The following is a 133,318-nucleotide window of genomic DNA, read 5'->3' as shown; positions in this document are numbered from 1 at the left end:
TCAGCCCAGAAACCCGCTAGCAACCCCCACTTCCCTTTGGTGCTTTTCACCTCTCTTCCTGAGATGTCAGGGAGGGCGTGATCATCTCCTTTTTAGTGCTTTCACCTCCCTTCCTGAGAAGACAGGGGGGTCGTGATCACCTCCTTTTCGGTGCTTTCACCTCCTTTCCTGAGAAGTCAGGGAGGATGTGACCACCTCCCCTTGGGGGCTCTGACCTCCCTGAGAAGTTAGGGGTGGCATGATCATCTGTGTTCTAAAACAAAAGAAAGTGGGAGATGTAATGGGCTGAGGCTCAAGTTGATGCACTGAAGTCCCAAGCACATGAGGCTAAATAGTAATAGGAACATACTCTATTAATATATATGCTTGGAGAAAGAATGGCCCCCGCCCACTCTTTGTGCAAATTCCTGAAGTGTTGTATAGGAAATGACACAGGGACAATTTTGGTGGGTGGAGGCAGAGGGGCAGGAAGAGAGGGAAGAGAGACACTGCTGGCCAGGTTCGTGTCACAGCCACTCACAGTCCTATCACCATCTCCCTTCACCTCCACAAAGAATAAAGATCGAAATTTTCCCTTAACCTGAATTCCTGACTCTGGCTGATTTTAAAATACGTGGTCATCACAATTGACCAAACAAATGATTCTTAATCTTATGGGATATTCATTTTTTATTTCCCTTAGATCTTATTGTATCTTTTCTGAATTGACATTTCTAAGAGTGAAGCACAGACTTACCTCCCTGCAAAAAAAAATACTATAAGGTAAACTTTTGATAAACAATTACACAAAAATGAGATAGAGGGGGAAGGGGTTCAAATTTGGTGTTTCGGTAATGCTAATCTTATGGCTAGGGCGCAGAAAAAAAAATTTAATAGTATTTTATTTTTCTAAATACATTCAAAGATTGTTTTCAATATTCACCTCTGCAAAACCTCATGCTCCAAATTTTTCTCCCTCCCTTTCTTCTACCCATCTTCCTAAGACAGCAAACAATCCGATAAAGGTTATCCAATAATTCTTCTAAACATATTTCCATATTCATCATGAACAAAAACCAGATCAAAAGGAAAAAAACATAAGAAAGGGAAACAACAACAACAAAAAGTGAAAAATATTACGCTTTGATCCATCTTTGGTCTGCATAGTACTGGATGTGGATGACTCTTTCTATCACAGGTCTATTGGAATTGCCTTGAAGCATTTCATTGTTGAAAAGAGCCAAGTCCATCACATAATCTTGTTTTTGTGTGTACAATGTTCTCTTGGTTCTGCTTACTTTGTTCAGCATCAGTTCACATAAGACTTTTCAAGATTTTCTGAATTCTTCCTCCTGATTATTTCTTATAGAACAATAATATTCCACAACATTCATGTACCATAGCTTATTCAGCTATTCCCCACCTGATAGGCATCCACTCAATTTCCAGTTTCTTGCCACTGTAAAAAGGACTGTTAGAAACATGTTTGTACATGTGGGTCCTTCTCCCTCTTTCATGATCTCTTTGAGATATAGACCCAATAGAGACACTGCTAGATCAAAGAATATGCACAGTCTTGTAGCTCTTTGGGCATACTTCCAAATGGACACAGAAAAAAATTAAAAAGTAATTAATGGTATGGTCCACAAATTGGAGAATAGAATTCAGAAAAGATTAGAAAAGACATAAGAAGAATGGCAATGGAAAAGAGAACTTTTTTGGGAAAGTGCACATGCAAAGAATAATACTTAAATAAGAAGCTGGAGAAAGAAGGTAAAGTTTCAGGTTATATACTTATTTGGACAAAGAAAGAGAAAGATCATAAAAGGATGAGAATTAAATAGAAATAAGAGAAATAAGCAATTAAGAAACATGGAAGAATTTAGGATACAGGGAAGGGGAAAGTGTGAAGGAGTAGATGAATATCAAAGTAGTGTGAATGAAATTTAAGGGATTAGATTTCTAACTTTTTGAGGGCAGAGACTGTTTTTGCCTACAGTGCTTAGCACTTAATAGGCACCTAATGCTTGTGGACTTGCCTTGAAAGAAATAAAAATCAATACAAAAAAATAAAGAAATGAAAATGTAAGGCTTACAATAAAACACCTAACTGTGAATGCTTAAAATCATTCAATAAAATGAAAGTGTACAGCAAAATGGATAATGACATAAATCTCCGACATTTGCTGAATATTAAAAATACACTTAAAATATACATATATAATGTTTGGCTATGCAATGTCTAGAAATTTAGTGCAAACCTAAGTCAATTACTGAACTGTAAACACATAGGCAAGAGATTTAATTTCAAAAAATAATAAATCAAAATGTCAAGACTCAATTGAGCCAACAGATAGATAACTTCCAAATAAGAAACTGGCTTGGAGTTGATATACATTGGTCAAAAGACATAAATGACTAGCTAAAGAATGTGGTGGTTATTGAGTGTGTGTCAGTTTGCCATTTCCTTCTCGGGCTCATTTTACAGATGAGGCACTTTGTCACCTAGCTGCCCCCTCCACCTCTTAAAAGAATATGAAGTGCCAAAAGGAAGATTTGCCAATATTCCAAACCACCAGTTCCATAGAGCATCATGGTTGCCAATGCAAGGTTGTCCTAAATAGCTAAAGTCATTGAATGCATAAGCCCAGAACACAACCTGTTTCCAAATCTTTTTACTAAGCAAAATGTAACCAACTGTGCAAGGGCCTTCAAAATTACAATCCATATCAAGTTATCCTCTGATTTCATCAAAGATTTTAATTCTGAATACTTGGCCAGGATCTCCCGGCAATGGTCTGCTTGTGGCTGGACTGTGTGGACCCACTCAGACTCTTGCCACACACAGTTCCCATCACAGCTGGGATACTCAGCACAGCCTGCAGTCCCAGGCTTACCTCCCGGCACTGATGCCTGTCTATGGGAGGAGTATGCACAGCCCCACTCAATGAATTTCTGATAATTTTTCTGATTGGTGTGAGTTTAAGGTTTTTTGCCAAGCAGGTGTAGGGAATCTGGGTGGTCTGCCTCTTGTTCAGGAAGCCTTTATGTATTTGTGTGTGTGTGTGTGTGTGTGTATATATATATATATATAGAGAGAGAGAGAGAGAGAGAGAGAGAGAGAGAGAGAGGCATTTATATATATATATATATATATATATATATATATATATATATATATATATATATATATATATATTCTCTTAGGAAGAATCTTTAGATCATTAAAGGTCCTGCACAATTTCCCAAAGACAACACAAATTTCATTTTTCTCTTTTTCACCTTTTACAAAATGGATTCAAATTCAAATGGACTTACAAAATTGTGGATTCAGCCTCTTTGCTGGACATTCCTAAGATCTGTGCACTGATAAACTAATTCTATGAGTTCTTCATCCAACTGGGGTGGAGAATCAGAATCAGAATCAGTATCTAGGCAAAAATCTTTTTTTTTTTCATCTACTTTGATTTTTCCTCTGTGGATAGTTAAGCAAATTCTTTGGAGTGATTAGATAATCTCATTTGGGAGCACTGAGCAGTGGTCTGAGACTTGATGCTCCAAGAAGAGATAGGAATAGTACTAACATAGCACTGAAAATTTCACAATGGGGGTCATAGATTCAAACAGGAGAGAAATCATAAAGCAGGAGTGACTCCAAGAAGCAGCCCTGACAGGTGGCAGTGAGAAAGACTAGCAAAGCAGAAGTCCTGTTATTGAGGTTGGGAAGGGGGATGTCGCAAAAGAATTTGCAGGTTTGAACCCGTCTCCTAGACAAGGGGCAACCTGAACACTGTTATAGGGCCAAAAAGGAGATAACTGTTTTGGAACAGTGACAATACCACAGAAGGATGGTGTTTACAGAAATACAACATGTGCCAATGGGAATAGCATAAGTACACTTAGCCATTCAGGGATTAAAATTATATAGAGTTTTTATTAACATTTTAACATTGCATTTACATTTATATTTTATTTTTATTTTTAAAATGTTTATTTTTATTTTTCCCCAGTTACATGTAAGGAAATTTTTTTCTTTTTTTTTTTAAATTTTAAGTTCCAGATTATCTTCCCACTTCCACCCTCCATTAAGAAAGCATATGTGAAATTATGCAAAACATTTTCATAAAAGTCATGTTGTGAAAGAAAACAGAACTTCTCCCTCCAAAAAACCCTCAAGAAAAATAAAATAAAAAAGTATGCTTCAATCTGTATTCAGATACAATCAGTTCTTTTTCTAGTATCATTAGCATGTTCCATCAAAAGTCCTTCAGCGTAGTCTTGGATCACTGTATTGCTGAGAATAGCAAAGTCATTCACAGTTCATCATGCCCCAATATTGCTATTACTTTGTACACAGTACATTTCACTTTGAGTTCATGGAGAGCTTTCCAGGTTTTTCTGAGAATATCCTACTCATCATTTCTCATAGAACAATAATATTCCATTATAATCACATGGCACAATTTATTCAGCCATTCCCCAAGAGATGGGCATCCTCTCGATTTCCAATTTTTTAACCCTAAGAAGAGAGCTGCTATAAATATTTTTGTACATATAGGGCCTTTTCCTTTAAAAAAAATCTCTTTTGGGGTCACTAAGGAGTGACTAGCAAGGCAGTGGGATGATCTAAATTATGGAAATGGGTATGTTTTCTGAATGGCCTACTAAGGAATAGAGAATGAGGAGCCAGGAAATTTAACTCTGCTGTGCTGCATTGTAAAAGGGACTGAGATCTATGGATCCTGGGTCTTGGGTCAATTAAACTTCAGCATAGATGCATTCTAAGGGCTAGATGCAAACAAATCTCTCATGGCTCTTGGACCATGAGACTTTTTGAGTTACTTATGAGCTTATCCATTTTGTGCCACAATTCCCTTTTATTGTTCTCCCTCAGTTTCCCTAATTGTCCTGCCTCAGTTTTCCTGAACTATTCTGTCTCAGTTTCTCTGAATTGTTCTCCTCAATCCCACTGGTTGCAACCCCCCTTTTCTGCTCCTTAGGACTAAGGTAATTAGAGCTGTGGAGATTTGACATTTCAAAAGATAAGACTCTAGATGTCCTATCTCAGATATTTACCTAATTGATATTCGATATCTCTAAGTTTCAAACTACCTGGCTCTAGTTAGAAACCTCCTAAATCCTTCCAATTTGTAGGAATTTACAACCTGTCAGAACCAGATTGATTGACCCTGCCTGGAGATTCCCACTCCTCAAAGTTTAGACTCCAACCCCCTGCCTTGGACTCTACCCTGATAGCTTAAGAGCCACGTGTATAAATATTTCACGGGACCCTCACATTGGCTGCTGGATTCTTTGAGACGAAAGTCTCATTCGGCCCTGGGATAAAAAATGGATTCTCTCTCTCCCTCTCAGAAATCCAAATAAAATATTAAAAACTCTCTAATCTCTATCTTGTTTCAGTTTTTCTGGCGTTACAATCCAGAGGGATAGATCTAAGTAAGATTAGTGACTCCTTACTTTTTTCCCTGATGAGAAGTATGATTTTTCCATAATCTGTTTTAGGATAGTTTTCACTAATATAAATGTGGCTAACTATAGTACTTTTTATCTGTGTTTCGTTGCTCAAATGCAGCAAAGAAAAGGACATGAGGAGGAATATACCTGGAAGAGGGAGATTTCAGAACTATTATCTATGTGTGTATATATGTATACACATATATAATTATATATAATATATGTATATAGTATAGTTCTTACTGCATAATAGTCTATTTCAAAATAGTTTATAATTTTTAATTATTTTATAGTAAATTATTATACACAATTAAGTCATAATTATGTAGCACATAAATATAATATATTATGTACATTATTTATTAGGGCAGCTAGAAGGCACAGTGGATAAACAGTGGATCCTCAGCCATTTACTAGCTGTGTGACTCTGGGCAAGTCATTTGAGCCTTCTTTGCCTCAGTTTTTTCTTTTGTTAAGTACAGCTGTTTATTTTGAAAACATATGCATAGATAATTTTCAATATTTAGCCTTTCAAAACTTTGTGTTTCAAATGTTTTTTCCTTCCCTTCCTTCCACTCCCTCTCCTAGATGGCAAATAATCTAATATGTTAAACATGCAACTCTTCTTTCCATATTTCCACAATTATCTTGCTGCATAAGAAAAATAAGATCAAATAAGAAAAAAAGAAAAAATTTGCAAGCAAACAACAACAAAAAAGGTGAAAATGCTATGTTGCGATTCCCCCTCAGTCCCCACAGTCCTCTCTCTGGATGCAGATGGCTCTCTCCTTCACAAGACCACTGAAACTAGTCTGAATCATCTCACTGTTAAAAAAAAAAGCCACATCTGTCAGAATTGATCATCTCATAATCTTGTTGTTGCCATGCACAATGATCTCCTGATTCTGCTCATTTCACTCAGCATTAATTCATGTAAGTCTCTCTAAGCTTCTCTGAAATCATCCTGCTGATTGTTTTTTACAGAACAATAATTCTCCATAACATTCATAAACCGTAACTTGTTCAGCCATTCTCCAATTGATGGGCATCCACTCCGTTTCCAATTTCTGGCCACTACAAAGAGACCTGCCACAAACATTTTTCCACACACAGGTTCCTTTCCTTCCTTTAGGATCTTTTTGGGATATAGGCCCAATAGAAACACTGCTGGATCAAAGGGTATGCACAGTGTGATAGTGCTTTGGACATAATTCCAAATTTTTCTCCAGAATGACTGGATATATTCACAATTCCACCAACAATGTATCAGTGTCCCAGTTTTCCCACATTCCCTCCAACATTAGTCATTATCTTTTCCTGTTATCTTAGCCAATCTGAGAGGTGTATAGTGCCTCAATTTTCTCAAGTATAAAATGGGGATCCTAGAGAAGGGTCCCCACTCCAGGATCTTTGCCAAGAAAACCCCATAAATAGGATTACAAAGAATCAGACACAACTAAGTTAACATTATATATTAAGATATAATTATATATGATATCTATCATCATGTATGTATGTGCATGTGTATGTGAAAGACACAGAGAGAGATGGAAAGACAGACAGAGACAGAGAGGGAAAAAGAGAAAAGGAGAGACAGAGACACAGAGAAAGATAGAAACAGAGAGAGACAGAGGGAAAGAGTGAGAAAAAGAGAGAAGGAGGGGGAGAGAGAGGGAGAAAAACAGAAAGAGAGACAGAGACAGAGAAGCAGAGATAGAAACAGAAACAAGAGAGATCACAATTTTCCTGGCTGGGGGCTTCAGCTGAACCAAAGAGAATTATTGATTCATTTTCTATAGTTTCCTAGAACAGGGATAGGAAAAATATATAGACCTGAATTATTTTTTGCAATGAATCAGTAATTTTAGTTGGCAAAGAAAGACTATATCTAATATGAAAAGTCGGGCTTTTACTATTTATTTTTTCCATGGTTTCCCCATAGAGTTTGAAAGGAAAACCATTATGTGCCCAGAAATTATAGTTCTTGATAGAGACCAGATGTTTAATAAATACTTGTTGAGGGGCAGCTAGGTGGCGCAGTGGATAGAGCACCAGCCCTGAAGTCAGGAGGACCTGAAGATTTTACAAATCTGGCCTCAGACACTTAACACTTCCTAGCTGAGTGATCCTGGGCAAGTCACTTAACCCCAATTGCCTCAGCAAAAAAATAAAATAAAATAAATACTTGTTGATTGATTGATTAGTTGATTGATTTAATGATTCATTGAAAGGCAGGGCTGGATGACTAACTAGAATTAACATCCCAATTGAGAGAAATTGAGGTGGGGATAGGAGAGGGCTACTTCCCCTGTAATGGGGCAGACTTGTGGGAATTGAACTTCCTTTCTACCATTTGTTTTTCTGGAGGTAAATGTCCAGTAGCAGAATTTTTTAGTCAAAACCATGTGTGAAAAATGCTGAAAAGTTGGGTTTTCACAGTATTGCAAGCTTTGAGGTAGTGTGGGATAATGGGTACCACTGACCAAGAGGTTTTCAGAATGTGAGAGGTTAAGGAACATTAGGGTTCACAGAACAATTACACAATCAATAGAAGCCTTGAACAAACAAGAAATTGGGGAGCTAGGAAGGCACAGGTGGATTCAGCCAATCAGAAAGAGTCTTGTGGTTTTGAGAAAACCACAAACTTAAGATAATAGCCCATCCAGCCCAAAATAGTTGGGGTTAAAGACTGACTTGACCAAATCACTACTGGGCTTGCTTAATAGGCTAATTGAATATTAAACAACACACCCCAGAGGAGGAGTTTTCTGCCATTTTTGAACATGGGATGTATGTGGGAACATGTTTTATACATATTAAGGGGAAACATGTACTGGGCGTTATCAGAAAGACCGTAACCCAGATAAAATGAACCAATCCCTTCTCTGAAGGGAGGGGCTGTGTCACTGAGCAAGTATAAAGGTTCCCCCATTTCTGTACTCAGTGTCCCTCTTCCTGAAGAGGAGTGGAACCCACTTCTGGCCAGAAACATTGAGACGATTCCTTAAGATTCTTCTTTAATAAATTTTCCTTGATATCTGATTTCCATTGTCAACAGTGTTATTTCTAACAAATGAATATTGAAATGGGGTGGAGCCAAGATGGCGGAGAGTAGACAATTCTTTGTCTGAACTCTTCCTGGTTTCCCACAGATCAGCACCAAGTCAAGTCTCTGAACTGGTTTTGGAGTGACAGACCCCACAAATATTTGGAAGATAATGAATTTCCAGCAGAAAATATTTTGGAAGAATTTCCGAAAAGGTCTGTTTCTATCAGGAGGGTAGGGTGGGAGGGAGAGGAGAAGGGCAGCCACAGGCGCAGGGACTCAGGAAGATGGGTCACAGAGAAGAACAAGTCTCAAACCCTGAGGACATTAAAGGCAAATCATCTCCAGATGAAGCCCCAAAGAGTGATATAAATTGGTCCCCATCTCACAAAACTCTCTTGGGAAAATTCAAAAAGGATCTTAAAATAGAGAAGAAAATGGGGAAAGGAAATGAGAACTTTGTAGGAGAGTTTGGAAAAGGAAAGACAGAAAATATCTGAAGAAAACTCCTTTAAAAATAGATTTAAAGAAATGGAAAAAGCATATAATTCTTTACAAAATAGATCTGATGAAATGGGAAAAGCATATAACTCCTCACTAAATACATATGATGAAATGGAAAAGAAACCAACTTGTTGAAAAACAGAATTTATGAGATGAAAAAAACCCAATGAGCAAAACAACTCATTTAAAAGTTCAGTTGGCCAAAAACCAAATGTTCTAAAAATTTCAAAATGACTTCAAGAATAATTATACTAGTTCCTAGATTTACTAACAGAAAATTCTTCCTGTACCTGACTCTCTCCATCTCTACCAAAGTTAGTTTTTTCTATTTTTTTATCATATTTATTAATTTTATGGTTTTACCACAGTTTTACCAAACTTTTTTGACAGTTTTTCAAACACTTGAAGATAATGATTGTGTCTCTTCTCCAGGCTAAACATTCCCAGTTTCTTCAACTAGAGGCCCTCTACCTTGATATGTATTAACTTAAGGCCCTCCACTATCCTCATGGCCATCTCTGATACTCTTTGGGACTAAAATCTCAATTCATTTAAGATAATGATGGTTTGTTGCTGTCATGCTGTTTTGAGATCATTATAAGGTAATCCAGTGGAGATGTTCTAAGTCTACAGCCTGACAACTTTAGGGCTGGAATTGCTGGTGTCTCCTAACTAGTTAAATGATCAAAATTCTCAGTTCTGGAATAGTTTTCATAGAACTTTCCTCATGATGACCTTATGAATTCAATCATGGCCGATCTAAATCTATTTGTTAATTTAATGAACAGTAAGAGGCAATCATATATTTGTCTTTGCTTTTTCCCCTGGATTTTTCATTTCTAGTGCCTTGTCTACAGCAGATATTTAATAAATATTTATTGAATTGAATAAATTGGACCCTGCTCTCATTTATTGAGCTATTAAAAACCCTGATGCCTGTGGAGGATGGGGTAGGATGGGAAACCTCTTGAAACTGATTGACAGTTAACTGTCTCCACCCCAACTAGCTCTTGGCTATCACTTCAGTTTCCCTTGGTGCTTCCCTGACCCTCCCCAGTCCCAGGCAGGTTTCCCAATTCAGGTTTCACTTCTATTCTCTTTACATCTGTACATGTCAGCTCTGGTTTAAACCTAAACCCAAGATATGTCTCAGATCCACATCTGCCAGGATTGTTTCTGCTAATCTCCATGTGACATAAAAGTACCCGGAAGGTAGCAAGTACCTGGAGGAAAAAGACATTAGTCACTCCCCAATAAAGGAAATATAATCCCAGTCTCAATTTCAATGTCAACCAGGTGTTCATACATTATATAGAGATTTTCCAAGCAAACAAAGACTTCATTCTTTAACCTTGTTAAATTTACTAGGTTGTACTCGCTATAAAAGCAAAAATTATTGCTATAATGGAAGGAGATCAGAGCTTAGGGTCCACACATGATTCAAACTCTATCTATCTCTGCACCCTACTTACAGCTGTGTAAATGTAAGTATGTCATTTCTCCTTTAGGAACCTGTTTCCTCCCAAGATGGAGAACCATAGGACTTAGAAACACAAGGCATCTTAGAGATCAGTTAGTTTGACACTCCCATTTTGTGGATGAGGAAATGGGAAAATGATGTGACCAATGTTGGCCAACTGGTAGGCAGCTGTCTCTAAGTAATATTTGCATATCTTACTTCACAGGGTTGAGGGTAGGGAACAAATAGATGGAGGGACCTTAGAGTCCAACCCTGTCATTTTATAAATGGGGAAAATGAGGCTGAAAAAAAAATGAAATATACGTTCACGATCCTATAACTAGTGTCTGAAACAGAATATGAAATCGGGTCTTCCTAATGCTAAGCTCAATGTTTTATTCACTGTGGGACATAGCTACAACAAACCTTAAAGTTCTTGCTTATCCTCTTAAGCTAGTGTTGGTCCACTTTGCCCATTTCCTAGCCATTTCAGTCAAATTTTACTGGTCCAGCTTCTACCTGCAGTCTCTCAGATTTCCTTCAGCAGCTCAGCCCAGGGCTTTCCTGAAAGAGGATTCCAGGGATAAGGACTTTGATCTTGTTCTGAATGAGGAAGGCTAGTGTTATGGACTATAGCATCCTGGACTTGGATTCATAGGGTCAGATTTAAATTCCAGCTGTATAACTGTGTCATTTCTCCTTTCTTGCCTCATTTCCCTCATTTGCAAAGGAAGAAAATTAGGACTACTCTACCTCTAAGGGCCTTCCTTACATCTGTGATCTTCTGGTCTACTAATATAGCCATTTCCCTAAAAGGTTCTAGGAGGGGAAAGGGGGTCACAGGTCTCCTGCTAATTCACCTGAGGAAGCCTATTTTTCTAAGAGGGGGACCCTACCTGGAGCATATCTAAGGAGAGTTCAGTGACATCCCAGGGGTAATCAGAAAGGCCAATGAACACAATCCAGGAGGCTGGCACTAAGAAAGTGTTCCATTCATGCCTTGTAGGGCAAGTTACTTCTCGAACTGCTCCAGGGAAGATTTGGGTCTTAAAAGGGACAAGAGGCATGTTGTGGTGTCAACTGGCAATCTCTGGTATCCTTAAATGGACCTGGTCTTGATTCATGAATTCTCTCTTGCACAACATACACATATGAGGCCTGAAGGGACAAAAATATTTAATAATGATATTGTCTCATTGTCTATATTACCTTTAAGCAAAATGTACTTTCCCTGTTTCTCTCTCTTGACATGTCAAATTTTATTCTTGCAATGCCTGCCTAAGGCATAGGAAATTTTGTTCCAAGTCACTTTCATTCAAGATGGAAATTTATATTTTAATCATATTTCTTGTACTTATTACTTTGTGGGTTTTGATTTTTTCCCTCCTCCATTTTATCATTCTCTTCCTTTTGATTGGGGAATTTGATCCATTCACATTTGTTATAAATATCATGTCTGTGTTTTCCTTCATTTAATTATTTTGCGTTCAAAAGATCACACCATCCAGAATTCAGAATCGGACAGGACCCTATGGTTCATATTTATAATTTAACAGATGAAGAAACAAGTCTCAGAGAGCTACTTTTCTAAAAGCAGAGCCAGGATTTGAATCCAGATAATTTGACTGCAGAGCTCACATTCTTTCCACTATGCATTTGATATACATTTACACTATATATATTTGATTTTTTTCTTGTTTTTCCCCCCATCCTGGCTCCTGAATTTTATTTTGCTACTTTCATTTGATCCTCATCACTAAGCGTAGATTCTTTCCTGTCCTTCCCCTTCTCTTTGTCCTAGACCAAAGTATTTGAATTTACTTTTAATATTTCTCTTTTTTTTCCCTTCTCTTCCCAAGCTCAGATAAAGATTCAATTCATAACATATCTAGCCCTTCCATCTACTCATTTAATTTGAGTGACATTCATTTATGACACCTTTTCTAAGAAGTGCTAATTTACTTCATCACCTTATTTGCTCCTTTTCTTTATGGCTACAATGAAAATCTAATCTCTTATTAGGGGCTTTGTGATTACTTTCTTCTTTATTTTCTCTGACACCTGTAATACACACTAGGCTTCTGGGGTACAAAAACCGTGCTCTCTTCTCTATCCAGTCCATCCATTAGTTTCCTATTTCTTTTTTAAATTCTTTTAAAAAGACCTTCTTCTAAGCAACCCTACTCCCAAAAACATTGATTCATGAAGAATGGTATTATGTCTCAGTGGAAGTAGATTGCATTGCAGTTAAAGAGGTCCAGTCTTAACTAATGCCCTTACAATCTTACATTTCATCACCTGTCTATCCTCAGAATTCTTTTCAGTGTTGTCTCACATCCTAGCTCTGGTCTTATATTTCCTCCCCTTTCCTCCTCACAACACTGGATGGAAATAAAGGAAAAGAATCACCCTTCCATAAAAGTTTTCCTCTCATGGGACATTTCAGGAATGAGGTGTCCATTACCTAGTTGGCCACTGGGTGAGGAGATTTTCAGTGTTGGCAGTTCTTGAAGAATATCTGCAAAGTCACAGAGGGGTTGTGGCTTCTATGAATGGAAGGCAGACCCAACCACATCAATAAAATATTGAATTCTTGAAAGATTGACGTAATTATAAGGGACATTTTTATAGCATTTGCCATTTTGCAGACAACATATATGCATCATCACCTTTGATCCTCACAAAAATCCTGTGAGGGAGATGGAGCAATATTACTATCCTCATTTTGTAGAAGCAGAGAAGAAGGCTCAGAACTTGTTCAAGATCCTAGAACTAGTAATAGTAGCTTGCATTTCTATGGTACTTTTTAAGGATTCTAAACTATTTTCTCCATAATAATCCTGTGTGTGTGTGTGGGGGGGTAGTACAACTTTTTTTTTTTAATATTGTTTCACATTCTATAGATTCTATGTGTAAAATTATTTTGCATTTGTTGATATTTCAATGAACCTGTGTCAGAGTTTGGAAGAAATGTTAGAAAATAGAATATCAGATTTTATTATTATTTAGAGATTTCAGGAGAAATCTTAGAACATAGAACATTAGATCTGGAAGGAACATTAGAGCACAGAATGTTAGAACATAAAATTTAAGAGCTGAGGTGATTCCTTAGAGCTGAAAAGCACCTTAGAACATAGAAATTTTTATGGAAATATGTTTAAAAGGATAACCCTATATCAGATTGCTTGTTCTCTTGGGAAAGGGGGAGGTGAGGGAAGGAGGGAGAAAACTTTAGAACACAAAGTTTTGCAAAAATAAATATTTGGAAAAATAAAATGCTATTGCGAACATAGAACTTTATTATTATCATTACAATTGTTATTATTTTTGTTACTGTTGCCTTTTATTGTTACATCACCTTTATTTCCAAATATTTATCTGCCTCAGCAGTTTCTCTTATGACAAAAATGTAAAAGGAAAAAAAAGTGAGTGAAATAAACCAACTATCTATGATGGCTAATAGTAGTTCAATATTCTCAATTTTGTAGCATTGATTATGACCATCCTTTTCGTTCATTATGGATCACTATTCTCTCCTTTAATCCTGTTGCACTTGAAGAGATTCCCCTTCTCCTTTCCAAGGCAAACTCTCCTCAAGTACTCTTGATTCCATTCCATGCCATCTTCTCCAGAAGGATAGTATTCTCTATCATTTCTTTCTCATTATTCTTCAATCTTTCCTTGTGTACTGGCAGTTTCTTTATTGCTTACAAATATACCCATGTCTCTCCCATTCATTTTTTTTTTTTTTTTGAGGCAACTGGCCTTAAGTGACTTGCCCAGAATCACAGAGCTAGGAAGTGTTAAGTGTCTGAACTTAGATTTGAACTCGGGTCCTCCTGACTTCAGGACTGGTGCTCTATCCACTGAACCACCTAGCTGCCCTGGGTCTCCCATTCTTTAAAAAAAAATCCTACATCTCATTTGATCACTGTCCCCACTATCATCCTATACTTCTTTTTTATGGCTGTACTCATTGAGAAAGTTGTCTATAATGGGTTTCTCCGTCTTTTCCTTTCATTCTCTTCTTTTGGGGGTGGGGGCTGTGGACCATTTATTCCCATATTCAGAGTCAAGCCCTGATTCTCTCTCTCCTCTTCCCCTACTCCAGTTCCTGTAGAAGTAACAAAAGCAAAGTCCTGAGCTCAATGTTGGCTAAGGAATAGTGCATGATAAGTGGTAATAAGCAGGGGATGCTCTAATGCCCCATCCCCAGAAAAGTCTACTCTAAAAAAACCAGTATCAATTCACCTTTTCAAATAACTTGAACCAATCCCCCTACTCAAGACCCTGATTATTTCCGTATGAGAAATTTGGATATAATTTGAATTTCCATCTCTGTAGGCCTGAGTCTGATACCACCCAACCAAGGATTCCCTTTGACCAGCCACAGGGATTTCAACCTCAGGCTTCATCCCCAGGATGCTTGACAGGCTCTTTTCTGTCCTTCACTGTAGGGCAAGATGGAACTTAGTGGGGCTCCTTGTTCAAGAATCTTGTGAACATGGGTAGAGTTGGCAGGGCTTGTTAGTGGGCACCACGTGGCTAGCTTTCTTGTTGGTGAGGAAGGCAATGTTGGTAAACTCCACAAAGCCAGCAACTTGATCCTTGTTACCATCAGACACCAGTCATGGCTGACACTCTGCGTCCACCTTCTGGTTCAAGAAACCTCCCAATTACTTGTCTCCTGAACCATGTCTCCAACCCAGTTGTGGAACAGAATGTGGTATTTCTGGGCTCTGAGAAGTCTGAGAATTGCTGATTCATGGTCCGACAGAAACCCTGATAGTTCTTGTCTACCACGTAGTTGCGTCTGTCCCACTGTGGGACACATTCAGGAATGTGCAGGGTCTTTTGCACAGAGCGGTTGTTTAGATAGGTGGAGGTTGCCATGGTGTCGGTACCAGCGAGTCCAGGGATACCCTTGCTCCCATTCCAATGCAACATCCACTTGATTGTCAGTTAGATGAAGAGTTTTCCATATCCTGTATTACCACTATATCCTTCTTATTCTCTTCTTAGCACTCTGTAGTCTTCCTTCAGATTTCATCATTCAAATGTAATTGCTCTCTCCAACGTTACCATGATTTCTTAATTGCCAAAGCTAGTCACTAGTGGCCTTTTCCCAGTCCCCAACCTTCCTGGTCTCCCTGCACCTTTTGACACTCTCCATGGCCTTCTTCTAAATACTCTTTTTTGGTTCTCCTCCACTTACCTGAGCACTTCCTCTCAGGCTCCCTTGTTGGATCTTCCTTTAGATCATATCTGATAATTGTGAATATCCTTCAGTGGTCAGCCCTTGATCCTCTTCTCTCTCTATTCTATATTCTCATTAGTTTTCATGGGTTTAATTATCATCTGGAGCAGATAATGTTCAGATAATCTTATTAAACCCTAACCTTTTACCTGATATTTAAATGCAATAGGCACTTGATAAATGTTTATTGATTAAGTATGAGAGGAAACATCAGAATCTTTTAAATTTGCATTTATCTTGTTATTAGTGATCTTAAGCATTCTTTCATATAGTTATTACCAGATGACAATTTTTTAAAAAAAGAATTGTTTGTGTTTTTCTTGACTAAGCATATTTGTTCTAAAAGATTTGTTTTGTTTTTGTTTTCCTCAATAGGGGAGATTGGGAGAGAGAATAAATGTTTGTTAATAGGAAAAAAAGAAGTAATTGCTCATATCTTTTACCACTTATTCATTGGAAAATCAACGAAAAAGATCAATCAGTAAGCATTTATTAAACTTTCAATACATTCCAGGTACTAAGCTAAGCACTAGGGATTCAAGACAAGTCAACAACAAGCATTTATTAGACTCTTAAAATGTGTCAGGCACAATGTAGAAGCTCTAGTGATACAAAGACAAAGCTTCAATATTCTCTGCCTTTGAAGGAGAACCCAAATATAATAAACTGTATGAGGATGCAGTGATGTAGAAGGTCTTATCCATTATTATTAAAAAAAAATTGTCCTTAGATGGAAGGCACTTGTAGCTGTCTCTTAGTCATTACCTTATCTGTCTTAAATTGAATGGACTTTAAGAAACAATCATAAAAGTATTTGGTCACTCTCTTGACTCACTTCTCTTTTCTGCCAGAAAATAGAGACTGTTTTCTTGTTCTGGTAAGAAATTCATAGGTTACATTATAAATATCCCGCTCCAGACACTGATTGTCTCCCTTTTCTCCCTATTTCATTCTTCTTCTACCTCTCCTTCTCCCAGAGACTGCTACTATTTGGCTATATACTCTTAGTGAAAAATTACAAAAACCACATTGGACCCTAAGAAGTCAAAGCTGCTACCAAAAAAAAGGAGTTTTCCTAGCACTCTGATCCATCTTTTTCTTTTCAGTTTGACTATTCAGTTTATTTGACCTCCGGCCAGCAGATTCAGTTGCTGGATAACATCCTTCCTGGGCTATGCAGGAACCCAGATAAGAAATCCTCCAGAGCCCTCCAAAAACTCCTAGTCATAGTTATGAAAAATATCTCTGGAAAGTAAAAGTATCATTCTATCCACTTAACATTTAACTGATTTTCATGTTAAGTAATTTGCTTAAGGTCCTAGAGCTAGTAAATGAGGGAGCTGGAATTTTAACTTAGGTCTTCTGATTCCAAATGTAGTCTTTTTTTAAAAATATCTTTTTATTTACAAGTTACATGCATGGGTAATTTTTCAGCATTGACAATTGCAAAACCTTTTGTTCCAACTTTTCCCCTCCTTCCCCTCACTCTCTCCCCCAGATGTCAGGTGGATCAATACATGTGAAATATGTTAAAGTATATGTTAAATACAATATAAGTATACATGTCCAAACAGTTACTTTGCTGTACAAAAAGAATTGGACTTTGAAATAGTATACTATTAGCCTGTGAAGGAAATCAAAAATGCAGGTGGACAAAAATAGAGGGATTGGGGATTCATAGTCATCTCCCAGAGTTCTTTCCCTGGGCATAGCTGGTTCAGTTCATTACTGCTCCATTGGAACTGATTTGGTTCATCTCATTGCTGATGATGGCCATGTCCATCAGAATTGATCCTCATATGGTATTGTTGTTGAAGTATATAAGAATCTCCTGGTCCTGCTCATTTCCCTCAGCATCAGTTCATGTGAGTCTCTTCAGGCCTTTCTGAAATCATCCTGCTGGTCATTTCTCATAGAACAATAATATTCCATAACATTCATATAACACAATTTACCCAGCCATTCTCCAATTGATGGGCATCCACTCAGTTCCAGTTTCTGGCCACTACAAAAAGACCTGCTACAAACATTCGTGCACATACAGGGACTTTTCCTTTCTTTAGTATCTCTTTGGGATATAAGCCCACTAATAACACTACTGGATCAAAGGGTATGCACGGTTTGATAACTTTTTGAGCATAGTTCCAAATTGCTCTCTAGATCCATTCAATTTCTTAATCTATAAAATGAGGTAATTGAACTAGGTAAATTTGAAGGTCTCCAGTACTAACAATCTATATTCTTAGTTGTTTCCCTGCTCTAATATTCTATGCTCTAAGTCTACTTCCAGTACCAACCTTCTCTTGTCCAAGATACCTTATAATTCATATGTGCTACTAGAATTTCCAGCTTTATTCTATGTATCCATGCACATGCACTCATACTGTTCACATAAACTAGATTTTTCTGATGCCCTGGACCTGAAGTGGAAAAGTAGAAGAATGAGTTGGAGCCTTTCTATGGCCTTCCCAACTTCCCCTGGAGTTCAGAGTAGAGATAAAAGATTATGGACATTCCCTTTCTTCTGGTCAAATGTCAAATATTAAATCCAGGATTTTTTCTCAGGCCCAGTGTTTAACCACTAGCATCATGAAGCACTTGAACTGCTCACCACACTGCTTCCCATCTCCAGGTACAGTTCCAAAATTCTTTTAGCTCCTGAATCAGCTATCTTTTCCCACAAACCTGGTTTTCCTCAGCCGCCTCCACTAATGCTTTTTCTCTCTCCCCTGCTCCCTCACTTCTTTCCCTATGCTCTTAGGGACATATATTCATTTGGCTTTGCTGACAAGACTTCAATCCAGCATTATTATCTCTTAAAGAAGGTTCTCATTTTTTTTTTTATTTTTACATCATTTATTCATATGGAAAAATGTAATGGACAAAGGAAGAGGTAGGAGAGAGTATCTTTTCAAGTGTGACCCTTTATAATTTTTAAGTACTTTTTTTTAAATTTTTATTTTATTTAATAATAACTTTGTATTGACAGAATCCATGCCAGGGTAATTTTTTACAACATTATCCCTTGCACTCGCTTATGTTTCGTTTTTTTCCCCTCCCTCCCTCCACCTACCCCGCCCAAGATGGCAAGCAGTCCTATATATGTTAAATATGTTGCAGTATAGCCTAGATACAATACATATTTGCAGAACCGAACAGTTCTCCCGTTGTACAGGGAGAATTGGATTCAGAAGGTAAAAATAACTCGGGAAGAAAATCAAAAATGCAAATAGTTCACATTCGTTTCCCAGTGTTCCTTCTTTGGGTGTAGCTGTTTCTGTCCATCATTTATCCCTTGAAACTCAGTTAGGTCTCTTTGTCATAGAAATCCACTTCCATCAGAATACATCCACATACAATATCGTTGTCGAAGTGTATAATGATCTCCTGGTTCTGCTCATCTCACTTAGCATCAATCCATGTAGGTCTCTCCAAGCCTCTCTGTATTCATCCTGCTGGTCATTCCTTACAGAGCAATAATATTCCATAACATTCATATACCACAATTTACCCAGCCATTCTCCAATTGATGGGCATCCATTCATTTTCCAGTTTCTAGCCACTACAAAGAGGGCTGCTACAAACATTTTGGCACATACAGGTCCCTTTCCCTTTTTTAGTATCTCTTTGGGGTATAAGCCCAATAGAAACACTGCTGGATCAAAGGGTATGCACAGTTTGATAACTTTTTGGGCATAATTCCAGATTGCTCTCCAGAATGTCTGGATTCATTCACAACTCCACCAACAATGCATCAGTGTCCCCATTTTCACGCATCCCCTCCAACATTCATCATTATTTTTTCCTGTCATCTTAGCCAACCTGACAGGTGTGTAGTGATATCTCAGAGTTGTCTTAATTTGCATTTCTCTGATCAATAGTGATTTGGAACACTCTTTCATATGAGTGGTAATAGTTTCAATTTCATCATCTGAAAATTGTCTGTTCATATCCTTTGACCATTTATCAATTGGAGAATGGCTTGATTTTTTATAAATTTGAGTCAATTCTCTATATATTTTGGAAATGAGACCTTTATCAGAAGGAAGGTTCTCATTTTGTTTTATTTTTAACCTTATTGAAGTCATGGAAGCATTATATATTTTTAAAAAGCCAGGTTGGTTGTAAGGGGAAGGGAGAAAAAGAAGAAAAATTGTCGTCTTCTTCTCATGTAAGGAGATCATTCTCCTACTGTCAATCAGTTAACAAGAATTTATTAAGTATAAATATATACATATGCATATATATATATTTTAAATTTATTTTTAATGTGACAAACACTATGCTTACCACTACTGGAGCTACAAAGGAAGGCAAAAAGATACTTCCTGTCCCCTAGGAGCTCACACTCTATGGGATGACATGGAACTAGGTATATATATACAATAATATTCTCTAAATGGAAATTAATCTCAGAGGGAAAGGCACTCACAGCTAGAGAGGTGAAAAAAGGGCTCCCGTATAAAATGAGATTGCAGTTGAATCTCAAAGGTATAAAGGGGGGAGTCAAAACAACTTCACTCCACTTTAGACTAGATACCTTAATTTTTTGTAGTTGTTGTACAGTCATGACCCCATTTGGAGTTTTCTTAGCAAAGATGCTGCAATAGTTTGCTATTTCCTTTTCCAACTCATTTTACAGATGAGAAACTGAGGCAAACAGGGTGAAATGACTTGTCCAAAGTCACAAGCTAGTAAATGGTCTAGTTTGGATTTGAACTGGTTCTTCCTGACTCCCGTCCAGGTGGTCTACTTCACCACTTAGGCATCCTAGATACCTTAACTAGGTGAGCACAAATCTCCTTCAGTTAGTCACAGATAAGTCTTATGCTAGGGACTTAACTTTTTGTGAGTCTTAGGTCCCTCTGCCAGTCTGGTAAAGTCTATGAACTCCTTCTCCAAACAAAGTTTTTAAATTCATACAATAAAATTCATAGGATTATGAAGGTTGACATGGTTATTTAAGCATTAAAAAAAAAAAAACCTTAGGTTCAGAGACTCTATGTTAACAATTTAGAGTAAGTGCTAAAAGGCACTTTAGCTAGAATGCTAGAATGACTGCCTAAGAATGATATTCAGGACAAAAAGCATCAATAAGTTATCAGTTGAATCAAGAAGGAATTGATTTCTTTTTTTTTTCTTTGTAGTATTTTATTTTTCCAAATACACATAAAAATAGTTTCCAACATTCATTTTGGTAAGATTTTATGTTCTAAATTTCTTCCCTCCATCTCTTAACTCTTCCCTTCCCAAGACAGCAAGTAATTTTGATATAACTTAATATGTACAATGTAGGGACTGATTTCCAGAAATGGAGTAATCTTGGCTCTCCCAGAATACCCTGAAGAGGAACCACTTGGTAGGAAGAAAGGAAGACCTTCACTTTGGCTTTCCCTTCCCCCAAATTCCTTTAACTCTTGGCTAGAGGAAGATCTTACTATTTTGGAAAGTTTCAAAAATTTTCCCTTTCAATGTTTTGATATCATCAATCCCACCCCAAAACAACAGCTGCTGATATTGATATCTGTTTTGGAAGGTGGGAACAGATGAGACTTGGATTCCTACAATTTGTTCATCAAAAAACTACATAGTACTTCGGAGGCAAGTTCTGAGCAACCCAATAATGGGGGAAGAGAATTTCTAACAACCAAAAGCTGAGATACCCTTTACCATAAGTACTTTCTATTTATTTTTTATTTGGTATTTTATTTTTCCCTAATTACATGTAAAAACAATTTTCAATATTCTTCTTTAAAATTGAGTACTAAATTCTTTCCCTTATTAAGAAGGCAAATTATAATTTTATATGTTATACATATGTAGTCATGTAAAATATATTTTCATCTAAGTTGTGTTGCAAAAAAAATAGACTAAAATAAATGCCCAAGAAAAAAAGGAAAGTAAAATATATATATATATATTTTGATCTGTATTTAGACACCATCAGTTCTTTCTCTGAAAGATGGAGAGTATTTTTCAAAGCCCTTCAGAGTTGTTTGGTATCATTGTATTGCTGAGAACAGCTTAAATTCACAGTTGATCATTTTACGATATTGCTGTTACTGTGTACAATGTTCTCAGGAGTATCTTTAAACTCTGAAGGGAGAAATTTAGCCCATCTCAGCAATGGGAGTGAAAATTGGGATAAGGATAATTCAGAGTTTATATAGGTTACAAAGGAAGGCAGGAGAATTAAACTGCAGAAGTGAGAGGCAGAGCGGTCCAAGAATGAAGAGCAGCTTGGGATGGAGGGGAAGGGAGGTGTGTGATGCAGTGTTGAGGGCAAGAAGTAGCAAGTAAGGCTTTTTGCAGATGATTAAATTTTAGTTATGACTTGAAGCAAGCCAGGAGAGCCAGATGGTGGAAATAAGGAGAAAGAGAATTTGACCATAAGGAAATAAGGAGAAAGAGAACTCGACCATTTCCAGCATGGTGGAGAACTAGTGAAAAGGCCTGGGAGTCCAGAGAAGAGTTCAGGGGTAGGGAATGGGCTGCCCGTGGGCCCCATATGACCAGCAAAATAATTTGCTAAGGCAATCACAGGTGATGATGATGAATTGAAAGCTAGGTGCAACAACCTCCTACTGCATGCTGATAATTTTGTCTAGCCTATGAATGATGTTATAAATATCCAAAAGCTGTTGGCAGAAAAAAAAAATTCCCCACCCCTGCTTTAGATAAACATTAGAGGAAGGTTCCATATTGGTTGAGTAAGGCTCCCATTTCTTCCTGAAACACTCCTCTTCTACTGTAGACAAAGTTGATGATAATATCTTTTTTTCAATGGTGGGTAAACAAAAAAGAACACCTTCAAGGCTAAGGAAGGCAACACATAAGCAACTTGTTTCGTAAAAATTTGGGTACCATCCATTTCCAATAAAAAGCCTTTTTGTTCTCTGCTGATCACCTGCTTTCCAAGGATTTTGGAAAGGACTTTAGAGAAAAATGTTTTTTTTTCTTTTTTTTTAAAATTTTATTTTATAATAACTTTATATTGACAGAATCCATGCCAGGGTAATTTTTTTTTTTACAACATTATCCCTTGCACTCGCTTCTGTTCCGATTTTTCCCCTCCCTCTCTCCACCCCCTCCCCTAGATGGCAAGCAGTCCTATATATGTTAAATATGTTGCAGTATATCCTAGATATAATATATGTGTGCAGAACCGAGCAGTTCTCTTGTTGCACAGGGAGAATTGGATTCAGAAGGTAAAAATAACTCGGAAAGAAAAACAAAAATGCAAATAGTTCACATTCGTTTCCCAGTGTTCTTTCTTTGGGTGTAGCTGCTTCTGTCCATCATTTATCAATTGAAATTGAGTCTTTGTCAAAGAAATCCACTTCCATCAGAATACATTCTCATACAATATTGTTGTCGAAGTGTAAAGTGATCTCCTGGTTCTGCTCATTTCACTTAGCATCAGTTCATGTAAGTCTCTCCAAGCCTCTCTGTATTCATCCTGCTGGTCGTTCCTTACAGAACAATAATATTCCATAATATTCATATACCACAATTTATTCAGCCATTCTCCAATTGATGGGCATCCATTCAATTTCCAGTTTCTAGCCACTACAAACAGGGCTGCCACAAACAGAAAAATGTTTTTTCTTAATATTTTCATTCTTCTTAAAAGGAAGCTTTTAAAATATGATTCACTATTAATGTCTCCTCCCATAATTATATCAATTCAATTGGGCAAGCATTTATATCTGATAATAAGAGCTAAAATTTATATAATTCTTATTATGTTCCAGTTGCAGTGCTAAGTGCTTTACAATTATTATTTCATTTGATCGCACAATAAACAATATAAGTAGATGTTATTATTATTCCTATTTTACAATTGTGGAAAGTAAGACAAATAGCTATTAAGTTTCTTGTCTGGGATTACACAGCTAGAAAGTGTATGAGGCAGATTTGAATTCAGGTCTTTCTGACTCCAGCTCTGGTGCTCTATCCACTGAACCACCTAGCTGTCCTGGTAAACATGCTGCTTTAAAATGTATATTTTTTACATACATATTTCATTTGAATTTCTATGAAACCTTTTGTATCACCAGATAGAGAGGGGAAAAAATAAAAAAGAGCTTTTCAGTAGTCTCTTGGATAAGTATAGTGCTAGGAATCCCCTTCAACCAGTAAATAGTTATTAAGCAATAAACACTATGTGCCAAAAACTCTGCTAAGCAGTAGAGATGCAAAAAGAGGCAAAAACAACAACAACAAAAACAGTTCCTGCCAGTAAGAGCTCACACCTAATGGGGAAAATAATAAGCAAACTAGTATATGCAAACAATCTGAATACAGGATAAATAGGAAATAATTAACAAAGGGAAAGCATTAGAATTAAGAGAAGTTGGGAAAGGCTTCCTGTGGAAGATGGAATTTTAGTTGGGATTGGAAGGAAGCCAGCAAAGTCAGGAGGCAGAGATGAGGAGGGAGATTCCAGGTGTGGGTGGGGAATAGCCAGAGAAAATGCCTGGAGTTGAGAAATGGAGTGTTTTATTCACAGAACAGCCAAAAAGCCAGTGTCTACATACCTCCAAAATGCTTCTCTTCCTTCCTCTGAATTCAATATCCTTCCTCAAATCTCCCATAGTGCCCCATCCCTCATCCTCTCAAGTGAGAATCTTGCCTCATATTCTGTAGAAAAAATTGAGACCAATTTCCATGAGCTCCATCTTTTCCTCTCTTCTTCAACTCATGCCAGGAAGATCTTTCTGCTACTAGTTTTTCCTTCATCCCTTTTGACAAGAATAGTGGCTCACAAAAAAGAACTAGAGAACATTATGAAATGCAAAGTGGATAATTTTGATTACGTTAAATTGAAAATTTTTTTGCCAAGGCAGCCAAGATTAGAAGGAAAGCATAAATCTGAGGAAAATTTTTACAGCCAATGTTCCTGATAAAGACCTCATTTCTCAAATATATAGAGAACTGAGTGAAATTCATTTCTCAAATATATAGAGAACTGAGTGAAATTTTTAAGACAAGTCATTCTCCAATTGATAAATGGTCAAAGGATATGAACAAACAATTTTCAGATGAAAAAAATTAAAATCATTTATAGTCATTGGAAAAATTGCTGTAAATCACTATTGATCAGAGAAATGCAACTTAAGATAAGCCTTTTTTTAATAATGGCTTTTTATTTTCTAAATATATGCAAAATAGTTTTCAACATTCACCCTTTCAAAAGCTTGTGTTCCAAACTTTTCTTTTTCCCTTTCCCTACTCCTCCTCTAGAAAATAAGTAATCCAATATATGTTAAACATGTGCAGATCTTCTATATATGTTCCCATATTTATCATCCTGCACAAGAAAAATCAAATCAAAAAGAAAAAAAAACAAGAAAAAAAGCAAGCAAACAACAACAAAAAAGTGAAAATACTATGTTGAGATCCATATTTAGTCCCCACTTTCTGGATGCAGATGGTTCTCTCCACACAAGTCTATTGGAATTAACCTGTTTTCCCAGTTTATTGCTTCCCTTCTACTCTTATATGCATTAGTTTTGCTTGTACAAAAACTTTTCAATTTGATATAATCAAAACTTTCTATTTTGTGATCAATAATGATCTCTAATTCTTCTTTGGTCATAAATTCCTTCCTCTTCCATAGGTCTGAGAGGTAAACTATCCTATGTTCTTCTAATTTATTTATAATCTCATTCCTAGGTCATGAACCCATTTTGACTTTATCTTGGTGTACTGTGTTAAGTGTGGGTCAATGCCTAGTTTCTGCCATACTAATTTCCAATTTTCCCTGCAGTTTTTTGTCAAACAATGAGTTCTTATTCCAAAAGCTTAGGTCTTTGGATTTGTCAAATACTAGATTATTAAAGTTATTGGCTGTTTTGTCCTTTGAACCTAACCTATTCCACTGATCAACTAGTCTATTTCTTAGCCAATACCAAATGGTTTTGGTAACCATTGCTTTATAATATAATTTTAGATCTGGTACAGCTAGACCACCTTTATTTGATTTTTTTTTTCATTAGTTCCCTTGAAATTCTTGACCTTTTGTTTTTCCATATGAACATTGTTGTTATTTTTTCTAGGTCATTAAAATAGTTTTTTGGGAGTCTGATTGATATAGCCCTAAGCAGAGCCCTACTTTAAGAAAGAGTTAAGTCAAGTACTTAGCAGGGAAAATCAACAAACAAGAGAAAAATATTCAGATCATAGAAACTTACTGTGGTGACAACGAAGATCAAAATACACACTCAGAACAAGATAACAAAGTCAAAGCTTCTATATCCAAAGCCTCCAAGAAAAATAAGAATTGGTCTCAGGACATGAAAGACCTCAAAAGGAATTTTAAAAATCAAGTAAAAGAGTTAAAGGAAAAATTGAGAAGAGAAATGAGAATGATGCAAATAGAAGTACAAACAACTAATGAGGAGAAGAATGCCTTAAAAGTAAAATTGGCCATGTACAAAAACTCACTGAGAAAAATAGTTCCTTAAAAAGTAGATTTTAGAGGAAGGATTCTGGGAAGATGTTGGGGTAGGTTGGTAAATTTCAAACTCTCTCAATTTCCCCCACAAATAGAACATATTTGTGCCTCAGAGTGAACATAGACTAGTGAAAAATCAAAAAGACTTAGGGCAGAACAGAGATCCTCCTGATACAAACTCCTGAAAGACCTTGGGTTCAGAATTAACCTGTCTGAAGTGCGAACAAGTCCAGGCTATCTTCAGAGAAACACTAGAGAAACCTGGAGTTAGCTGACTGTGGCTGGAGGCTTAGCAAGAACCACAGAGACTTTCACCTCCCAGACTGCTTGAGGAGTTGTGGGGTCTGATTCCAGAAAGACTGAGGGAACCTCAGATGATTAGGAATACCAGGCCCAACTATGCTGTGGAGATGGGGTCCTAGGCAAGAAGGACCCATGTATGCAGAAGCAGCAGGGCAGAGATACTGTGTGCTGCAGGCATTTGCTGGAGGGTGGAGCTCTTGGTTTGGGGTTCCTGGTCAGAGGGAGAGCTGAAGGGAAGCTAAAGACTCCATATCCCCCACAGGATTAGAGGTAATTACTCCAATGCCTCTTATTAAAGAAAAAAAAGTAAAAGAAAAAAAAACTGGCAAAGAAGAAAGAATCCCATCATAGAAATGTACTATAGAAACAGGTAAAACCAGGGTTTATCTTCAGATGAGGACACTGAAGTAAAAAAAGTTTCTACCCAGAGTGATGTGAAATGGCTCCCTGTCCAGAGAGAATTTATTGAAGAACTCAAAAAAGAATTTAAAAATCAAATAAGAGCCATTGGAGAAAAACTAAAATCAATAAAGACATCCAAGAAAAAAAATTATGAAAAAAAATTAACCAACTAAAAAAAGAGATACAGTCTCAAAGATGAAAATAATTCTTTGAAAATTATAATTAGGAAAGGGAAAGCCAGTGAAGCTATGAGAGGCCAAAAAATAACCAAACAGATTACAAAGAATAAAAAAATAGAGTAGATTGTGAAACATCTTATAAGAAAAATTATAGATTTGGAGAACAGATGAAGAAGAGAAAATATGAGAATTGGACAACCTGAAAGTTGTGACAAAAAAAAAAAGTTAGAAATAATAACGGAAGAAATTATCCAAGTAAATTTGTCCTGGAGTGATAGAACATGAGGGAAAAGTAGAATAGAAAAAATCCACTGATCACCACTTCAGTGAGATCCTTTGTGGAAAACAAAAAGGAACATTATTGCCAAATTTCAAAACCCCCACATCAAAGAGAAAATTTTGCAAGAAACGAGAAAAATTAATTCCAATACACAGAAGCTATAATTAAAATTGCCCGGGACTTAGCAATAGCCACAATAAAAGACTGTGGGTCCTGGAATCATATCTACTGATAATCAAAAGAACTAGACCTGTAGCTAAAAATATTATAACCAACTAAATTATCTATAATATTGAATAAGAAAAAATGGACATTCAATGAACTTAGCAATATTCAAGACTTTCTATGAACCAAACCCTAGCTTAATAGAAAATTTAACATATAGAGCCAATATTGAAGATCAATTTCAAAAAAAAAAAAAAGATCAATTTCAAAGAACTCAAAATGGATAAATATTTTTTGTTTTTTTTTAACATGAGAAATTTATAGCCTATATTTAAGATTGACATCAACAATGTGACAGCTGAAAAGAAAGACTGAGGCAGAGCTAAGGTAAAAAGAGTAATTATGTCATACAAATGGAGTATAAAGGAAGAATAGACACAGAAGCCTTAGAAGGGGGAGGAAGGGGGAAGGAAAAACTTAATCACACTAGGTTATATAAGCAACACTACATATATACTGTGAAGATTGTAGCACTCTTCAAAGTGCTATGAAGTGGGGAGAGATGGGCAGACAGGGAAATAAAGAGTAAGGGAAGAAGACAAGAGAGGAATTCATGGGTGGAGGAGGTTAAGTCATAGCAAGGCAAGTTAGGAGCAGAATTAAAGCAAAGAGTCAATAGTCACAGAGAAGATATATATATGTGTATTGTGGAGGTATATCTATGTATGTATATTTATTTTTACACACACACACATATTCTTTCTAATGTTTTACACTATATTACATGTATACTTGATATATTGCTTGATTTCTCAAAGAGAGAATCTGGAACTTAAAATTTTTAAAGAAAAAATTGTTAAAAATAAACTATTTTTTAAAAGGAAAAAAAAAACCTTTCTTAACTTTCTTAACTTTGCTTGCTTGGGGAGGGATGAAAGAGCGGGGAAAGAACAAAGTAAAAAAATGCACAGCAGAGAACAAAAGAACAAAGAAAGTAGAGAAAAGATGGACACTCATGAATATAATTTCTTCTACATATATATATATATATATATATATATATATATATATATACACACATACTTTTTTGAATTGGTATTTCTTGTTATAGATTTTGAATCTTTTTTGATGTTCTGCTGGGCACATGACAGTGTTCTCTTATGTTTTGTTTAATTTTGTTTTGTATTCCTTTTCTGTTTTTCTTTTTTCTTATTCTGTTTCTTTAAATAAAAGAAATTTGGGGAAAAATTAGATTTCAGCTAACAGAAGTTAATTACTTTATGAGAAATCAAAAAATAATAAAACAAAACCAAAAGAATGAAAAAATAGAAAACAATGTGAACTATTTCATTGGAAAAACTACTGACTTGGAAAATAGATCCAGGAATGATAATTTTTAAATTATTGGTCTACCAGAAGGCCATAATTTTAAAAAGAGGGGAAAGGGAGAGAGAAAAGAGAATAAATGAGAGAAATAGTTTGCAACAGTAATTGTGAAAATAATTTTGAAGCAAGTTTCTTTGATGAAGTCCCCATTTCTCAAATGTTTATACAGAAATGAAGTCAAATTTATGAAAAATAAGAACCATTTTCCAACTGAGAAATGATCAAAAGATATGAAGTTTTCAGATGAAGTAATCAAACTATTTTTAGTTATGTAGGGAAAAATTGCTCTACCGATTAGAGAAATATAAATTAAAATAAATCTGAGGTACTACTTCATACCTATTAAAGTGTCTAATGAGCCAGAAAAGAAAAATGACAAATGTTGAAGGGAATGTGGGGAAAATGAGACATTAATGCATTGTTTGTGGAATTATAAATTGACTCAAACATTCTATAGAGCAATCTGGAACTATGCCCAAAGGGCTATAAAATCACACACATACCTTTTGACCTAACAATACCACTAGTAGGCCTGAAACCCAAAAGAGAATTAAAAAAAAAAGAAAAAGGATTATATGCGTAAAAATATTTATAGCAGCTCTTTTCTTAGGTCAAAGAATTGAGGGCATACCTCTCAATTGAGAAATGATAGAATAAATTATGGTATGTGATTATGATGGAATACTATTATTCTATGGGAAATGATGAGCAGGATGCTTTCAGAAAATACTGGGAAGTCTTCCATGAGCTCATGCAAAGTCAAATGTACTGTGGTTTTTGTTTGTTTGGGTTTTTTTTTTTTTTTTGAAAGGCAATTGGGGTTAAGTGACTGAAATATATTGTGAACAAAATAATAGCAATGTTGTGGGATGATGAACTGTGAGTGACTTTGCTATTCTCAGCAATACAATCATCAAAGACTACTCTGAAGGACTTTTGATGAAAAATGCTATCTATATCTAAAGAAAGAACTAATTGTATCTGAATACAGATTGAAGCATAGGGTTTTTTTTTAACTTTATTTTTCTTGAGGGATTTTTTTGAGGAGGAAAATGTTTTGCATAACTTCACATGTGCCTTCTCAATGATAGGGATAATATGGGGAGGAAGGAAAGGAGAGTTTTAAAAGTTTTAAAAATAAACATTAAAAAAATTATTTAACATGTAATTGGGAAAAATAAAATGTTAAGTAAATGGAAAAAACCTAACCTTTTCTGTGGTAAATACTTAATCAAAGTTAACCAGTCAATAAAAATTTATTAAGCACTTACCATGTTCCAGGCATTGTGTTAAATGAGGGGAATATAAAGAAAGGTAATGAAAATCAGCTCACCTTTACTTAGTGACAAAACTCATTTTAAAAGCACACACAATTAAAAATGATATTTAAGAGTAAATCAGTTTGCTAGGCAATAATAAAACAGAATAGGGAGAAGAAGTGAAAAGTCATTCAGTTGCAAAGATGGTCAAGGAAACCACAAAATTCTCTCCTGGCACCTCACTATGTAAGGTGGTTAGTGAACCAGACAAGGCTCCCACCCTTCATGATTATATTTAGTTTAGGATAAGAGGGCCTTTCCCATGCAATCATCTGGCTGTGGGCACTGACTGCAACCTAGTTCCTTTCTCCTCCTGGGACTTACAGGAACTGATGTAAAATAAAGAAAGCAGAGCCAAGAAAATAATATAGACAATGACTATAACAATGTCAACGGAGACAACTAGACACCACAAGACAATTAAAAGTGAATGTTACAAAATTACAAAGAAGAAACATGGCTCCAAAGAAGAGGTTTGAAATAAAACTCCCCCGCCCATGCCTTTGTAGAGGTGGGCCATCCATTGATGTGGCAAGTTGCATGTAGTTTTAGACTTTTTATGTATAGGACAGTTTTACTGATTTTTTTTCTTTTCTTTAAAAATACTATTTCTTGCATAGTATGACACTTTGGAGAGATTTGATTCAATAAATATTTATTAAGCACTTGCTATGTGTCAGATCCTGAGTTAAGCCCTGGAGGGAGGAGCTGAAGAAATTTTGGTGATATAAAAAACAGATACAACATCAAGTAAAAAAAAAAAAGTTGTGACATCACAGTGGGGCAGGAAGCAGAGGGACCACCAGGGAGGAAAGTGCAAGCAAATTGAACAAAAAAGGAATGGTCAAGATGTAGGATAAAGCCTTTTACTGAATAACAGGGAAGTCACACTGAACAGATAACAGAATAGCAGCTGTTTCTGTTGCTGAGACACAATTGGGATTTCTTGACTATCCTGGTCCTTGTATTACCTTGAATTCTGAACTCCCCTGGGGAGAACACTGAGTCTGCCTTTCCAAGTCTGGTTTCTTACAAGTCTGTTTTTGCTGTTTCACTATTTATTTTTATTTTGTTTTTATCTGATTTCAATTAAATTATTTTTTAAAACCAACAAGCATTTATTTTATCTCCTTCCCACTTTTCTACCTCCTCACTACTGAGGGAAAAAAGACCTTTATAGCAAATATACATAGTTAAGCAAAATAAATTCCCATGTTAGCTGTGTCTATCACCATTTATTTGAAAAGAAATGGATATCTTTAAGATATTGGAGATATTCAATTAAGTACCAACCTATGGGTATCTCTGAAAGATTAAATATGGTCAGGAGGAAGGAGATCTGTGGTTGGTGAAATATTGAGGGAGCATAACAGATGGATTTTACTAGTGAGAGGTGTCTCCTGTCACAAAATTGGGGATTTAAAGCAATAAAAGAAATTTTGATGATATACAATTTTATAGCTTCCTAAAATCAGAATAATAGAGTGAATGCAAATAAATATTTAGCTTCTCTGAGTTGAGGCATTTCTGTTGGGAAAGGGGTTGTAAAATAGAACTTTTAATGAAGCAGAAGACTTCCAAGTATTCCTGGTGAAAGGATCAAAGCTACAAAAAACTTTGAACTTCAAACAGAAATGAAGAAAAACATCAAAAGGTAAACATGAATGAACAGTGTGATAAAAAACCAACAAATAAGGATAAACTTCATATATTCAAAGATGGGGAGATGACATATGTGTTCTCCTGCAACTTATTATCCTAAGGATTTATAGAGGGATCCCACTTAGATAAGTCCTAGGACTGGTTTTGTGATATCCTGAAAATCTTAAGAAAAAATGTCAGAAGAAGGGAAGAGGAATTCACTGGGGAGGAAAGGAAAGGAAAATTAACAAAAATTATCTTACATAAAGTATAAAAATAAACAAACAAGGAGAGGGGGTGGGAGCAGCTGACACTTGAATTACACTCTGATTTAAACTGATCAAAAAAATAGGATGAATACACATACACACAAAGTTGGTTATAGAAATACATATTACTCAACTGAGGAACACAAAGGAAAGGGAAGAATGAAGAGAAGAAATTAGAGGGAGGGCAGACTAAGGGAGTTCTAAACAAAACAAATGCTAAGGATATACAAAAATATTTATCAATCTTCTTGAAGTGGTAAAGAATGGAAATCTGAGCGGGTACTCTTAAATTAGGGAATGGCTGAGCAATTTATGGCATATAAATATGATGGAATGTTGATGTCTTAGAAACATAATAACTAAATATACTACCTATTTCCTGATGGAGAAGTGAAGTTCATAGAAGGCAGAATGATATAATTGAGGGGGGAGGAAGAATGGCTGATGAGAAAATTTGTTTTGACTGATTATACATATTTGTAATGGGTTTTGTTTTTCTTGGGTTCTCATTTGGGATAAGCCATTGGGATGAGAGGATGAGAAGGTAGATCTTGAATTATGATATATACTACATACATATACACACATATATATGTGTTAAGTATATGTATAATAAAATTATGGGATTCGACTTGATATCTTCTAAAGTTTTTTTCCAGCACAAAGTCTATGATTTTGTGATTCTAAATCCACAGTGTAAATAAAACATAGTTTCTGTCTTTCTGTGACTCATTGTTTAGCAGAAGGATGACCATAACCTAGACAGTTATGTTACCCAAATTGCATCCTGGGCCACCTTCAGTCATCCTGACTTTTGTCTGCCACTGGATTTCAATGATCCTTGGAGAAAGAGTGAAGTTAACAACTGGACAGCTCTGCCTCACTTAAATCCAATTCACAGGCAAGATAAGACATCATCCCATGATGTCATTGGTCCTCTTCAAAAATGAAGAACTAACAACAGTAACATTATATAACTGATTCAAAGGGCTTTGTGATTTTGTGATCAAGGAAGACTTCTTTGAGGCAGAAGCATTTGAGTTGGAGTTTTAAAAAATGGGTTGGAATTTAACAGACAAATGAAGTAGAGGAAGGGTTGTGATCATTGGGAACAGAGTGGGGAAAAATACAGAGAAGGTACAGGGCTCACCTGGGTGTCCAAGAAGTAGTTTGTCTGGGAAGCAAAGTGTATAGAAGGGATTCATATAAGAGTAGGTCAAAGAAATAGAATAGCCTGAACCCCTCCAATTTTCATTGCTGTTATAAATATGGTTTCAATAACTATACCATGTAGAGATAAAACAAATTACAATATTCTTAATGAATATTAACAAAAAAATTAAAGTAAAATATTATCAAGTAGATTATAATAACAAATTAGAAAGGTTATATTCACTATGACAAGGTTGAGTTTATAGGAGGAATGCAGAATTGGTTCATTATAATAATAATGATGACAATGATGATTTGAATAATAAGAACTATGAATATATCAACAGATACTGAAATGGCTCTTCACAAAAAAACTATAGTCATTTTTGTTAAGCTCTTTAGAAATCATAGGAATAAATGGATTTTTCCTTAATATAATTAATATCATGTCTCAAAATCCAAGAGCAAACTTTCCTAAACTACTTTGGACTTCCATCATCATGGCCCTGGGCTGCATACTTCCTCTTCCCCTATAAGCTCTTCAGCTTCCTTTTATTTATAATTTCCCCCATTAAAGTGTAAGCTCCTTAAGAAAAGGAGTTTTTCTTTTTGCTTGTATTTGTGTTCCCAGTATTTAGCACAGTGCCTGGCATATAGTATGTACTTGTTGGCATTATATGGAATGGAGAAGAATTAAAGGCCCTTCCAATAAAATCAAGGTTAAAGCAGGGGTGTTTTTATCACCAAGACTATCTAGCATAGTGCTAGACATCTCGCTATAAGAATAATATAATAACAAGAAATTGAGGAAATAAGCATAAGCAAAGAGAAAATAAAATTGTTGATTTTTGTAGATGAGATGCTATAATTAGGGAACCCTACAGTCAACTAAAAATTAAAATAATAACCAGCAAATTTGCAAGATATGATAAATTCATATAAACCATCAACATTCCCAAAATGCAAAGTCATCAAAAGTCAGAAGAAAGAATTAAAAAGAGAAATTCTATTCCAAATAAATACAGAAGCAATTAGGTATTTGACCGTTAGGTAGCTATCTACCAAAAGTCAAGACAGCTAAGTGGCAGAGTGGATATAACCCTAGACTTAGAGTCAAGAAAACCTGGATTCAAATCTGGCCTGATACTTCCTAGCTGTGGAAACTTGGGCAAGTCATTTGACCTGATTTGCCTCAGTTTTCCCATCTGTTAAATGAACTGGAGAAGGAAATGGCAAACTATTCCATTATCTTGGCCAAGAAAATCTCAAATATGGTCATAAAGAGGTGGACATGAGTATAATAACTGAATTAAATTACTAAGATTCATTGTGTATGAATCTAACTATAAAATACTCTTTGTAAAAATAAAGAAAGAGCTAAATAATTGGAGCAATATTAATTGCTCATGTATAGGTAGAGTCAATATAGTAGAAATGACAATATTGCCTAAATCAATTTACTTATCCAATGTTGTACCAATAAAACTCCCCAAAGGATATATTATGAGCCTAGAAAAATAATAATGAAATTGATATCATTTGGAGGAACAAAAGGACAAGAATCTCCATGGTAATAATGAAAAGAGGGAAAAGGAAAAGGGTCAATCAGCACTAGATATCAAACTATATAACAAAGCAATAACCATTAAAAATGATTTGACAGTAACCCAAAAGGGAAAAAAGAGAGAATATTTGAATGATGGTGAATAATTACACAACATTAAAAAGCAGACAAACACAGGAATGTGGCATTTGATAAATCTGAAAAACCCAGTTACAAGTGAAGACCTTGCTATTTGACAAAAACTGCTAGAAAAATTGTGTGACAATCTCAGAGGAACAGAGATTAGACCAAAAACTCACACCTCATTCACTAAGATAAGCTCCAAATTCTGTAAAAAAAAAAAATGCCATATCTGTTTTTTTCTTGCACAGCATGATGAATATGGAAAAATGTTTAGAAGAATTGCACATGTTTTACCTCTATCAGATTACTTTCTTTGGAAAGGAGGGAAAAGAAAAATTTGGAGTACAAGGTTTTGCAAAGGTGAATGTTGAAAACTATCTTTGCATGTATTTGAAAAAATAAAATACTATCTAGAAATAAAAATAATTATATCACAAACAAATTAAGCAATAAACCAATTACTTTTTATATGTATAGATACTATAGTCATGACTAAAATTACTGATATTGTGTCAACAATTCTGTATCTGTCACCAGAAGTCATCCAACCAACACCTCCTCCATGCTAGGTATTGTTTTAAGTGCTAGGGATATAAAGAAACACCAAAAAATTGGTTCTCAAAGAGTAATTTGTTCTTTGAGAGCATATAGATTCTGCAAGAAATCCAATACATGACCTTGAACAACAAGGAGATTCATCATTCTGAGCCTCAGCTGTGTAGCTTCATAGATTTTTGAGAAGTCATCTGACCTAACACTTATTTTACTAATAAGGAAAATGAGACTCAGAGAGTAAAGAGAAGTAAATAGGAATATATTTACACTTATTTATATAGCACCTATCATGTTTCAGGTACTATACTAAGTGCTTTTTACAAATATCATCTATTTGATCTTTACAACAACTCTTTGAGGTAAGTGTTTTATTACCTCTATTTTCAGTTAAGCAAGTTATTCAGGATCACAGAATTACTTAAGTTCTTCCTTACCTCAGCTAGGTGGCACCATAGTGCATAGAGAGCTGGATCTAGAGTCAATAAGACTCATTTTCCTGAGTTCAAATCTAACCTCAAATTCTTTCTAGCTGGGTGACCATTTCACCATTTGCCTCAATTTCCTCATCTGTAATATTAGCTGGAGAATAAAATGGTAAACCGCTCTAGTATCTTTGCCTAGAAAACCCCAAAGGAGATCACACAGAATTAGACACAACTGAAGTGTTGAGAAATGCACAAAATAAATATAGAGTGTTACAAAGGAAATTTTACTGAAATGTTGTAAGAACATTTTAAAAAGTTTTCTAGGGGCCAAATGATGGAAAGGAGACACATTTTCTTCTGAACTGTCTCCATATCCCTCAAATTAACAACAAATTAAGCCTCTGGACTGGTTTTGGAGTGATAGAACCCACAAATATTTAGAGTGTAGCAAATTTCCAACAGAAGATAATTTAGAAGATATTCAGAATAGGTCTGTTTCAATCAGGCATGGAGGAAGGGAGGCCACTAGGAAACTGAGTGCAGGCAGCACAGAGACCCAAGGCAGTGTAGCTCTGGATGTAGGCTCTGCACACTGGGGAATCTATGGGAAGGAATCTTATAGCAGTATTGGCTACCCTGTCCTAGTTGCAAGCCAGTAGATCAGCAGATTAGCTATAAGACATCCAACACAAATACCAAAGGCAAATAGTGAGCCCCTACCTCAGAATACTGGGACCTGGCCATAACCACCCAGCATTGGAAATTAGTCAGCCCAGCTACTGTCACCTGTAGAGAGAACTTGGACTATCTCCCCTTGACCTTAAAAGCAGACCTTAATCTTTTTAAAAAATGAGCAAAAAAGCAAAATGAACTCTGACCATAGATAGATTTTATGGAGAAAGCGAAGAACAGATTTCAAACGCTGAGGAGACTAAAAGCAGATCATCTTCAGTTGAAACCCCAAAAGTTGATATGAATTGGTCCCCATCTCACAAGGCTCTCTTGGGACAATTAAAAAAAAATTTAAAAGAGAGTTAGAAGAAAAATGGGGAAAGGAAACGAGAACTTTGCAAGAGGGTTTGGAAAAGGAAACACAGAAAATATCTGAAGAAAACTCCTTACAAAATAGATTTGACAAAATGGAAAAAGAAAACAACTTCTTGAAAAATACAGTTTGTGAAATGAAAAGAAAAATCCATAGAACAACTCATTTAAAAATTCAAGTGGCTAAGTACAAAAGGAGATTAAAACTCTAACTGAAGAAAATAATTCACTAAAAATTAAAACTGAACAAATGGAAATGCATGACTCAATGAGGCACCAAGAATCAGTCAAACAAAATCAAAAAAAGAAAAAAAAGAAGAAAATGTAAATTACCTCCTTGGAAAAACAACTGACCTGGAAAATAGATCAAGAAGAGATAATCTAATAGTTTGGACATGTATACTTATTTTGTATTTAATTTATACTCTAATATATTTAACATGTATTGGTCATCCTACCATCTAGGGGAGGGGATGGGGGGAAGGAGGGGAAAAATTGGAACAAGAGGTTTGGCAATTGTCAATGCTGTAAAATTACCCATGCATATAACTTGTAAATAAAAAGCTATTAAAATAAAATTTGAAAAAATTGCTGTTAAAAAAAAAGAGACAATCTAAGGATTATTGGAGTTCCTGAAAACCATGATGAAAACAAGAGCCTAAGGGGCAGCTAAGTGGCACAGTGGAGAGAGTACCAGCCCTGAAGTCAGGAGAACCTGACTTCAAATCTGGCCTCAGACACTTAACACTTCCTAGCTGTGTGACCCTCGATAACCCCAATTGCCTCAGTGAAAGAAAAAAAAAAGAAAGAGAAAAAGAAAAAGAAAAAAAGAGCCTAGACATTATATTTTAGGAAATCATCAAGGAAAACTGCCCTGATGTCCTAGAATCAAAAGGTAAAATAGCCATTGAAAGAATTCACCACTCACTTCCTGAAAGAGACCCCAAAATGAAAACTCAAGGAATATCATATCTAAATTTCAGAATTATCAGACCAAGGAAAAAATACTGCAGGCAGCCAGAAAAAAACAATTCAAATATCAAAAAGCCACAATCAGGATTACCAGAACCTAGCAGCTTCCACCTTAAAGGATCAAAGGCCCTGGAATCTAATATTCCAAAACACAAAGGAACCTGGATTGCAGCCAAGAATCTACTATCCAGCTAAATTGAGCATTATCTATCTGGGGAAAAGATGGACATTCAATGATAAAGGTGATTTTCATTTATTTCTGATGAAAAGACCAGGGCTGAACAAAAAATTTGATCTCTAAATGCAGAACTCAAGAGAAGGATAAAAAGGTAAAAAGGAAAGAACTCTTGAGAATTATATCTCTGTTATGGGTATATTTAGAAAGTGCAGATATAATTTGATTTTACTGTGATAATATAAAAAAGAAAGTAGAGGTGGAAAGAGGATTGTACTGGAAAAAATAGGAAAATGGAGGTAAAATGAGGGAAATTACATCTCATGAAGAGGCAAAGAAGACTTATTATAGTTGAGGAAAAGAAGAGGGGTGTGAACATTGTGTGAATCTTACTCTCATAAGATTTGGCTCAAAGAGAGAATATTAGACATATTTGGTCTCACCTTATGGAGAAGTGGGAAAAGAAAGGGGAAAAGAAAAGGGGAGGCTAATAGAAGGGAAAACAGAAGTTGTAGGGAAAAGATATAGGAAAAGGGGAGGGACTGCAAAGGGGGAAGGCTATTTGACAGAGGTGGTGGTCAGAAACAAAATACTAGGGAGGAGGGAAAGGAAGAAAGAGAAAACCATAACTTGGGGTAAAGAAGATGGCAAGAAATATAGAATTAGTCATTTTAACTGTGAATGTGAATGGGATGAACTTTTTCATAAAACGGAAGCAGATAGCAGACTGGATTAAAAGCTGGAATTCTACAATATGTTGTATACAAGAAACACATTTAAAGCAGAGTAATACATTTAGAGTAAAGTAAAAAGCTGGAACAGAATCTATTATGCTTCACATAAAGTAAAAAAAAAAAAAATTCAAGGGTAGTGATCCTGATCTCAGATCAAGCAAAAGCAAAAATAGATCTAATTAAAAGAAGTAAGGAAGGAAATTATACCTTGTTAAAAGGTACCTTAGATAATGAAGTAATAGAAATACTAAATAAATATGCACCAAGTGGTAGAACATCCAAATTTCTAAAGAAGTTAAGAGAGTTGCAAGAAGAATTAGACAGCAAAACTATACTAGTGGGGGATCTCAACCTTGCTCTCAGAACTAGATAAATCAAACCACAAAATAAATAATAAAGAAGAGAAGGAGGTAAATAGAATTTTAGAAAAGTTAAGTATGATAGATCTTTGAAGAAAATTGAATGGAGACAGAAAGGAGTATACTTTTCTCTCGGCAGTTCATAAAATCTATATAAAAACTGACTCATAAAGGTCATAAAGACCTCAAAATCAAATATAGAAAAGCAAAAATAGTAAATGCATTTTTTTCAGATTATGTGATACAATAAAAATTACTTGTAATAAAAGGCATGGGAAAAATAGACCAAAAATTAATTGGAAACTAAATAATTGAATCCTAAAGAATGAATGGTTGAAACAATAAATCACAGACACAATCAATGATTTCATCTAAGAGAATGACAATAATGAGACAACATACCAAAATTTGTGGGATGCAGCCAAAGTGATTATTAGGAGAAATTTTATATGTCTAGATGTTTACTTGTATAAAATAGAGAAAGAGATCAGTGAATAGGGCTTGCAACTTTAAAAAGCTAGGAAAAAAAAAACAAATTAAATCCTTCCCAATTAAATACCAAATTTGAAATTGTGAAAATAAAAAGGGAGATTAATAAAATTGAAAGTAAAAGCTATTGAATTAATAAATAAAACTAAGAATTGGTTTTATGAAAAAACCCAACAAAATAGATAAACCTTTAGTTAATTTGATTAGAAAAAGGAAAGAAGAAAATAAAATTGTTAGTCTCAAAAAAAAAAAAAAAGGAAGAACTCTCCACCAATGAAGAGGAAATTAGAGCAATAATTAGGAATTATTTTGCCCAACTATATGTCAATAAATTTGATAATCTAAGTGAAATGGAGGAATACCTACAAAAATATAGACTGTCCAAATTAACAGAAAAGGAAATTATTTAAATAATCCCATTTTAGAAAAAGAAATAGAATAAGCTATTAATCAATTCCCTAAGGAAAAATACTATACAATACTATACAAACTATTTGAAAAAATAGAAAAAGAAGTATACCTACCAAATTCCTTTTGTGACATAGATATGGTATCGATGCCTAAACCAGGTAGGGTGAAAACAGAGAAAGAAAATTATAGACCAATTTCCCTAATGAATATTGATGCAAAAATCTTAACTAAAAATATTAGCAAAGAGATTACAGAAAGTCAGCCCAGGATAATACACTATGACGAAGTAAGATTTATACCAGGGATGCAGAGCTGGTTCAATATTAGGAAAATTATGACCATAATTGATTATGATAATAACCAAACTAACAAAAATTATATGATTATCTCAATAGATACAGAAAAAGCATTTGATAAAATCCAACACCTATTTCTATGAAAAACAGTAGAAAGTATAAGAATAAATGGAGTTTTCCTTCAAATGATCAGTAGCATTTATCTAAAACCATCAGCAATACTAGAGATCTAGAGATAAATGGAGTTTTCCTTCAAATGATCAATAGTATCTATTTGAAACAGTCAGCAAGCCTTTGTAATGGGGATAAATTAGAACCATTTCCAATAAGATCAGGGGTGAAACAAGGTTGCCCACTATCATCAATATTGTATTATTAGAAATGTTAGTTTTGGCAATAAGAGAAGAAAAAGAGATTAAAGGAATTGGAGTCAGTGATGAGATGAGAAAACCAAATTATAACTCTTTGCAGATGATATGATGATTTACTTAGAAAATGCTAGAAAATCAACTAAAAAACTACTAGAAATAATTCGTAATTTTAGCAAAGTTGCAGGGTACAAAAATAAATCCACATAAATCATCAGCATTTTTATATCTTACTAACAATGCCCAGCAGCAAAAGATACAAAGAGAAATCCCATTTAAAATAACTGTTGATAACATAAAATATTTGGAAGTCTCTTTGCCAAGGCAAAATCAGGAACTATATGATCATGACGACTACAAAACACTTTCCATACAAATAAAGTCAGATCTAATCAATTGGAAAAATATCAAGTGTTCATGGATAGGTTGAGCAAATATAATAAAAATGACAATACAAACTAAATTAATCTACTTATTTAGTGACATACTAATCAGACTCCCAAGAATTATTTTACAGATCTAGAAAAAATAATAACAAAGTTCATCTGGAAGAACAAAAAGTCAAGAATTTCAAGGGAATTCATGGGGGGGAAATGCCAAAGAAGGTGACCTAGCCATGCCAGACCTAAAACTATATTATAAACCAAGTGACCTGAACAAAACCATTTGGAACTGGCTAAGAAATAGATTAGTTGATAAGTGGAATAGTTTAGGTTCACAGGACAAAATAGTCAATGACTATAGTAATATAATGTTTGACAAAGTCAAAGATCCCAGCTTTTGGGATAGGAATTCACTATTTCATAAAAACTGCTAGGAAAATTGAAAACGAATATGGCAGAAATTAGGCATTGATCCACACCTAACACCATATACCAAGATAAGGTCAGAATGGGTTCATGATTTAGACATAAAGAGTGATATTTGCTAAGTAAAATGAGCAGAACCAGGAGATCATTATATACCTCAACAATCATACTGTTTGAGGATGTATTCTGATGGAAGTGGATCTCTTAGATAAAGAGAGCTAATTCAGTTTGAATTGATCAAGGATGGACAGAAGCAGCTACACCCAAAGAAAGAACACTGGGAAATGAATATAAACTGCTTGCATTTTTGTTTTTCTTCCCAGGTTATTTATACCTTCTGAATACAATTCTCCCTGTGCAACAAGAGAACTGTTCGGTTCTGCACACATATATTGTATCTAGGATATATTGTAACCTATTCAACATGTAAAGGACTGCTTGCCACCTGGGGGAGGGGGTGGAGAGAGGGAGGGGAAAAATCGGAACAAAAATGAGTGCAAGGGATAATGCTGTAAAAAATTACCCTGGCATGGGTTCTGTCAATAAAAAGTTATTTTTAAAAATAAATAAATAAATAGAAATAAAAATAAAAAGTAAAAAAAAAAAGAGAGTGATATTATAAGCAAATTAGATAGTTTACCTCTCAGATCTGTGAAGGGGGAATTTGTGATCAAAAAAGAACTGGAGCTCTTTATTGAACACAAAATAGATAATTCTGATTATATTGTTAATTTTTTTTTTTTTTTTTTTACTAACAAAACTAATACAGACAAGATTAGAAGGGAAGCAATAAATTGGCAACACATTTTTACATTCAAGGGTTCTGATAAAGGCTTCATTTCTAAAATATATAGAGAATTGACTCAAATTTTTTAAAATTCAAGCCATCCTCCAACTAATAAATGGTCAAAGGATATAAATAGACAATTTTCAGATGAAGAAATTGAAACCATAATCACTATTGATCAGAGAAATGCAAATTAAGACAACTCTGAGGTACCACTACACACCTCTCAGACTGGCTAAGAAGAGAGGAAAAGATAATGACAAATGTTGGAAGTAGTGTGGGAAAATTGGGACACTGATGCATTGTTGGTAGAATTGTGTACTGATCCAACCATTCTGGAGAGCAATTTGGAACTATGCCCACAGGGCTATCAATGTGCATACCCTTTGACCAGTATTTCTACTGAGTTTATATCTCAAATAGATCTTAGAGGACAGAAAGGGACCCACATGTGCAAAAATGTTTGTGTCAGCTCTTTTTGTAGTGGCAAGAAACTGGAAACTGACTTGATGCTCATCATTTGGAGAATGACTGAATAAGTTATGGTATATGAATGTTATAGAATATTATTGTTCTGTAAGAAATGATAGTAGAATGATTTCAGAGAGGCCTGGACAGATTACATGAAATGATGCTGAGTGAAATGAACAGAATCATGGCAAACAGCAAAATTATACCATGATCAATTCTGATGGATATGGCTCTTCTCAACAGAGATGATTCAAATGTTATAATGATTTTGTGATGAAGAGAGTCATCTACACCCAGAGAGAAGCTGTGGGAACTGAGTGTGAATCACAACATAGAATTTTCACTTCTTTTATTGTTGTTTGCTTGGATTTTATTTTCTTTCTCATTTTTCTTCCTTTTTGATCAGATTTTTCTTGTGTAGGAAGATAATTGTATAAATATGTATGCCTATATTTGAGATATATATATATATATATGTATATATATATATATATATATATATATATTTTTTTTTACCCTGTTTAACATATATTGAATAACTTGCCATCTAGGAGAGAGGGTGGTAGGAAGGGGTGGGAAATTGGAACACAATTGGAACATTGCAAGGGTCAATGTTGAAAAATTATCCTTGCATATGTTTTGAAAATAAAAAGCTTTAATTAATTTTTTTTAAGTTTTCTAAACAAATTCACAAAATTCAAGTGAAGAATATTTAGATTAGACAATCTTATTATGCTTCCACAAATTCCCTCCTGATTCCTCCCTGTGGTACTGAAGTGATTCTTCCACCTGATTCCTAGTTCTGACCCACTGAGGAGGTTTATTGTCCAAGTACTAGATTCATTAAATTCAGAGAAACTCATCTTTATCACCAGATTGATTTCAGAGAGATAGTCTCAAAGACCACCTACTAAGTTATAAATGGATTGTAGTTTCCTTTTCTTCCTTGAAAGAATCCCCATACTAACAAAATAATAGATTTTTAGAGGGTTAGCACATAATGTAAATGGAAGATTTAGTTCCACCTAAAATACTCCCTGCCTCCCCACCCCAATCCCCTGCCCAGTTGATATAATTATAGCTCACTAGATGTCAATGAATAAACAAGGTTTTAACATCTTATGATCCCCTTTGAGTGCAATCAATCATCTCTTTCACTAGTTGAAGAAGTTTGAGTCATCCCATTGGTTATACTTCTCAGGGTGCTTAAAATGCTGAGTTGCTAGATCTCCAAGTCAATTCACATAATCTGCCCCTTAAAAAGGATTACTCCTTGAGGAGGAGGGAGATTTCTTTCTTTGCTCTTCCTTGTGGCTTGATCTGATCTTGCTGTTTAGTGGGACACTAATGGAAGCTTGTGAGGTGCTACAGTAGAAGCTCATACCCAAATGTATCTTGTAACCTGGGTGCTTTAAGAGAAAACAGAAAGATAAATAAAAGGAGTCGTACCTGTTCTTGAGGAGTTGACAATTTTACAACCTAGTAGAGGTATAAAATGTATAGACAAAAACAAATTAGAATGTAAATAGGTGGTTAGGAAGTAATCAAATACTGAAGTCATGAGAAGGAGAAATCATATTCAGTGGGGAGGGGTCAGGGAAAAGCTGAATAGAGGAAGGGGTACCTCCTTGGAAGGAGTGAAGGATTTCAGGAGTAGGGCTGAGAGGGGCGGTTGGACTAGAATCAAGAAAAACAAGAGTCAGATGAAAGAAAAACATTTATTCAAAGAGGTCTGGAGAAACTTACATGAACTGATGCTGAGTGAAGTGAGTGGAACCAGGAGAGCATCATACACAGCAACAGCAAGATTATATGATGATTAATTCTGATGGATGTGGCTCTTTTCAACAAGGAGATGAATTCAGGCTAATTCCAATGATCTGGTGATAGAGAGAGCCCTCTGACCCAGAGAAAGAACTGTGGGGACTGAATGTGGCTCACAGCATAGTATTTTCACTCTTTTGTTGTTGTTTGCTTGTATTCATTTTCTTTTTCATTTTTCCCTTTTGATCTGATTTTTCTTGTACAACATGATAATTATGAAAATATATGTAGAATTGCACATGTTTAACATATATTAGATTACTTGTGGTCTAAGGAGGGAGTGGGGGGTGATGTAATTAGTAGCAGTGCAGATAGTTGAGGTATAAGAATTCCCTTCTGGTTGGTGCAGGTTCAACGTGAAAGAATTCATGGACCTGAAATATTAGTGGCAAAAAAGGAAATTTTATTGTTGGCACTGCAGAAGCCAGCTTTGCAGAAAGACTGGCTTCCTCGGTGGCAAGGTCCTGGCAGAGAAATAATAAAAGGTTTATTACTGAGAAGAGAATGTCTCATCACAGAAGGCAGGGGTCTTGGCAGGCCGCTATGCCAAGGAGAGGTTCCTTGACAAGGCATAATCCTGTTTGGAGCCTAAATTATGAGTTTAAAATAGAGTTTTTAAAAGGAAATCTGACACTGAAGTTTTGATTGAATGATATTATTGCTCCCAGGCCTAGATTTTCAGTAGAATGAGACCACTTAAATTCAAGCTAAGTGGGAGTGGTCCTAGGCTAATTTTCAACTCAATAGAGTACAGCTACTCAATAGAAGGTATAGCTAATCAATAGAGTGTGTTGCCAGTCCAGGCCAGGATGATAGAATGAAACCACTTATCTTGATTCCCAGAGGAGAGCTCCTCAGAGTTTCCCTCCCATTTCCCCAAAAGTTCAAGGAGAACACTATCTGCATCAGGGGAAGGGAGGGAGAAAAAAATTGGAACACAAGTTTTGTAAGGGTAAATGTTGAAAATTATCTATGCATATATTTTGGGAAAAAAGCTTTAATAAATTAAAAAAATTATTAAGCACTTGCTATGTGCCAGGAACTTTACTAAGTGCTAGAGACTCAAATGTAAAAGACAATCTATATTTAAAAACCTTTCATTTAGAAAATATAGAGAAGTAGATGAGTGTTAGTTTTCAATACCACAAGAAGAGTTATAAATCTTTTTGTATAAAAGGGTCCTTTTCCTCTTTCTTTGATCTCCTTGGGGGATAGGTCTAGTGATATTTCTGAGTATGCTCAGTTTAGTGACTTTTGGACCATAGTTCTAAATTACTTTTCAAAACAATTGGACCAGTTCACAGCTCCATCAATTGTGCATTCATGTGCCTGTTTTCTCACAGCACCTCCAACATTTGTCATTTGTGATTTTTTTTTTCTCAGTTTTTTCAATATGATGAGTATGTGGTTACACTCAGGGAAAGAACTCTGGGAGATGACTATGAGCCATTATATAGAATTCCCAGTCCCTCTATCTTTGTCCACCTGCATTTTTGATTACCTTCACAGGCTAATTGTACATTATTTCAAAGTCCAATTCTTTTTATAAAGCAAATTAACTGTTTGGACATGTATACATATATTGTATTTAACATATACTTTAATATATTTCACATGTATGTCCAAACAGTTAATTTGCTTTATAAAAAGAATATATGTGTATATATATGTACAATATATGTATTGTATTTAATTTATACTTTAACATATTTAACATGTATTGATCAAACTGCCATCTGGGGGAAGGGGTGGGGGTAAGAAGGGAAAAAGTTGGAACAAAAGGATTTGCAACTTCAATGCTGAAAAATTACCCATGCATATATCTTGTAAATAAAAAGCTATAAAAAAAATAAAAGAAAATACATCTCAGAACAAAAAGAAAAAAATATGAGTATGTGAAGTTTAGAACCTCAAAGTTGCTCTAATTTATGTTTTTCTACTTATTAAACATTTGAAGCATTTTTTTCCCATATAGCTACAAGTAGTTGATGAAGTAGATACAGTATGAGGCCTGGAGTTAAGAAAATCTGATTTCAAATCCAACCCCAGACACTTAGTAACTGTGTAATCTGGAGCATGTCACTTAATCCTGTTCTGTCAGTTTCTTCATCTATAAAATGAACTAGAGAATAAAATAGCAAACCACTCTAATATCTTTGCAACAAAAAAAACCAAACATCACAAAAAGACAGTACTGAATTGAACAAGGCAATAAATTAATATTGGATTTTTTTCCCCTTGAGAACTGCCTATTCATATTCTTTGATTGTCAATTGGTAGATGGTTCTTATTCTTATAAATTTGCATCAGTTCATTATATATCTTGAAAATGAGACTCTTATGAAAGATACTTACTGCTAAGACTGTTTTCCAGTTAACTTTTCCTTTTAATTTTAAGCTCCTGTTGGAGTTCAAAGGGAACTCCAAAAATGTTGGGGTTCCAGACATGTGTCATGAGGTATCTCAAAAGAATGTGCAGGTTCAGACCCATCTCCAAGTCAACGGGATGTTCTTTATAATTGTGAAGCCAATAAAAGCTGGCTAAATTCCAAAAAAAGTTACAAAGAGCCTGGAGCAAGAAGGAGATCTGGTTCTGACTTTGTTCACAGAGGCAATACCCATAGCTCTCTGGGCAGAGCTGGTTAGGTATGGAACTTTCCAAAGATGTGTTTTATAGATCTGAAAAATCACTAGGTCAAGTATCGGGCACCCAATTTTGTTCTAATAACCTTAATTTTAGATACATCATTATTGTTACTTATTAGTCTCAGAAACCCATTATCACTGATCAACAGGCTGTTTATCTGACAGCCAATAGTCTTTTAGATTCAGCATCCTGGTTGAATAAAATAAAGCAAGAGAGCCTAAGGGGTAAAATAAATCATCTGTAAGAAATAAAATACCTTGCTCCACTGACTCACTGATGAATGTAGGAAATATTTATTTTATATTCTTGGAAGAATAGATACCTAGCTTAGTAGACACATTTAAAAAAAACTGCAAAGGCAATATTTTATTTCCTATCCTGAAGCACAAGCTCTTACCTTGATTTCCACCTTAATTGGAAGTTACAGAAGTTATACAGGTGAATTTCCACTCCTCATTACTTAGCCAGTCCCTGCTCCCAAGGAGCTTACATTCTTAAGAGGGAAATAAACCTCCCAGCGATAGGGGGAAAGAACACAGGATTTTTTTTTTCCCAAATCTGGGGCCATTATCCCTGATTACAAAAGCTAATCCCTGCTCCCAAGGAGTTTACATTCTTATGGAAACAAAATTCAGAGGACTCTTTGTTTAAATCTAAAACCTCCATCCCTGATTATTATTTGATGAAACCTTGTGGGTTTCAAATTTCATTTAAATAACTGTATAAAACAAATGTCCATCCATTTCTCATAATTCCTCATTATATAGATCCAAAGTGAGGAAGCTTTGGAGTTATTCCTAAGAGTTCCACTACATGAGTTGGCAGTTTTAATGCCAGAGTGGCCTTAACTTAATCTCACAAAGAAAAGGACTATATGATCCCATTCTTTGTAAACCAAGAAACTTGGGCCTGGGATACAGTCGACCTTCACCAACTTTTTAGAACCCTGTCTCCATCTTATGAGCGAGCTTTCACAGTTCACTTCATTCATTCTTTTTGGTATAATTGTAGATCTAATACTAGTAGGCCCCCTTCCTTCCCATTTTTTTTCCCTTGATTCCCTTGAGATTCTTGACTTTTTGTTCCTCCAGATGAATTTTATTTTTTCCCCCTAACTCCATAAAGCAATCGTAAGAGTTGTTCGATGTGAAAGTGTAATGCCGACAGGAGGATTTCAGAAAGGCCTGGAGAGACTTACAGGAACTGATGCTGAGGGAAATAAGCAGGACCAGGAAATCATTATATACTTCAACAACACTATATAATGATCAATTCTGATGGACGTGGCCATCTTCAGTAATGAGATGAACCAAATCAGTTCCAATGGAGCAATAATGAACTGAACCAGTTACACCCAGCGAAAGAACTCTGGAAGATGACTATGAACATTACATTGAATTCCCAATCCCTCTATTTTTGTCCCCTGCATTTTTTTATTTCTTTCACAGGCTAATAGTACACTGTTTCGAAGTCCGACTCTTTTTATACAGCAAAATAACTGTATGGACATGTATACTTATTTTGTATTTAATTTACACTTTAATATATTTAACATGTATTGGTCATCCTGCCATCTAGGGGAGGGGGTGGGAGGAAGAAGGGGAAAAATTGAAACAAAAGGTTTTACAATTGTCAATGCTGTAAAATTACCCATACATATAACTTATAAATAAAAAGCTATGAAAAAATACAACAACAACAACAAAAAGAAAGTGTAATGCCGGAGAAACTGAGGCAAGATAGAGATTAGAGAATATTTAATAATTTATTTAAAAGGGAGAGATTTGCTGGGACCAAATGAATCCATGGTTTGGTCCCAGGGCTGAATGAGACGATCATCTCCAAGAATCCAGCAAACAATGTGAGTTCTCAATGACCTCTATACATGGGGCTCAGACTCTGGTGATAGAGGAAAGCAGGGACGGAGTCAGGGTGCTGAGAATGGGAAAAGGACTAACAATGGGGTTCTGACAGCGTGGGGAGAGGCAGGGGGGATATCTGATAATTGGGATTACCAAATGGGGAGAGGCACCCAACATTCTGATGATGCCCAAGATAGAAGGCCTTTCTCCTTATTTGGATCATCATGATTAGGAGGGAGGGGTAGTTGATCAGAACAATTATAAACTGAGGCAAAACAATTAGGGAAACCCAGGCAGGACTGAGTCAGGATAATTGGGCAAACTGAGTTAGGACAATAAAAGAGAACTGTGACATAACAAAAGGAAAGCCTAAAACCACTATTTTTTCCATCTAAGGAAAGGTTTTCCTAGTAAGAGCTTCAAGTGAATCTCCTGGGTCAGAGCCTAGGAGTCATTTCATTTCTGTGTGCTTCTGTTTGGCCTGAGTGTTAACAATGATAAAAGATTCACTTTGTAGTCAGAAGACCCAAGCTAAAATCTTGACCTTCATTCACCTTCATACTTCGTACTGATTTGATACTTGGCCAATTACTTCCCCTCTGTAGCTCTTTTTTTTCTCCTTCCCTTTTCCCAGTCGGGGTCTTGGCCCTGCCCAGATGGAGACTCAAAGGGTCAATGGGGAACAAAAAATTCAGAATTCTCTAGGAACCAGGAACCATAGGATTGGCATCCTCCACAATTCTCTCTCTTCCCACCCCTCCCATTTCCTTTGTTTTTATTTCCTCATTTCCGGGTGAACTGATGGGTGAAGAGGAGTAGGGGAGGGGCATTGGCTGGGTGCCCATCTGGCCAGATTCCTATAAGTCCCGGGCCAAATAAATTTGTGGGAATCTGGATCTTTTTGTGCGGATTGCCTCTTGCTTCCCATGAGGACTGTCAGCAAGTCTACTCCTGATGGAGTAGAGAAGATACCATAGCTAGTAATCTTGGTTTCCAGGGCAAGTTTCACAGAACGTCTCTTCAGTCAATTTTTAAATTCAGTTGAATTGGGGTGGGTGGGAAGGGTTTTAGGAATAGGAGACAAGGGTAGCACCTTGCTGAAGAAAAGCTTGAATAGGATTCAACTGCATGGGGAAGGAAGTATCATCTAATAGCTTCCAATTTGAACAAATTATTCTTACCAATTGAATGGCTCAATTAATCATTAAGTATTTATTTTCTACCCATTATGTACTAGCTAAGCACTGAAAGTACAAAGATTAAAGAAAAAACCCAACCAAACGAACCCTAATTCCTATTCTCCAGGAGAGTTGTATGTCTGCAACATAGACACATAGACACATAGACATGTAAACAAAATAAATATGAGGGGATGGCACAAAGCCATCACCGCCTTTGGCCATGGTCTGGCAAGATTCCAGGCAGAGGGTAGACAAGTTGTTCTAAAAAGAGACAGAAGAGTTTTGCAATTTGGAACCCGATCTGTAATTGGCCATAATTATTATTATTATTATTTATTAATTTCAGTAGGATAGTAAAGGAAGATTCTCCCAGCTGGAATTTTTGTACGGCCTGGTGTTTCCTTTCTTCCAGCTTGACATTTCTTCACAAGGAAAGAGCTATAAATGGCTACAGGGACTTTTTTGAGCCTAACCCTAATCAGCCCCCAGAGTGACCAAGGCCTCTGGGTGAATAGGAATGGCAGCCAAACCCAACTTTTAAGCCATGGCTGAGTTTCTTCCACATCCCTGCTTTCTTGTTTTACATTTTCCCCCACCCTGGAAACCAGCATCAGACTGATAATTCCCTAGGAACAGCCAGATTCCACTTCCTACAGTTCTTGACCTTCTCCTCCGTTGCCTGGCTCCCTCCCCAGAGGAGCTGGGAGATAGGCAAAAACATGCTTCCCTCCCGGGTTGAAGCAAGGAGAATGGGCTTTGGCCAGTCTCTGAACTCCTAGCAGGACAAAATGGGAATATTGTTCTCCTGGACAATAGGGTTTTATAGAGAGGGCTCTCCAATGCATTTTAAAAATAACTTCCTTTAATAGGCAGCTCAAGCTTTGTGACAAGCTTTGTGGACTCTGGAGGGAATGCCTGAGAGGTAGGAGCCTCCACACTGGGGGTCTGGGAGAGTTAGGAGCTTGGATTTGGTACTTGGGCTGGTCTTGGAGATGAGGGCTAGTGAAGAATGGGACTATTATTGGGGGATTATAGTCCCAGTGGGACTGGGTTTAGTGTTGGGGAGAGGAATGGCAAGGAGGCTGAGGCCGGGTTTAGGACTGAGCTGGGGTTGACTTTGGAGATAGGATTAGAAATGGAGGGTTAAAAAAGGAGATGGAGCCTCATGCAGTCTGAGGGAAGTTAAGCCTATGTTAGGTTTAGATAGCTCCCTACCTGTATGTCCCTCTGTTGAGGGGTGAGATCCCCTAACAGCAATGGGGGTACCCAGGCTGGCTTTGCAGGTTTTCCAAAAAATTCGCAGTCCCAGTGTCCAAGTGAAGTTTTTGGCAAAATGGGTTTTTTTTTCACTGAGAAGCCTCAGTAGGCTAGTTCCTGGTTAGGAAATTAGAAAGCGCTGGGATACAGCGTCTCAATTTTATTTAACCTTCTATGGCTTGGGGCTAGTGAGCGATTGAGGGGCTAATTTTCAAATCAATAAGGATTGTTTCCCAGACCAGAGTGATTCCCAGATCAATTGGAGGTGGAGTTTCCCGTGGGAACCATGTAGTTTTCCCAGAGCCTGGAGGGGTTGAGATTCAGGGTTTTTCTAATCCAGGTCCTCCCCACCCCCAAAGATCTGGGGGACACAGTTCTATTACATCACCTCTACACTTGCTCCTTAGTTATACCCAATTCTCACTGATATAATGTGTAGCTATGATCAATGGGAGAAATATTATTTATTTACTATGTCATTTTATTAAATGCCTTTTCTTTAAACTAATTTTGTCCTCTCTGCTGCTGTTCAATCACAGCTGACTCTTCATAACTCCCACTTGGTGATTTTTTGTACTAGAGGGGTTTTAGCATTTCCTTCTTCATTTTACAGTTGAGGAATTCACAAAGTTACAAAGTTTACTTTGTGAATCTGGCAAACTTGTGAACTCCGATGAATAAAGGTGTAAACACAAGTATTGTACTAATTAGTTCTACTTAGTACCTTGTTTCAGGTTCTGGCCCAAAACATCTTGTAAGATCAGATCAGCTCTAATTAGTTAGCAGTTTGTAAAGATTCCAACATCTCTCCCTTTCTTTTGTTTTAGAACATAGGGTGGTCATGACTTCCCTGACTTTTCAAGGAGGTGAGAACCCTCCAAAACGTGTTCACGGTCACACAGCTAGTATCTGAGGCCAGATTTGAACTCCTGGAAATGAGTCTTACTGATTATAAGGCCAGTGCTCTATTCACTGTGCCATCCATCTGTCCTTTCACTGACTAGTAAAAAGTCAGTATGACTCATGTCAACCTTTATTTCCTATAGTTTGGACTAAGAAGAGAAGAGTTCATTTGGATCAATGGTTTTCTCTCTCCTAAGTAAGCAGATAGAAATAGATATAGTTATATAGATCTCTCTCTTTCTCTCTCTCTCTCTCTCCCTATAAACACAGTTAGAACTGAGCTCAAAGTGGGCATAAGCAACAGGAATTATAAAGATAAAAATCATGATGGGGGAAGGAAGGGGACACAGCTGTGTAATCGAATAGTGGTCTTTATCAGATCATCTTTGTGCTGGGTTGCTTTTTGGACCTGGGAGTTTTATGAATCACTCTGAGTTGGTTATCTGGCATAGCAGGGGAAGTTCTAGGTTCATTATGTCTATACTGCAAGGAACTTCTGATACCCTTAGTTTTGTCTGATTTCCAGATCACTACAACCTCCTCTGGATAGTAAGGGAGCTTGAACAAATCAAGGTGATTAGTAAAGTCATTAACCATTCCATTTTCACAGTCATGAGCTATAGTCCTTGAGTAGATGAAGACTTACTCCAGATTTAATGACTTTTTCTGGAAAGTACATCTGGGAAACAATTGTCCCAATACACTTAAATCAATCAGTTCCAGTTTGCCCTTCCTAAGGAATGTAAACTAATACATTATTACCTTTACCTAAAGTCATTCTGTTCTTAGATTTTCTCCAGGTCGTAGCCTCAGTGCACCCTACATGTTCCTAAGGATCCCCATCATCTGTCAAGTCTGCCTTCAGAGGAGGCTTCTTGGATATTAAGAGCTTCCATATTGGGATAGGAATCTCCTACAAGACTTTTTTAGGAAAGAGGAGACTGCCATTGGTTTTGGAGATTTTGCAGTCGGCTCACCATGTGAGGGTTCTCACATCTGTACTGTATAATCTCGTTTGTAATGGATATTCTATTATGTCATTCTCAGGTCAGGTTTCAACCCTTGGACTTCTCATGAAGGGACTTTGTATTAGGATCGGTCCCTTGCTGTTCCTTCTACTCTGGGCTGCTCTCTGAATGCTCTCTCCTCTGAAGGAATTTTTTTTAACTCTTTCAAAATGTTCATTTTATTGGCAGTCTGGGCTTCCATTGAATGAGATTCCTTCAATGTCATCACTGCCCCCAGGTCTAGATTTCCAGTCCAATGAGACCACTTAAGTTCCAACTACTAGGAATGCTCCTGGGCTAATCCACTCAACAGAAATATCAGGTCCAGATCTCCAGCTGAAGGAGACCACTTAAATTTGGGTTATTGGGGGTGGTCCTAATCTTAATGAAACCCCTTAGCTGCCCCAAAGGGTAGATCTCTGTCAGAGGAGAGTTTCAGACTTCCCCCCAAAAGTCACGGGGAACAGTTTCAGGGTTCATCCCTGTCAAAAGGAAGATGCTGGGAAGCAATAAACAAAATGATTTGGTATAATAATAATAACCAACTTTATATAGTGCTTACAATATGTCATACATTGTGCTAAGTGCTTTATAATTATCTGGGCAGTGAGCTGGCCAAGTGGAAAGGGTCAGGAAGACCCACAATCTGGCCTCAGGCACTTACTAGCTGTGAGACCCTGAGCAGCTCATCTCTAAATTGCATCGAAGAAGGAAATGGTAGACCACTGCAGGACTTCTGCCAAGAGCTGGGGTCACAAAGGGTTGTACACAAACTGAAATAACTAAACAAAAATAAATTAATATCTTATTTGATCTTCACAACAGCCCTGGCAGGTAGGTGCTATTATTATTCTCATTTTTATAGAAAACTGAGGCAGAGTGAAGTGATTTGTGCAAAGTCACACAGCCAGTAGATTTGAATGCAGGATCACCTGATTTCAAGCTCAGGATTTTATCCATAGCAGGTAGCTGCTCTTAAAGTTATGATTGCTTCATTCTTAATTTTATATCTTCAGCACAGTACCAAGAGTGTATTAGTCATTTAACAAAAGTTTATTGATTGATTGATGTGAAGGAACTAAGGTGGACTTAAGCCAAGGGGGTATATATATTTATGGGGGTGGGGATGGGTGCTAGACCCCCCATTTACCCTAATTCATGCATCTTCAGATATCAAGAGGAAGCATTCATTCGGTCCTTGCAAGGAGAGATCCAAGCACTCCAGCTGAGCAGACCCAGAGCTTTCGACTCCCTTCTCCCAGCCTGGCCTGGCAACCTGGAAATGGTGAATAGTTAATAGTAAAAGACGTGGGTTCGTTGGGTGAATTGAAAAGGAAGTAACCCTTGACCAATGGCCAGCAATGCTGTCTACTTTCTGTGGGTCACTTAACTTCCTGAACCTTAGGCCTAGGGTCTGACCCACTCCATCTCATAGACTTTTTGAGAAATCTTCACCTGGTTCCATTCATACAGGATAAATGGGAAATAAGGTTCTGGGAGGCGCTGGGATTCAGAGGGATTGGGGAAGGTAGGGTTTATCTAGGAATAAAGGAATCCAGAGACCTCAACATCAGAATGGATGAAGAAGGGCCTTCTAGGCATGGGGGAGAGCCAGTCTGGAGCTGAGAGACAGTGTTGTTCTTGTTCATTGAACAAAATGGAGGCGGAGTTGCAGGAACTAGGGAATGGGAGGGGTTGGGTTAGGAAGGGCTTTCAATACCCTACAGAGCATTTTGTACTTGATCCTGGAAGTGATAAGGAGCCACTGGAGTTTATTGAGTAGGGAGTGACTGTTAGAAAATCACTTTGTGTCTGAATGCAGGATGGATGGGAAAGGGGAGAGTTTGAGGCAAGCAGCCCCACAAGCAGTTGTTACAATAGTCCTGGTGTGAGGGGATGAGGGTCTTCACCAAGGCAGAGGCAGTGTCGGAGGAAAGGAGGGATGCTGCAAAGGTGTAATGGACTGCCAATAGCTTAGATATGGGGGGGGGGGGTGACATTTGTACAAAAATGTCTGTGGCAGCCCTTTTTGTAGGGGGCAAGGAACTGGAAACTGAGTGGTTGCCCATCAGTTGGAGAATGGCTGAATAAGTTAGGGTATGAGTGTTATTGATGTAAACTGTGTCCCCTTTAATCTTTGGGGGGAGAAAGGCTGAAAAGAATCTGTGAGGGAAGGGTGATTGGGGTCTCAGAATCCTCATGACCTCTAGGGAGGGCACATCCTTCTATCCATAAGGGCAACATCCATGTAAGTAAGCTCATTCACTTGGAAATCTCGGCCCCAAAGAAGACTGTGGGAACTGAGTTTGGTTCACAACATAGCATTTTCACTCTTTTGGTTGTTGTTTCCTTGCATTTTATGTTCTTTCTCATTTTTTCCTTTTTGATGTGATTTTTCTTGTGCAGCGTGATCATTGTATGAAGATGTATGCATATAGTGGATTTAACATATTTTTATCATGTTTCACATATATTGGATTACCTGCCATCTAGGGGAGGAAAGGGGTGAAAATTGGAACACAAGGTTTTGCAAGGGTTAATATTGAAAAATTATCCATGCACATGTTTTGAAAATAAAAAGCTTTAATAAAAAATTTGATATGGGGGGTGAGAGATGGTGAGTTATCCAAGATGAAGCCTACATGGTGAGCCTGAGGGACAGGGAGGGTGATGCTGTCTTCAATAATAATAGGGAAGGTGGGATGGGGGAGAGCTGAGGGAGAAAGATAATGAGTTCTGTTTTAGACATAATGAGTTTTTAAAAGTCTACTAGATAAGATGTGTAAAAGATAATTAGAGATAGAAGCTGGGAGGTCAGCAGAGAGGTTGGGGCAAGAAAGGTAGATTTAAGAATCATCAGCATAGAGAAGGTGACTAAATTCAAGGAGCTGGTAAGATCACCAAGTGAAATAGTGCAGAGGAAAAAGAGGCTCCAGCCAGAAACCCTAAGGTTCTATGTGCTCTGGAAGAAAATCCAGCAAAGGAGACTGAGGGGGAAGGGTCACATTTGTTGTTGTGTGGTAAAGTCTTGAGATTTCCTTGGCAAAGTACTGGAATGGTTTGTCATTTCCTTCTCCAGTTCATTTTACAGAGGAGGAAACTGAGGCAAACTGGGTGAAATGTTGCCCAGGGCCACACAGCTAGTAAATGAGCCCAAATTTGAATTCAGGCCCTCCTGACTTCAGGTTCTGCCTCCATCCCCTATACCTCGCAGCTGTCCTAGCATAAAGATAGGAGGAAAATCAGGAAAGAATAAGGTCCTGAAAACCTAGAGTGAAAAGAGCATCAAGCATGAGAAATGAGAAAGTGATCAACAAGTATCCAAAGCTGTAGACATCAAGGAGAGGGAGGATAGGGAAAGGCCAGATAAACAGGTTTATAACAGGACTTTGCCACTTTCTGGACCTGAAAATCTTTCCCCTTTCTCTGGGATTTTGTTTACTTTTTTTCACAATACATATTTAATGTTTATTTACATTAAGTATTCCTAATCAGTTTTATCTGCCAGTTTACCATTTTCAAATTGTATGGCTTTTTATTTGTACACATTTTTCATATAACTGAACTTGTTTCATATAATATCTAAAAATTAGATATTAAATTAATAAAGTAGCAACAAAATAACTCTGTACGTGTATATACCTTCTTTTTCTTCTATACATTTTAAGAAATGTTTTATTGAAGTATAATAAATGCTTTTTTCCTTCCTTCCTTCCTAGAGCACTGAGCTGAATTCCCCCTTTTTAGCAGCACCTGTGACTTTGGACCCCATATTCCTCTCACTATACAAAGCTGCCTCCCAAGATAGCAAGAACAGGTGGCATTCAACCTTCCGAAAAGCATCCTAAAGTGTGGACCAGGCTGGGGCACAGAGGTTTTTAAAAGGGGATGATGGAATCTGATGTGTGTTTTCTCCTCTAGTTCTCTTCTAGTTACATATATCTACAACACCCTGGGATGGTTATGTTCTCTCAAAGATCTGCACCCCATATTGTGCTAGGGGATCATTTTATCAGTTAGTATTCAAATAATTTTTTTATTTTACAATTTTCACTTTTGCTTCCCTGCCTAAATCTTCCAACTCCTGGAGGACCTGGGCTGTTTTATGAACAAAAACCAAGTTTCAGACTCATACTAGAAAAATCCCCAATCATCATCTGATGTTCATTGACATCACTGATAAAATTGTAAAAACAAACAAGTTGGGATTGTGACAATTATTTTTCCATACTCCTATTATTTTCTTTGATGAAGTACTTTTAAATTTTTTTTCCCTAAATAATTTCCTGTGGAAAGATCAACTGTTATATAAAAACATTATTTTTCTATAAAGATTCAAACTTGTGAATTGGACAGACTGTTCTGGTCATTCATTTAGCACAGGTAGATTCTGTTTACTTTATGTAGTATTAAGAGTTCAGGATTGGGGAATCTCTATTAGGCTTTACCTGGCAGGCCAAAGCCCCCTGCTCATCATCAGAAAACCTTTTTTCTTTTTTTTTATAACAGAATAGTACATCATAGATATACCAGTGGCAAGCTCCATGCCAGGTTAAATGATTAAGAAATACCTATGGACATAGTAGGTGCTCAATATATATTTATTGATTGAAAAGTATTTTTGGCCCAATTCTGTTTGGACCAAAATATACAGCTAATATGCTTTTAAAATTCTCTAACATCTAAACAATATTGTCTTGAGTTAATACAGATTTCTTGGTCTTCCAATAAATGTTGACTTTATTTAGTATTATAAGTCATCGTCTGACTTTCTGGTTTTCCTTCTTTTTCTGATTCTTTTTAAAGAGTTCCGCCATGATGGTCTTCCTTTTTGGATGTTCCTTATTATGTACTTTGTCCAGTCTTCCTAAGGATCAATGATTGTTTCCCCGCTGAATTTGTTTTGTAGTTTTGTCCAAATTTTACTCCTTTTTTTTTTTTTTTTTTTTTAAATTTGGCTGAGACAATTGGGGTTAAATGACTTGCCCAGAGTCACATAGCTTGGAAGGGTTAAGTGTCTGAGACAAGATTTGAACTCAGCTCCTCTTGACTTCAGGGCTGGTGCTCTACCCACTGCACCACCTAGCTGTCCCCAGAGTTTACTCCTTTAGAAAATCTTTTTAAAAAGTGAATAATGGGGAAGCTAGATGGATAGATTGCAGACCTGAGTTCAAATTTGTCCTCAGATACTTAACACTTTCTAACTTGTGACCTTGGGCAGGTCACTTAACCCCAATTGCTTCAGCAAAAAGAAAAAAAAATAGTGAATAATTTCTTCAATTGCTTCAGAGACAACCTCAAAGTAGGCCTTGTTTCTTGATTTACACTTTAGCTATTCAGTCTTTCTACTGCAGTCAGAAAACTTGGAGAAGTTTCAGACTGATGGGATTTGCTAGCAATTTTTGTCCTTGGCTTCTCCTTGATAGATCAAGATGATGGCTGGAGGCTGGAATCTAATTTTCTTGGCAGGGAACATCATTCTAATTCACCGCTGCTGGGCAAATCAGAAGGAATCTAGCTCTTGCATAATGACTGCTTGGGACTTCCAGAGGAGATAAAAGAGGTCACAGCAACTGCCCAGGGCAGCTCCAGCTCTTGCTTGGCTCTGGACTGAGCCATCATGGTGGGGACTTATAAAATGGGCTTGATAATCTCCAATGGCCTTTTCAGGGTTAGTTCCTATAAGTAATTCCTAAAGAGGGCAGTGGGAGGGGGTTATATGGAAGGAGACATCTGTCCTGTCCCGTCCCAAGTTGTCCACAGAGAAGGAAGAAAGGCATTGCAGGGGGAGTGAGTAGACAGCTGGCAGTGGATGGGGCAGCCAGGAGAGAGTTAGGAGAGCCGGAGTTCAGATTCGATCTCAGATATTTTATAACTGTGTGGATCCTGTGCATGTCACTTAACCCCATTTGCCTCCAAAACAAAGAAGACTGGCCTGGAGCATCAGATTTAATTCAAGTCCTATGACAGACCCTAGAAGAAGAGGAAGGAAGGGAACCAGGATGTTGTGGGGCTGGTGCTAGGCCCCCTTTCCCACATTAACTAATTAGAGACATCTTCAGGTATACAGAGAAAGCATTTATTTAATCCCTGCAGAGAGAGGCCTGGACACACCTGGGAGCCATCCCAACTCCGCCATGTGCTCCTGGTCAGCTTAGCTTGTCCAGGACTTAAAAGTAAAAGACCCAAGCCTTCTCATTGGGCAGACTAAAAGGACTTAACCATCCTTGACCAATGGTCACCAATGTTGGCTGCTTCCTGTGGATCACATCACTTCCTGTAATTTCACTAACTTCTGCATCCCGGGGTTCAAGGCTGGGAACAAGGATCGTGTGACTTAGGTCTAGTCTAATAAACTGACAAAGCTTCATCCAATCAGTCCCATTCAGTCCCCCTGTTTTTGATCTGTTTGAAGATTTCTCACCCCAATATATATTTCTTCCACTAGGGCGTCCCTGTGACCTGGTCAGACTGGTCCCTCTTCAGTACTGACTGCAACGCACCCTCTACCATTTAGAACCAACTCCTGTCCATCAGTGGAAGCTTTCAGGAACCACTTTAGCTACTCCTGAACTCGGCTAGATCTTGAATTACTCTAATGATTAAGTGCATAAGCAAGAGGGTGATGGGGTATTGCTGCTTAAAACAATGAGCAGAAATCAGACCCGCTTCTACCAGTCCTCACAGAACAGGTGGCGTCTGGCAGCCATGGAACTGCAGCACTGTGGGGGTCCGGGGGCCTCAGGGCCATTGCCACTTCATTCCCACCTCAAGCAGTCCAGACCCAGACTCATTTGGGACAGAGGGCCGAAGGTTTCATCTTCTGGAGCTGCTTTAAGCTGACAAGGGGCGTATAACTGGCCCTGCCCAGTGGGGTCTGCACTGAAGAGGGGAGATGAATAAGTTGTAGGAGGTGGCAGCGACGTCCGGCACTAAAAGTCAAGTCTCACGTGATTTCAGGTTGACCAAGTAGTTGGAATTTCATGACTCAGAGTCTGGAAGAAGCAACTCTCACAAGTATATTTTAAAAGAACTAACTATGAGCAAAAGAGAAAGAAAAAGTAGAGATATTATGGGAGTTACTAGGGACAGTAACCAGGAACCCCACCCAGAGGAAGGCTGGGGGGGGTGGAGATGAGGCTATCATAAGTGTCTTGCATCCAAACAGCTTTTCTAGGATACCAAAGAATGTTTTCCCCAAATTTTTGCTTTTGTTTCCTCAAAGGAGTAGGTGCAATGGATAGTACATGGATGTTGGAATCTTTACAAACTGTTAAGTCATTAGAATTGATAGAGACAATAATTATCTAATTTAGCATGATTCAGTATGATTGATCTGATCTTACAAGGAGATGTTATGGGCCAGAAGAAACAAGGTACTAAGTGGAACTGAGAAACAATGCTTGTGTTCACACCTTTACTCATTGGAGTTCACACGTTTGGGAGATTTCAGGGTTTAGTATGAGATATCCAAATTCACACCTCCCTTGAAGCTCTCAGGGCCAGAAAGCACTCTGGGAGAAACCCATTATCCCACTCTCTTGTATCCCACTCCTCCTCTCTCGAAGGAGTTTCAGAGTAGAGGATTGTCAGTTCAGAAGAAGCCACGAGTTGGAGTTGAGTTAGAGCCAGGAGTTTTACTTTGGAACATTCCCAAGGGTTGGAGAGGATCACGCTGGGACAGACACAGAACACTCTGGGAGATTGAGAGCCAGAAGCCCTCTCTTGGAGGCAAGACAGATTCACCTTGGTGCTGGCTGGAGGCTGAAGAAAGCAGAGGCAGAAGCAAAGGACAAAGCTCCAAGAGCTCTTGGAATCAAGCAGAGAGATAGATCTCAACTAACTGGGCTAGATTGGAAGCAGTAAAAGATCTGAACTTTTAGCACCTGGCTGCATTTGGGTGATCATTACTTACTAACTGAAACTAAGGCTGCTTCCAGAAAAACCTCCCCGAGAAACCTGCTCTCACCCAGAGAGAACCATTATTTTAAAGAAAAACAACCACATTTTGGTGCCCTGAATGTGGGGCTGACAGACCCCTCAGTGGATTTCAGTGGAAAAAACTCTTCAACTCAGAAATTAGGGCAAGTTTTGTTAAAAGAGTTAAAGTAGAATTTCAGCTAAGATGGGACAGATATTTAGAAAACAGCCTTCTGTTTCTGTTCAAGGAAAATGTTTAGAGAGCATTGTCAAAGTTATGGAAAGTCAAGGTGTGATTTCTCCCACAAAAAGCCTAGAGTCTTACAAGGGAAGGTTTTGTAATGCCAAAGAAACTGAGCAAGACAGGGGTTAGAAACCAATTCAATAGTTTACTAAATGGAGAGATACTGGGGCTGGATGAAACTATCCTTTCAAAGAGTCCAGCCCTGAGTATTGGGACAGAAAGCTTTTTTATAGGATAACAAGAACAATGGCATAATGAGGGAGGTACCTGGATGGGGATAACCTAATGGAAGGGGGAGGCCCTTAGGATGACACAATGGAGGGAGGTTACTGAGATTCTAATGACATCTAAAATGGATAAACCTTTATCCTGTCAAATATTAAGAAGGAATGTTTATAACCTAAAGATATAAAACCTTCATCTCATCAACCATTTAAGAGGGAATGATTATAGCCTGGGGTTTGGGGGCAGAGCAATTGAGGTAGACCTTTATCTTATCAAACATTAAGAGGGAAAGGTTATAACATGAGCCAGAATAACTAAATAGGACAATTGGAGAAACTGGGTCATGACATTAAAAGGGAACTTTGGCACAACAATTTCTAACCATTATTTCAGGTGTTACCAAAACCAAAAGCAGTTTGAAGCCCCTGCAAGGGGTACATGTGCAGGCCTTTTCAGAATTTACTTGCCTGGAAATGTTTGTTGCAGCCCTGTTTGTAGTGGCCAGAAGCTGGAAAATGAATGGATGCCCATCAATTGGAGAATGGTTGAGTAAATTGTGGTATATGAACGTTATGTAATATTATTGTTCTGTAAGGAATGACCAGCAGGATGAATACAGAGAGGACTGGCAAGACTTACATGAACTGATGCTAAGTGAAATGAACAGAACCAAGAGATCATTATATATACCTCAACAAAGATACTGTTTGAGGATGTATTCTGATGGAAGTGGATCTCTTCGATAAAGAGTGCTAATTCAGTTTCAATTGATCAAAGATGGACAGAAGCAGCTACACCCAAAGAAAGAACACTGGGAAATGAATATAAACTACTTGCATTTTTGTTTTTCTTCCCGGGTTATTTATACCTTCTGAATCCAATTCTCCCTGTGCAACAAGAGAACTGTTCGGTTCTGCACACATATATTGTATCTAGGATATACTGTAACCTATTTAACATATAAAGAACTGCTTGCCATGTGGGGGAGGGGAAAATCGGAACAGAAGTGAGAGCAAGGGATAATGCTGTAAAAAATTACCCTGGCATAGGTTCTGTCAATAAAAAGTTATTTTAAAAAATAAAATTAAATTAAATTTTAAAAAAAATCCAGGAGTTGGAGAATTAAAGTTGCCATGGTCAGGGGCAAACGATCAGCTGAATGGGCAGCTGATCTGTAAGCCTACTTCCCTTCACCTGGAGGGAATTCCCTTTCATTTAAGAAATAACAGAAACCCCTTCTAGGTCCATGGATAGCTGGTAATCATGGTTTTCTCTGCATACTTAATGGAGAATTGTTTGGCGGTTAAAAATCCCCTTTCTGTCCATGTAGTCCCCATGATCATGCAAAACATGAAAACCACATGTGAAGTCGGTATAGATCTTTGATAAGTACACAAGGGGTCTAGGATTGGGGTTCCTGAGATCCCAAGGACCTAGCCCACCTTCCATTAACATACAATGTAAAAGGCTCTAGGCAGATTAGTTTAGCTGTCAGAATCCTAAAAAAAAAAAAAAAAAAAAAAAAAAAAGGACATTAGCCTAATCAGGGCATGATAACATTGTCTGCTTTCTCTCAATGAACAAAAGGGAAAATGGGAGTGACCCCAAATATTTGGGAAAAGTAGCTCTTTAGATAAAGAAACTCTAACCCCAGAGAACAAGAGAGTTAAATGTTATGGCAGCAACCAGAAAGTCCTCCAGGGCTGGGCTGCAAATTAAAATATCTATATATTTGTATCTATTTTATATCTTCCTCTGATTACTTGTTCTAATTACAATATTTGCTATAGGAGGAAAAACCAGGGACATGAATTACTTGAAGCAGTTTTATTTCAGGTAACTGTCCTAATTTTTAACAATTCCACCTTAAGTTGGACTCAGGAATAATCAGGTCAGTTCTCATTGAAAAGAACACTATTGGGAAATTGAGTCAGAAGGATGCTACCTTCAGCAGAGGCCAAAATCGTCCTTCTAATTCATTTCCAGATATTAACTTCTACCTGTAACAACTTCTTTGGAGTAGCTTATGACATATTCCTTTCAGATAGTGTATCACTGACTTGGTGATCTATAGCTCTCAAGGATCATAGTAAGAGATTCATCCTAAAAGTTCACAGCTTATACAGCTTCTCTTTCATATTAAGTAGATGGTTCTACGTTCAACATTATACATATCATTTTGCTTTTAAAATACCCAATACATAGAAAAATTCAAAATTGCATATTGTCCATAACAGAAACATTTCTGAAGGGACATAGGCAAAAACTATTATTCTCAGAGTCCCTTTAAATAATAGTACAACTTTAAGATGACTCAATATATCAATTAAAACTCATACAGAATATTCCATATAAAAGAACCTTATTGGAATTAACAATTTCCTTATTCTTTAAAAAAAAAAAAGTGTTAACTCAACTTCCTCCAATTGAGGAGTCCTTGTAAACTTTTTGGAAATAGTCCTCTCAATTTATCAGATCAGATTAAAATTCTGCTCTAAATTTTTGTGTTATTATATTCCTTTAAAAGGAGACCATTATGCACTTAAACATTAAATAATTTGCTGAAGACAGATGGGATACCTTAGTAGAAATAAATCACCTTCAGAAAACTTATGGTTCCAACAAACCTCTTGGAAGTATCTCATGGGGTATCTCCTTTTACCTGACAAATGGCAAATTCACTAGGAGCTTGCGTTTTTCTGTCCCCCATTTTCCAACAAGCCATTTTCCTCTCTCTTTCTTCCTCCTCTCTTGCCATCTCTTCCCCTGTCCTATCTCTATCTCCTCCCGATGCCTACGTACTTGGTTCCTTCTCTTCTCGAACTAGATGTTCCAATTAACTATTAATTGCTTTTGCAAATCAGTCTGTCGTGTTTCTTGTCTTTAAATTATTTTTTTTTAAACTTTAAACTTTAAGATTTGCAATTAAATGATTTTGAACCAAATTTCATAAAGCTTACACATATATCCAGCAGAGCTGACAAAATTTTAAGGCATAACTCATAATGTTTACAAATTACCCAATACTTCTAGAAAGCAACATACTATCCAAGTAGGGAGATACAAACATGACCTCCTACTGACACTTTGTTTTAATAACCTATATTTTAACTTAAAACCTAATCAAATACAGCTTTAATTTCCAATAACATAAAACTGCTTTGCTATCATATCTCAAATAACAAATTTCACTGAAACTATCTTCATTCTCTCTTCACTCTCTACATGGTCCTCCTCCTCTACTAGGTCCCAATTTAATTGAATTGCTTTGGAATCTTGAAATGACCAATTGCCAAATTCTAGGATCATTATTCTCAAACAGAGTTTTCCTGATGTTCCAACTTTGGTCAGAGTTGGAATCTACAGGAAAGTCAGACCTTTCTCTTTTTTTTTTTCCCTAACAAATTCTAGCTCAGATATGACAAAAATATTCTTCACAAAGACACAAACACAGACAAGATTACATGGAAAAGGCCATCCCTTCCCCACTTTCTCATATACAACAGAAATACCTAAATACACTTGTTTTTCCTTTTTGTTCTGAAGATTTGAGTTGGATTGCCCCCTCTCAGAGCATCTGATCTCATGCCCTGGTCTCCAGCAAAATGCACAGTCAACCCCCCAAGGGTGACTTGGCAGATCAGGGTCAGAAGGAATCGACTACCTTCCTGGCCAACCACATAGTGTTACTGTCCTGTGTCTTCTAACAGAACCCCTTTTCTGGCCCTTGCCCCTTAATCTGGATCATCCAAGGCTTGATGCTCCCAGGGCTACCAAAGGACACTTCAAGGACACATTAACAGACAGTCCCCTCGTGGATTACACAGGCATAAGTTACCTGGCTCTCTCTTTGAAGACTTGTGTGCCTTCTGTTTGTATCTGTATTCTTCATTGAGAGGGAGGCTGAGAATTTGATCACAAGGTCCTTCAGAGAAAACCCAACCTGGCGCCTGCCTAGAATCAAGATTCCAGCCATCTCTCTGGGAAGACACAGATCCCCGGCTGATGGATAAACAGCTGATGGATCCTGGGTATATCACTTATTTGCCTCCAAAACAAAGACTGGCCTGGGGCAACAGAAAAATTTCATTCAAGTCCTGTGACAGATCCTAGAAGAAGAAGAAGGGAAGACAAAAGATGAAGTCCATTGTGTGTTAGCAATTATTATCTGTTCCTTCTGGAGTTTGTCAATGCCCTCCTCACCCACTTCTATGGAATTCCCTGGCACATTCTGTAGAGCAATTTGGAACTATGCTCAAAAAGTTATCAAACTGTACATACCCTTTGATCCAGCAGTGTTTCTACTGGGCTTATACCCCAAAGAGATACTAAAGAAAGGAAAGGGACCTGCATGTGCCAAAATGTTTGTGGCAGCCCTGTTTGTAGTGGCTAGAAGCTGGAAAATGAAAGGATGTCCATCAATTGGAGAATGGTTGAGTAAATTGTGGTATATGAATGTTATGGAATATTATTGTTCTGTAAGGAATGACCAGCAGGATGAATACAGAGAGGACTGGCGAGACTTACATGAACTGATGCTGAGTGAAATGAGCAGAACCAGGAGATCATTATATACCTCAACAACGGTACTGTTTGAGGATGTATTCTGATGGAAGTGGATCTCTTCAATAAAAAGAGCCTTAATTGATCAAAGATGGACAGAAGCAGTTACACCCAGAGAAAGAACACTGGGAAATGAATATAAACTGCTTGCATTTTTGTTTTTCTTCCCGGGTTATTTATACCTTCTGAATTCAATTCTCCCTGTGCAACAAGAAAACTGTTCGGTTCTGCACACATATATTGTATCTAGGATATACTGTAACCCATTCAACATGTAAAGGACTGCTTGCCATCTGGGGGAAGGGGTGGAGGGAGGGAGGGGAAAAATCAGAACAGAAATGAATGCAAGGGATAATGCTGTAAAAAATTACCCTGGCATGCGTTCTATCAATAAAAAGATATTTAAAAAAAAAAAAAGGAATTCCCTGGCATTTCTTCTTCCCTTTTCTCTGCTTACTCAAATTCTCCCTATCATTGTCAGAGGCTGTCTTGTTAAGCCTTCCCATTTTGCAGACGAAGAAACTGAGTCCTAGAAAGGAGCGACAACTTGCCTAAGTTTACATAAAGAGTAAGTAACAGAGGTGGTATTGAAATTCAGGAGCTCAGCCCCAAAGACAATGTTCTTTTCACCTTAGCTCAAAGCCCTACACTATGGGGAAGCCTTTCTTGACTTCTCTGTGGTTTAAAGAGATCACTCCCATGTTACTCAGTCTTGTCTTGTTGTAAGTGTTTCCTGCTAGTATTTTCTCCCTCACTAATCCATCTTCTTTATTATAAAAGGGTTGGGTTTATTCAAAGTATGAAACAAATACTTCCAGTTACTGGTCACTTGACACAATATTGTAGATTGGTAGGGAAAGCTCTCCTAATCACTCTCCTTTTTGTTTTGATTTTTCTCTCCCAATATGATTCATCAAGAAATGTGTATTTTAAAAAGTTAGTACACATATAAAAAATAAAATGAAATACATGTGTGAGAAAAAAAAAGAAAAATAATATTCTTAGAACTGCATAGTGAAATGACCATTCCTTTTTATTAATAAAAAGCTAGCATTCTTAGTAAAATGATTAGTTATCCAAAAACCAAGGCTCTTGAACTTTTTAAGCATTACAATCGACTTAGCAAGTAGGAATAGTTGGAGCAGCTAGATGGCACAGTGGATAGAGCACTTGCCCTGAAATCAGGAAGACCTCAGTTCAAATTCGACCTTAGACCCTATTTTCTAGCTGTGTCACCTTGGTCAAGTCATTGGGCAAGATCCCAATCGACTCAGCCAAAAAAAAAAAAAAAAGTTGATATTTATATAGTATTTGCTTAATATCAGATTACATACATGTACAGACTTTACAGTTATTATCTTGTTTGATCCTCACAGCATCCTTGGCAGGCAGGGGGTGTTATTATCCCCAATTTTTACAGATAAAAAAATTGAAGTGTTGACTTATCCAGGGTCACACAGCTAATTAGTATCTGAGTCTGCATTTGAACTCAGGTCTTCTTAACTCCAAGCCTGGTGGACCATCAACTAAGCTAAATGATATCTAAGGTTCCTTCCAGCTCTGAAGTAATCTTTTAAGGTCCCTCCCATCTGACATTTTCTGCTCTTAAGACTCCTCCCAATTCTGACATTTTGAGATTTAAAAAAAAAAAAAGAGCTTTACTGTGATGGAAAGAGAATTAAATCAGGAACAAGAAGCTGTAGTTTTGACCTTTTAGGGGTCTTCTCTACTAGAAACAGGATGTTTTATTCTGGCTACATATCAATTCAACTTTGTTCCCTTCCTATCATTTAACAGTGAACCCTCAACTTTTGTTTGGGAATTTCTATTTCTCATTAATCAGTAAATACTTATCAAACTCCAATTGTGTATGAGGAAGGCACTAGACTAGTACTGAGGCCAGTACAGAGCAGTTTGCTGAAGTGAGAGGATGAGGACTTGGAATCAAACCCCACCTTTAATCAGCTATCAAAGCAATCCCAATAGACTTTGGACAGAAAATGCCATCAGCATCCAGAAAAAGAACAAAGGAGACTGAATGTACATCAACAAACGCTATGTTTCCTTCTTTATTCTGTTTTTTTTTTTTTCAGAGCACTTTCTTTTTTTTAATTCTGTTTTTTTTTTTTTTAATCTCTCCCATGGTTTTTCCCTTTTGCTCTGATTTTTCTCTCCCAACATGATTCATAAAGCAATGGGTTAAAATAAAAATAAGTAAATTTACCAGCCTTATAGCAAATCACTCCACCTATGTGACTCCCTTTCTTTAGCACCATCAATTGTTGTAAGAAGATATTTGTGGTGCTTTCGATAAGGGAAGTTATAGAATGCTCCCCCATCTCCCCCCATTCCTCCGATCTACAGGGTTGCTGAATACTTCCCTCCACCCTCAACCCCAGTCAGAAAGACCAAGATTCAAATCAAGCTTCGGGCACTTAGAAGCTGTGAAACTTGGCCAAGTCACTTAATATTGTGTCATCTGTAAAAAATGAGCTGGAGAAGGAAATGGCAAACCACTCCAACAGCATCAAATGGGGTCACAAACAGTGGCCAACCATTGAACCTCAACAAAACTCCAAGTCATACAAATGCAGTCATTTCCCACCTCTCTAGATTTCATTTTCCTCAGTCCTAATCCCTATGCTGGCTACTGACTTTATGATCTTAGAGGATTCACGGATGTCTCTGAACAGTTTCTGGGTCTGTAAAATGAGATTAAACACGGCTATTTCTAAAGAACCTTCTACATCAAACATTCTATGCTCTATCACTCAATCCCAACATTCAGAGATTTACACACTCTTACTCTAGGCAAACAGAGCTGTTGGGGCTGCTGACTCGGGTCCTCAAACTTTTTAAATAGGGGGCCAGTTCCCTGTCCCTCAGAATGTTGGAGGGCCGGACTATAGTAAAAACTAAGACTTTGTTTTGTGGGCCTTTAAATAAAGAAACTTCATAGCCCTGGGTGAGGGGGATGAACGTCCTCAGCTGCCGCATCTGGCCCGCGGCCCGTAGTTTGAGGACCCCTGCTTGCGTTTGAACCTTGCCTCCATTACGGACCAGCCGTGTGACAGTGGCCAAATCGTTCGACTTTCTCGGGCCTCAGTTTCCTTATCTGTAAAACTAGCTCTTGACGATGGTTTCCCTCTCTCGGTAACTCAGAGGAAGAGCCTTAATTTGGGGGGAGGGTTGTCCTGGTTTCCAAGTCCCCTTACTTTCTTCTCTCCCATCTTCTCCAAAACTTGGTTTTCCCCAAGCAGGAGATGAAATAAAGGGGAAGAGATCAGGGGGAGGAAGTGGGCTGGAGAAGGCTGAGGGGAGGTGAGGGGAGGAAGAAAGCAGGATCTTTGAGAAGGAAGAATCCTGAGTGGGAGGAAGGAAAGGTCGGAGGTTGTGAATGGGCGAAAGGGGAGAGAGCCAGAAAAGGGGAGGGGGAGATCACGTGGCTTAGGGCTGCAAGGAAGCCTAGAGAATTTCGAGGTGAACCGATTTTCCCCATCTCTTAGAGAGCCGAGTGCGGAGTCACGACTTGATGCCATTACCCTCATTCGCACGCCAGGGGTTTCTGAAGGAGCTGGGCAGGGGGAGAGGCCACGAGTGGGCTGCGGGGTGCAGAGGAGGGGGAGGGGAAGGGGCGCAGGGCTCAGTCGGGAGAGCGGGTCCTAGGGGAGGATGGAGGGTGCGGTGCACCGACATCTCGGCAGCCCTGGGCAGGACTCGGACGGGAGGCTGGCCTCGGCTCGGTGCCAGCGCTCCCCCGCCCGCCACCCCCGCTTCTGGGCGGCAGGGGGCACTCGGAGCCGCGTGGCTCGGACAGCTCCCGGGCTTCCCTCCTCCTTATCCTCCTCCTTGTCCTCCTCGTCCTAGTCCTCTTCCTTCTCCTCCTCTCCCTCCCCCGCCCCCTCCTCCTCCTCCTCCTCCTCCTCCACCTCCCTCCAGTCTGGGGGCGGGTTGGGGGCGGAGGAGGGGGCGGAGGGGGCGGAGGGGAAGGGTGGTGAGGGGCCCAGCGGCTTTCCCATCCCCTGGGATCGCTGCCTTTAAAAGCTTCGGGGGAGCGCGGACTGGGGTCATCCGCTCTTGCGTGCAGCCCGGCGCCAAGGGGACTCTGAACTCCGGACCCAGGACTCCCGGCTCCCCAGCTCCTCAAGTTGCACGAGGTCGGCTTCCAACTCCGGCAAGAACAGGTACGGCTGGGGCCTCGGCGGCCCCGCGGCGGCCCCCGCTCCCCGAGCCCCCGGGGCCCTTGGGAAGTTTGGGCACCTCCGCCCGGTGCCGGCTGCGCGGGCAGTGTGCGTGTGTGAGAGTGTGCATGTGTGTGAGAGTGTGAGTGTGAGTATCTGCGTAAAGGCGCGCGTGCTGGGGAACATACAGCAGCCACGCGACAGCGGGGACCGCGCAGGGCAGGGGGGGCAGGGGCGGCAGAGCCTGGGGGAGGGCTAGGGCTGAGAACGGAGCCCGCGGAGGCCAGCGCTGGGCAACCTCCGTTTTACAATTGGGGAAGTCGAGCATGTAGCGAAGCCGAGATCCAAACCCGATCCCAAACGCCGGGCTTTTCCCGCTATCTTTGTCAGCCCCCGGGGTGGGGGGGGTGAGCGGTGCTTGCAAAGCCCTCTCTGTTGCCCGCAAATGAGTTCTGCTCCCTCAGCGGGAGAAAGCTGTGCACAAAGTAGCGAAATAAGCGGGTAACTCGATGCTCTGCCAGTTCCCTTCGGCTTTTGGAGCCAGTGACGAGCAAGCATCGGGAGGCTGGCGCTGTGTGGGTGGTAGCCCAGCTGGAGGGAACTGGACCTTCCCCAAGGCTACCTTGGGAGGTAGGGCCAAATTGAACTCGCCACTGGAGGCAGCGACTTCTCTTTCCTCCTCCTCTCCTTCCCCAACCTGAAGCTGAGGTTTTCCACAGCCTTTTGGCTGTTCCCAGAGGGTCTGGGTCTCAGTTTCCCCATCTCTGTAAATGAGAGAATTGCTTAATGTTCTCCTGGGCTCTGACCCTCTGTGTGTCTCCAGTCTTAGAACACTCATTATCCTAAGAAAAAGTTGGGATAGAGTCCTCTTCAGATGTTTTATATCGCAATACTGTCTAATGTGGATTCTAAAGATGACTCCCATTTCACAGAAGAAGGAACTGAAAATCGGATTGCTTTGTTCAGTGAGCCAGGGCATTGAAATTTAGCGAGCCTACAACCAAAGGTGTTTTGTTTCTTGTAACTACCTGAATTCACTTGAGGGTGGAGATACCAGTCAGTAAATATGGGGTAGAGATGGATTAGAGGTAGAACGCTTTCAGTTCCACTGTCTGGAGCCACCAAGAACTCTTAGAACTAAGTCAGCCCTTAATGTCATCAGGGAGCTAAGTCTGAGAGATGGGGCATCCTGGCTGTTTTCATTTTGGAGATGGGGAAAGCAGAGGCACTTTATCTCCTGAGACAATTTTCAAACCTAAGTCTTGTTCTAAATCAAGACTATTCTTCACTGAGAGAATGTAAACTCTTTGAGAGAAGAGATTTTTTTGATGTTTTCCCAATTTCCAGTTCTTAGTATACATTATGTGCTTGATAAATGCTTGTTGGCCACAGCTCCTTAACAACTGAAGAGATCTAATCCTAAAAGCCCTCCCCAACTGATACCATCTTCCCTGATTGTTACTCTGTTCTGAGGACTGAATGAAAAGGAAACTACAGATAAAAAAGGGGTGTTCCCTGATGTCTGGAATCCCCTTTGTGTTTTTTTTATGCTCCCCTCCTCGCTGAAAATCACTGTCTTTCCCCATCTATTCTTGCCAGGCCAGGCTTGCAGTCCTAAAGCTCTTCCTCCTCCCCTGTTGTCTCCGGCAATTCTGTTGTTTGCCCCTTTATTTCCCTCCCTCATCCTCTATCCTTTTCAGAGCCTCATCACTCCCCTCCTTTCTCTCTCCCCCCTGCTCCACTCCCACCCCTCGCCCCAATATATATACCCCAAGTGGCCAAAGACCTGGAAATGAACTCGGCAAACCCTCATTTAAGGCCTGGAGTTTTTTTTGAGCCAGGAGCAAGCTAAGGAAACGGCTTCTGCCACTGAATTCTTCCAGCCAGCCTTGTGCCAAATGAGATGGCCTGAGCTAGCTGGCATGGAAAAACCAGGTCAAGAGCATGTCAGTGGGTGATATAGTAAAATTTCATTCATTTGCTCTGTACGCAGAGCCTGGACAACTGCACGTCACATTTATTAGCTCAAAGGATATTTCTCTTGAGGTTCGGAGTTCTGGGTAAATGTCCTTTGACACAAATCAGCTCCAAGATTGGAAGCTCTCTTCTCCTTCCTTGAGTTCTCTCATTCCCCAACAGCTTCTGAGGCTAATTGGGTATTCAGCACACAAGAAGTCAGGATACATCAGAGGATTCCTATTGAGTGGAAAGCACTGGAGTTGGAATCCAAAGACCTTGATGAATTCCTAGCTCTATGACAAATACCGAAATCTTGTGCTTTCTCATGAACAATCTAATATGGTTAAGTTAGAATAAGAAAACTTGGAGCTAAGGGAACTCTGTCTGATTCTCCCATTTTACTAATGGAGGTCACAGGCCATTCGTGGCTCCCCTTCTTGACTCTAAAGATAATGAATGCCCTTTTACCACCTGATTTCCACTGCCCTCTAAGGATGTTCTAAGTCAAAATCCTTGGAAGTCTGAACACTGTTAGAAATTCAGATTTCAGAGTTAGAGCTATCATGAATCATTCAATAATGGTTCCCTGAATTGACTGGGCATCATTTGTTTCCTCAATGTCCAAGCCTTTTAAATCAAAACTATTCAACACCTCCCAATCCTCTCCATTTTGTTTTTCCTCCAGCTCTTACAAGATTGCTTTTCTAGCTCCCTTACCCCTACTTTATTATATATTATAATATAGTTTGGCTGGGTTTCATCCTCATTTTTAGAAATAATTCAATAGCTCACCTTTGTATCCGACTTCTCTCGCCTTCTCCCCATTCCCGAGGTGCTAATGAGCAGCGAACTGACCAAAATGTAGACAAGCAGAGCCTGGACTTTTGTCCACAAAATAGGACCTCCTGACCATTCCAAACTCTGAAGGATGGCAGTTGGCTTTTGCTTCTCATTAGCAAAGGATTTTCAGCAAGGCAAATAAGACATGGTGAGGTGGGGTTGGGGAGGGGGGTCAACAGATCATTAGTTGGGCATATCAAGGTGTCCTTCCCTTCTGTGAGGTAATAAAGCATAGTAGAAAGAGCACCAGGGTCAGTGTGGAGAGGGTGGTGTTCTAGGTTTGATCAATATTGACTGAATGGACAACTTGAAGAAAGGCCATTAAGTCTGAGCCCCCATCCCCCAATTTTACAGGTGAGGAAACTGAGGCACTTGGGGGTTAAGTGACTTGCCTAGGATTCCACAACTAGTGTCTAAGGCAGCATAGGGAATGCCCAGGTATTCTAAGATCTTTCTTTTACCCATCCCATCTCCCCAATTATCTTTGTAAAACCTGAAGCCTGGGAAAGAAAGAGAACTCAGATTCTCAGTAGGAAATTAAGAGGTTGCCACAGGAATGCTGAGCTGGCCTGACATTGCACGTTCACATCTGGAATTCCCTTTTTCTTCTTCCCTCCCTCTCTTCATCTTTAGATGTGCTCCTGCCATTAAGTCCAAGGTCTTGAGGGCTGGTGGTTTGAGGCTCTGAGTTTACTCTTGGCTCCTAAATGGTGGCCATTAGCTGGCTGCTTAATTCCCATCATCCATCCCCTCATGACTTGAATCCGTGAACACATTTGCTCTTGAAACACTCAAGTTTTCCATGTTGGAATTCTCAACCTCCATGTGATATGTAAGCCTTTGTTTGCATTTCTCGATGCTTGACAAAGTTAGGGGAAAAACTTGAAGGGTTAGGATTGAGGGGGAAGGGGTAGATGAGGAACAAGAAGTCAAACCAGATGTGTTTTCGTCTAACTGTAGGATGGTGGTTATAACAGCCCGGGAAAGCCAGCTTGCTTGCTGAATTCCAGTAACTTGAGTTCTGGCTTGACTCAAAATTGCAGTGTTCCTTTGGGGTTGGCATGGATTTTAGTTTCTTCTCCTCGTTATTATCATCATCGTTATTATTATTTCACATTCATTTGGGACCTCAGGATCTGGGCATTTGAATTCCTGCTGGCCCCAAAGGCTTCCAAGAGAATCGGGCAGCATGGGAAGGGTGGGATTTTCCAGGTCAAGAGGCTGAGAAGGCAGAACAGAGAGGTCTAAGATTTAGATCTTCCAGAGGTTATCTGGCTTGAATTTTTCTTCAGCAGCATAATTTCATGTCCCTGCCCTTTATTCTATGAAGGGAATATTTTTGAGCCCCACCCAGCTCTTGTATTCTTTTGCTTCTCTCTGCCCTCCCCCCACTCCAAAGGGTTCCAAATAAAAGAAAGCAGTTTATAGACTTGAATCTGATTGAGTCCTCCATCCAATACAGTTGGATTCAATCATTCCAACAAGAACATCTATGCTTAGCAGGATGTCAGGAATAGTGGGCTGGTTTTATAAACATGGAGAAATGAAAATGAATTACAATTGTGCAATCAATGAGAAAAAACTTCTTCTAAAACTTATTTTCTTCCCAATTGGAAAAGGGGTGGGGAACCCCACCGTACAACATGGGCAATGATTAGTCCTGTTTAAAAAATGTGTCACGTCTTGAATTTCAACCCTTTATGTTAGGAGGTAATTTCATATTTCATATTCATGGTTAGTCATTGCATTGACATGGTTTGTTTTGTTCTGGTCTAAGATTTTTCAGTCATTTTAGTAATTTTTGGTGTATTCCGTGCATCAGTTCATACAAATCTTCCCAAGGTTTTCTGAAATTATTCCATTTATCATTTCTTACAAACACATTAGTGTTCCCTTATTACAGAACATGATTTTTCTTAAGCCTTTCCTCATTTGATGGATACCCATTTGGGATCATAAGCGGTGTTGCTGAGTTGGAACATATTTCCATAGGTTTTTCTAGAAGAGCCACACCAATTCAAAGATCTATATTTCAATAGCACCTGGTCTGTTTTACGCTAACCCTGCTTAGTGGTCAGACAATTTTTCAGGCGTGTCTAACTCCATTTGGGGTTTTCTTAGCAGAGACACTGGAGTGGTTTGCCATTTCCTTCTCGGTTCACTTTGCAGACGAGCCAACTGAAACAAACGGGGTTAAGTGACTTGCTCTTGATCACTAGCTAGGAAGTATCTTAAGCTGAATTTGCACTCAGTTTTTCTATTGTTCTATTGTGTTCTATTGGCCCAAGCAGGACCTGCCCAGTCCTTCCTTAGAACAATATTGCAAATTGAAGACAGTGAGATCTTATCTTCAAAGGTGCAAAGGTGGTTAGTAGAGGATATCAGTTCTAATCACTGAAGGGGAGTTATTTTTAGTGTATCATGCCTCCAAGAGGGTGGAGGTATCTTGATTCTGAGGGCTTATTGATTAGATACTAGAGGAGCTATACTGGGGGCCTGAGTACAAATCTAAAGAGAGGCTGGCACCTTTCTCACTCTTGATCCCCAAACTAAATGCGGACAGTCGCTTGTCACCCTCTCCAGGCTGCATTCTAACTGAACAATCGTGTAGTGACTACCAGTCAGGTAACACATTTCTAATGAGGCTCTATGAGCCTGGAGGGGAAGAGGCAGGATTCTGCCCTAATTTTCTCCATAGTCAGTATCTGATTCAGCTAAAGTATTAAGGCTTTTCTATGGGCAAAGTACTGTACTAGATCCTGGGTATAACTGAAGGATAGAAAGAAGACTTATACAATAATAACAACAATATTTCAAGAGGGAGAAAAAAATGTGCTAATAACTCTGGGCAGTGTCTCAGCTTTTGCTTTGAAGAGTCATCGATTTTTCCAGACTGGGAGAACATTCTGTATTTGAGGGAATTCTTGGTTTTCTTCCTTCACTTTCCCTCTTCCACACCTTTGCTTTATCCCTCCTATCTGGAATACACTTCTCACTAAATACCATGATGATAATTCTCCAGGTCAGCTACATGACACAGTAGATAGAGCACTGACCCTGAAATCAGGAGCCCTCAGAGGCTTAAGCGTTCATAGCTGTGTGATTGACCCTAGGCAAGTTACTTGACCCCAATTGCCTCAGCAAAAATGATTATTATTGATCAGTCCACCAACAAGTGTTTTATTTTCCCTCCTTTTTGCCAGATGTTCTGCTAGCCAAAAAAAAAAAGAAACAATATCAGGATTCATAGCCTATTGGTGTAGCATCTAGAAGTATAAACAGAATGAAAATGTGTGAGGATTCTAAAGTGCTTTCTTCATGATAGTCCCATTTCCCAGAAAAGGAATCTGAGATGAAGTTCTCCAAGCCCTTAGTCCCTTAAAAGTGTCAGAAATGGGGTTTAAAGAACTCTTCCCTCCTTCCAGATTCTAGGCCCTCATTTTGCCATTGTCCAAAAATAATCTCTCCTGGTATTCTTTCCCTGGTGTTTTGCCTGGCTTTCCCTTTGCACTGAGTCCACTTTCTCTTGTACTAAAGGTGATTGTATATTTTGTGCACTCTTCCTTATAGGAGATGACCTCTCCTTTGCTCTCATGTTACTTTGCTATTATCCTAGGTATTTATGTGCCCTTCCCCCTGTTGGGTTAAACTTGAAACTGGTTGAACTTTCCCAGCTTTTGGAGCAAGTACAATGTTTGAACTATTGAACTGATAAGGGATGGCACATCTCGACTAAGATTCTGCTGAATCTTCCCTCTATTCCCCCAGGCTCATCGGGTGGCACCCAGTGAGACTAGAAGTGGCTGGTCATTATTCTGGGATGCAGCCTTGAGGGTGTCAGCATTTAGTTTGGGGGAACTGTTTGGGGGTTAAGAGTGAGGTAGGTAATGTGTGACCCTGGACAAGTCACTTAACCCCAGTTGCTTCAGTGAAAAAAAGTGAGAAAGGTGCCAGGATATATTTTGAGTTCATTTTATTATCATACTTCAGGGCTCCCTCTACAGTATCTGTGGCATGCTAATCATTATTAAGCACCTACTATGTGTCAAGACACCTGTATCCAACCTGTGAATAGATATATGAAAGATACTAGATGATTTGGAGGAGGGAAGGCACTAAAAGGGGTAAGGGGTAAAGCCTCTGTGGAAGGGGAGTGCGTGAGATGAGTTGTGAAGGATTCCAAGCAGAAGTGAGAAAGAAGTGGATTATTGATGCAGTTGCCAGTCATTGAGGTCTTCATGACCTCATTAGAGGTTTTCCTGACAGATGCTGGAATGGTTTGCCATTTCCTTCTCCAGATGAGGAAACAGACAGAGTTAAATGTGCCCAGAGTCACACGAGTAGTGTCTGAAGCTGGATTTGGGCTCTTGAGAAGTCTTCCAAACGGAGGCTTGCACTCCAGCAGCTACTCCATCTAGGTACCCATAAACTGACGTAGGGGACAGCAAACTCATGGCTGTAAAAAATGGTATGTCTTGTATAAAATTTAATAAGATTGTAGAGCAGTAAAAGGGGAGTAATTTAGCTGACATTCATGCAGCGTTGTAAAAGGTTAAGCTTCCCCAAAAAGGTAAAGATCTGAGCTTGAATCTAATTTACAAAATTTTAGGCTTAGTCACATTTTTAGGATGGACAATTCCTGAGACAATTTAGGTGACTTGCCCAGGGTCACACAGCCTGAAAATGTTAAGTGTCTGAGGCCAGATTTGAACTCCTAGGTGCTCTATCCACTGCACCACTTAGCTGCCTCTTTAGATTATATCTCTCAATAGACCAGTCTCATTTTTGTAGATAGGGAAATTGAGGTTGACTAGTTCATGTACTTTGTATTGTTTGCATTCAACTGTGGTTCTGAATGGAAGCCTGAATCGGAGAAAATGTCTTTAAAAGCTTTAATTTTGCCTCCAGGGAGCTTGCCCAGCTAGCAAAGAGATCAGATAACCATAAAACCCAATAGGAACATCCAGAAACCAAGAGCTTTAGAAGAGGAGGGGGAGAGAAGGGGAAATCATTACTGACCCCAAGGGAGGTCAGTTTCCCAATTGGGCATTTGAGCTCCTTTTGTTCATATCATTTCATTCATCAATAGTTCCCCCTTCACTTAACTGTTTCATATAGTAGGGACTTAGTAAAAAGATACTGTTTGAAAGAATGGGCTTCTAATGCAACCATTCCCCTTCCTCATTTTACAGATTGGAAATTAAGGCCCCAGGGAGGGAAATCTCTTATACTCAAGATGTGAATGAAAGGTCATTTCCCTTTGTAAAAATGGTGGGTAGTGTAGGAATCTTGAGACCTCAGAATGTCAGATTTGCCCCTGGAGTTTGTTAGATAAGATACCTGGACCTGAATGATCAAGCCAATTCCTGATACCACTAGGCCCTGGAGATCATTCCAGGAATACTGTACGCTGAGAGCTTGCCCTTGGGCACAGGCAAGGGATCACAGCCCAAAGAAGGGGGTAAAATTGACCATCAAGAGCTACAGCCACGGTCTCCATGGGCACTGCCCGTAGACACGGGGCCAGAGAAGGAATGGGCCTGGCATTGGCAAGATCTGAGGGTAACAAAAAGCCCTTTTTGCAAGAGAAAGATAACCGGTAGCACGTCCCCGGCACTAAAGAATCCTAGGCTTTCCAGAGTTGTCCAGAATCATGCATTACACTGAAGGCACGGTGGCTGTAGATCATCGTAGCAAATTAGATGCTACCTTCTGACAGGCTTCAATTAAAGCACCAACTGCTACTTGTTGTTGCCAGACCAGTGATATCAGTTCTGCTGAAGGATTATCATTGGCGGCTCCAAAGGGGGCAGATCTGCTTCTCTGCTTCCATGCAGAGATTTACTAAAATTCGCTAAATTGTATAATACTAAATGTATTAGTATTATATATATTGTATTATACAATTTTATATATTATATATATTATATTTGATACAATCTCCTAAATTTGGTTTTCCAGTAACTAGTTGACCAGGCAAAAAAACCAGTTCAAACCGTATGGCTATAATTAATCCTATTAACAATGGAGCTAATAAGAACATTAAATTAGGAGTTCATAATCCACCTGAGACTTCAGAGAATTTGTTTTTATATACCACTTGTTTTATAATTTTGCCAGGCCCCTTTATCTGATGGATAATGTCACTGATAGATTGAAGGAGGAGTCTTGAAGGATCTGTGAGGGTTTGGAAAATGAGTGTCTTCCTCAAAATAGGAAAAAATGATTTGAAATCTTTCTTTACAATTATTGTGATTTTTAAAATCATTAATCCAGTTTTGAGAAATTATTATTAGAACATATTAAACCTATATTCCATTAAAAACATTCATATATATATGAATCTATAATTTTATTACTTTCTCAGTTTGCTTTTTCCTCTGAGGCCATTGGGATTAAGTGACTTGTCCAGAGTCACACAGCCAGAATTGAATTCGGGTCCTTCTAGCTGCCCCTACTCCATTGTATTCTTAAAAACTTATACATCTTGGTCTTATCTCCTTTTGAGGACAGATATCATACTTGGGATCTTTCCTGCTGTCCATGGTAGTCAAGCTGTGATCAGACTAAGAAAATTATTAACTTTGTTAATCATCCAACTGTTGAGCTAGAGCTGGAGCAGTGAACTATTGGCTCAGCCATTTACTACCTGGGTGAATCCAGGACAAAACTCCGGGCCTTCATTTTCTCATCTACCCCATGAAAGAAGTAGAAGGTCTCCTTTCTGGGGGCGTCTTACTGGTTTACTTCAATAAAGATTTCAGCCCGTCATTAATGTGCGAGACACATACGCCATAGTATGTAAGCTTCTTAAGGATGTTTATCCATCATTTAACACTATGCCTTGTAAGAGTTGGAACTGTGGGAATTGGTCCCAACCATTTTGGAAAATATGGAAGAGATAACTAAAATGGCCATACCTCGGGTTCCTGGGGGATGCACGTATCCCAAAGAGGTCAATGGCAAAAAGAAAGGCCTCGTAGGCAAACAATTGGAGCATGTAAATAGTTGTAGTGCAGGAGTATGTGTCATATTAAGTTTAAATAATCTAACCCAGCTCACACTTATAATGTGCATTAAATGTTTCATGGCCCCAGTGGACAGTCTGGGATGGCAGACATCTCTTCTGAGGCGGGATTTCACTTCAGATCTCAGTGCTCTTTCCCCCTGGCTGGTGGACTTAGCTGCACAAAAACAGGCTGACTTGGGTCTTGGTTCTCGTAACATTCATGAGTTTGCTTTGTTGGAACAAGGAAGCGCGTTTCAGCAGGGACAGCGTCAGGGGAACTCGGGTAGTATTCCTAGACTACATTAGTCAGCTTTCTTCCTCCAAGGGTTGATGCTGAGGAGTGTTCCATGAGTAAAGGCCAGAAGAATCCAGAATATCAACCCTGCTCATCTTGGGTGACTTACACCAAACTGCACATTCCCAAGGGGCGCTCAGTCGTGGTGGGCCACGGGAGCTTTGTTGTAGGATTTGGGGGGGATCTTCATCTGGTCCAGTCCCTCGGCCAACAGAGGTAGTACCTCGCCCATGTTCTCACAGCAGAGCTAGATTTTGCCTGGAGTTAACTCTGTGCCTCTTATTTGATGTTAGGACAAAGAGGACTATGGCAAGCTGAATGGCAGAGGTGGTAGAAGGAAAGGTCCAAGAAAATGGGATTGTTTGGGGGTGTTGAGTATGTGGATGAAGTAATAGGGCAGGAATGGCTGGGATGCCAGGGAGGGGCAGACTACATGAAATGTTAAGGGTTCTAGAGAAAGGAATGTGAGCCAGGCTTGACTTCTCCAGAATCCACCTACTAATCCCTCTCAAGTGGCTGAGCCAGAGAAGGAAATGGCAAACCCCCAGAAAACCCCAGATGGGGTTGGACATGACTGAACAAACTACAGCTATAGGTGCTGTGAGGACTCACAAGCTGGTTCTATTTGGAGGTCTGAACAATCTGGGGGAGGGGGATTCTGTTCTGTGTAAACCATCAATTTGGATAATTGGAGCCCAGAAACCTGTTTCCTGAATCAGCTGAATAATTGGTCTTACTCTTGTCTTCTTCCCGGGCCTGTGTGAACACAGACTTTTATCTTGGGCTCCCAGAGCAGGGGGAGAATACCACTTCATCAGCTCGCTCCACAGAGAACTTGGCTTCAAATGTTGGTTGGCGTAAAAGCTTCCTCTTTCTGAACCTAATCTCCCGAGGCTGTAGCAACTGCTTCCCTCTGTCTGAGGAAGCCGTTTCCCTTCCTCCTTTGGGGCGATACCTTTCCAGCAATCAAATGTCTGCGAGCCTGGGCTCGGATCCAGCCTTGTAAGGTTCAAAATGCGTACGCACAATGGCGTTGTCAACATTCTGGGCTGGGGCAGCAAGCCCTCCTGAGCAAATGTCACAGGTCCAGTTACAACTGCCATCTTGCTCTTCTTCCCAAGCAAAAGTTGGGGTTAGGATAGGGGAGAAAAGGGAGAGCCACAGGCAGAAAGAACCATAAATGTGAGCTTATTGATGGCAATCAACACACTGAGACGACTTCTTCCTGATGTGGTTAGGACAGCTGAGGTAATTTTGACTGTACCTGTATACTATGCCCCAGGCAAGAGGCAGCTTCATTGTGGTACACTGAACAATATTGGAGAGCAGAGCTGCTCTGGGTGGCAGCAGGAAATGCTCCCTTACACCAGTTTTAAAGATAAATTCTGGGTGGTATGGGGGGGAAAGGGCCTGGAGTTTCAGGGAAGGCACAGCTAGGAAGCAGGATGGGCTAGGCCCAGGGCATATCCTTTAGAGCCCCATCTCTTAGCTTCTCACTAAAGGAGTTCAATTCTCAATTAGCTTCTCAATAAAGGAACTCTAAATTATCATAGCTCTGGGACAAAAAACCCTGCCTAATAGCAGATGATCTGATGAAAACTTGATATAAAAGATGACATTGAAGTTGGGAGTGACCTTAGGATCTATACCATCAGAATACATGTCAAGACTAAAAGTGATCTAATACATACAGACTGTTAAACCATTCCTCAATTGAGGCTATGAACAAGCAGTTGCCAGAAGAAATCATCAAATCTATAGTCATGAAAAAATACACTTAAAACACTATGCAAAGTACAACAATTCTGAGGTATCACCTTATTCACATGCTTATTATCAGATCAGCCAACATGATAGAAAAGAAATGGTGGAGGGGATATGGAAAAACTGGGACACTAAAAAATCGTCAAAAGAGTTATGAACTGATCCAACCATTTTGGAGAACAATTTGGAACTATGCTCAGCAATAATACCATTACTAGATCTGTATCCCAAAGATATTATAAAGTATTTAGCACCTGGTTTTTTCATTGTTAAAGAATTTGTGGCACATGATTATGGAAAGGGGTTTATATATAGCACCTTTTTTTCCCCAGTGTTAAATAATTGAGATGCCCACCAATTGGAGAATAGCTGGAGAAATTGTGGCACATGATCATGATGAAGGGAAGACGGGGAAGACAGCTAGGGACTACAATGGATAGAACAGAAGGTCCTGAGTTCAAATGTGACTTCTGACACTTCTAGTTTTCTGAATATTTTCTGAATATGAACAAATGGCTTAACTGATTGTCTCAGAAAAAATAATGAAGGGATTTAAGTGAACTGATTTGCACAGGATCACAGAGCTAGAAAATGCCTAATTTGAGCTTGGGAATAAGTCTTTTTAGTTCTAATAATTCTATGAATTATTCCGAGAAGGGATCTTAAAAGGATTTTTTTTTAAACACTTGTTAACATGAAGGGATTGACCTTGATTTTTATTAGCTCTCAGCTCAATACGAAATGTTTCCCTCAAAGGGATGTTCTATCAAGTATCCCAGGTTCCTTCAGTTCCTCTCACAGAAGACTTTGCAAAGTCTTCTTCCAGAACTAGAAGTGGCTGGAGTGGGGAAAGGCTTCAAGAGGAAACAGAAAGGACAGCACAGAAGGACTTGAAAGGAGATCAGCTCTGTAACTTGAGGAAACCATTTCTCTGGAGAGACATGAAAGTTTTCTTTATCCCATTTGGAATTCATTTGTGGTTTGGTTGAACATACATTAATTACTTGGTCAATGATTGATGCTCATTTTTAACTGCCCTTTTGGTCATCCCTGGAATGTAGAATCCTAGAATTTTTAGGGCTGGAAGTGACCTCAAAAAAATGGAATGTCATATTAGAAGGGTTTGTACAACATAGTAGATTCTGGCTTCACCTGCTTTCTTTCTCAACCACGACCCTTCTGAGCAATTTATTTGTTTTGAGTTTCCTTTTTTTTCCTTTTACATTTAATGGTATTTTTATTTTTCCAATTACATGTAAAGATAGTTTTCAACTATCTTTTTTATAGTATTTCGGGTTTCAAATTTTTCTGTCTAAATAAATTCCTTTCCTCCTCATTCTCCAAGACAGCAATCCCATATAGGCTGTACATGTACAATCATGTTAGACATTGCATATTAGTCATGTTGTGAAAGAAAAATCGGAGCAAAGGGGAAAAACCATGAGAAAAAACAAATTTAAAAAAAAGTGAAAATAGTATATTTTAATCTCCATAATTCTTCCTCTGGGTGTGGTTGGCTTTTCCAACACAGATCTTGTGGAATGTTTTTTTTTTTTTTTTGATAAGCAATTGCCCAGAGTCGCACAAGTAGGAAATGTTAAGTGTCTTGGACAAAGTGTCTTTGAACTCGGACCCTCCCAACTCTAGGACTGGTGCTTTGCCATTTAGCTACCCTTGCCTGAGCACTTTTTTTATATGCTGGGGAAACAATGACAAAAGAATAATAATGTTTTTTATATATTAGATAGATTGGAGATGCAAGAGTACCACTAACCACTGGGAAGATGAGGAAGGGTCTCATGAAGGGGGTAGTACTTGACTTGAGGCTTGAAGGTGATATCTTGAACTGTGAGATGGCAAAACATTCTAGGAAGGGGAGGGCAACCAGTATAAAGGCCCCGATTTATCACTGCACTAGCCTCCATCCCAATATTTAACTGAAATTGGTTACCTGTGATTTTTCATTTCTTGATTCTAAAATTCTAGATTCCTGAGAGTCTGCTGACATTTAATCCCTCTTCTTGGATTCTTCCTTAAGAGACTCTCCTAATTTTCCTCCAATCTATCCACTACTTGGTCTACTAAACCTTCATCCATCTCCTGCCCACTTAGCATATTGTTGTCTTCCTGGTATCTTCATCTCTCCCACCATCATCTCTACTGGATACCCTTTCCTTGGCTGTCCAATAAGAATCTCCAATGTACTTGTCTTTCTTCCTTTCTCTTTCTCCTTTCTGCAAACTGACCTTGATCTTGACCCTGTCATCTCTACTGCTTTTAAATCTACATAAATAAAAATAGGTTTGGAATTTTTTGAACTTGCATGATCAATTAGAAAGTACCAGTGGAAGACGTGACTTATGGAAGTGATTTGTACCATACCTTCCCATACCTAGGTATACTGCATAGGTATATACTAGGCCTCCTGTTCCACCTATTTCCCGCCACCCATAACACTCCTATTTTGGGGTTTCTTTTATTATCCCTTTCTGTTTATTCAAGATCATGTAGTTGATAAGACATTTTTCATTTCTCACGGACAGTTCCCTCTGTGCCATTGTGAAAAAGGTATTTCTCTTAAGAAACGGGCACTTCCTTGTTTGCAGTTTTTAGGAGCATATTTATCTAAGCTTCAGGTAGGCTTGATTGTCATTTATGAAAGCTTACTTAATTCCTTGGCCATTTTTGGAAAGCACCTGGATAAGGCAATTCATGGTCCAAGAATGCTTTTGTGATGTACTAGAGTGCAGGATAGATACTCAATGTTCTATCACAAGTACTAAGTCATCTCTTCTAAAAAAGGAGAAAAAAACCTAATAATTAACAAAACTAACCAGCACTCCAACTGCCTTTGTCATTATATTCCACACCCAAAGCCCCCAGCTCTCCAAAGACAGGAGGAGGCTGGTTCTCTTCTGGGACAAACTTGGCCATTATAATTACATGTTCTGTATTTTCACCTAAATAATTGAATACCTGATAGGTTGCCCTCTATCTTGTTTTGGAATCTCCAGCACTTTAGTTACAGCAGATACATAATATCAGTTGAAAGGGAATTGTTGAATTACAGCTACTTAGATGCAAAAGGCACCTGAATCACATTGAACCTTGGAGCTGGAAAGATCAAAATGTGTTACCAGATAAAAAGGCCAAATGAAATAACCTGTTCTAGAGGTCCTATAGACAGGGGTCAGTCTGGACTAGAAACCTGGGTTTCTGGTTCACTCTGAGCTCTCCTTCAAGGCTAAGTATAAGAATGTCCAGAGACTTGCTTAAATTAAGGATTGACTAGAATTGACCCTTTTTTTGGGAGTGGAGGATGATAGGGATGGTATTAACTAAGAAAAGAGACATCAGGTTGCCAAGAAGCTATTCTGGTGGATAGTTCTGCTGGTCACACTGGGGGGGGACGTGTCTTTCACTTTGACCCTCCTCTGAAGGTTGCCCCCAGATTTGGCCCTGTTGAAAGTGAAGAAGGGATGAGAGACTGTCTCTTCAAGCTATGCAGGAGACAGCTTTTCTGGAGGCTAGAGGCGAGGCAGTCCAAAGTCAGGATAAGGACTGTTGGAGGGGTAGCAAGGAAAAGTGGGGTTTGAAACTGGAGCTTCTGGAATCAAAACAGGACTCTTTGTCTCCATTCATTTGTGCTTTGGTCAGGCTGTTGACCCGGACCTTGGACTGAAAGGGCTGTGAGGTTTCTCCCAGCTTGGATATTCTTATACTAAGGTCCCTTCCAACTTGGATAGAAGAAGGCGTTAGGTCTCGTGAGGAACAAAGGTCAGGATAGTCACAGCCAGTCTGGCAGGCCCCCCTGCACACCCTCATTTAGACCCCACTCCTATTTCCATCCTCATGTGAGAACAGTCCCTGGGAGCCAGACAGCATCAACTTCCCTGTGGGTCAATGGGCCACATTCTTTGACCAGTGTCCCCACAGGTTGCGCCCCTCCCATTCCCCAGTGTTCCCCAGTGGCTCCTGCCAGGCCTCCAGGAAGTTTTCTTTTTGATAGGAGGAAATCGGGAAAAGTCTGATTGTTGTTCATCCCGATGACCATATCACACCCACTCACACCCGTTTTCTTGGCAACTTTGCTGGGGTGGGTTTGCCATTTCCTTCTCCAATGAATAGTAAACAGAAGTAAAGGGATATTCCCAGGCAGCAAGTGTTTGCATGTGGTTTGAACACAGGCCTTTGGTCCACAGTGCTCTGTCCACTGGGCTACCTGGGTACTTCCACCTATGACCCCCTTAGATGAAGAAAACCTCCCAGAGAGAGATTTATTTGCCCGAGGTAATAGAATCCATGTCAATGGGTTGGACTTCTATGTAGGTCATTTGACCTCAAGGTCTTTGTTCTCCTCATTATACAATACTATGATTATGAAATTCCATGCTCATTTCCAAGCCCCTTAAGGCTGAAGCATTGAATGGGAGGCTCTCGCCTTCTCCACCACTATCAAGAATGTGTTGTACACAAGCAACAGGTGACCATCACCAAACAGGTTGAACTGCTTTCCGGGACAAATCCCAGTAAATCACAATATCTGGGTGTCCTGATCAGCAACTACAGCTATCTGCACTCGATGGCGAGCACCCAAGGAGCCTGCCAACTTCTGTGCTAATTAAAGCTCCATGAATGCCTTTTTCTTTTAGGACTAATAACTTTTGCACAGTCAACCAGTTGGAATTCATTCTGTGAAAGGATGTCAGAGACTTGGGTTTGAAGCCTGGCTCTGACACTTATGATTGTGTCCATGATATCAGCAATTTCATATCTCTGGGCTTGAATTTCTTTTTTTGGACTAGATTACTTCTGGTCCAGTTCTAATGATGCTTTGTTGTCGACCAAGGTTACATAGACAAAAACATGGTTCCTGCCCTCAAGGACCTTACAGGGGAAGATGCAACAAGTGCACCATTTTAACAGGGGGGGAGACTATATTAGTAACAGGGATGATCAGGAAGGAACACTGGAATTGGGGGCTCAAGAACCAGGATTGAATCTACCATTGCCATCCTGGGTAAATTTTGGGTTACTTAGCTTCCCCTGAGCTGTCAAGTTTTTTTTTTTTTTGTTCCCCATCTTTACTTCGCCATCTTGGCTCTGGTTTTATTGAACTAGATCCTAGATCTAGTAACCCCACTACAGGTTAAAATCTGAATTTAAAAGGGGGGAGGGAACAGAAAACCTCTCCAAGTAGGGTCAGGTACAATGATACTAAAATTACTAAATGGATGAAAATATTTGTTAAATGCCTACTATGTGCTAAACTCTGTTAAGCTCTGAAATAGTAAGAATAGAAAAAGTGAGACAGTGACCTCAAGAACTTCTAATTGAGGAAGTAGGAGTGGTGGCCAAGGAATTGGTTAGATTGGAGCCTTAGGGAAGTAGATTGCATCCTTTCCAAGAACAGAGGCAGAGTTAATTTGGATATGGCTTAAGAACTAGAAAGAATGGCATTGGAAAAGAGAATGGCACTGAGGTGGAGGGATGGCAGGACTGAGGCACAGAACAGTCAAGAAGGGAAGCCTTGCTTAACATAGTGAGCACCTGAGGCAGCTACCTGGAAAGTTTCTGGTAATGTGGGCTAGGCCCACCAGAACAAGTATCCCTGCCCTCCAGAAGGCCCTGAGCACTTGTACATCATAGTGCAGTAACTCCAATAATGGCATTTTAAGGTCAGAAGTCAGGAGATAGGGGCTCCTTGTCCTGGTTTTGCCATAGCTCACTAATAGACCTTAGACAAGTAACTCTCTGGCTGCAGTTCTCATCAGTAAAAGATGTGGACCCTAGATCATCCCCTAGATCCTTTTCATTCTAATTAGTTCCCTTCCAGCTCCCTTCCAGGGCTTAAAAAGAGATCTTCAATGATAGCCAGGACCTAGAACTCTTTAGAAGTGAAAGAGTGGTATGGAGAAATTAGAAGCTGAGTCAGACAGACTCTAAGCATAGTACAAATAACCTGTGTTGCCCTTTGGTCAGCATGTTTTGGCTGTGGTTAAGGGTTTTTGAGGGGAATCGGGGGACAGATATGGGTTCCTACAGAGGAGATTCCCTCTCATTTTATCCTTCAGGGATTGACAAAGGGTTCTTACTTTGCTTTTTTTATTGACATAACTCATGCCAGGGTAATTTTTTTTACAACATTATCCCTTGCACTCGTTTCTGTTCCGATTTTTCCCCTCCCTCCCTCCCTCCACCCCCTCCCCTAAATGGCAAGCAGTCCTATATATGTTAAATATGTTGCAGTATATCCTAGATACAATATATGTGTGCAGAACTGAAGTTCTCTTGTTGCACAGGGAGAATTGGATTCAAGGGTTCTTTCCAAACAGAAACACATTGTCTGGGGTCAAATATTGCCATTTTCCAAGTGGAAAAGTTGAATGGGGAGCAAGAGTGACTCTGAGTAAGTTATTGCTATTGATGTCCAGGACATCACCCTAGCATCCCTCTTGCCCTGAAAGATCCCTTCTCCCTTTTTCCTAGAATTTCCATTTGAAAGAAAGTACCAGCTTCATCCCTTCTGATCTCCCCTCCTTAGACACAGGGACTCTTTTTCCTCAATTTTGTGTCTCCAGCACTGAGCCCAATGTTGCTTTGAATGTCTTAGCTCTAATATTCTATGTTCTGAGCCCCCTTCCATCAAAGGAGGAGATTCACATATTTTCCTCAAATCCAGATTTTAAATTTGCCTCCTTGGGACACTCCAAATATCATGTGTCAGGCCATGGTCCTCCTTACAATAACCCTGAGAGGTAGATGCTGTGACTATCACCATTTTACAGATGAGAAAATAGAGGCAAACAGATGGAGTAAGGCTAGATTTGAACTTCCTGACTTGAGGCCCAGGATTGTTCACTAAGCCACTTAGGTGCCTTTTCTTCAGGTTTAAAATTCCCACTTCTTTCAACTGTCTTCTTAGCTGAAATCTGTATTGAAGATATTATTCGAAGGTAGAGCAATTAGAGGCTCAGTGGAAAAAAATCTAACCCCAGACAAGTGACCCTAGGCAAGTCACTTCACTTGTCTTCATTCCTCATTTATAAAAATGAACTGGAGCAGAAAATGGCAAACTAATACCTTTGCCAAAAGATTCAGACACGACAGAAAACAACTAAACAATAAGATTATTAGAATAGTGCTGCCATTGCTGAAGGAAAAAGAAATGAAACCAAGGGAGAGAGGGGAATGGGGCAGGGAAAATCATGGCGTCTCAAAATGAAGTAGCAAATAGGAGAAACAACTAGAAGATTGACTGAAGAGTTTGGAAAGAGAAAAGTAAATCTATTCTTTTTAAAAGATGCTTCAAGTTGGATTAGGTGTCCTGAACTTTCTTAAAATTTAAACATGCAAAGGAAGTGGTAAGATGGCACCTGTGTTGGGAAGATGATGCTTTTTCCAACCCAAATACTAAATACTTATCTGTAAAAAGGATTGGGAGAAGCCATCTGGGCCAGTCATAGGCAATCTGTATCTGGCTGTTGGACCCAGATGGCTCTGCGGAGAAAGTGAGTCTGACTTTGCATAGCCCCCCCTCACTTAAATTCAAGTTGCTGGCACATGACATCACCTCCCCGAAGAACAAACAACAATAATAATGCCAGTTATGTGATCATAGGCTCAAGTTCTTTAAAAGAAAGAAAGTTTGCTAAACACTGTAAATATTACTCATTTGATCCTCGTAAAAGATGTAGGAAATAGGTGCTGTTATGTTATTAATATATAATTATATATTATAACAGATGAAGAAACTGAGGCTTAAAAGAGTCATACAGCTAGTAAATGTCTGAGCTCAAATTTGAATTGAGCTCTTCCTGACTCCAGAACTGTTGGATGGCGAAATTGGCAGAGCACCTTATCTGGAGTTGGGAGCACCTGGAGTCAAATCTGGGCTCAGACACTTCATTCTGTTTGCCTCAGTTTCCTCATTTATAAAATGAACTAGAGAAGAAAATGGCCAACCACTCCAGTATCTTTGACAAGAAAACCCAAAATGGGGTCACAAATAATCAGATATGACTGAAAAGTGATTAAATAATGACAACAATTCTTGAGTCTATGCAGGAAGAACACAGAATGTCAGTACCAAAAGGGACCTTAGATAACTGTTGTAATAGCATTTTATGGAGGCTTCTCACTAATCCAGGTTGGATCTTCCCCTCACATAGTTTGAATGAGTTCATTGTTCTTCAACTATGGGATGCCTACCTGGTAACTTGGATAAGCCTCCTTGGGATGGGAAGATTCAATAGGTAATTCCCAGGTAGCCAAATGTGGAATACCCAGACAATATTTTAATCCTCAGATGATGGTCCCTGTGCTTCAGCATGTTTCTGAGTCCCCTGTGTTTTCAAGAAACATACTCATTCCATTGTCTAGTCTTTTATTCCTCGGAATCCCTGATTAAGGGATCAGAATGTAGATTCCTGCACGCTGAGAAACAGTCCATCTTTTCCATTCACAGCTGGTTTTGCTCCCGTATTTGCTTGCTTGCTTTTTTTTTTTTTAATAGTATTGTATTTTTCAAAAAATGGATTTCCACATTCACCTTTGCAAAATCTTGTATTGGATTTTTCTCCCTTCTTCTCCTTCCCTCTCCCCATGAACAGCAATCTGATATTAGTTAAGCATGTGCATGTGCATATTTTCACATTTGTAGAGCTACATAAGAAAAATGAAATTAAAGAAAACAAGCAAATGACAACAAAGAGTGAAAAAAGTATGTTTTGATCTGCATTCAGTCTCTCTCTGGATAGGAATACCTCTCTCCATCACAAGTCTATTGGAATTTCCTTGAATCTTCTCATTGGAAAGGAGCCAAGATCTCAGATTATCACATGATCTTGTTCACTTTACTTAGCATCAGTCTTTCCAGGATTTAGCCTGCTCATCATTTCTTACAGAACTATAATATTCCCTAACATTCATATACTACAACTTCTGCAGCCATTCTCCAATTGATGGGCATCCACTCAGTTTCCAGTTCCTGGACACTACAAAGGGGCTGCCACAAATATTTTTGCACATGTGGGTCTCTTTGGGATGCAGACCCAGCAGAGACACTGATGAATCAAAGGACATACTCATAACTTTTTATTCCTACATATTTTCATATCAACCATTTAAATGAGTACAACACAAGGGAAGAGAAGATAGGGTTACAGGAGTTTTGGTTGGCAAGGTGTCCCCAACAATGGTCCTTTTCTGGCAAAAATGACTGGAATTGGGCAGCTAGATAGTTCTGTGAGCAGAGCACAGGACCCGCTGGGAGTTGGGAGAATCTGAGTTGGAATGCATCTAAGACACTGGCTGTGTGACCCTGGGCTTAACTTAACTCCTATTGTCTTGCCCCGTAAAAATGATAGGCACAAATATGACTCTCTAGTGTCTTCAATAAGATCTTGCAATCTTATTTTTTTCTTGCCCTGGACCCCTGTAGCAGTCTGAAGCCTTTGTGGGCTCCTCAGAATCATGGAGTTTTGTTTTTAAATTTATAGAATAAAACCAGCATTTCCATTAACAAAGTACAGTAAAAAAGATGATTCCATGTTAAATTTCAAATTTAAATTATAAGTTGCTATTCTCTCAAACATATCACAAAATTATCATGTACACTTTCCCACTTTTCCTCTACCTCACCCCTTGTTCTAAAGAGAACTACCATGTATATATCAGACACAAACATGTATATCAGAATTATGTTTTTGAATGCATAAAATAGTACATGGAATTACAAAATTATATTGAAGTACAATGGTAATTTTTTTAAAAGTTCATGGATTACAAAGGAGCTAACACAGCTTCTCTGTATTTATTATTTAACTTTCTCCAGATTAGACAATCCTTGAGATCCAACTCTTGATACTCTGTTCCACGATTACCCTTGTCTCCCCTTCCTCCCAAAAAGGAGTCTATGATCCATTTCCCAATCTTTGTTTTTTTGGTTTTTGAATTCCATCCTTGGTTTGGTAGATTATCCAGTCTCAGGCTGATGCTGTGTAGCTTTTGGGTGGAGTTCTAGGGCTTTATCTCAAAGTACATCATATCCCCAGAAAACATTAGCTCAGCATTGCACTCGCTCACCCGAGCACCCTGCTATATGGCACCCCAGGGTAATGTCCAGCTGTTAACGGCCTCGGAGCATTTATAGCATGCTTCCCCAGGGACAGCTGTCTAGATTCACTCTTAGTGGGGACATGTGGAAGAGCATTCCTGGGGAAGGAATGGGGGGGGATCGGAGTTACAGGCAGAAGTCTATAGGACAGTAATAGCACTTCCCTCACAAATGAGCTCATTTTTTATTCAACCATTTCAGCCGTGTTCAATTCTTTGACCTCATTTGGGTTCTTGGCAAAGATATCTTAATTGTTTGCCCTTTCCTTCTCCAGCTCATTTTACAGATGAGGAAACTGAGGCAACCAACCTTAAGTGACTTGCTCAGGATTTGGATTCATTTTATTCTTGCTCACTCCAGGACTAGCACTCTAGCCACGGTACCACACAGCTGTGCTATGTAAACTTTAAAATAAATCCTTTGTAACCTGTGATTTAATCAATGTAGGGAACTCCAGGCAAGAAAAGTTCCCTTTAAAATGGATCAATATTTTCTCTGCAATTTCTTGTCTTATTCAAAGGTGGGGGAAGGGAAATAGGAGCATCTTGCTCTCTCCCCTCCTGGGAATTCAAAAGGCTTGACATGGTGTGCCCCCTTACCTTGTGGAGCCTTGAAGCAAAATGTTCTCCTCCCAGACTCGTTAGGCAGGGCTCCATGTGCTCATAGTGATGACTCTATGAACAGTTATCTTGGATTATTCTCTCCCTTTCATCCAACCACTGAACAGACTGTTCATTCTCCCTTAAAAACATTTCCCTAACTTTCTTTTCCTGTTGGTGCAGTTCATGGCCAAAGACTACAAGATCCTTATAATGGTTGGCAGGACAAATGTTCCTACCACCATTTTACAAGTGTGAAAAGTGGGGTTAAATACTGAATTTCTTAAGTCAGTGTTAGGGTCGAGGTCAATCCTTCCACTTCTTGGGTTTCCCAACATATGCAGTTTTGTAGCATTCTTTATTCTACTTTCTTCTAGCTCTAATATTTCTTGTTCTGTACTTTTAAAAAATTTTTCTAATTTATAGATGATTGGGAGGAATCCAGCAATATAGAATATTGGGATGAATATAACAAAATACAATAACAAGCTGTATTGTATGTTTGCAAAGTACAAACAAAATCTTCTTTGATCCTCACAAGAACTGATTTTACAGTTGAGAAAACCGGGGGAAACCCAGTCACACAGCTAGTAAGTGTCTGAGGCTGCATTTGAACTTCCTGACTTCCAACCTAATGCTACTTACCATCTTAATCCAGTGGGAGACCTTGACTTTCTTAAGCTAAGGTTTGACTGAGGTAACTACCCCCAAGATCTTGAGAGCCTGGTAATAACTGCCCACCCAATACCTTCCCTTTGGATTCCTTCATTTTCTTCTGGCAACGTAACCATTCTGGGTAGCTACAGGAAATGGCTCTATCCCCCCCATTTGGAAGGGAACCAGCCAGGGACACTGTTCTGTGCCCCTTCCACTGCTCACCCTCCAGGACCAGAGATTCAGCCTTGCCACTGAATTAATGTAATAATGTAAAAGCTTATATTCAGGGTCAAAAAATCAACTTTAGGGATCACAGTCCATCTGCAAAAGGACAATGTCTATTCTGGTTGAACAGGTGGTCAGCGTGGTGCGAATTGAGTCCTCATGGGTTCACATTTTAGGAGAGAAGGGGGTGAGAGGGGAGCCCCTAGAGGAATGGGGAGGTCATTGATGGTTCAAATCTGGCCTCAGATACTTCCTGGAATGAACACATAGCCTGAAAGAAAGGGCACGATCCAGCACTGGGACCACCAGCACACAATTGGGCATGTGCTATTTCTGCCCAGAGGCAGATTTAACCAAAGCTTCCTAATGTGGAATGGGCTTCCTTGGGAGATGGTTGGGTTTCCCCCTTACTCTATGCAGTAACTAGGTAATCATTTGCTTTACTATGAGGCCCAGAAACAGTGACTGCCCATGGGACACAGGTAGTAAGGAAGAGCATTAGGATCTATGTTCCTTCTGGTTCTGACATTCTGTCATTAATCTCTACTCAGAACTTTTGCAAGTTCTTGCAAATCGCTTTACTATTTTTGCCAAGAAAATCCCCAAAAGGGATCAGGAAGAGCAACACACAAATGAAAAATAATTAAACACAACTAAGCAAAGCCACAAGCTGATTGATTGAATTTGTTTTTCAACCAATTTGTGGTATACTATGGCCCAATTATAGGTAAAACTCTCAGCCTATGGACTCCTCTGCTATAACTGGTATTCTAATCTAGAACCAAGAACCCTCCCAGTTCTGACAACCTGGGTTCTAAGGTCCTTCCCAGCTCTGATATCTTATGCTCTAAGTGAGAATGATCAGGATCACAAGCTTACTTGTATCACCTGCTCCATTCTCCAGGCCTGTTTGCTGCCGGGCCAAGGAACTTCTAGTGTCCAGCCTGAGCCCTGGGTGCACCAGCTGATCTGCTGAGTACTATTCAGTAGAGCATGAGCTCTGACCTGGAGATGGGGACAAGGAAAGGTGTTTGTGCTCTCTCTGCTGTAACTTTGGACCCCAAATGCCTTAGGAAAGGGGAAGGTGGGGAAAGGCTGGATAATCAGCAAAAGGCAAGAGCTAAGTTATATTTCAAGCCCCAAGGTCAGAGGGAAAGCACAAACAAAGAACATGGGGATGGTTTTCAGCAAAGATCAGCTTAATAGGTACCTAGATCTAGGAATGAATGGCTAATACTCCCAATGGTCAGGAAGGCTTGGGAGGGCATGCCTTAACATGGATTTGATCACCCTATATCAAAACTAAGGTTCTAGCACTGACTGAAGCTCCCTCCCAGCTCTGACCTACTGAGTAATAAGGGCCTTCCCAGCTCCATTTTTCAGGCTTCTAAAGTCCCATTTCTCTTTGTATACTATGGTCACTTCCAATACCCTCTGCCTCATTTTACTTCCTGACTTGTGACCCTCAAAACTCCACGTTTATTGTAAACTCTGGGGGAAAAGAAAGCAAATATTTGGCCATCTTTGAGCCAAGTATCTCTTGGCACAGATTGTAAATTGCCAGGAAGTAAGTGTCCATTTTGTGGGCTCATAGATCTAGAACTGGAGGGGACTTGGGGGACCCTCATTTTCTAGATGAGGACATTGAGACAGAGAATGTAAATGATTTGCCCACTCATCCTGTGACGTGGATGGGGCTGGGCAGGAGCCAGGGCATCTTTAGTTGTCCTGGGCCCACTGAAGGGACGTTGCACAGCTCTACCTCACTGCCACCTCGCCAGCTCCGCAAGATGGAAGAACAAACAACAACTTGCTCTCAATTCAGTTTCCCTCTGTAATATGAGAGTGGTTATCTAGTGCACTCTTTCCACACTTCTGACATAGCCAATGTGGGAATGTCTTTTGCTTCAGTAAGCAATTTGGTTCTGCCCTTGCCCCAAGATCCCCCAAGGGGTTTTCAAGAGGGCCCAGCTGGCTCTCTCCACTCTGCTCTAGCTTTTTTCTAGGCTTAAAAACTTAACCCCAACTAAGCAACAAATACACATTAGAAACTACCTTCCAGGCATTGTGCTAAGAACTGAATTGTATAAAAGGAAAAAGACAATCCTTCTAAAGGAACTTTTGTCCACTTTGCCCCTAAGTGAACAACAAAAGAAAAATGGGCTCCTAACAGATGCATAGTAAAAGCAAAACAAATGTCTGTTTGGCCATGTCCATTGAATCTTATGTCTCACTTGGCCTTTTAAGGCAAAGCAGGGACATGGCATGTCTCGTCTTGGGTCCTTTGAATTCATGGTTTGTGATCATGTTGTCTCCCTTTATTGAGTCGTGCAGTCATTTCATTCATGTCTGCCAAGCTGTCCATAGCCAAGAGTAGGAGCCAGATTATTTATCTTGATACCTTTTGTTTCCCATCTCGTTCCTTCTCCCACCCTTCTGTACCCAAAGAGTCCTAGCCCTCGTAACACAAAAGGAAAGGGGGGAAAAAGAAATTTGGGAAAACAAGCCAACCCTTCACATGAGTTTGTCCTTTAGACACCGCTCGCTTCTTAAAGCAAGAAAGGGAAGGAAGTGGGTTTTCTGAGCCCTTCTTGGGGCCAAATGGGACCATCGTATTTACATAACATCCAGGTGTGGATGTTTTGTTCTCTCTGACTCTTGTTTTAACTGGTATGGTCAACTCTTCATGACCTCATTTGAAATTTTCTTGCATCTTTTGCCTTTTCCTTCAGCTCATTTTATAAAAAGGAAAACTGAGGCAAACAGGGTTAAGGCTGATGCAGCTAATAAATACCTGAGGCGGACTTTGAGCTCGGGCCTTCCTGAGCCCTGGGCTGCCTCATCATGCTGTGATAATTACAGAAATGGTTCCATCCCCGCTGGCTTCACTCCGCATCAGTTCACGGAGGTCTTCCCATAGCCACAGGCCTCCGCTCTATTCATAATTGGGTTTAATCTTGGTGGGCAGCTATGGAAGGAGCTGCTACACATTCTTGGACATTAATGCTGAGATTTGTATTTCTCATTTGTACACAGTTGTTTGTGCTCCTTGTATCCCCAGGGCTTTGTGCAGTGCCGGGCAAACAGGAAACACTTACAACATGGATGGGAAGATACTATTTAAAACCTTAGATAAACGGACTGGCTCTCACTGTCAGTCTGGTGGGAAGGTCTCGGGACCTTTGTCTCCTTTAGAAACGGATTCTTTCTGGTTTCTCCATTTGGGCCTTGAAAGGATCCCCAAGGAAAGGATCCCCCCTTCTCCAAATTGGCTAATTGGGGAGCGGCCCAGACAGCTGGGGAGCCTCCCGGCTCCTGGACTGAGCCCGCAGCAGGATGGCCTGAAATAGGGCCAACATCCCTGACAAGCCCTATACTAACTCAATAGCAGAAGGCCCGAGCCTTCTCATTGGACAGACTAAAAGGAAGTGACCAACCTTAACCAATGGTCTGCTTCTTGTGGCTCGGGTCACTTCCTGTAACTTGTGGTGGCTGACCTAGGGGCTGACCTCTGGGCCAGGAGGTCATGTGACTTCCTGGAACCTGGGCAGACCTGTGGGAACAGGGGACTCGGGCCTGGTCCCATTCAGTCTCCTTCCCTTGGTCAGCCTCGGTAAGAGGGGGCTCCAGGGGAGAGTCTGCAGCAATGAGGCCTTGACCTGTCCAGAATTGGGCACACGGCATGGGAAGAGTCAGAATCCTGGCCCTGCTCCTCAGCTGCTTTCTGGGGCCTCGTCTGCTTTGGAACCTCCCGGCCCCGACATTCCCCGGTTCCGAGGGCCCGCCCGGCCCCGACATTCCCCGGTTCCGAGGGCCCGCCCGGCCCCGACATTCCCCGGTTCCGAGGGCCCGCCCGGCCCCGACATTCCCCGGTTCCGAGGGCCCGCCCGGGCCCCGACATTCCCCGGTTCCGAGGGCCCGCCCGGGCCCCGACATTCCCCGGTTCCGAGGGCCCGCCCGGCCCCGACATTCCCCGGTTCCGAGGGCCCGCCCGGCCCCGACATTCCCCGGTCTAAAGAGTTCTGATATGAACTTAGCTCATATGATCTTTGTCCTCACAGAGTTGGGCTATGGAAGGAGCATCCATTTGCTTCACTATTTCCTAGATCATCCTCACTCAGCAAACTGTCCATCTATCACAAGGTTACCCAAGTTACCCTGCCAGGTTCAGCCCTTCCGTTTGTGCCCCTGAGCTGTTCTTGAGAAGTTTCAGTCTTTGGCTCAGTTGTGTCCGCGTTGGGGATTCTCTTGGCAAAGGTACTGATGTAGTTTGCATTTTCCTTCTCTAGCTACAAGGGAAAAAGGGACTTAGCCGGGACCATGCAGCTCGTGAGAATCTGAACTACCCACTGTAGCCCGTTGCTGAGTTCTCAGTTTTAATCTCTCCTTGTCTACTGACTTCTTGGGACACCTTGACCCTGCCCGATCCCTGAGCTACCACTCCGTACCTTTTCCCTTTTAAATGACAAAATTCCCTTTTGTTCTCTTCACTTTCTACCATCCAGTCATTCTTCACGCTGGGTGTTTCCACCCCATGATGCTGAACCTGCTCTGTCCAGGATCATCGCTGATTCCTCGGCTGCCAAACTCTCACCCCTTTCACCAGATTTTTGAATCCTTTTCCTCCACTTCAGAACATTGCTGGTTCCTGGAATTCCTGGAAGCTTCACTTCTCTTATCAAAAGAATGGGAATGATAAGCGCTTTCCTTGCAGGACTGTTGGGAGCAGTAACCTATATAAAACTACCTAATTGTTATCTAGGAGTATCTGGGATCAAGTTTTCTCTTTCCTAACTTGGGAGCAGCTAGATGGCATAGTAGAAAGAATACCAGTCCTGGAGCCAGGAGCCTCAAGATGCTTAATACTTATAGCTGTGTGACCGAATCACTTAATCCCATCTAGAAAAGAAAAAAAATAATCTCAGTGACAGGTCTGGTCCCTGGTCCCTATACCCATTTGACAGAAGAGGAAACAGAGCTGGTGGGGAAGTAAATTGCCCAAGGTCATCAAAGGCAGTTATTGACAAAGCATGTACAGAAATCCAAGTTTCTCTCTGCTCCACGCCTCCCCTCACTCTTGCCCTCCACCAGGTGATCCAGAGCTCAGGTAAGGTCAGTGGTCAAGGTCAGATGTCTCTGACCCCTGAGCTGGCCCCAGAGCTCTTGCTTTCCTCGGCCTAATCCAGTAGTATTATCTCCCTGAGATAAAGTCCGTTGGAGGAGGTGCTTAATCTGCACATGAGCCTTTCTGCGCCCTGCTCTGCCTTGCTTGCTCCCGACACAGCTTTGGATTTTGGAGGTTCAGGAGCCCCCAACTTGCAGGCTCAGACCCCAGCATGTCCCTGCCGTCCAGCACCCTGCAGCTGGCCCTCTCCACGGGCTTCAGCGTCCTATTTCTCTTGCTAATCCTAAGCCTTCTTTGTTATTTTGTGTGCCGCTTGGCCCAGCCCCTCAGGTAGGTCTGCTGGCTGTCTCTTCTCTGCTCCTCCCTTTCTTCTTCCCACTACTCTCCCTGCATCTCTTTACTTTAACCCTCCTTTCTTCTCCCCATTATTTTTCCTCTTCTCCCCCATTATTTTCCTCATCTTTTCTCTTTTCCTCATCCCCTTCCCCTCTCCCTTTTCTCAATTTCTTCTCTCCCTTCCCACATATGATGTGATGAAAGAGATAGGAAGGGCAATGGGCTCCCCAGATCGCCCAAGATCACGTACCAAGTCCCTCAGAAGTGCATTCTGAGTCAGAAGAGGGAAGCCTTGGGACCATCCTTCCCCTGTGCCCACTCTCCCTTAGATCTAACAGGTCCCTCTCGTTGTGTCCTTGTTTGAGCCTGCTAACGTGCTAGGTAATAAGTAAGCAGCACATGGAGCAAGGAAAAGAAGGGGGCCCAGCCGGGGAGGAGAAGGTGCTGGAGGGGGCAGGGAAGCCTGGCACTCCAAAGCTCCTATTCAAGGCCGTCAGAGTGTTGGCAGAGGGCACGGGCTGCTCTGGTTTGCACCGTGATTGGGTGTCTGGGAGCCAGTCAGCAATGGGGAGCCAGTGAAAAGGCTGCTGTGTCTTTTGAGAGACAAAAGGAACTTGGATCTGGGTCCTGGGCATTCCCTGTGGCAGCAGAAGGGAGAAGTTGTGCCAGCCTTCAAACTTGACCCAGGGAGAGAGCGTGGTAGGAAGGCTAGGGAGTGTGAGAAGAGGAAGCTAAGAAGAGCAAGAGCACCTTGTCAGGATGGCTCATCGTTGCTGGATTCAGCCTGCTTAGACTTTCTAACGTTCTTCTAACTCAAACTTAAGAGCAGGAAGGGGATTTATAAGAAAGGGACTCTAGAATATAGAATGTCAAGGAATGCCCTTAGAACATAGAATATCAGAGCTGGGAGGAATCTTCACTTTTCAAAAAATTTTTAGTTACAAGTCATATGCATGGGTAATTTTTCATCATTAACAGTTGCAAAGCCTTTTGTTCCAATTTTTCCCCTCCTTTACCCCACTTCCTCCCCTAAATGGCAGGATGATCAATACATGTTACATATGTTAAAGCATAAATTAAATACACTGTATTTTGCTGTACAAAAAGAATCGCACTCTGAAACAATTAGCCTGTGAAGGAGATAAAAAATGCAGGCAGACAAAAGGAATTCTATGTAATAGTTCATAGTCATCTTGCAGAGTTCTTTCCCTGGGTGTAGCTGGTTGAGTTCGTTACTGTTGGAACCGATTTGTTTTCATCTCATTGCTGACGATGGCCACATTCATCAGAACTGAAGTATTGCTGAAGTATATAATCTCCTGGTCCTGTTCGTTTCACTCAGCATCAGTCGCCCCATGCCTTTCTAAAATCATCCCGCTGGTCATTTCTTACACATAGTGCAGTAGGGGAGATGAGTGGGACTGGGGCTGAGTGACGGTCAGGGCCCAGGAACCCTTTCTCTGGTTGCCCATTGCTCAATCTGCCCTCTCTCCCCAGGATTGGCACATCGGTGACCATCTGACCAGTCGCATCTCCAGGGTCTCCAGGCAGGTGGGTGAGCAGTTCCACTGGACCTACCATGCTTCTCCTCCTCTTGAGTTTGATGGCGGGAGCCTGCCTCTCCTCCCTCGTACCAGGTAACTGGGGAAGGCTAAGCTTGGGGGGAAGGGGAGCGACAGGGCCAATGCCCTGGGTGATCACTATGGTCAGAGTTAGGAAGGTAATAGGGAACCCCCGAAAATATTGAGCAGGAGCTACCGCTGTGGGGTCTTTTCTGAGCATGGAAATCCTTTATTCCTAGAAGTTCTCTTCAGCCTCCTGGGTGAGGGCTCTGGGGAGGGACTTGGCAGCTTTTGGCCTTTTTCATTCCTGGCTTTAGGAAGCCTTCCCAGCTGACAATGAAGGATTATGTGTAAAAGAAAATCTTTCCTGCCAGGCTCATGAGTAGGGGAAGACAGTTCTTACCCCTCAAATATCTTTGCAAGACCATTAGTGTTCCTTCAGCCTGAAGTTCATACCTCAGAAGATTTAGAACCAAGACCCTCTAAATGATCCCCTTCCTTGTTCAGAGAAGGAAACAGGGCCAGAAAAATGGTACTATAGCTGCCCTGCCTCCACCTCCCTACCATGTTCCATTGCCTCTTTGCCATCTGATCCCGGGAGTGGTTAGGATCAGTCTTTGGCATCCTTCAGGAAGATTTTAAAAATTAATTTAATAATTCTCTTCCTCCACATTTAGAAGGCAAGCAATACATTATATGTAGAAGTCATGCAGAACTTATTTCCATATTAACCGTATTGGAAAAAAAGTAATGCTTCAACCTGAATTAAAGAACATTGTCTTTGATCATTATCTTGATCAGAATGACTTGGTTGTTCACAATTGATTTAATATTGCTGTTCCTGTGTACAATGTTCTTCTGGTTCTGCTGACTTCACTTTGCATTCCTTCCAGGAAGGTTTTATGCCCTTGTTAGTTGCACCAGGCTACAAGGGCAGCAGAAAGACCATGATTCTCCCTTCTAACCCTACAACCCAATTCCACCACAGAGTTGACTCGGGATCTGAGCTTCTTTTTAAATCATTCTCCTTTTATGGGCCTAACTTTTCTAACTTGATGAGAAGATTGTACTGCATTTTTATGGTGCCTCCAACCTCAGTGTTGACATTCTGGACATATAGGGAAAGGAGGAAGTAGACACTAGCAGTGTCCGGCTGGGCTCAATCATGGTCAGGGGCAATTGTTCTAATATATGAGGGATGTGTCTCTGGGCAGGCCAGATAGAAGGGGGAACAGCCTCTAGCCTATGTTCTGGACAGCTGACCCACAATTTCCAGTTCCTTTCCATTGAAGCCTTTTATAGGCACTTTCTGGGTCTAATCCCAGAAATTGACCACTTTCCATAATCTCTTCGGCTTTCCCAACATCCTTATATACATCATTGTCAGAGGTGGCAGGTCCCTTAGAACCCAGGAGGTCAGAGTTGGCAGGTCCCTTAGAATCCAAGAGGTCAGGGCTGGGAGGAGATCTTGTGATATCTCACTCATTAAGAAAGTAAAAAATGAGAGAAAGGAAATACCTTGCTTCTGGTCACAGTTTATCCCCTTTTCAGGGCTGGTCAGTGTATGTATCAGTGTGTGGAAAAACTAGGCATCTTGTTACCCAAACCTCTACCATTTTCTCAGAACAATTAGTGTTTTCAGTGCATTCATATATGTACACTAATTAGTATGTTTCCTTCACTCACATCCTTACTTCAGACAAGAAACTAGCTCTCTGATTTGATGTGTGAGCTGAGGCCTGTGAGCCTCAATTTGCTCAATTGTGAAATGGGTTTAATATTGCTGCCAGGAAAGCCAAGTCGGCCTGGGGCAGGGCCTGCTAGGAAGAATCCAAGACCGGGCGCCCATCCTTTACAGAATAGTCGTGGAGGCAGAGACTCTTGTCCATCATCACCACGAGTGGGGCCCAGCAGATGGCACAGTGTTAACAGGAAGCCACCTCTGGCTCTACCTGTGAAACCTTGGACCTTCCTGAACTTCTGCTTCCCCCTGACTGCCCTTGAGCTCCATTTTTAGATCACTGAATCTCTGAAGCTTTCTGGACTTTGTCCCCAAGGAGCACTCAAAAATGTTTGACCATTTTTTTTAATGGGGGGGGGGGGGGGCAAGGCAATTGGGGTAAAATGATTGCCCAGTATCAAGCCCTGCTAGTGTTAAATATGTGAAGCCCTCAACTGCTCCTGACTGCAAAGCTGGTGCTCTATATACACTATGTACCACCTTGCTGCCCCACACATTTTTTTGCCCAGGGTCACACAGCCAGGAAGCGTTTGAGGCTGGATTTGAACTCAGGTCCTCCTGACTTCAGGGCTGCTGTACTACACCATCTACCTGCCCCTCTAACTTTTTATAAAAGACTTTTTTCTCCCCTTCCCTCCAATCCAGCAGGCATTCTGATCTAGGTTACACAAGTACAGTCCTGTTAAACATAGTTCTTGTTGTGAAAGAAGAATCAGAACAAAGGGAAAGAACATGAAAAATAAAACAATAAAAAAGTAAAAATCATATGCTTCCATCTGGATTCAGACTCCATAGTTCTTTCTCATCATGTGGATGGCATTTTACATCCTTTGGAGCCATCCTCCTCCCCCCTATCCTTCCACCAAAAAGACCTGTGTTGGCAGGAATTGCTGCTGGGACTCTGCTGGAGCTCAGTCTTGCTCAGAAGCTAAGTCCGTTACCCTGTACAATGTTCTCTTGTTTCTGTTGACTTGGCTTTGCGTCAGTTCATAAAAGTCTTCCAAGGTCTTGGTCGCTCATCACTTCTAGCACAACAGTATTCTGCACACTGATCACGCGCCCCAGCTTGTTCAGCCAATTCCCCACAATGTCCGCCATCCAACGCGACAGGGATTAAAATCCGTAGGATTACAAAGTAAACCAGTTATAGTGAAAGACAGTTATATATCCCGGGTCCTGAATCCCGGTCCCTGAGAGAGGGACCTGAGTCGGAGGGGGGTTGCCGATCTGTACCAGGGGAGGGAGTTTGCCCATCTGGAAGTGCACTCCAAGATGCAGGTTCAGAAAGTGGGGAAAGCTGACAGACTTGGGGGCCCTGATTCCTCGGTGCTAACTCGACCCCCTTCTCATCTAGAGCATGAGAAGAACCCTCAGTACTGGAGGGACCAGGCGCAGCAGACCCTCCAGCAGGCCCTCAAGCTCCAGGAGCTCAACACCAACGTAGCCAAGAATGTGATCTTGTTCCTGGGCGATGGTGAGTGGGGAATGGGGCAGCCGGGGCAGGTGTGGGGGCAGGAGGAGCCGGAGCCCGTTCCGGGAGGGTGGGACAGTGGAGTGAGGTGGTTCGGGCTCTTTCCCCACACCCATGGGAGATGGTTCCCTGGAGCCCAGAGTGGGAAAGGACGGCTCTGGCAGGCAAAGCTCGGGCCTCTTCCCCGGAGCCGGTCTTTGTTCTGACCACTGGTTCCCAGGAGCCGCTGTGGTGGTTTGTGGCAAGCCTGGGAGGGGCCGCGTTTAACCCAAGGGGCCAATTAGCTGCGCTGAAGCCTGGGAAAGCCTCACTCCGAGGCACCCACAGCCCGCGCCTCCTTGCAAGGGGCGGGCCAGAGCTGGAGATCACGGAGGCCCCTGGGCCCCAGCTGGGGGCTTGTGGGGAGGGAGGCTCCTGGCACCGAGGGCCTGGGTGGGGCCTTAGATGTCGCTTGCCCCCCGCAGGAATGGGGGTGTCCACCGTGACCGCTGCCCGGATCCTCAAAGGCCAGCTGCACCACAGGCCCGGAGAGGACTTCCAGCTCGAAATGGACAAGTTTCCTTTTGTTGCCCTGTCCAAGGTGAGCCTGGTCCCGGCCCCTGCAGCGCCTCTCCTCCCACCAGGAGAGTTTCCCCGAGTTTCTGGGTTCTTTTGGGCTTTGAGGTCCTCCTTTATCCTCCCTGCTCCATGGGTACTTTGAGCCAGGGAAGAACCTTCCACCAAAAGGACCCACGTCAGCAGGGATGTCTGCCTCTCTGATCCTGGAGCCCAGTCACCAGAGGCCCCCTGGCACTGACCCGGGGAATTCGGGGCCTGTAAGACGGATGGCTGGGGGAGCCAGGCCACACAAGCCCCAACCTGCCTGGGCCAGGCCTTCGCCTGCACAGGAAGCTCTGCTCTTTCTCCCTGTTATTCAAGGCTATCAGGAGGGTGATTTGCTTTGGGAAGGACAGGACCCTTCAGTCTGGGCAGTGGGGCCGGGGGGGCCTTGCAAAGGAGCTGGAATAGAGTGGAAAATGACCTCGGAGCCCTGGGCCTGCTTGTGGGTCATCTCCTCATTTCCTCATCCATAAAATGAAGATAATGCTTGAATGACTGTCTCTCCCCCTCCTCTGTGTGTGTCTGTCTGTCTCTGTCTTGCTTCCTCGGTCTCCCCTCAACTTCTGCCTTTCTCCCTCCATCTTTCTGTTCTGCATCTGACTCCTCTCCCCCCACCTTGTTTGTGTCAGTTTTTCCATTTCTCTTCGCTCTTTCTCTCCTACCTCTGTCTCACTATCTGTCTCCACTTCATTCCTGCCTGCTCTGTCTGGACGCCTCCTTTCCAGGTGTCTTGCCCATTCTCACAGAATGTTAGAACCAAAAGGGGCTTTAGAAGCCTCTAGTTCCTCCCCTTGTGGTGGAGGAACCGACTGCTCCCCAGTGAGGCCCTGGGGATGCCCTGGATCCCAGTCCAGGGCTCTCTGTGCCCACTAGCCTCTCCTCCACTCAGATATATTGGAGCAAGGCCCTCGAACTTGCCTTCACACAGTAGGTTCTTTCAGTGGTTCAGTAGCAGCCTCTGTGGGGACACGAGGGGTGAGAGGCCCAGAACCTTCAGCATCACCTAACTGCCTCCTCTCCCCCAGACGTACAACACCAATGCCCAGGTCCCTGACAGTGCTGGCACGGCCACCGCCTACCTCTGTGGAGTGAAGAGCAACGAGGGCACCCTTGGCGTGAGCGCCGCCGTCACCCGATCACAGTGCAACACCACGAAGGGCAACGAGGTCACCTCCATCTTACACTGGGCCAAGGATGCTGGTGAGTAGTGGGCGTGGCCAGGGGAACACCTCCCCTCCCTCTCCCCAGTTTCTAGTGGGGGCCCCCCGGGGAGGCGTTTCCCCCTCCCTTGTAGAGGGACTAAAAGAGCTTTTCTGACTCTGACCTATGGAATACTTGTAAAGCACCCCCTAAATGCATTGTAGGGGTGTCTTGTGTCCATGGAACTGATTTTTGTATGGCACATATGTAAATTACTTCTTCTCCCCCTCGGCAACTCTGGTGCTTATTTTTGTCTGGTTTGGGAAGCCCCTAGAAATAATCCTCTTGACCCGTCCCAGGCAAATCTGTGGGCATCGTGACCACCACCCGAGTGAACCACGCCACGCCAAGTGCCGCCTACGCCCACTCGGCCGACAGGGACTGGTATTCGGACAACGAGATGCCCCCTGAGGCCCTGACCCAGGGCTGCAAGGACATCGCCTACCAGCTCATCCACAACGTCCCAGATATTGAGGTGAGTGCGGCCCAGGAGGCAAGCCCCAGGTGACCAGAGGCCTCTGGGAGAAACAACTAGAATGTCAGGAAAGGCCCTTAATCCCGTCTGCTCTAGAAGGTCCTTAAAACATAGACTACCAGAGGTAGGAGAGAGAATGCTAGAACTCGGACTAGGGCAAATTGGCAGACTGGAGGATGCTTGGAACATCGAATGGCAGAACTGAGAAATATGTGTTAATATTAGATTTGGAAGGAATACCATCTGTAGAATGTATTACAAATGGAAGGATCTGGAACATAAACTATGAGAGCTATTGGGGATCTCAAAGCCCTCATTGAAACTGGGGATCCAGAGGGTAACATGCTGCCAGTTTAGTGGTAGAGGCAAGCTTGGAACCCACTTAGAAGAAGCTTCCCTAGAGCATCTCAGCAAAGAGGGTACATGGTAGGTTGTTTGCTGAGGCAATTGGGGTTAAGTGACTTGCTCTCAGGGTCACAAACTAGGATGTGGGAAGCATCTGAGGTCCGATTTGAACTTGGGTTCTCCTGATTTCAGGGCTGATGCTCTTAAGCACTGCACCAACTTGCTGCTCTTAATACATTTTTTTAAAAATTATTTATTTTTTAATACGCATTGTTTTATGAATCATATTGGGAGAGAAAATCGGAGGAAAAGGGAAAAGGCAGGGCAGAGAAATTGTAAAAAGGAGCATGTGTTGATTTACATAAAATCTCCATAGTTCTTTTTCTGGATGCAGAGGGTGTTTTCTATCCAAATCTATTGGGATTGCTTTGGATCACTGAACCACTGAAAAGAACCAGGTTTTTCATAGTTGATGATCACACATTCTTGCTATTACTGTGCACAATGTATTTCTGGTTTGTTTCTCTCAGCATTGGTTCATTTTCTGTAAACCGGCTATATACAATAATATTCCCTTACCTTTATACACCAGGTTGCATCTACACACTTTCCAATTCTTTGTTACCACAAAAATTGCTGCTACAAACATTTTTGGGTCCTTTTCCCTCCTTTATGATTTCCTTGGGATACAGATCCAGTAGTGGCTCAAAGGGTATATGCAGCAGAACATAAGATAAACTTGAGATAAACTTTTTTATCCTTTTTCCCTAGTATTTATTTTTTTGGGGGGTGGGGGGAGTAGGAGCAGGTGAGTTGGTGTGGATATAGGTGGTAGAGTTGAGAAAAAGAGACATGAGGGATTAGGGTTAGATGAGAGGGAAGAGGTACCCCCACCCACACATATTTCGATGATTGCCACAATTGGTTTGGGGAGGAGCCTCCAGGGCAGAACAAACCCCAGGACCTCATCATTTGGCACTGGGGGTGTGGCCAGCAGCCTGCCTTTTTTGGGGCCTCAGAAGGGAGGGCACAGCCCCCAGGGCCTGCCATGGGAAGAGCCTGGGCAGGCTCCCCACGCAGATCTGAGGGCCACCTGGTCTATTAAAGGATTTGAGGTTAAAGGAAAGGAGGCAACTGAGGGGCTGGGCCCAGGGGTAAACAGTAATCTGGAGCCTTTCTGGACTCAGCAGATTTGGGGTGGGCTGGGGGGTTCAGCCAAACTGGATTTTCAGCCCCAGCCAACTGGGACCAGGCTCTGTCTGGGTGGGGCTCAGGGAACAAGCTTGCTCAATGACTTAACCAGCCCCCTTGAGCTCATGACATTGAGGTTTGAGATTGACAGAAACTAGAGGTACTTGGGTAGAATGTGAAGAGTGGACTGGTGTTGGATGGTCTGGCTTTATTTAGATCTCAACTTGGCTACCTTTTTCCTGAGCAACCAAGTCATGCTAACTCGGTCACCTGGTTGGACTGGAAAGCTTAAGATCACTTGTGCTTGTGATCTGCTAATGCAGATGTCTTTTTCGATATTACACCTTTGCAAAAATTGTGCTCCAAATTTTTTTCCCTCCCTTCCCCTCCCCCCTGCCCTGCTGTCAAAGAATCCAATATAAGTTAAACATATACAATTCTTCCATACATATCCACATCCACTAGAAATGATCATCTTATAATCTTGTTGTTGTGTATAATATGGTTCTGCTCCCTTCACTTAGCATCAATCCCTGTAAGCTTTTCTGAAGTCGGCTTGCTCATCAGTTCTTATGGATCAGTAGTATTCCATTAAATTCATCCACCATAATTGATTCAGCCATCCCCCACTCAGTTTCCAGTCCCAAGCTCAGCGGATAGGGGGACAAGAGGAGCTACTTAATATCTTCTGAGGCCTTCAGTAGACCTGAGGTTACCACAGATCACTGAGCACGTAGTCTGCAATAGCCCGAGTTCTAACTTTACCTTGGACAGCTAGCCATGTGACATTATAAAAATGTGGGTACTTAACTCATTCTATGTTACCAGCATGTATGTTGGGAGGATAAAATGAGAAAATAAATAAAGTACTTAGCACAGTAACTGGAACACAATAGGCACTTAATATAGAAGCTGGTCTTCCTTGCTTGCTTGCTTTTACTCTCTGTACAAGTTCCCCTCCTTCCTAAAATTTGTGATTTTCTTCCTATTTTTATCTACCTCTCCCTCCCCCTTTCAGCTCTTCTCTTCTTCCCTTTCTTCCCTCTCCCCTTCTCTTGTCTCTTCCTCTCTCCTCTTCTCTCCCCTCTTTCTTGTCTCTTCCTTTCTCCTTTCTCTTCTTACCCATTCCTCATTTCCCCAGGCTGTGGATGAAACAGAAATCCTGGTGTCCGCCCTATAAATAAATATCTTTTGCTTTAAAAAAAAAGACACCAAACCCCAAAGCCAAACATCAACTCTGTGATTTGGGAGTTTAATGAGCCTGTATGAAGTCTCTGCCTGGGGAAGGAATGATGGTGTGGTGGGAGCAGATTGGGGGGTTCATTTTTCCAGGGCTGGTCTTGTTACCATAAAGATCCCAGAGGCTCTGGCTTCATGGGGATGAGACACTGGTATCTGGGGATACATTCCCTTTTCTTGCCAACCCTCTGGTTCCTGAGGTATAGACTGGGATCCTGGAATGGTTTCTGGCCAGGTGTCCACTAGGAATTCTTGCTGTTCCTCTGTCCCAGGCTCTAGAATCCTAGTTCCCCCAGTGCCTTGTAGAGAGAGACATTAGCCTGTGTTTCCTTATCTGTAGGATTGAGAGGGCTGGATTGTTGTGAAGGATGAGCCTTAAGGGCTTCAGAAATATGAAAAATTATTGTTTTGGTTGTAATATTAGGGGCAGCTCGATGGTGTAGTGGGGTAAAGAGCAAGTGATTTGGAGTCGGGAAGAGCAGAGTTAAAATTCAGGGTCAGACACTTACTTGCTGGGTGACTTGCTGGCAAGTCACTTGACTGAGTTTGTCTGAGTTTGTCTCAGTTTCCTCATCTGTAAAATAATTGAGAAAGAAATGGCAAATATCACAGTGTCTTTGCCAAGAAAACCCCAAACAGGACCTGCCTAAACCAGAAATAATAGTTTCTTTCCCCTCCTTTTACAGATGAGGAAATTGAGGTTCAGCCTGTTCACTTGAATAAATTCAGTCAACATTAAATATTATGGCCCAGGCACTATGCTAGGTGCAAAAAGCCTGCCCCGGGGAAGTTAATTGAATGAGAACAGCCACTTGCCCAAGTTAGTGGCTACAGTTATTAGTAACTGGGAGAGGAGGTTGCATTTGTAACCCAAACCTTCAGGGTTTCCATAGTGTCCAACCGACCCCCAGACCTGCCATTTAGAGGCGGTCATGGCTTCAATGCAAGTATGATGGGTTCAAATCTCGCCTCTGCCTTCGTGCCTCTGCTTTTGTAGCTGGGTTACTTCTCTCTGAGAGCATCTGATGATGTCTGATAGATCTTGGGAAACCAAGTCTACTGTATTCTTTGGTCTTCAAGTCCAAGAGGGCCAGGGGAGGAGGGGGACAAGGAGATGGCCAACCCCGGCCGCCCTCTTCCTCGGGCTCCATCCAGGCTGGTGTCACTTGGGGGCAACGTCCTGGGCCTCTTGCCTGGGAGCAGGGGCTGGGTCGGTGACAAGAGGACACCAATGAGCTTCACATTGCCCGTGGTCACTGTTTTGCTCTTCTCCCTGGGTTAAAAATAACCAGAACTTCAAACACTAACTCCCAAGGAAAACAAACACTCCTCACCTTCGTCTGTCATCCTCGTGGATGGCTGGCGGTGGTGGGATAAAATTAGGGTGGCTTTGATAAACAGACAGCATGTCCTCAGCTCGCCCTCCCCTCCACGCCTCTCGACGGGGGTGCCTGCTGTTTGCCCAGGGCTGTGGTGGGGACGATGCTGGTCAGGAGCCAGGCTGCCCATTCCGACCTCCCCGCTTCAGAATCCCAAGGCGGGGGGAGATGGGAAAGCCAGCCCAGAGCTGGGGTTTTCTAGCTGGGAATTTGGAGGTTTGGTGTCTTGTGCCATCCCTGTGTCCGTGTGCTCGAGTGCCATCTTACCCTGCTGGATTGGGGGGTGGCGTTGTGTTGAGAGACAGTGTGTGTATGTGTGTGTATTGTGGGGAGCAGGACAAGACGCATATAACTTCTATTTACCTCCTGTACGTCTTCCAGCTAACCTAGACCGCAGCCCTGCCATAGAGGCACGATCTAATTAACCCTCCCATCCCGGGCCGGGCAGATGGAAACATGCTTTTTTCTTCAAACTGAGACCTTGAGGCTCCAGAGAAGGGACTGGGGAAAGGTCACGCTGCCATCCAATTGGCAGACCCCACAACCAAAGCCAACATGTCAGATCATGCAGGGACTTAGATTCTCTCAGTCTTTGGACCATTTGGACCATTTTTCTTGCCTTCTGAGAATGGGTCCAAATTGTTTTCCAAAATTCACAGCTTGGTCAACAGTGCCTCAGAGTGCCTGTTCTTCTCCAGCCCTTCCAGCATTGACTTTTTCATAGTTGCCAGTTTGCCAAGGGAGCCAATTTGCAGAGTTGTTTTAATTTGCATTTCTCTTACTGGTGATAATTAGTTGGCAGTTCTTTTGAGAACTGTTATACACTGGGGAATGATTCTTGGGCTTATATACTTGCTGTGTTTGTTTTTATCATTTTATCAGTTTTCTGATTTCCTCAATATGGGGAATTCTAGATGGAAAATCAATGCAGAACCCAGACCAAATCCAGCAATTATTCCACTAGACTACATGTGACCCTTTGTAACTACTATCAGTCCTACTGTGTACCATGAACAGTCTGTTTCAACTAGTCTTTCTCCATGTTTAGGTCATCATGGGTGGAGGCCGGAAATACATGTTCCCCAAGAATACAACCGATGTGGAGTATAAAGATGATGAGAAGGCAAGAGGGACAAGACTGGATGGGCAGTTTCTCACCAATGTCTGGAAGGACAAGAAGCCTCGAAACAAGGTACCCAAGTCATTGGGTGAATAATGCCTTTGTTCTGCTGCAGAATCCAGACAAAAGGATAGTCAGCAATGACTTGGAGAAGCCAGATTGAAAAGCCTCCTAAAGAGAAAGGTTACAGGAAAAAGGAAGTGGGACTTGGAAGGAGAAGGGGGGAATTTGGATGAATATAGCAACAAAGTGGGGCAGTTTCGCAGGATTCCTAAGTTTAAGAATCCCTAAAACCCCATATCTTGTAGAGATAATCTGGTAATAATTAAGGCTAATCTCACACTATATCTGGGAGTATGGATCTTCATTAGATCCAAAGTTGGTTAAGAGGAACCACTTTAGAGCAGAACGTTATCCCTCTGGGTCTTGGAATACAATGTTAGGCTAGGATGATATTAGAGCATGTCAGCTAGAAGTGTATTTAGAACATAGGATAAGCAAGAAAAGACACCTCAAGTATCAAGTCAAACCCCATCATTTTCCAGAGTGGTTTGGCCTTGACTGGGGCAGCCCAAGGTCACACAGCTGCTTAGTGGTTGATCTGGGATTCCAATCCAGCTATAACCTCTAACCCAGAGATCATTCTGTTCTACCGTGTTCAATGGCCACGAATCCCATATTGCCACCCCTTGGGAAAGGGCTCTATGCTGAGATTGAGTTTAGTGGGTGGCAGACCTTGTACTCTGAAGGGAAATATGTTCTAAGGAAAGTCTCCCCTTTTTCAGATCTATAAAATGATGGGGTTAGACTGTATGACCCCTTCTTAGCTCTTGAGCCTATGATCCATAGGATCTCTCTAAGCTCTGATTAGATTCTCAAGTCCCTTCCAGGGCAGATGCTCTTTCATTATCCAATGAAACTTTCCCACCGAAGCCTCCTAGCAAGAAAGCCGTAGATGGCCACCCAAGAGTCCCACCATGAGAGCCATAGGAAATTAGCTGCCCCTTTAAATATGATGCTCCCCAGGCATCTGGGTGGGCATGAGGGGAGCCAAGATGGGGGAAGGGCAAGAGACAGGGTCTGAAAATGACTGTGGTCAAAGCTGCTGAAGACAGTGGTAAGCGGCTGTGGTGGGGTCAGTTTTGATGTGGCTGAATGGTCCTTCTAGGATTATATTTTTAATTGTTCCTGGCATAAGCCCCCTTTCTTTGCCATCCCCCCTAGTTTGGGGAGGAGAGAAGGCCAGTGATGGGGACTAAGCCATGTGGAATGGGGGAGGGCCTGGAAATTCTCATCTGGTAAAGAGGTTCCCAGGCTATGGAAGAGGCAGGATGATTACTGAGCCTGGGGCACATAGGGCAAAATGATTGGGCATCTATTTGCTTAAAATTAACATGTATCTCTCCTCCCCCCCCCCCCCATTCCCAGTCCCAGGCCCTCCCACCCCTGACCTCCCGGGTTCTAAGGGCCCTCCCAGCTCTGACCTCCCGGGTTCTAAGATCCTTCCACCTTCTAACTAGTGCCTAGGTCAGCATTCCATGAATTATAAGGCATAAATCACTGTGCCTTCAGACAAGCCCTCAGTCAAGGCTAATTGAGTTCTGACTCTAAGCTGTGGCCTGGCTTGGGACATCCTGTGGGTCTGTGCTGACCCTGGCCTCCTCCAGTTCTTAGCCTGTCTATAACCATCTCTTTTTTTTCCTCCTAGAATGCTCACTATGTCTGGAACCGCATGCAGCTGCTAGAACTGGATTTGGACCGTGTGGATTTCCTTCTAGGTGAGTGTGGGAACATCTTCTTGGTGACTCTTGCTCTCATGCTTTATCCAGACCCTTTCAGGATTGGGGAGGCTGAATAGAAAATATGGGGGCTGGGAGGAAGGTCTAGTAAGCAGAGAGAGCCCAGCCTGTTGCTGAGGTCTTGTTCTTGGCAGAAATACTAGGGAAATTCTGCACATTTTACAGATGAGGGAACCGAGGCAAACAGATTAAAGTGACTTACCCAGGGCCACACAGCTAGAACACATCTGAAGCTGGGTTTTTAAGTCTTTGCAGATTTGCCCTCTAGTCTAGTTCCAGCTTCAAAAAGCCAGGCAGTCTGTTAGTACAGCCAGCAAAGTAGGTTCCCCCTGAGTGGGAAGTCCCTATGTCCGGGACTCTCGCTTAATCAGTTTCTGGGTCTTAGTTTCTTTCTTTACCAAATGAGGTATTGGAATATAAAACAATATACATCTAATTGTGTGTCTGATAATGGCCAGATTCACATTTTATGTTGGCCAGAACTTGTCACCTGTTGTCAGCCCCACTTTATCCTCTCCCACTTTGTCTCTAGCACCTTCACTCAGAGCTTGTCTTGGCAAAGTCCCTCTGCAATCCCCAATATGAAAGAAAAATGAAATCTTTGCAACAAAAATAATGTAATCAAACAAAACAGATTCCCCTATTGCCCTGAGTGTCTCATCAAGGTCATCCCTTTGACAGGAACCGGGTAGCAGACTTGGGCTCATTTACTGAGAGACATGTCATATTCTAGCATATGACATGTACTAGGTAGTCTTTGATGCCCCTTCCAATTCTGAGATTCAGCGAGTCTTACCAGTGAGTCCCAGGAAGCATGGGCTGCCTTGTGCAAGGTGTGCCCTCAGGGGGGTTAGCAGCTGTGACATGGTAACAGCCCGTGAAGCAACAGAGACACAGCGTACTCTGCCATAGAGATTGTCCCGCATGTACACACTGTGCCTTCCAGCCTTTGCTGTTGAATTCTACTGTGTAATCAGTCCTAGAGGTCAAGGACCTTGCTTTTGTTCTTCCCCTCCGTTCCCAGTGCCAGGTAAACAGTAGGTGCTTAATAAATGCTCACTGGATTAGATCATCGTTGGATCATTGTTTGATATCTATCTTTCTAGCATATGACATGCTATATATATTGAGTGATATAAACTATATATATATAGACATACTTAATCACAACCAGGCTGTGGTCTGTACTCTTGATTCTGTACCCTACGCGTATATATAATACACATGCAAAGACGGCTTATCAACGTTTTTAAGCAAGTTGAGAAAATACAACATATCCCTATTCTCTAGGAGCTTGTTTATTACATTTAGCTTGGAGCCAGAAGATGGATGTTGTTCATCATTTTCAATTGTGATCAACCCATTTGAGGTTTTTTGTGCAGAAATTTGCCATTTTCAGCTCATTTTACAGATGACAAAACTGAGGCAAGCAGGGTCAAGTGACTTGCCCAGGGTCATATAAGCTAGTAGATGTATGAGATCTTCCTGGCTCCAAACCTGGTGCCCTATGTACTGCACCACCTAACTGTGCCAAGTGGGAGAAATGATCCGTACTGATAAATGGTAGAACAAAAGAACATGATGAAATTAGAAAAGGGTCCTGTTCGTGTCCATCACCAAGTCTGAGAAAGTAGAAAGGGTAGGTTGGAGTGGGGCAGTGAAGGGTCTTGAATACCAAGCTAAAGAAAGCATCTTCTCCCAAAGGTGACCCGGTCACCTTGGGAATGTGAATTTGGCCACCGGATAGAGAATGGATTTGGAAAAAGGGAGAGACTGGTGGCAGATCACTTAGGCTAATGCAGCAATGCTGGTATCCAGGAATTCCCAGTCCTCTTTGCACTCCCTCCCTTTCTTTATTCTCCCAGAGCTAACCATTATGTCACCCTCTTTAGGACTTTTTGAACCAATGGATCTGGCCTATGAGCTCAACAGAAACAACCAGACAGACCCATCACTGACTGAGATGGTGGAGGTGGCCATTAAGATCCTGAAAAAGAACCCTAAGGGTTTTTTCCTGCTGGTAGAAGGTAGGGGCTTGCTGGAGTACACCGTCAATCTTTACTCATAAAGCACCTACCATGTGCTAGTCCATTAGACAAGTTTTTTCAGTGGACTTTAAATGAGCTGGGCTCTTAGGATGGTTCCATGGGGGTCCCAAGGGATGTAGAGTTTGCCTATTGTTTGGGAGTTAATTGATCATCCCTTTTCTCAATAGAAAGCCCCCATCCTGAGGTCTCGTCTCCCTTGAGTCTATCAAAGCCTAAAGATCTAGTTTGGATTGAACGGCATTTGGAAGGGATGTGGTGGATAGTATCACCCCAAGAGACTATGTCCAACAGGCAAAGGGAGGCTGAGCTGTGTTATTTGAGATGCTTAAGGTGCACTTGAACACAAGGACAACTGGTCAGCTCCTTCCTGTGCCTGGGCCCTGGAGCCCACCACATAGAAAGGCGGGTCACTTGGGCTGCTGGCTCTTTACCCAAACTGAAGAGTTAGTGCTAAGATCAGCGGTTTCAGCTCTGGCCACAAAATCCTGCCGTCTCTGTGGAACCAACAGTGGAGCAAGGGGTCTCCCAAGGGAGTGTGGCCCTCTTTGTAGTGGGAGCCAGGAATGTAGGGCCAACATGGCTTGCTCAGAGCTGAAGACCACAACAAAGGAGCCAGGCCCTCTCAGCTCAACCACTGCTGGACCAACTCCTTGGGCTGGCCAGGCCGCCTGGAGCCTGGCGGTCCTATCCAGAGGCTGAGAGCAGCAGAAGGGAGGCCCCAGGGGACAGCAAAACAGTGTGAAGGGTTTGTTCTGGGCCCTGCCCTGAGCCCCGGGTTCAAAGAATAAAATCTGAAGGACAATTCCTCTCATGGATGTCGGAATAGTTTTCCTTCTGGGCATAGCATTTATTTATTCCAAGATTCCTTGGAATCTTTCATTATTATAGCTAGGAGTGCTCGCAGAACCCAGGAGGTCAGAGCTGGGAGGGCTCTTAGAACCCAGGAGATCAGAGCTGGGAGGGCTCTTAGAACCCAGGAGGTCAGAGTTGGGAGGGCTCTTAGAACCCAGGAGGTCAGATGTTTAGAGAGCATTGTCAAAATTATGGAAAGCCAAGGTTTAATTATAAGTTTACAGCAAATCACTGAACTTTTACAAACTGTAAAGGACATATGTCCTTGTTTCTCTCTTGATAAGGAATTAGATCTAAATGAATGGAAATTGGTTGGAGAGGATCTTTGTCAATTCTATGATAAAAATGGGCCTAACTCAATAATTAATACATATAATGTAATACAATTGGCTATAAGAAGTTATTTAAGTGATAGAATGATGAAAAGGAAAGTACAGGAGGAAGTGCCAACTTTACTAGGTGAAAAGGAGGACAAATCAGATGAGAATGGAGTTAATTACAATTCTGAGTATGATACTTCACAGAAGGAGGAATTAGGTGATTCCACATCTCATGATATTCCCTTAAAACAGGGAATATCAGAACTAGAAACAGATCCTTTCTAGCAGTTTACCTATGAATATGTCCTGAGGATTCAGAAACAGGACAGAGAAGGCCTAGCTGGGGTTGGGGCTTTGAAGAAATGGGGACTTACTTCCTTTCCAGGGCTGGTAGCACTTCTAGGGCAGCAGATGCTCTCTTGGCTCCCAATCCTTATCAATCTCTTTCCTTTGCTGCCCCAGGAGGCAGAATTGACCATGGCCACCATGAAGGAAAGGCCAAGCAAGCTTTGCATGAGGCGGTGGAGATGGACCGGGCCATCGGGCTCGCTGGCAGCCTGACTTCCCTGAAGGACACCCTGACTGTGGTTACGGCTGACCACTCCCACGTCTTCACCTTTGGTGGCTACACCCACCGGGGGAACTCCATCTTCGGTAGGCTGGGCTGGACTGGGTTGGAGGATCACTATGGGCCATTGAGGCAGGCAGGTCATGGATGTCTGGAAGGATGGGGGCACAGGAGAAAAGTGCCAACTTTTCTCAGCTGGGCTGACCCAGAATTGGTCCTCTTTAATTCAGAGGTAACATGGCAATATGAGGGAAAGACTCTGAATTTGGCATTGGGAGCCCTGGCTTCTTATTGAACTTTAGCTGCTTCTTTCCTATAAGACTTTTGTCTTCTCTCTTCTCTCAGACTCAGTTTCCTCATCTGTGAAATGATGGGGTTTCCAGCTCCAGGTCCTAGGATTCTAATTCAATCCAATAGCTTATTGTACTCCTATGTGCATAACTCTAGGCTCGGTGCTCTGGACCCCAAAACAGACAAGATAGGAAAGACTCAAACCCCTCCATCAGCAAAGGGACAAGTGGATGGACTAGTGAAAGGGGGCAGGGGGCTAGAATAGGAAGTGCTGAACTGAGTGTCGGACCAGAGTCGGGTCCAACTGTTTCACCTGCCTTCGTATGTGCCCTTTGACCAACCCCTCCCTTTCTGGACCTCAGTTTTCTCTTCTAAATGAGGGGATTGGACCACATGAGGGGTTTCCCTCCAGACCATCTGGCTTGGAATTTTATTAATCTATTGAAAAAGGGAATCTGGGAGTGGGAGAAAGACAGTTTAAGGATTAGGCTAAGATAGAGGAGCTCTTGGTTTCTGGGTAATTCCAACAGAGAAGAGGGGGCAGGTAGAATGAGCTCTTAAACATCGTTTACCATGTGTTGAGGACCTGTTTGAGTACTATGGATACAAATACAGGCAATGTACCTGTCTTCAAGAAGCTTCTCTTATGATAGGAGGGGGTGGCTGGGGAGGAGTGACACTTGACTGGAATAAGAGAAGGTACAGAAAGCTCTCCTTGCCTTGGCTGAGTTGGGTGGTGGCTGGGGAAGAGAGCTGGAGACCCGGGAAAGTGGAGAGAGAAAACTGAAAAGGGACATCGGGATGATCTGGAGAAAAGCCTGAGAAGGGGAAGCGAAACTAGACCCTGGGAACTGTGGGAATTCTGACTCGGGTAACTTTGAATTCCCCTCTTCAGGGCTCGCCCCCATGTTGAGTGACACTGATAAGAAACCCTTCACCTCTATCCTGTACGGTAATGGCCCCGGCTACAAGGTGGTGGCTGGTGAGCGGGAGAACGTCTCCACTGTGGATTATGGTAAGGCTCAGGTCTGAGAAGGGTCCCCTTGGTGGGTGGGAGCTTGTCCTGGGCCTTCCTCCCCCAACCATCCAACCTCTTCTCCTCACAGCTCACGTAAACTACCAGGCGCAGTCAGCGGTGCCCCTGCGCTCTGAAACTCACGGGGGCGAGGACGTGGCCGTGTTTGCCAAGGGCCCCATGGCTCACCTCCTGCACGGCGTCCACGAACAGAACTACATCCCGCACGTCATGGCCTACGCGTCCTGCATCGGGGCCAACAAGGACCACTGCAAATCCTCCTCATCAGCCGGGCTGGCCCCACAACCGGCGCTGTTCTCAGGCCTTCTCACCATCTTGCTTCTGCTCAGCCTCTTATTCTAAGAGCAGCCTTATCCAGGCCCAGGACAGCCAGCTCGCGCCACCCACAGCTGGGGCCCCAGATTCCCTTTCTGACGTTGCCCTCGATGCCTGGAGCCTCCATCCCCATCATCAGCCTTGCTCCCGGAGCGCCTCGGGGCAAACGTCCCTTGTCAACATGGGGCAGAGCAGTCCCAGGTGGCAGCGGCTGAAGTCCACGTACCCACTGCTGCCCATGGCTGGAAGCTGCTGGGCCCCAACATCCAACACCTAGAAGGAACTTGGGGGACCCCACAAAACCAAAGTCTGAGCTCGCTCAACCCGCCTCCCTCTGGGACATGAACTTTGAAGTGGCAGAATTCTGAGATGGAGCAGGGAGCTCTGCAGGCTTGTTCTTCTGTCACCCGGTCACAAGGCCGTGTCCGGGCACTCTGGCCCCCACTTCCCTACAGCTGCCCCAGAGGAAAAGAACAGGACACCCACCACCCACTCTGACACATGGGCCTCTCTCCCATCGTCCCCTGCGGAAAGCACAGGAGGGAGCTGATGGCTTCTCCCTCAACCTTGCCCTGGGGAGTCGCTTTGTCCACTCCTCTTACCCCCAATTTTAGCCCATGAGATGCTAGCTCTCCCCAGGAAGATGGGTGGGAGAATAGGTGCCAGGACTCGCTGATCCTCCAGCTTAGTGCTAGGTGTAGGGGACACCCATGGTTCTCATCCTTCCTGCAGACTCCCAGGCCAGGCTCACAGCCTGCATCTGTGTCCTCTCGTCCTTATACCCTATCTCCACCTCCCGGAATAGAGGGGCTGAGAGGATGGGATCCAGCTCCCTGCAGCCTCCATCACTGTTCATCCCTGAGGGGCAGCGAGCTAGAAAGAAAAAGGGTGAGGGTCAGTACCTGAGGGCCCCAACTTGGGTCAGTCCTGGGGTGGAACAGATTCCTCTCTTCTCTTTAACCTCCTCCCCCATCTAGTCCCCAGCAATGGATCCAGCCTTCACCCTAAAGAAAAGGGGGGCGGATCAGTATGACTTGAGAGGGAAGGAGGTGGGACACTAAAATGGGGGGGTGAACAGGGATGGGGCAGGGCTTTTGGGACAGCCACCTCTCTTCCTCCTTGTTGCTGTTTTTGCCATTTTTATTCTCCCACAAAATCCTGTTAATAAAAAAATTTTCCAAAATGTTGTGAGAACAGCCCAGTCTTTGTGGGTAGTGGAGTGGAAAGGAGTAACGGTCTCTCAGGGCTGTGTCCACTAGTATGTTTTTCAGAGGAGGAGGGGGTGGTTGTCATGACAATAGTTAGACCTGCTGTCCCTCTCCTCAGGGAAGGGGAGTCCTGGGACTGTGGGCTGTACCCCGCTGTTGATGAGTCAGTTTCCCAATCTCTAGTTTCCTAAATTCTTAGATCTAAAATGGATCATTTTTCAGGAGAAACAGGCTCAGAGAGAAATGACTTAACCAGTCACATAGCAAATGAAATTGGAAGAAGCAAAAGTTGGGTCACATGATCCATGATCACAGCAAAGTTGACTTGGGGTGAGGGTGAGGAAGGAAAGCCCTTTTGATATCCCAGCCTCCTCTATGGAGCTAAGAACAGTGAAAATGCCAGTTGAGAACTGGGCGCTCTGAACGGCCAGTCAGCCCTCGGCAACTTTGGCTTTGTCCCTTCCCCTTTCCATTTCTGAGGGATTTGGACTCGATGGCCTCAGTTCCTTCCAATTCCAGAGCTAGGGTATACTGAGAGTTCTGAAGTCCTCACTTTTAGGATTCTGGGATTCGAGGGGCAACTGATCAGGAAGAGACTAGAAGTGGGCGGTGGTTCTGGAGACCTTTGTCTCCCTCTCCTCCTACAGCTAAGAGGTGTTCAGTACCTTTCTGACCTGCCTTCCTCCTGAGCCAGAAAATCAATTGGTGTTCTAGGATCTCATGCACTCCCTATTCCTGACCTGGGAGTCAGATGTCCTGGATTCAAATCTTTCTTAGTAAGCGTAGCATCTTTAGGGCTAGAGGTCTAACCTTAAAAAGAAGGAAACTGAGTCCCAGAAGTCACAAAAGTTCTCCAGAAGTCTCCCAGTTCTAGAGCTGGGAGAGATCTTAGAGGCTGTTTGAGGAAATTCACTTATTTTATAAATAAGGAAGCAGTGTGGAAGTGAATTGACATGGTCCTATAGGACAGAGCTGGCCTTTGAACCCAGGTCCTGTGACCCCAAATTTCATGTTCCCCATGTTGCCTGCCTTGACTTGAGTCTCATTTTCCCCATCTGTGAAATGGGGATGATATTTGTAATTCCTCACAGGGTTATTGTGAGGTAAGCTTGGGAATTAGTCTTGTCAGTTATAGCTAATTTATATACACAAAGTACTTTACAAATATGATCACGTTTGTGTCCTTAACAACTTCATGAGAGAGGTACTGTTATCCCCTGATGAGGAAGCAAGCTCACAGAAGTCCCTTTTGTCCATAGTCAACCAAGTAATAGATGTCAGGTCAGAATTTTATGTCCCAAGCTACCCAGTTGATACCAATTGATGTATCTGAGAAGTCAAAAAGACTTGAAATTGAAAGGAGGTAGGAGGGCTCATGGAGGACTTCCTGGAGGTGGTTGTTTCTCCACAGCAAATGTTCCTGCTGCTCCCAGCAGGGAGAAGGCTGCCCCGGGGCTCAAAGTCGTTCCAAGCTCCCTCCCAGGCCCCCAAAGCTGTTCACTGACTCGGAGGCCCCCATTCTAGCTGGCTGCATTTAGTGACCAGATGGGTCTTTCTGGGCCATGTTTACTCCACAATCTCCAGGGGAAGAGAAGGAAGAGTGGTTGCCATGGTTACCTCAGAAAAGGGAGAGAGAGTTTTTCCTGATGGATGAAGATGTTATCTCCTGCCCAAGAAGGGGATGCACTGACCCTTGAGTATTTGGGAGAGCTTGGAGAGGAGGACCTCTTAGCTGAAGCTAGAACCAAGCTTCAGCAGTGCTGAAGAACTTAGAACAGAATGTATGAATTTGAAGGTATAATTGACAATGTCAAGAGTTGGAAGGAGCCTTAGCTAGAATGTCAGAGCTGAGGTGGTTTTAGTTCTTAGAACCCAGGAGGTCAGAGCTGGGAGGGCCCTTAGAACCCAGGAGGTCAGAGCTGGGAGGGCCCTTAGAGCCCAGGAGGTCAGAGCTAGGAGGGCCTTTAGAACCAGAGATATCAGAGATGGGAGAGCCCTTAGAACCTAGGAGGTCAGAGCTGGGAGGGCCTTTAGAACCAGAGATGTCAGAGATGGGAGAGCCCTTAGAACCCAGGAGGTCAGAGCTGGGAGGGCCCTTAGAACTCAGGAGGTCAGAGCTGGGAGGACCTTTAGAGCCCAGGAGGTCAGAGCTAGGAGGGCCTTTAGGACCAGGGATGTCAGAGATGGGAGAGCCCTTAGGACACAGGAGTTGAGAAGATCTATGGAAGTCTTATGGCCCAAGCCCATGATTTAACAGATGAATAAACTGTTCTAGAACCAGAAGAGCTATTAGAGCCTGTTTAGTGAATTTCCCTTATTTTATAGATTAGGAAGCAGGTGTGGAAGTGGGTAGGGAACTGACCTGTCCTGGTCTCATTAGAACCTGGGTTTCAGTTTCCAGTTGCAGGATCTTGCCAATACACCATGTCTATCCTGACTTCAAGTTTCTCTGTCTTTAGCTCTTGGCTAGCCCTCTCTCCCTCCTTTCCCCCTCTTTTCCCTTTCTCTCCGCCCTCTCCCTTATTGTCTCCTAGCTTTCTGCTCTTGCATCCTCCACTCTCATCTCCCCTCTCTACTTGCAGCTTTCCTGTTTTTCAAGGAGACCCTCACGGTCTATTGCCCCCTGAGAGTTACAACATGATTTTCCCATGGGGGGCAGCAATTTGAGTGTGGACCTACTCATTTTGCAGAAGAGGAAACTGAGTCTGAGCAGGGGAATGGTTTGCCCGGGATGTATAGCTGAGAAGTGTCTGGGTCTCACTATAGGCCACTTCTTAGGGGACCACTCCCACCCCATCTTGGTCCTCAGGGCCCTTCCGAGGATCTGGTTCCTGCCCCCCACAAGCCTCCCCCTGCCCTGCAGCCAGGCCCTATCATGTTACCTGGGGCTCGGGCCCCTGAGGTTTCGGAGGACTCTCTCCAGAGGAGACAGAAGTCTCCCCTGGCCTGGGCAGAGGCCACCCGAGTGCCTGGGATTTGGCAGAGCCCAGCGAGGCTGGCGGCCACTCCCGGGGCTTGGCCAGGCCCAGCCCGGCCTGTGGTCTGGCCCAGCCAGCGCAGAAGCTGCCCAAAGGGAACCACTTTCTGTCTTTGTGGGGAAGCTGACTCGGAATCTCCAGAACAAACAAGAAAGCCACGAGTGCCTGTGGAGGGGGTGGGGAGCTTGCCACCATTGCTCCTGCTGCCGAGAGTTTCTAGCAGCTTCTTCGGCTAAAAGCTCCCCTACCAGAAGCACCTTACAGGGCTCCAAACTGCAGGGGCCTCCAGGATGCTGCGGGCTACCTCCGGCACCTCTCAGGTGAGGGCATGGAGGCCCAGAAAGGAGGAGCGCCGCGTCTGAGATGGCAAAGCCAGGCCCTCCGAGGAGGGGATCAGGATGCATTCATTAGAGCTGCCGGCTCGAATCTGGCCAGCAGGCCTCGGCCTTCGACAACCAAAGGCCAGCTCCCCCATGTCTGCCAGGGAGCAGGGTAGGACGGTGGGACAGACTCTCACCTCGTGGTGAAAAGAAACCGGAGGAGAGGGAAGGAAGCAAGCCCCAGAGCTCCAGAAGCAGGAGGGGAAGGGGCTTTGCTGGTGAGGGGGAAAGGGAGGAAGCAGCCATTTCCCACATCTGACCACCAGAGCTCGGCAAGGAAGGGCCAGGGCTCAGATGGAGGTAATGGGGAGGTGTTTGACCCTGTGCGAGTCACTTTCCCCTATTCCTTCATCTGCAAGTAAATAAGGGTCCCTTCCAGCTTCTGCCTTTTGGGAATTCTGGGATTACACTCAGCTTGGCAGGGGCATTCAAGGGAGGTATGTGTCTGCGAGGGGTGTGGAGGATTCCCTTCTCCAGCCAGTGTTTAAGGCATCGGCCCCAAGGCAGGAAGGGGGCCCCCTCCCCTCCATCCAGAGAGACACTGGGATGACTCAAGGAGGTCCAGGACCACCCCTGGGAACCTCAGAGGGACCGGCGGGGCTGGACAGGACCATCTCGCTGATTCAGAATGACCAGGGGAAGCCAGGCCAACTTCACAAAGCCCTCAATTAGCGAACAACGGAAAGAAACACGGTGTTATTCCTTCCCAGGACATAGCCATCACAAGCTAAGATAGTCATGGTTACTAATAGGGAAAAAATGGCAAGTCCCCATAAGCCCACATTACATAATAACATATCAGCCACAGAAAGGGTCTTTTAACATTCAAGGGTTGTTTGCTGGCCCAGAAACCAGAACACATTACAGGAATGCCCTCCCCCAACCCCCAGCAGCCCCAAGCTCCTCATTCTCTGCTTCTTGAAATCTACCATCATCCCAGGCCTAGAGAGCCTCCCCTCCACAGTCTCTCCCTCCTTCACCTCTGCTGATAAAACACTTTTGTGCTTTTACACTCGTGGGGCAGAACCCCATCAGACCAGTCCCCTTTATCCGAATCTCAGTTTGCTCATCTGTAAAATAATGTGTGTTTTGGTCTCAAAGAAATGAAAGGCATTGTGGGACGGCGGATAGTGAACCATCATTTCGGTCAGGAAAAACTGAATTCAAATACTGCTTCTGACAAAGTTTTAGCTTATGGGAAAGTCATTTCACTTCCCAGGTGACGTTCCAAGGGGCAGGACGGTACCAAATGCATTTACAGAAGGGCTTCCTTCCTCATACATGAATGGAAATGATCCGTCTGGACCGAGCAACAACAATAAAACCAACTTATTAAATCACTTATTAAGTGTACGGTGCTCTAGATACCGACTCCCATGGACCGTGCTAAGAGCAGGAAAAACAGAGAACGGACCAAACAGTCCCTACGCTCTTAGAGAGTGTATTTTAATGGAAGAGACCCCATGTGGGTAACTAGGTCCATGCAATATAGATACATACTATCTATGGGAAATAACCCAGGGATGCCTGTTTTCTTTACTATTACATTGTAACCTCCCTGAAGATAGGATGCTCATCTTTGTATCCAATCTGTTTCCTCCCTCCCTCCAGCACACAACGTAGTCCCTGATTTTTTTTTATTTTAATTTTCAAGGCGGATCAGTTTTCAGTTCTGAAGACTGTGAACTAAGGAGGATCCCATCCCCGCGGCCGCCCTCACCTCCCACTTCCCAGACCTGCTCGCCACTGGACTCAAACCAAATCACAAGAGGAGGAAGAAAGGTGTCGAGGGTATTAGAGTTAGAAGACCGGGGAATAGACCCAGGCAATGTCTTCAGCTGGCATGCTTGCTTAGGGCCTGGGATGGAAACATTGGGTCGGTGCTATGTCTCACCTCCGGCCAGTGACTATTGGTCTTTGTTCCTGCATCTAGCCCAGTACTACCCACTGAACCACCCACATGTATAAATATGTACAGTCATAATCGCAGCTAAGAGATGCAGTGGACAGAGCACCGGCCCTGGAGGCATGAGGACCGGAGTTCAAAATCTGAGCTCCGATACTTAGTAGCTGTGTGATCCTGAGCGGGTCACTCAACCCCGATCGCCAGAAAGAAAGAGTGAAAGAAAATCTTCGGGGCCGGGAGCCCCATTTCCAACACTTATTAGCAGTGTGACTGACAGGAAGCAACATCTTAGGACCTCAGTCTAAATCACACAAGGCACCTCCTGGCTTTAGAAAAGTTACTTCTCTCATGACTCAGTTTCCTCATCTGTAAAATGAAGGACTTGAAGTTTTACTTGATGGCCTTTAAGGTCTTTTCCAGCTTTAAATCCATGACTGAATGAGTAGAACCAGGAGATTACTGTACACAGTTATAGCAAGATTATACGATGATCAATTCTGATGGATGTGGCTCTTTTCAATAATGAGATGATTCAGGCCAGTTCCAAGGGTCTTGTGATAGAGAGCATCATTTACAGCCAGAAATAGGACTCTGGGGACTGAGTGTGGACCACAACATAGCATTTTCACTCCTTTTGTTGTTGTTTGCTTGCTTGTTTTTTCTTTCTCATTTTTTTTCTTTTTGACTTGATTTTTCTTGTGCAGCAAGAGAATTGTGGAAATAGATATAGAAGAATTGCACATATTTAACCTATATTGGATTACTTGTTGTCTAAGGAAGGGAGGAAGGGAGGGAAAAATTTGGAACACAAGCCTTTGGAAGGGTGAATGTTGGAAATTATCTATGTGTTTTGAAAATAAAAAGCTTTAATTAATTTTTTTTTTAAATCCATGATCCCAGAGTGGGAGTGAGCTTTTGTAAACCTTCAAATGGTTCTATCAATGAGAACTTTAAACATTTGGGTTAATAAGGTAAGACGCTGGTGCCCTCTGCTGCTGGCAGCCGGGGGAGGCACGGGGGAGAGGGGGACTGTGTGTGCGAGGATCCAGCCCACCCTCAGTTCAGGGCTCGGGGAGACCATGGCAGGAAATGCCATGGATTGGTAAGACTGTGCATCAGCCAGGCTTTCCTGAGAGGAGTGCCAGCTCTGCCTCTGGGCACTGACAACTTCACAGCTGGGCACGGCCAACTCCATACTTGGGCGCTGACCATCCAGGCGGTGGGGGGCGGGATTAGCACCTGCTTCTTGGTGAATGGGCTTCTGTCTGCCTCTACCCTCACACAGAGGGACTAAAAAGCAGGGACTGTGTCTCCCAGTTCCGATTGGATGCTTCCTGAGGGTAAGAGGTGGGGCTCCTCTGAAATCCCACGGTACTATGGGGTTGGAATGGGTGGGTGGAAGGGGCCTCTGAAGACAGGGACTGTTCATCTCCTTCTAGGCTAGATTGAAGAGCAGTAATTGTCTCCCTCTCATACTAGGAGATCTCTGAGTATGGAAACTTCTTTTTTCCTGTTTTTCTCTAGAGCAACCAGGGCTCAGCCAGAAGGCAATATGGAGTATCAATTGAGCCCTGGAGGGTTCAGGCAGTGATGTTGCTCTCTCCTGCACCCAGAGGTTCAGGGACACCAGGCCAAGCCTGTCCTAGCCTACGGTCCTACTCACAGTCCTGGATCCTGCTTGGAGCAAGGGATCAAGGCAGGAGCCTGGGGTTAGACAGAGCTTGGAGGGCAGAAACTTGGGGAGCTTTAATTCTTTTTTTTTTTTGAAACTTGCATTTATAATTTATTATAATTTTTGCAGGGCAAATTCTTTTAATTAAAAGTTTTTATTTTCAAAATGTGCATAGATAATTTTCAACATTTACTCTTACAAAACCTTCTGTTCCAATTTTTCCCTCCCTTCCTCCCATCCCTTTCCCTAGATGGCAAGTAACCCAATATAGGTTAAATATGTGTAATTCTTCTATACATATTTCCACAATTATCATGTTGCACAAGAAAAATCAGATCCAAAAGAAAAAAAAACAGAAAAAAAAAACAAAATGCAAGCAAACGACAACCAAAAAATACTATGTTGTGATCTACACTCAGTTCCCACTGTCCTCTCTCTGGATGTCAATGGTTCTCTCCATCACAAGACTATTGGAACTGGCCTGAATCTCCTCCTTGTTGAAGAGAGCCATGTCCATCAGAATTGATCATCATATAATCTGGCTGTTGTTGTGTACAATGTTCTCCTGGTCCTACTCATGTCACTCGGATCTTTAATTTTTAATCCTGAGAGAAAAGAGGATGGGAAAAGTTCCTTTCCCTCCATTCTGGGCTTACCCTGGGTTGGACTGACAGATGGGCCGCTTCCACGCCAGGTCTCCTAACCCTCCCTTCCAAAAGACACTGATTGACCCATTCTGCTATACTGCTCCCTCAGGCACGCCCACGAGCTATCTAGACTTCATCTCCCAGATCCTATGGGTAACAACTCTCATCCCAGTGTGTCAGGAAAGCCAGCTAAGTTCCCTGAAAGCTTGTGGCAACCTAATGAACCGAGCCCAGCATCTGCAGATGCATCTGCATGCACATCCGGGGGCCAGATGAGAGAAGAACAACCTGAACAACATAATTATCATTAAGGAGCTTGCCAAGGAAGCAGGGGATTGCCTTAGAAGCTGGGCTCAGCCGGCACATCTGCCCTGTCCTGGATATGACCTGATTCTTCTCAGCATAAAAAAGGTCCTCTCTAGATTCCCCCTCCCCCCGGGAAAAATTCTAGAATATCAGAGCTGAGAGGGCCCTTAGAACACAGGAAGTCAAAACTGGGAGGGCCCTTAGAACCCAGGAAGTCAGAGCTGGGAGGGCCCCTAGAGCCCAGGAGGTCAGAGCTGGGAGGGCCCTTAGAACACAGGAGGTCAGAACTGGGAGGGCCCTTAGAACCTGAGAGGTCAGAATTGGGAGGACCTTAGAACCCAGGAGGTCAGAGCTGGGAGGGCCCTTAGAACCCAGGAGGTCAGAATTGGGAAGGCTCTTAGAACTCAGGCTGTCAGAGTTGGGGGGTGGGCATAGAACATTGATGACTGGAGCTGACAGTCTAATCTAAGATTAGGGAATGGCAGAGATGAGATAGGATTTAGACTATCAGAGTTGAGGAAGGCCTTAGAATATAGATCATCAAAACTAGGAGTTCTGAGAACTTAGAACACATGTTAAACTAAGCATGTGAGAGCTAGAAGAGTCCTTAGAAGTTAGAATGTGAGAGCAGAAGAGACTTAGAACACCAGAGTTGGAACATGGGATTTAGAGTGGAAATGTCCTTTAATGCCATCTGATCTTTCATAAGTGGAGGGGCTGAGAAGGAAATGACTGGACCAAAATCATCCATCATGTTATTGGCAAATTTCTTGTATCCCTTGGGGATGTACACAGCCCACAGAGACACGGATGCTGATCCAAGACACAGAGTTCTGAAGTGGCTGTCCTGCTTGGGGCCATGTCAGCCAGTCCAAGCAGCCTGGACTCAGTCTGTATTTTTGCTCTCCCCTGGCTCCTCTGAGTCCATATCCCCAGAACCACAAAGTGTTGGGAATAGGAAAACAGGATAACATCTCTGAGGCTCAACAAGGATGGATCTGGCACCCAGTTGCCCAAACACTTTTCTCTCCTTGCTCCATCATCACAGCCCATGCTTAATAGCCAAGACCAAGCCGGACCTTCGCTGACCCCCTCTGCTCTCAGGCAGGGAATTCTCTCCAGCTGTCCAACATCTGGAATCAGGAGAGCCAATCCCCCCACCCCCCGGGCCTGGGCAAGGCTCCCTCCCTGGGCAAACATAGGGACATTCATAGGTTCCCAGAAAGGCCTATGGCGTCGCCAGCGCGGCTTTTAAAATTAGTCTCCCTGACCAGAGGCGGCTATTTCGGGCTGGGCTGAGCTCCCCTGGCCGCACAATCCCAGGCTGTCCCCTTGGCACAACGGGCACAGGGGGTGGAGCAGGGTGGGGTCCCTGGGCAGGGGAGAGGGAACAGCCCAGTGCTTTCCCCAAGGAGATTTATGCTACATTCCTCTGCACTCCCACCTTCTCCCAGCCAAAGTTCCAGGGGGCAATGAAGAATTGCAGAAGGAATACTGGATTTGCAGCTAGGGAACCCAGGTTCAAATTTTTGCAATTTACTAGCTATGTAATCTTCAGCATATGATTTCTCTGGACCTCACTTTCCTTTTCTGTAAAATTATAGAGTAGGTGTTCTTTAAGGGGCCCTCCAGTTCAAAATAATATGAATTCTTGCCAAGTGGGTACTTCCCCCCACTTCATCTGGTACCATCTGACTACCCCTTATAGATTCTATTTGGGACAACTGAAGCCCCAGCTTCCTCTCCCCAGCAGAACTGTCTCCCTGACAGGTGAAGGAGAGAATGCTATGATCTAAGGGCAGAGATGAGACCTGGTCCCTCCTTATGCCTCAGTTTCCCCATCTGCTAAATAGAGATAATAATATCAACATTGCCCATTTCCCAGACTGGCCATGAAGAAGGCATTTTGGAAACCCCAAAGCACTGAAGAAATGGGAGCTAATGTTATGGGAGCTAAACCGGCAGTCGCTTTTTCCATCCACAAAAAAGTATTTCCAGGCAGAGCCCTGGGCTTCCCGGAGCAGGGTCCCCACCCCCACTTCAGCCTAGGACATCGTGGTCCATCCCTCCCTCCCTCCGAACCCCAGCTGGCCCTGAGACAAGGGAAACAGCTTGAGGCTGCTTTGATCTGGGGGACGGGATGACCTGAAATGCCATTCCCCCTCCCAATGAGCTGGGGGAAATGTCAGGAAGGGCCTGGGCAGAGGTCTAGAAGGGAGGACACCGTCCTCCCCTTCCTGCTCCCATCCTCGGATACCCCAGGGTCACCCCAGGACAGGAGGGCAGGAAGAGTCGGATGGCCCAACTTCTTCCAGTGGGTGACCCAAACCTTGACTGGACATGGACATGGCTTCTTGAGCCTCAGACCATAAGACCAGAGCATTTAGAGCCTGCGGGTACCTTTGATATCATTTAGACCAACCTCTCACTTTATGAATGAGGAAACTGAGCTTTCCTTGCTAGATACACAGTAAAAGGCAGAGAGAGAATTTTAACTCGTGTCCTTTGACATCAAAGCCAGTGCTCTTTCCATCAATCATCTCTTTTTAAATAGAGGAAGAGATGGCAGCCCAGATTGGGGAAGTGATTTACCCAAATTCACACCAATAGAAACCAAGAATCAAGCCCAGGCTGCCCAATGCCCAACACTCCACGTCTAGAGTTGTCCCCCCGATCATGGGACACCAAAATGGCTTCAATTCATAGGTTTTCAGGGCTGGGTGGGGCTCATCTAGTGCAGTCTTCTTATTTTATGGATGAGGAAACTGAAATCCATGGTGAGAAAAGAGTATAAGCATTTATTAAGCACCTACTATATGCCAGGCACTATGTTAATAAATGCTATGCACATATTACCTCACTTGATTCTCAAAACAACATTAAAAGTTTAAATCCTGTTATTATCCCTCTTTTATAGTTGAAGAAAGGAAGACAGAAGGAAGTGACTTGCTCAGTTTGTAAATGTCTAAGGTCAGATTTGAATTCAGGTCTTCTCTAGGTCTCTAAGCTCAGTGTTCTATCAACTATGTCACCTAATTGCTTCTAAGTACATTTGTGCTTGGTCCTGTGCTCATGACTTGGAAAAGGCCATAGATGGTGTATTCATCCAAATAACAGCCGAGACCAAGCTGGGAGAGAGGGATACATTCCGTGTTGAATGGCAGATTGAACAAATTCAACAAATCTTGTTAAACTGAATTGAGTAAAATCAAATTCAGGGGATAAAATATACTGGCATTCAAAAAAATCAGTTTCACCAGGACTACGTGGAAAGGGCACAGTTCGACAGTGGCCCTTGGCTGCCAAAAATCTGGGGGTTTTAGCGGCCTATCGGCTCAATATGAATCAACAATACGGTGCGGTAGACCAAAAAGTTGGTTGTTTTGTCAAAGCTGTTTTGAATATTTTCCTCTAAGATAATCTCAAATTTTCCTCTTTCTAGATCTTATTTGTATGTAGTTGTTTGCAGGCTGTATCTCTCATTAGACTGTGAGCTTCTTGAGGGCAAGAACTGTATTTTGTCTTCTTCTGCATACCTGCATACCAATGCCGGGCACAAAGTAGGCACTTGATAAATGTCCAATGCCTTCACTTGCTAACTTGCAATCTTGGGCTACATTGAGAGAGGAATAAGGAAAGAATATCTCTTCTGTACTCTTCTCTGGGCTGACCACATCTGGCATACCATTCAATTCTACAGGGATGATTTATTTTTTTTTTAATTTGGGCTACATTTATTTCTTTTTTTTTACACCAGAATTTCTTTTTTATTTAGGCTTTTTATTTTCAAAACATATGCATAGATAATTGTCAACCTTTGCCCTTGCAAAACCTTGTGTTCCAGAGTTTTTCCCTGCCTTCTCCACCCTCCCTGAGATGGCAAGTAATCCAATATATGTTAAATATGTGCAATTACTCTAGTTCTACAATTATTATTCTGTGCAAGAAAAATCAGATCAAAAAGGGAAAAAAATGAGAAAGAAAACAAAATGCAAGCAAACAACAATAAAAAAGTGAAAATGCTATGTTATAATCTATACTCAGTCTCCACAGTCCTCTCTGGGGATGCAAATGGCTCTCTCACAGTTCCATTGGACCTGCCCTGAATCATTTTATTGTTGAAAAGAGCCACATCCTTCAGAATTGATCATCATGTACTCTTGTTGTTGCTGTGTACAATGTTCTCCTAGTTCTACTCACGTCATTCAGCATAAGTCTCCCAGGTTTCTCTGAAATCATCCTGCTCTTAATTTCTTTCTTTTTTTTTATTAAAGCTTTTTATTTACAAAACATATGCCTGGGTAATTTTTCAGCATTGACCCTTGCAAAGCCTTCTTTTCCAACTTTTCCTCTCCTTTTCCCCATCCCCTCCCCTAGATGGCAGGTAGTCCAATACATGTTAAATGTGTTAAAATATATGTTAAATCCAATATATGTACATATATTTATACAGTTATCTTGTTGCATTAGAAAAATCGAATCAATAAGGAAAAAAATGAAAAAGAAAACAAAATTCAAGCAAATAACAGCAAGAGTGAGAATGTTATGTTGTGGTCCACACTCAGCTCCTACGGTGCTCTCTTTATTTGTAAATGGCTCTCTCTCTATCACAAGTCTATTGGTTTTGGCCTGAATCACCCCATTGTTGAAGAGATTCATGTCCATCAGAATTGCTCATACAATCTTCTTGTTACGGGGTATAATGATCTCCTGGTCCTGCTCATTTCACTCAGCATCAGTTCATATGAAGTCTCTCTATGCCTCTCTGTAATCTTCCTGCTGATCGTTTCTTACAGAACAATAATATTCCATAACATTCATACACCATAATTTATTCAGCCATTCTCCAGTTGATGAGCATTCATTCACTTTCCAGTTCTGGCCACTAGAAAAAGGGCTGCCGCAAACATTTTTGCACATCTGGGTCCCTTTCTCTCCTCTAACATCTCTTTGGGATATAAACCCAGTAGAAATGCTACTGGGTCAAAGGGTATGCACAGTTTGGTAGCTTTTTGAGCATAGTTCCAAATTGCTCTCCAGAATGGTTGGATTTGTTCACAACTCCACCAACA

At 41.5% G+C, this 133,318-nt stretch overlaps 1 protein-coding gene across 1 annotated transcript; it reads left to right on the top strand.

The window, feature by feature from the left end:
* The first annotated feature begins 70,202 nt into the window (after nt 1-70,202).
* ALPL (alkaline phosphatase, biomineralization associated) lies at nt 70,203-120,332 on the top strand. Its single transcript, XM_051988313.1, has 12 exons — nt 70,203-70,674; nt 101,095-101,234; nt 104,255-104,374; nt 104,836-104,951; nt 105,997-106,171; nt 106,471-106,646; nt 111,849-111,992; nt 113,629-113,698; nt 115,612-115,746; nt 117,402-117,593; nt 118,694-118,813; nt 118,905-120,332. Exons 2-12 carry the CDS (start codon nt 101,177-101,179, stop codon nt 119,174-119,176), a joined length of 1,578 nt encoding a protein of 525 aa, XP_051844273.1. The 5' UTR covers nt 70,203-70,674; nt 101,095-101,176; the 3' UTR covers nt 119,177-120,332.
* The last annotated feature ends 12,986 nt before the right edge of the window (nt 120,333-133,318 follow it).

The sequence above is a fragment of the Antechinus flavipes genome, chromosome 3 (genome assembly GCF_016432865.1).
Source record: "Antechinus flavipes isolate AdamAnt ecotype Samford, QLD, Australia chromosome 3, AdamAnt_v2, whole genome shotgun sequence".
In the NCBI taxonomy this organism is placed as follows: Eukaryota; Metazoa; Chordata; class Mammalia; order Dasyuromorphia; family Dasyuridae; genus Antechinus; species Antechinus flavipes.
This window is presented reverse-complemented; position numbering and strand designations above follow the sequence as displayed.

Coding starts and splice junctions, on each gene's coding strand:
- ALPL (XM_051988313.1), top strand. CDS start 101,177: ATGCTTCTCCTCCTCTTGAGTTTGATGGCGGGAGCCTGCCTCTCCTCC. Junction 101,235..104,254: donor CCTCTCCTCCCTCGTACCAG/GTAACTGGGGAA, acceptor CTTCTCATCTAG/AGCATGAGAAGAACCCTCAG. Junction 113,699..115,611: donor CCGTGTGGATTTCCTTCTAG/GTGAGTGTGGGA, acceptor CACCCTCTTTAG/GACTTTTTGAACCAATGGAT.